This window comes from Siphateles boraxobius, unplaced genomic scaffold (genome assembly GCF_051911475.1).
Source record: "Siphateles boraxobius isolate OS27281-9 unplaced genomic scaffold, OSU_SipBor_1 130, whole genome shotgun sequence".
NCBI classification, from domain to species: domain Eukaryota; kingdom Metazoa; phylum Chordata; class Actinopteri; order Cypriniformes; family Leuciscidae; genus Siphateles; species Siphateles boraxobius.
In genome coordinates, this window is record NW_027508734.1 from 19,760,488 (window position 1) to 19,878,720 (window position 118,233).

The following is a 118,233-nucleotide window of genomic DNA, read 5'->3' on the forward strand; positions in this document are numbered from 1 at the left end:
ACTCACAACACCTTTCACTCTTTTTTTCTTTTTTAAGGGTGGATTTGGAACACGCCTTGCCCTGGCCAAAAAAACCAGGCCTGCCTCCACTATAACATGTACGCTACTCATTGATTGCTTTCTTCACTCCACTGATTATACCTCTCTCTCTCTTCAATCTGACTGACATGTTTTCCTATTTTTTTTCTTTTCTGTCTACATCTCAATGTTATCTTTTATTTAACAGTGTGTCCACTGAAGCCGAATTCTACTGTAGCCTATACCATTTTATCTAACATTTAGGCTGTCAAAACTTGATTTTTTTAATAGAACGGAATTAAGAAACTTGCATCTCATTGCATAAAATTTAATTATCACATGAACAGATGTAATACAAATATTATAGAGTGTAATACTGTTTGCATTACAATTTAAACCTTAACAATTGTATTAGACATGGGCACTTTCTCCGACATTCCAGCACTTGAGTGGTATCCTGCCAATATGATTTACATTTGAGCAATCAAATGTTGATATTCAAATTAAGTACTGTTATTACAACATTTCAATACCACCCACCATTATCACTACGCTTGTTTGTCCCATTGTAGCTGATGTCCCACTTTTACTGACTTCACCCCCATATTCTAGCCATGCTTCAGTTCTGAGCAGTATGGTTAATTATTATTTCTTTCGTTTATCATCCTTCGAGTTTTAAACGGAAAGTGTTGTCTTTTTTTAATTATTCTTTGTAGATTTTGAGCTCGTGTTGTTTTCAGTTTCTGAAAACTGGAGGCCCCCCCCCCCCCTTTTTAAAATGTGTCCAATGAAAAAAAAGTAAAAGAAGTATCACCAAACACCAAAAATGTTGATATTATGTATTACATATTATTATATTCCAACAGAAATACAGATAAAAAGTCACAAATACATAAAACAATACAAACTAAAATGTAACGTTTGTGCTTTACTTTGCTTCATTACAAGACTGTGAGGATAAAACAAAAGTGCAACTCATGTTTTATAAAACTAAACAAAATACAGAGTTTGCCAAGCTTGTTTACCTTGATTCTGAAAATACACAATTGAGGAATGCACTTTTTTGGCAGTTTAAACTTGCACAAACACCCTAACTCATCTCACACAACTCATTACTTTTTGACAAATTACATTATTCTTTATTTATTGCTATAAGTGATTTGCTAGAACTCATTATATCACAATGAATACAGCAGTTTTACACAGTAGTAAAAAAAAAGCAAAAAAAGCTAAAGTGCAAGGTTCGCTTGAGAAAATGAAACAAACTATTACACTCATACTAAGAATATGATTACAGAACTACAGCTTATGACAGGTGAAGCATAAATGCTCAATTACCCAACGCTCTGTGACTCAATGTCATCTGAGGAACTTTCAACATCCTGACCAGCAGGATAAGAGAGTATCTTTAAATGCCCTTTGTGGATAATCTTTCATGGTAAAAACTCTGTATTTAAAGAGAAATTTGGCAATTTCAGAAAGACACTGTTTGAGCATCATCAAACTTTTAACTATTTTCATGAGTATGTAGCATATGCTGTTTTGAAGATCCAGAACTGCTCCCTTCCAAACTGGAGTCATCTTTCTTTTTTATCCGCTCAAGAGCATAGTATCGTAGCATTAGAAAAAATCCTGTTAGGATAAATGGAAATTGAATATTATCATGCAATTTTTTTCATAACAGAATGGAAGCTAATGAGTTAAAAGCAAGATTTCTTAAGTAATGATAACAAAAGGAAACAAGTTCGAGGGCTGTTTTATTTTTATATGCCACCACAGGAACTCAACTTACATTGACACAATAGCCTAGCCATTTTTTGACCTTGTGTATTTTGTGATAGAGCATTCAAGGAAAAGCTTACCTTGTAAGGAATTGATAATACAGAAGAGGAAGAGGGTGGCCTCTGAGAGAGGGCCAAAATCAAGGAAACCGAGGCCCCATGTTGTGCCAAACAGACAGGTGAGACCCCAGATACTGAGAAAAGCCACATCAATCTTCTTCCAATCAGGTCGATTGCGGATCTCTTTCACCACAAGGAAAAGCATGACTGCACCAGAGCTCAACACAACTGCCAATAAGCCAACATTAATGATGTAATGGGCCAGTAGGCTATTGGCAGAATCCAACATCCAGCACCTGGATAAGCAAAGCAAAGATTAATTTTAATTCTTGTTTTTCCTGAATGCAGGGTTACATCGAAGTAGTAAATATCTCTTCTTACATGCGGTAATGAGCGGTGATATTTTCACTTGGTACTATCTTCCTTTCGCCATAAATATCCCCGATTGAGAGCAGTATAACAACTAGCAGAGCTGGGAGACCTATAATTGGAAAAAAATTATTGTTACATGTATATATATATATATATATATATATATATATATATATATATATATATATTCTTAAAAACAGGTGAAAATGCCATTTCTGCTTGTTTTAAAATAAATAAATAAATTTATGTTTATACTCACCAAATCCCCCCAAGTAAAAGACCCATGGAGGTGTTGAGCTGAACACCTTGCGGACTAATAAGAACGCGTGAAACACTTCCATAGCCATCCAGCAGAGTGTGCTGAGGAGCGAGTAATGCAGAAGAGTTCCTGTTATCACACAAACTGTTTTATTTCCAACATTGGCCATTGTACCGGTAAGGATGAAGAACAAGCACAAAATAAATATTGCCACCACCAGACCACGGTGCACCAGTGAGGTCTGGTTTTTCTTCCCTTTTCTGGAATGCAAAGACAAAAACAATGGGGGTGAGATTCATAATAGATTTTGTTTCACTGAACAAGCTTTTTTTTTTTTTTAAGAAAGAAAATTTGTGATAGTGTAATAAAATTTTAATAAATTCCAAGTCAATGAATTATAATTACCTGAGTTTACAGAGCCAATAGAAGAGAACCAAACAGCTAACTAAAGACACAGCACATCCCACAGCGGTAATGAACGTCAGAGCCTCTAGATGGCGAACTGTATCCCTCTGTTTCACTTGCTAAAGCATTGAAGAAAAATAGACATGGTAAAGTATGTATTATTCCATTTCTGTGTGTAATCTGTTAACACACTCTCCCATTGGCTATAAAAATTCCCAAGAATGAAAGAAATACCTTTTATTCATAAAGTCTGGCTCTCAGTGTAAAATATTACCAGCAATGAGTAAAAGCTTATTTACCTTAAAGGGACATTGTGTAGGAATTTCTCCCATCTAGCGGTGAAATTGTATTTTGCATTCAAATGAATTGTGCTCTCCAGCGCCTCGCTTTTTCAAATGTGTGTTGTATCTACGGTAGCTGTTATGTACCAAAAAGCTATGACAGGATGTCTTTTAATAGCACTTCATCGAGTTTTCCTTCGGGTGAACAGGTTTGTTATTTCAAACAAACTGCAACTTGACACAACGAACAAACAAATGTTACAGTATGAATTACTTGCCGGGGCAGTGACAAGCGCCTCTCACTGCTCTGCTCCTCAGTTTCTGCTGCTTTCAGTTACGTGACGCTGGCTCTGAACGAAAACGCGTTGTGGAAGCGCGTTGGCCTAGTACTTTTTGACCCTCTCTGCTATTATAGTTTTTCAAGATGGCGGAACTACATGGAAGCCTCCGTGGACCTACCCGTCACATGTATATAAAGATAATAAATTCTTCGTTTACGAGGATAAGTCAGATAATTGGCAGAGGTATTTGTACACCATTGAGGACATATTTATGAATTAAAATATTGATTTTAGATAAAATACCTAAAAAACTACACATTGTCCCTTTAATTGACCTTATTTCTTGGTAATAAACCTGCTACTCACCACAAGAATAGCGAAGTATGTAAGGTGATCACAGCGACATTCTGTCTCTCTTTCATTGATTTTAAACGTATTACAACCCTCGTATCTCCAATTCACTTCATTGTCTGCAGAAAAAAACATCAGTAGAACAATCAGTAACTGCTTAAACATTACTAATGTCAAAAACTGATTTATGTTGCGTCTATGAACATAAAGACTTGAGCACACCTTTTCTTGTGTCCCATGAAACACATCTTCCAGAACAGTTAGCCTGTGGAATGAAACAGAAGAGGATAAGAAGAGAGTGGCTTGGGGCATACAGTACAGGTTAGAGATCATAGCAATTGCAAAGTTCAGCTGTCATAAATTATATCATAAACGAGGCCCTTTTGATTTAAATGCCAAAAACAAGACGAGCAATCTGATGTTCATCAGGCTTCACCTCACCATCCTGGTCATGCGGTTTTCAGTGTTAAGGAAATGGAAGACATTTAGGGTGGGGGTGTTCACACTTGTATTTCGGTTCTCTTTCTCTCTTTTTTTTTGCTAAAGAAAATAATACATTTACTCCTGGTTTGCTTAGCGTTCACACTGTAATTTTTCACACTAAACACACAAAATGAAAACCTCTTTTATGACTTATATATAAGAACAGAACTTGCCATTTGCTAGGCTAAATGCGTGTGTGAATACACAAACAGCATATAAAAAATGTAAAGGAGTCAAAACCGTGTCAGGAATTCCTCTGTTTTACAAACAAATGAATATCTGCTGCAAGGAGACAGTGGTCCTGACGCCTGTACCAAACTGTAATGGGCAACATAGCTACTATGACGAGAAGGTCCAGGTATGCTTGAGCATTCTGTCCTTTATAGGGTTGCATCTTATGACATCAAGTCTTGTGTGGCGAAGGACGGCCGAGGGACGTGAGAGAACGGCGCGAGGCCGGTGGTGCGATTGCTAATGAGCAACACCTGTGAAGCACACCGGTCTCGCATCTCTCACGGAGGAGCGGAAGCATAAAGGAGGAGCGACGACATTGATGATCGAGAGAGGAACAGGCCTGTATTTTAGTTGTGTTTTGTTTTTGTATTTGTTTTTTATTTTAGCCAGCAGTCGTCCGCGAGGGGCTGCTGGCACTTCTTTATGTTTATTTTTGGTAGCCAGCAGTCGTCCGAGAGGGGCTGCTGGCGGTATTTTTGTTTGTTTGTTTTATTTTAAATAAAGTTTATTTAATTGTTCGCCAGTTCCCGCCGCCTCCTTCCCTGAACATTGCTACATCTTGTTTTTCGTTTGTTTAGATGTCTCTGGTCTGTGTTGCATTCATATTTCTCAAACTAAACCAGGGTTTTTTTGGAAGCTGTTTGTTTGGGGCCCACCAAGGTTCGGATGACAGCGTTCACTCTTATTCAAATAATAAACCGCACTGTCAGAGCAATTGCACCAAAGTTTGTCTTAATCTAAGCAAGTGGAAACACACACTTAAGCCCCGTTCACACCGCCAGCGACACGTAGCGACAAAGTGACATGATCCCATTCATTTCAATGGAGCGCTGGCAACTTCCGGTGACACGAGTGATATTGACCGTTGGCGACAGAATGTGGGACAAGAAACAAGCGACAAAAGTTGAGAAATTTCAACTTTATGCAAATGAGAAGTGATTTTTGCTAGCAACAACCAATAGGAAAGAAGCCTTTCAGTGGAGCTCACGTCACCGTCTCGAGTGCAGGCAAGAGGCAGAAGAGTTCGAGGACGATTTCACTGTTTTATATGATTTGACTGTAACCACATATATGGATATAATAAAATGATGCATGGAAAAGAAACTGTCGACAGTCTCAGTGAGTTTAATTCATACATTTTTAGTTCGAGTGATGTAATTTTATGATCCAAGTTTAATATTGCTGCAGTTCATTTTACAGTTTCCCCTGCATTATATTGACTATTAGGGAAAATTGATTATTTGTCAAATTCAAATGACGTTTTAGTAATTTATGACAGCATGAGTGAGTTAATCTAGTAAATTATTTAATCCACTGAACACTGCTATAGTAATATAAAAACACTCTCCCAACAGCATACGGTTTCTTTTGAGCCTCATTCCTAGTCAAATTAAAATTATATAGTTGCATATATCACTTGTGATGGTATTTGTATAGATATGGCCAGACGTGCAGTCTACCAATAACATTAGAGCGACAGCACTACGAACGCCCACAAGCGACTTCACAGTACAGAGCCTAGTGACATACAGCGACAAAGTCGCTGGCGGTGTGAACGGGGCTTTAGTCTACTCAGTGCAAAAATGGTGTGAGCTACATTTGTTGCTAAGCTAATGAATAGCACTTGATCACCAAAACAAACATGTATAACTTTAAAAAGTATTTAAAAAAATACTACTAAACATGCTCAAACATACTTACTGGTAAGGGATCGTGATGGAACCGGATTTTGACAGGTTCTGAGAGGTTTTTGATGATCTCATTCTCTACAGAGAGCCCAACTATGACATCCAGAAGAGTTGGATCAGAAGGTCCCCCCTATACATCACAAATACTGTTGAATCATACTGTACATTGCTCCACATGATTTATTTCTGCTTGACAAATATTATCATACCTTAAATAATTTCTCTGTCTTGTAGTAAGTACACACCACTTTGGATTTGATCTTTGTTGTTGATTTCAGGCAAGAGGGAAGATAAACGGAGGGTATCATGTTTGGGGCTTCAAATGGAGGGGCCTGGAATGCAAAACATATTTATTCATATGCAAGAAAAAGGCCTTTCTTTAAATCAAAGATTACATTAATTCTGCTTATAAGATGTGAATGTAATTTACTGGCAGAGTTAAATTGAGTCCTGTGAAGCCCTCTTCCATCTCAATAACTGTGCTCTGAGCACAAGGTAGATCCACATGACCTGTTGTATTGGATTTCATCACTACTTCCTCTATCCTGCAAACACATGTATTTAGACATGATCACACAACAAGAGATACATATTCACGTGAATACATATTCATATGAATCCAAATTGCATCAATGCCACAACCCCACCACCATTGTCATTCAAAGAAAAAGGTTTATTTATAGTATTTTATTGTGGAGGGTGTGTATGGGTTATGGTTGCAATAAACCACAGTAAATGCTTACCTACTGTAACCAAAATTTACCCCACCCATTTCTGCACTATGCATAAGACGATACTTGTTTAAATATTTTAATGTGATGGCTCAGCATATTAAATGAACATGCACAATATATGAAATGAATAAAATGTTGAAGATGTGATAAATGTACTAAAAATCCAATGATGCATTTGGCAGTTCATGCCACAAAGGAATTAGTAAGAAAGCCATTGCAAGTATGCGTTTAGCTTCCAGTTTGTGGCTCAACCACTGTTTTTCACTCATATTTCAGCTCATCCTGATTGCGCCCTTGCAAGCATGCAAAAGATAACTTCTTGCAATCTGCATGATTGACCACATCAGTAGATAGCACTCTAAAGTAATAGTGAAACTACCAAACTAAAATAAAATGATAATTGGCTTACATGTTTGCTCCTCTGGACTTCTGACTTGCCTCATCACAGAACTTCTCTTCTGTAAGTGGGAAAACAGACCGAAACCAAACGAATTACATACTCAAAAATGCTAAACTCACTCAGTTTAACTTTTTATATCTGAAACTTTGAACATAAATGAACATATTACATTAAAGGTTCTTACTGCAGTTGATTGAATCCCCTTCAAATGTATATATTTCCACAACATCCTCACTGATGATATCACCATGGATGTTGCCATTCATAATACCATACGGACCACCTTTTTTCTGGTACCCTTGTGAGAGGTCAGTGCAGCAGGATCCTTGAAGGCCTTTTGGTTCACACAGAATGTGATTCTTTCCATTCACCTCCACTATCAGCAGGTCCAGCAGCGGCTCCCAGAACACACAGAAATTACTTTGATTTTGAAGAGCGTTTGAATCTAGGTGAATGGATGAAGATCGTGCGCACTTCGCTGTGATACTGCCCCGAATAGAGAGTGTGCTCTCATTTGCTGAAATCTCAATTTTCTCACAGCCCATATTCAAATCATACTTCAGATTTCGGGATGTGTTGCCATGGCGCCATATTCCACACATCTTAAAGTCTCTGTCATTCTCTAATGCTGCTGGAGAAGTAAATAAAATTGATATACATACATTTTATCTGCAATTTTTTTATTTGAATTCTAACAAACTATCCAAAATATAAAATTTTTGCACTAATCAAGTGCAATTCTTATTATGCATAATTATACATAAAAAAATAAGCTTAATTTCACTTCTTTGGTGGTCACCTACTTACCTAGACCCGAACTGAACAAAAGACAGATGATCATCCACATTCTTACAGTCTTTGGGTTCTGCTTCATTGTAGCTCATAGGCCTAGATGATGCCTGAAAAGCAACAGAGTACTCAAGTTAGAGAGAAATGAAAATATGCACAATGACGTGCCTCAGAAGAGCCATGCAAGCGCTTCTCATTTGAAAAGGAAATAATGTTATCAATATCTTGGCTGTACTTCCCCTTACCACCTAGTTTATAGAAAAAGATACATGTCTGCATTATTTGTATAGAAAAAAAAATCCTCTTCCACTATTCGTGAGATAAAAAGGCAGCCATCTAGTAACACATCTATTCCTGGACTCTTATCAATAAGAACACATACATCCAAGGGTAAAAATAAATTCTGATGCATGTTTGGCTGCAACCGCCATCTCTTATTCATGAGAACAGATTTTCTTTTGCAACAAAGTGACCATTGTGAACATACAGATATGATGCCATCTTGATGTCACAATCTTGGTTTCATTTTGTGTAGCGATACATGAATCCTCATGGTCAAGACAAAGAGCATGTCTCAGATCTACAATAAAATGAATCATAATACACTGCCAGACCCAATGTGCTAAAACATGTGCAAGTGACAGTGGATGAGTCAGCATGGATCACTGAGGCACAAAACATAACTACAAGATATGTTAGAAGCTGATGTTTTTTTTTCTCACTGGGTTGTGAGACTATACAGACACCAGAAAACTGTGATATTGCGGTTCAAAAAAGTGGGTAAGTAAGCATTCAAGTTGCTCACATACTCTCATGTAAAATAGGATATTAAGTCTATGCATCAAAACGATGCCCGAATATAATTTAAAATTAAGTTAAATTAAGTTAAACGAATTCGCGAACATTCAAGTTGCTCACATACTCTCATGTAAAATAGGATATTAAGTCTATGCATCAAAACGATGCCCGAATATAATTTAAAATTAAGTTAAATTAAGTTAAACGAATTCGCGAACAATAAAAAATGTAGGACAGGACTTGATTTTGCCTCACGCAAAAGAAACACGTCAGAGAAGAGAAGAGATGACGCTGCAAGAGTGAGGGGAAGTTACTTTGATTAAAGATTAAGAGGGCACATGACTTTTAAAAAATAATGATGGGCACGAATAAATCATTTATAATAAATACAGCAATTTTCCATAAAAAATAAGAATTGTCCATTTTGATTTCATGGTGACTTTAAACCCAGATGATGGGCTTAAGAATAAGACCACAGGGTTCCTGGACTCTTATACTGGCAGTATAATGTTTTCACAGATAAAGTCTAACCTTCCTATAACAACCATAGGATCAACTACTTTAAATAGTTCTCACTTGTATAGTGCAGATCTACCATGTTGCTTTTCTGCATGTTGACCTTTACATCTTTTCAAAAATATGAGCCAAACAAGTTGAAATGAAACTGTAGGAGAATGTAGCACACTGTTAAGATCAGACACCACTGTGGCTTTCCTGCATTTACCGACTTCGAGCGCAAACATGTGTCAACCTGTTGTGGCAGGCATTATGAAAAAACACAACATCTGCAGATACTCGATTTGGTCTGACGACGAAACTACATCATGTGCTTTACCACTGCTGCTGCTACTATTATTATGAGATAGTGTGTTTTAGAACTACTAAACTGCTATGAAATGCATGCATGCATAAACAAGGAGAATTAGAGACCCATATAGTGTAGGAAAGATAAAGAAGATAAAATAACTGCCACCTTTGTCAAGAGAACAATGATAAATCATCAAACAGCAAATGTGCATACTGTGCGTCAGTGCACTTTAGAGTTGACAAAATTCTGCACCATATCTGTTTAACTGATCATTGCATATATAGTGTAATGGAATATGTGTAACACAATTCTGCCACTGTAGCAACATTGGGCAAGCTGTCTATATTAATGCATCATTTTGCACATTTAGTTTTTCCACCAACAACACTGGCCACCAGATACTATCAGGCCCCAACAACATCTTGCCATGCAAACAACTTGGACACAAATAAATCAAGCACATTTTATTTATTGCTATAGCCTACCTGTGAAACCCCCTTACCAGGTTGCACCGATAGACGACATTGTGTATCCAGACATATCAAAAGCATCAGCAATCGATATCAAGAGGATTTAGCATTTCAAATTTATGTATTAAATTATTATTCCTCTAGTCTTGTTCAAAATAGAAAAACAAGACACAGGGGCAAACTCACTTGATTTCATTTCTACTTAAGTTTTTCACCTCCAGTATCTCGTTTCCTGCAAGGTTGTTGTTTGTATTTTATTTGTTTGCAAGTTCCAATTATTTCTAGTTTTCTTTATTATTATTATTCATCTAGCCATAGTTATTTACATCAGGTTTTAGTTTGCCTCTTGTTTCATTTATTATCTTCTTTCCTGTCTTGCTCATTGTCTTGTCCCTGCATCCGGAGATTTCCTGGCCACTAACCCTCACTAGACTGTAGGAGCAGTCTGATTCTCAAGTGTCAAGCCTCTGGTTCTGTGAGCCTCGGCCAGACAGCAAGACTGGTGCTACAAAGAGATCATCAAGCCTCTGGTTCCTTGTGTTCATGCTTGTCTTCCTCACCATCATCCCACCTTCTGCCATCAGTCTGAAGGTCTGGCTATGCGCGACTGGTCTCAGTGGTCATCCTCCCTGTCTGTCGTCATGTCGTCTGCCCTGCCCTATTGTTTGAATTGTTTAACGCCTCAATCTCCTTGTTGTGCCCTGTCTACAGTCTCGTCAAAACAATTACTGCTCATTCTGTGTCTGAGCCCTCTCTATCTTGCAGAACTGCGAAACGCGTAGATTGTGAGTTTTTGATTTACATTACATGGTCCATTACATGCGTTACGAGTCAGTTAACCCGATAATTGCGTCAAAGCAGCTGGTAGTACACTGCACGACTGTCCTGCACGACAAGCCAGCGGCAATCACATGTACTTTGGTTTCACGCTAAACATGTAGACTGGAGCTTTCAATGTTGCTTCTATAGCTTTGGATAGAAAATAAAAAGACTATGTGCAAATGATTTAGTGAAAAGCGGAGAACAACACAGCAATGCCTTTCAACAAAAACAAGAGAATGTATTTTTGTGTAAGTGTATGCACACGCTAGTTTTACAGCTACTGGACTAGAACAATATGCATAGCTAGGTCGAGCCTATGTGATGTGGTTGTGTAGGATTTGGCAATAGGGGACAGACTGGTCAAAATCCTCTGATTCCCCAAATTTTTAAACATGTTTGAAAATTATTGGGAGGTCAGGAGGCTCGTAATATGCTCGGCTCGGCATGTAATTCTTCTCACACAATGCGAGCCATGACCATAAGAGCATCAATGATTTCCAAGCTATTTCTCCAGAGAAAATAAATTGCCTGCGAGCTTGTATGACAGCAAAAATCGCAACATGTGCCCCTGGCTTATCCTTGCAATGTTCCTCAAACAAATTTCTGTAAAATAAAAATATATTATTATTATTATTATCTTGTTATATTTTTTCTTAAATATTAAATACAATAATAATGTTTTTAATTTTGTTTTATATTTTCATTTATAAATAATTATTTATTATAATTAATAATTATTTGTCATATTAATATATAACCACAAAACAAGCACAACAAGCTGGGTGATATAGGATGCACCAAAATGAAAATTCTGGCCCGAAACCTAAACCTTCTGGATGCACTTGGCTGAAAATCGAAACCGAAAATTACTTTTTAAAAAATAATAAATTTCTTATTTTTAATATTTTTTTGTATAATTGATTATTATTCGACCTTTAAATTAAACGCAATCATTTTACTGAATCTGAATTTTAAAAAAAAACTAAAAGCCAATAAAATAAAATAACCACATATCAATATATTATTCTTCATTCAGTTCTATGCAACAGAATCAGATTTAATAGATTTATTTTTTGACCAATTTTCAAAATAAAGTATATTCCTAGAAAGCTGTTATTATCAGAGCATGTAAACAGATAGCAGGGAGAGGATCAGTGAACGAGAGCGTAGTAGCGTCATTTTAGCTGTGTTGCCCAGCACGGCTATACACACCATGTTACAGCACAGTATAGGGGCTATTGCAAACAGAAACAAGTTTACTCAGAGAAATTTCATGTCGGCATGTTATTTTAGTGGAAATGACAATGAAAATTGGCAACGTGCACATAGACCAAAACAAAAACAAACATTCCAGCCTGGAAATGCACATTTCAAATTAAAATAACTGGCTGTAGAAGTGTTTTTCAGAGAAAAGAGTATGCGAAAATAGCATGTTTCCTCAATATATGCAAACATATTATGGTATTTTTATGCTTTCGTAGAGTGAAAAAAGTTACATACAGCACCTTTAACGCTTCTTTTCTCTTTCGCCCAAAAACCGAAAATGCTATATTCGACTGAGAATTTCGGTTCATATATAATAATTGCATATACATGCATATGCATTTTCCCCCCATAGATCATGCAGCCCTAATTTCTAGCGAGAAATTAGTATTGTAGTAATTTAATATTCTTCAGAAGACTGCCCAAAATCGGTTTCACCTTTGTGTGAAAACGCTAGCTGCAAAGTCATTGCCAGTCAGCTGCTTAAGCTTTCGGATGCAGCCCTGGTCAAGAAAATATGGTGAATTTCAAACTGAGCACAAGAATGGGGAAGAAAGGTTATTTAAGTGACTTTGAAAGTGGTGAGGTTGTTGGTCTCGGAGTAATTCAGAAACTGTCTATCTTCTGGGATTTTCATGCACAACCATAGGGTTTACAGAGAATAGTCAGAAAAAGAGAAAATATCCAGTGAGCGGCAGAGGTCAGAGGAGACTGGTTCCTGCTAATAGAAAGGCAACAGTAACTCAAATAACCACTCGTTACAACCAAGTTATGCAGAGGAGCATCTCTGAACGCACAAGTTGAACCTTGAAGCAAATTTCAATATCAAAATATTTTCCTATAGCTCTAAACAAGTGAGCAGAATAAAACTGAGGTTACAATTTGCACGGGCTCACCTAAATTGGACAAAGGAAAATTGGAAAAAATGTGTTCACTATACTCAGATGGCCTCCGGAGTCACCAGATCTCAATCCATTTGAGCACCTTTGGGATATGGTGGAACGTAAGATTTGCACAACGTGTGAGCTGTTGACAAATCTGTAACAACTGTGTGATGCTATCATGTCAATATGGACAAAAATCTGCCTTCCGGAATGTGTACAGCACATTGTTGTCACAAAGAAAAGAAGGCAAAAGGAGTCCAACCAGGTACTAGCAAGGTGTACCTAATAAAGTGGCCGATGAGTGTAAACTGTAAAAATTATTGTAATTTTATGCTATGGTGTGTGTGTGTGTCTTTATCCAAACATGTCAGCAACGCACTGTATAAAACAATTACAGCCCAATGTAGGTATTACAGAGAAGCCTATTGACTACCACTGAGAGTGCCCAGTTCCTCTGTGCTGTGTTTGAGAAGGGTGCGTCTATGCCTCCGCCTTTACTGGCCCTCTCTGCCTCTGCCATTGTTCCAGCTATGTGAACCTCACAGCAGTCAAAGAATGTCCCTTTTCTCTCTTAGCGCCACTGAAAGGAAGCTGGTGAAGTCCATTTATACAGGGAGCATGTTGCCAGTTTTAAATTGTGCAATAAAAGGAATGTTAGTAAAAAAAAAAATCAAAAATAAAAATCTCTCACCCTTACTAAGTTATGTTATTTCCCACTCTACAGCCTTTAAAAAAACAAACCACACACAGTCATATAACACTTCCTCTTTTAGTTATAATGACTCTCTGGAAATTTTAATACCCTCTTGTGAAGTCATAAGTCTTCCAGCAACCTGAATGTTGTTGCTCTGATAAAATTTGAAATGATTGAACTTGTTTCAAAGTCCTACATATAAGCCTCAAGAGAGATACACCACAGAAGATATGCGTTTACAGTATTTCTACGGCTGGTGTTGTCTAGCAAAGCTAACAACCCGCACAGAACAAGAATGTGAACTTTGAGATGAACTAGGTCAAGCTATTGTGCTTTTCCTTTGTGACATTAGTGGCAGACAAAAAAGAGAGGCCTTTCAGCTCACTTCATCCTGAGCTGAACTGACAAGCAGGGACTGAGGGCAAAGGTCTTTCGACCATTTAGTGGCGAATCCACTGAAGCCAAGTTGCATTATAGTGAAAAACTTACTGACGTTTAGTTGCACAGATCAAACCACCATGGTTCAGACAGGAAAACCAACATACACTACAAGAAATATTCTCAGCAATTCTTAAAAAACATTTCTAATGCTTCTAAATTCAACTCGAATTTGCAGAAATAAAAGCATATGACAGTTGTAGCCACAGGCTCAATCTTCTCAGTCAGTTATAGAAGGCAGATAAAGGAAGCATTCCTTTCTATTGAGGCGGACTGACTGAGGGGGTTACAGGATTGTCGAGGGTTTCACTAAAGCACACAGTCTCAGTGTGTCTTTGATTTGTTCATAGCCTCGGAGTAAATATGCGGGTGCTGCTCCTCCACCTGCGCTCCAATTTCCCCAAGGAGATCCTTGTCTCATATATTACTGCAGTGAGCGTGAAATGTTGAAACGAACATGGAAATAGAGAGAAATGCATGAGAAAAAACTGCATTTATCTTAAGGTTGAGGTTAGCTCTGGTCAAATCTAACTGTGCATGTTAAGATGTGTCAATGTGTTACTTTAAGCTCATTAACATTGTTTATTTGGTATTCATTTAACAGAATTTGGCCATTTTGAGAGTTTCTTCTGTTAGTTACTTGCAAAACATGAGGGAAAATACAAAAACCCAGGCCATTTATTTGAATACAAATTAATTACGGGAGACCGGGTCTAGTTGTCACAGGGGCTATATCTCAGGTTTGATAACACAAACGTGTTTTCTATAGCAGTGCATTCATATAGGCTTTTAAGCACATAATTACTGTGAATTCAACCCTTCATACACAAAATTTTCAATATCGAAATATTTTGCTAAGCTCTAAACAAGTGAACACAATACAACAACACTGTAGCATCAATTATGGCAATAGTCAGCTATAATGATGGTAGATTTTAACTGAAAAAGATATATTTCATAGATATCAGACCGGGGCGAGTTGCCATATTTTTATCATCATAAGTTCTTACTGTGACAACATACCCCACATAGAGCGTTTAATAGTGCAAATGGGTTTGATGGTGTGACAACTAAAAAAGGGAATAAAAAGTATGACAACTAGCTCTACATCTCGGTAAACAAAAATTCTAATCAGTTTAATAAGGGCGAAGTAAAAAGCAAAAGCAATGGATTCTGATCAAAATGTATGAAAACATACAATTCACACTCTAACACCTTTCTCACAGGGTGTGATCGGAGATCATATCGTGCATCACATTGGCAAACATTTAGAGAAATTGTCTTACCTTTCATAAAAACGTAGAACACTTGCTGTGCCTCTCGAAGCCAGACACAAAACAATTGGTTTTCGGAAAACTGAAAGCGAAATCACGTAAAAGTTCGTTGGTTATTTTGAAGTAATGAGTAGCCTAACGTTACATGTCAAAACACGCGTAATGTAGCCTTAAACCAGTGGAAGAGCGATAAACGCAAATGACTTTCACACGCAGACACCGCGCGCTCAGTGACTCAGAGCTCAGAGCGTGTGGTGTGAGTAGGCTACTGAACTGAGGGAGCTCGTGTCACATTATCATGTAGGCTAAGGCTATGCCATGCGAGAAGCAGTCTATACGAGCTCAACAGTCAGTCTCATAGATACACTCAATAAAAGCGAATATATGACACCATTTAAAAGCTTGATGGTCAAAAAAGTTGTCAAATTAAACTATTGTAGCATGGTTCCCTGTTGTGCTATATTTGTGAAATAGAAATTACACAGGTTATGCTACAGCAGGTAGGCTATATAGAAAGGGGGTGCAATGCCTGTGATAATTGGCTATAGGCCTACGCTATACAGTAGTTTAGCATAGTCAGGGATTATTTTTCGCATTACAAATACAAAATACAGACAAACTAATGCAAAACAATTATTTTCTTACTGTTATCAACATGGTCTTTTCAATGGCTTTTTTAAACCCTACAATAAAGCCATAATGTTGATAAGATTCCATCGTGGACAAGTAGGAGAGGGAGATCTCTCTCTCTCTCTCTCTCTCTCTCTCTCTCTCTCTCTCTCTCTCTCTCTCTCTCTCTGTGTGTGTGTGTGTGTGTGCGCGCGCTGTCTGTTGATCAGTTAGAGCACCTGGCTTCCTGTGCGTCTCAGCTGCTATTTTGACAGCAATTATATGAAGGCCAAGGTCTGACAAAGGCTTTTCTGTTTCAGGAGACTGATGTTGAAATACCATAAATATAGAGTCAGACATTTACACTTAGGTCATGTTTGATTGGTTTTAATAAGTCTCTTATTGCTGTGTTCAAAAACATTAGTAGGTAATCTGTCTGATCTAAGTCATAGCTCGTAGACAGACATTTTTATAAAACGTAACCCTTGAAATATTACATACAAAAAATAGATACATGGTCTACCTGCGTTTAATTTGTTTTTACACAGAACTGAACGCTCTAAATTGGTCTCCACATCCTGAAAAGAACTAAGAATTTCCCTTTGGCTATTTAATATTCATGGTTAAGCTATATACAATGTGTAACTTGTTCCCCAACAGGACATTAACTGCTTTCAGTGAGGTTTCAAATTGCTACGGAAGCGTTTATGTCTTAACATGTATGCAGGATGAAAAAAAACAACAGCTTTATCACACAGCTCGTCTTTCTCTTAAGAATCTTACTATGGATCTCGTTTGCAAAGTTGTCAGTTTTATTGGACTTTAAGGCCACAACAGCACCAGCGAAGCAATACAGACAACTGCTTTACAATGGCATGAGGAAACCCTGTCTAATGTATTCACAGTATTTTCACACCATGGCTCTGCCTCTGTCCAATGAAGGAGTGTAGCTGAAAAGCAATTCTACAGCTCATGCACACTCAGACATTTTTGGTACATGCACGCCATTCTCTACAGTTTAACACTATTTTGGCCTAAAAGTATCACGAAACAGATGGCAGCTAGTGCAGATGGTATATGGTGTGATGGCAACCAACAAAGGCAGTGGTTCCGCTCTTTTGTTGCCCCTTTCAGTCGTCATGAAGTAGCGCTGACTCCCACTGTGTAAATCCATGGTGATCTCACAGCCCAGGGGAACTCCAAATTCATGTTTATAAAGAGAGATTAAGGGTACCAGCATGAAAGAGTTCTGCACTCATGGACAAACACAGACACATAAATGAAAACAGATTCAAGCCCACACCATAAAATGATTCTTATAATGAAAATAACTTTGAGGTGTTTGGACAAGACAAGCAAATTCACTAGTCCTACACCTATTTTTCTATTTGTGGACTCTGAAACGTTAAGCATCTATGTTGCTGTTCTGTACAGTGCTGTTTTGCTTATACAAACATGAACATGCTTTAATATTTTACTTTCCTGTTCAGGGGTGTGTTGATTAGAGTATTTTTGTGTAAATATGGATGTGACCCAGTTGTCATTATTTATTATACATAGCATATTCTTCTCTCTTTTATTATTTTAAAGTTCCATTCATCCATCCTTCCATACATAACACTTTGTCCTTTATAACACTTTATAGGTTCATGGACTATTTTAAAGTTAAACATGTACAAGACATGCAGTATATGCCTGATTTATTTTATTTAATATAACACTGACACAAATTGCCTGTTTTTGTTTAATTTTCATGAACTTTCTATTTGTTTTTATCAGTCACCTGTTTTTCTTTGGTCCATTTTCCCACTCCTCGTTTGTAACTATGGTTTCTGATTAAGGAGTCATCACCAGCTCCTCATTCGAGTTCTATTACTTTCCTCCTTTTCATTCAGTTGGTGTCTGGTATTGTTTGTGTATCTGTTACACAGCCTTCCTAATATTGGATTACCTAAAAAAATTTTAGTAAAGAAACTTTTTTTGGTGGAAACTAGTTTGAACTTTTTTTTCATCATCTTCATCTGGACCTGATCGTGACAAACACATAATTATCTCATAAAAATATGTTTTGAGCTTTTTAAAATAAAATGTAATTTTATATAAAACAAGTTTTAATAAAACTAACTTCAAAGTGTCATGTTTAATTCAATATTCAATATGTAATTTTTTGAAATAGTTTCAAATTAAATCCTACACCAGTTTTTTTTTGTCAGTTTATGAACATATCAGTATATTTTTCAAAACCATATTAACTCTCTCTCATTGATACACAACACCAGTGACATACGCTGAAATTCCACTAGCCTCATCCTGTATCTTGTTCTAAGCATTTTTCTCCCCATTTCTACTTCTCTCTTTTTAACCTATTCTTGCTTTCTGTTTCTTTTCTCAATCCCTCATCCTGCTGTGGTAAGTCAGAAGGTTTTTGTATGTCATTGTGGTGTCTGGTCAGCACCAGTAGCAATTGGATGATGTCTGCGACATTACAGTCTGGTCATCAGTTGGTTAGCCTGTCACCTGACAGATGGGTTTACCAACATCTACAGATGGATACACTCACCCCTGCTTTATTAAAATTCATTCAAAGACAGAATCAGCTGCTCTCGCCTTGTGATTGCAACTGGAATTGGCCATTCTACCGTCACCATGGTTATTTGATTGACTAGTGACATGCTGTTTAAATCTGGTCTCAAGGGGGTCTGTGGTCATTTCTGGGACTGCCAGCGTTGTAAGTGGTGAATTACTGTGGTTTATTAATAGCTTAGACTGAAAGGTTGCCAGGGTTGCCTTAATCTGATTGTATTACTGCATGTCCATTGCATCAAAAAAATGAAATAGATAATATTTTATTCCAGAGCCTACATAAGCAAATTTACATTGACATTGATGTAGAGCCACAATTGGAATTATTTTCTGAAACCCCTGAAGATATTGATTGGGTTAAATGTCCTACAGCTTTAAGGATTATGTAACCACTATTAAATGTCTAATTCTATCCCGCTCATGTAAACTGTGTGGAGTAGTTCAAATGCTTAACAGGAAGGAAGGAAACACCACTTAAAAGATAGCAGATAAATGAGTCAAAATTTGATTTTTATAAACCATAAAAGAAAACAATTCAGCCCACCTCCCTTGAGCACACAGAGAAAGACAACAGTTGTCTTCAAATTCCCTCTGCACGCAATATGGACAGTGTTACAACCAACCAGAGCAACGGACGGCTGTGGCTGAGTGAGTCCCATGCGTTTTCCCACCAGTGGAGCTAGTTGATAGGACTATATTAAACTTTTGCCATATCCGGTCGTCAAAACTCCGACAACATCTTCCTTTTTTTAAGAATGACTTAAAGGGATAGTTCACCAAAAAATGAAAATTGTGTCAGTATTTACTCACCCTCATGTTGTTCCAACCCCGTAAGACCTTCGTTCATCTTCGGAACACGAATTAAGATGAAATCTGAGAGCTGGATCACTCCTCCATACTCCTCCATAGGCTTCTTGAGGGAATGAACTTGCAGGCCCCGAAAATAGTCCAAGTGACTACAGTGGCTCAATCTTAAGTTTATCAAGCAACGAGAATAATTTTTGTGCGCAAAAAAACAAAAATAACGACTTTATTTCAACCATTCATGTCCTTCTTTGGGCCTCGAGTCAGATCACTAGTTTAAAAGCGTAGAGCTTCTGTTGTTGTACATCACACGCATCACCCACATGACCAGCGTCGGCCAATAGTGAGCCTACGTGTGACGTAGCTCTACGCTATTACACTAAGTTAGCTGACTAGAGGCCAACAGAGAAGGAAATGTATAGTTGCAATAAAGTCGTTATTTTTGTTTGTTTTTGCGCACAAAAACTATTCTCGTCGCTTGATAAACTTAAGATTGAGCCACTGTAGTCACTTGGACTATTTTAATGATGTCTTTAATAACTTTTCGAGGCCGGCAAGTTTCAATCCTTTTGAAGCCTATGGAGGAGTATGGAGGAGTGATCCAGCTCTCAGATTTCATCATAATTCATGTTCCGAAGATGAACAAAGGTCTTACGGGGTTGGAACAACATGAGGGTGAGTAAATACTGACATAATTTTCATTTTCGGGTGAACTATCCCTTTAAGTGACGTTCTCTTAACTCCAAGTCATCCAGAGTCGCGGCCAAAGCCGATTCGAAAGACCGCTGTTCGCCAGCAGCATCTTCTTTGTTTTCAAGTAGCAGATCACCAATGGAAATCACACGGAACCGTCACAACTCTGCTGTCATTATGTTAAGCCCGCCCACCAACTCTATACACGATGTGATTGACCTGACCAGAGTTTGTTTTTTCCAGCTCGAATGCCAACGGAGAGTTGCTAGACCACACTTTGCTAGAAAATATTTTTTGCTGCCGCTAGGGTGCGTCTAGATTTCTAGGCTACAATTTTAGTTTATTTATTTAAAAAAAAATGTTTATGTAATTTATTTAATCTGTGCTGCTAAATGTAACCATTAGGTAGTACCAAAACACAGCTAGATATTTCCATTGAGAAACCTGCTCACTGATATAACTTAAGTCTTCATTTCCTGTTTACATGATTGTAAACATATTTTTTTCATTTTGTTACTGTAAAATGTTTTGGATCTTGAGTTTAGCTAGAGAGCAGCTGTTCAAAGCAAGAGCGTAATTGCAAATGTGATATTGATTTTAGTTCCAAAAGGTCAATATTGAGTAACTTACATTTTAGAGACATATTGCCAGTTTCTTTGTCTATATTTGCTCCACCAATAGAAATAGTTACATACGAGGCCAAAGCGCTTGCGCTTCTAGGAGCAAAACAGTTTTTATTGAATTGGTTAATGAATGATTCAATAACTCACTCATACTCATAATAAAGACTTGTCACTTCCTACTGTTGTACTCGATCATTCATGTGTAACTGACAAGGAGTGTAATTGGAGACAGTCAACTATGTCAGTTTTTGCCAGTTAGATTCAATAAATGTCTTTTTTTGTTTTGACTGGACATTTAAAATATTAGTAGTTTAATGTTTTGACACTAAAGTCAATACAATTCCGAGCCTGTTGATATGTGCCACAAAGAGAAAGCTTACAAAAAGACATACATCAACACCCAATGGAATATTCAGGTTTTTGTCAATCATACACAATCACATTAAAGCTCTTAAAAGATAAAAATATAATTTATATTAGAAAATATTTTGTAAATATTTTTAAAAGATCAGCAAATTATTAAAATATAAAAATAAAATTTCTATTAAAGATAGTTTGAAAATATATTTTTTAAAAAGCTCAGTGAACATGTATACTGCAAATATTGTTAAAAACAGTTTTTTCATTACTGTAACCTCAGATATTCAAACTGATTACATACAGCAGATTTACACAAAAATATTGCTGAAACAAGACTTTCTTGAAAAAATTAAGCTATTACTTTCACACAAATAATAAGATAAAAAAATAGCATACTATGTGGAGCATTTATGTATAATTCCCTAGACTGTGTTCTGGAGCAGAATGTCATCTGTGACACATTGAATATTATGAACTACAGGATCAGAGCATTCAACGCAGTATAGGCCTAGTCACTTATAAAACACACCATCTCTGCACTGTAACATAACAGATCCTGTACTGCCCCCATCCAAACTCATCCAAACTATATTTTTCATCCATTTTATAGTATGGCAGCATGAGAAAACATCCTGTTTAGATACAGAAACATTGATTATTATATAGATTATAATCAATGATTGAGAATTATAACTCTAAAAGGCTTCTTAACTCATTTGCATCCATTATCAATATCTGACACAGACCTATTAAGCTCCACGCAAGCTTTCTGAAACAACCTTGTACAAAGAAAAAAAAAAACTTACAGGAACACAAATTACTGTGGCTATTTGATTATGTTATGTCACATTGGCACGATAACCTTGACAAGGCCAGCATTTAATCTTTCGGTAAAACTTCGGAAATACTGTTCCTTCATTAATGAATATACTGCACAGGAACAAATTTGAGTAACGCACTATTAACATTCTAGTAACTACTATTAACTAATAAGAAACTCTGATTAACCAATTAGTAGCACTCAATTGAATGTGGTAGTTCACTATTAGCTGGGACATGCTACCAGAAACGTACATTATCTGTCCTTGAACTGTTACAGTGAATAAAAAGTATTTCATCCAAAAAAAATCTAAAACTGACTGATGGTTGGTTTCTGTGAGTTGGTCTGTAAATTAATATGTCATTCATTAAGTTCTCATATATTCTTTTCTTTATTAAAAACACTTTTGAATATTATAAATCCTGTACTTGTCCTTGTCCTCAGCCAAATTGGAGCTACAGCTTTTAGTTTCGTTATGCTAAAAACTGTTATTTAGAAAATAAATCCATCAATAACAACTTCTTATCATTCACATCAATTGATTAAAAACATGAAATTGTACATAAATTCTACAAATAAATACTATTTTACAACTGTCCCCATGTTTTCGGTCAGTCCTGTCACGTTTACATAAAACTCTACATAAAATGTGTGTAATAAGCCTTTAAGGGTATGTCTCCGAGGAAGTGACATAATTTGACATAGGTGAAGCTGACATGATCAAGGGTAAGTTCTCCCATTGAATTGTATGATTTTAAACTAGTTTTTGTATTATTTTTTTTGAGGAGGACGAGCTAAAGGGTCAGGCCCTGTCACAGGAAAACATCCCAGAAAATAATGATTAAAAAAAAAAAAAAAAAACATGTCTAAAAAATGTTACTGAAATTCCTTGCTTGCATGTTAACCGTTTTTTATGCTACAGTAGCATGCTAACAGGCTGACTAATGGCAGTTTAAAATGGCGGCCGTCAGACCCCGTCACATCAGGTCCCGTCACATCCCAATGTGACAGGGCCTAAAAGTCCAGTGACACAGCCTTACAACTGAATGGCATTGTTCTTTTTTTATTACCTTTAATGCATATAATCCATACCCTAGCAACCACCTAGCAACACCATAGCAACCACCAAGAACACCCTAGCAACGCCCTAGCAACCATCCAGAATACCATAGCAACCGCCTAGCATCACCAAAGCAACTACCCAGAATACCCTAGCAACACAATATTAACCACCCAGAACACCCTAGCAACTGCCTAGCAACACCATAGCAACCACCCCGAACACCCTAGCAACCACCTAGCAACCACCTGAACACATGAATAAGCCATATCTCAGCACCAGAACATCGTACAGGCATGTGTGTTGGCTCATATGCAATCATGTACCACACTCTAGCAACCGAGTGGCGAGTTTTGTCTCTGCAAGCAACACTTCACATTTTCTTCAGGAAATGTACAAATAAAGAACACAAAACATAACTTTTTCTGCATCAACGAAATCCATAAAAAGATTTTTGTAAAAATCTCCTATGTAAAGCTAGTTTTTTCACAACTATATGAGGTGGGTATTCTGTGATTTTTGTTTCTACATTTTTCTTAAAGGAATTACAAAACCATGTTATATACAATCAGGGACATGTGTATATGTGTACCAATAAGAAAATGCTATTTGTATCAAAGAAATTCATTAGGAAACCATTCTAACATATACAAATTCGTCTGTGACAGGGTCTGACATTTTAGGTAGAGGGGATTGCATATAGAAATGTATTTTATTCAATCATAAAAACATGCTGAGATGGCATGCTATGTGTATCTCATAGTTTAACATGTCCTCTACATGACTCAATGTTCACATTTAAGAATAAAAAAAAAATTCCCCCTAGATTTTTTTATAAGTGGAAATGTACGTTTCTGGTAGAATGTGCCAGCTAATCAATAACTACTAATTTTTTCATACCCTTCCCAGTTCCCTGAGAGGAGAGAACGAGACATTACGTATGGGGAAATCCAATTTCCTCGAAATGCTGGAGCATGATTTGAATAACTCTTTTGCTTGCAAATAGCCAATAGCGCCGTGCCCTCGCCTGATTGGCTGACAGCCTCCAATATAGGCGTGACGCCGGGCGTCAAAAACCTCAGAATCTTTCGACTGAACGAGAGCTATTGAGGCTGAAAAAGGCTTTTCGAAAAAGCATTACGTAATGTCTCGTTCCCTCCTCTCAGGGAACTACGGTTACGTTGAGTAACCAGAGACGTTCCCTTATTGAATCTGTCCCTTGACATTACGTAGGGGAACGTATAAAACCCCTATGTGAACAATTGGCAGGTCCAGCTCGCATCGATCACCTGTAGAGCACTAAGTACTAAGCCCTCAAACTATAGTGCGCTAGCCCTCTAGGTCAGGTACGGACCTTTTTGAAACATGCAGATGTACTCTGACTGGCACAGAGCCAATATCTCCTTGTACCCAGTTAAGCAACACTGAACTGATGTGATATGGGGGGAAAATGCAGCAAACATGTTGGTGCTTGAGTATACTGCTGGCTTATGAACGCGGGCATAATAAAGGGGCCACATTATAGTCAATGTAATTATTACCAACCGCAGCTATTACTGTAGTAACTCGCGCTGCCTATACGACCTGGCCGAAACCATGGTTAGAAACACACGCGGGCCGGCCTTAGTCACCCAATGGCTGCTCATTTCTCCCCTCCTGCACTGACAGAAAGTGTGGTGCGAACGAGGGAATGTCCAAGTTATAAAATCTCGCAAACATGTTGTGAGATGACCAGCCCGCTGCAAGAAATGTCCTGAATAGACATGCCTTTTGCCCAAGCCGATGATGACGCCAAACTCCTAGTGGAGTGGGGACGCACCCCTATTGGGCAATCGGTTCCTCGGGAAGCATAAGCTAATCGCACAGCTTCCACAATCCAGTGTGATAGCCTCTGTTTCGACAGCACGTTGCCTTGACGAAGAGCTGCTCCGAAGCTTGAAACTAGCTAGTCCTGTTCACATAAGAACGTAGCGTGCACACGGGGCACAAAGCACACTTCTGTGACACTGAATTGGTGTCCAGTTCAGCAGGGCAAAACGCTTGAATTGTAATCACCTGGGCTCTGAACGGTGTTGAGAGCACCTTCGGTGTGTAGCCGCGTCTGGGTGAGTCGGACCATGCAATCGTCTGGTCCGAACTGTTCACTGAAAGGGCATGCAAGTCTCCCAGTCGTTTCCCGCAGGCTAGTGCGATCAGCAGCGCTGTCTTAACTGAGAGCACTTTAAGGTCACTAGATTCAGCTGGTTAAAATGGGGGTGGAATAGTGCACTGAGCACTAACGATAGGTCCCAAACAGGTATCTGACGAAGGCGGGGAGGATTTAGCCGCCTCGCCCCCTGGAGAAAACTCGTTATCAGGGGGTGTTTCCCCAACGAATGGCCATATAGCATGTCACGAGAGGCGGCGATAGCGGCCACGTAAACTTTCATTGTAGAGGGGGAGCTACCAGCATCCAGATGTTCCTGCAGGAAGGTCAGAATAGCGGAAATGTCACAACCCTTCGGGTTTTCCCGTCTGCCAGTGCACAAGTTAGCAAATACTCTCCATTTCAGAGCGTATACGTGCCTTGTCGAAGGGGCTCTAGCCTCTGCTATCGTTTGCAGCACTCGCTGCGACACTCCGCATTTATCTGCCACACATGCAGGTTCCACAGCTCCGGGCTGGGGTGACATTTGGTGCCCCTCGCCTGGGATAAAAGGTCCCTTCTCAGCGGGACTCACCACGGGAGAAGCGGTGACATGTTCACCAGTTCCGGGAACCACAGCTGGTTTGGCAACTTGGGCGCTACCAAAATCAATACACATCTCTCTTCCCTGATCTTTTGCAGGACTAACTGCATTATTTTGACCGGGGGAAATGCATACTTCCGTTAGACCGTTTTGACAGGAGGTGTGGCATCATCTTAGACTGCTTCAACGTCTCGGCGAACTTTTCAGAAAAAGCCTTGACTGCGATGCCGAAAAGACCCAACGAGCTTACCAGGGTGTCCAGGAGCTGCTTTTTCTCTGCATCGCACATCTCTGTCAGCGTCAACCACAGATGGCGGTGCAGAACCACGAGGCTGCCCATACTGCAGTCATTTCTCTGGGTGACCTTCTTTGCAAGATAAGCACATGTAAGGCACTTAAACAGACATGGTGACTCTAAAAAAGATGATGTACAAAGAAACAGACGTACTGGGAGAGCAGAGTGATGGAACCGGATTCTGACAGGTTCTGGGAGGTTTTGGATAATCTCATTCTGTATTAGAGTGTCCAACTACATAATCCAGAAGAGCTGAATCAGACGGCCCCCCTACACATCACAACTACTGTTGTATCATACTGTACTGCAAATGTTGTTGTAACCCATAAGCTAAACAATCCACATGATTATTTATGCTAAATATTGTCATACCTGAAATAACCTTAGGTCCTTGTAGTAAGTACACACACTACTTTGGATTTTCTCCTAGATATGGATTTCAGGCTCGAAGGGAAGATAAAAGGAAGGTTTCGTATTTGGGTCCATTGGGCCTGAAATGTAGCACATTTATCAAAGTCTTGAACGTGAATATGTATACATTCATGTTCTAGAAAGAGACATTCTTGTGACTCAAATGTTATTTCAAATTTCTGCTTCTAAAAATTTGAATGTCATTTACTGGCAGAGTTAAATTGAGTCCTGTGAAGCCCTTTTCCATCTCAATAACTGAGATGGAACAAGATACAATAAACAATAAACAAGATAGATCCACATGACCTGATGCATTGGATTTCATTACTATTTCCTCTATCCTGCAAACCCACATTCAGACTTGATCACACTATAACAAATACTCAAATGTTACTTTCTGTAGGTATTACCATATAAGTTATTCTTTCAAATTCAGACATGAATTAAGCAAATATAAAACAATAGCATGATTAGCAGGAAGGAAGAGATGATATATGCATGATTGAGCATCAGGTCATTACACTCCAAAGTAATAGTGAAACTACCAAAATAAAATAAAATAAAGTTCAAATGAAGTTTTAACTCTGAGCTCAAGCCGAGCCTCGGGTTCAAGCCTCCTCCAAGGACAACAAGCCAAGGTACTTTACTATTAACCTTTAAGGCTGAATGGGCAGGTGAACTAGTGAAATGATAATTGGCTTACATGTTTGCTCCTCTGGACTTCTGACTTGCCTCATCACATAACTTCTCTTCTGTAAGTGGGAAAACAGATGAAATACTGAAACCAAACGAATTACATGCTTAGAAATGCTAAACTCACTCAAACTTACACAAAATGAACATATTACATTAAAGGTTATTGCTGCAGTTGATTGAATCCCCTTCAAATGTATATATTTCCACAACAACATGCCTGATGATATCACCATGGATGCTGCCATTCATAATACCATACAGGCCAGCATTTTTCAGTCACCTTGTGAGAGGTCAGTGCAGCAGGATCCTTGAAGGCCTTTTGGTTCACACAGAATGTGATTCTTTCCATTCACCTCCACTATCAGCAGGTCCAGCAGCGGCTCCCAGAACACACAGAAATTACTTTGATTTTGAAGAGCGTTTGAATCTAGGTGAATGGATGGAGAGTGTGTGCACTTCGCTGTGATACTGCCCCGAATAGAGAGTTTGCTCTCATTTGCTGAAATCTCAATTTTCTCACAGCCTATTTTCAAATCATACTTCAGATTTCGGGATGTGTTACCATGGCGCCATATTCCACACATCTTAAAGTCTCTGTCATTCTCTGTTATTGCTAAATGGACAAACACATTAAATGATTTGATGAAAACGAACAAACAAACAAATACAAAAGTTGCAAACTTTTTTTGCTTTGTTGCTTTTAACATATTTCTTCCTGCAACTATCCTTGAATTCTTATTGAATTCTTTAGTGATCACTTTCTTTCCCAGACCCAAACTGAACAAAAGACAGGTATCATCTGCATCCTTACGGTCTTTGGATTCTGCTTCATAAATTGTGCCTCGAAAGCAACAGAGAGAATTCAGTTAAGAAGAGATTAAACATGCTCGATCATGTTTAATCTAAGTCTAAGACATCTAAGTCAAGCATGGGCTTCTTAAATCAATATAAATTCAAAAATTCCATAGACTTGTATATACCTTTTTGATAAAATTCCATTATTATAACTAATTAACTTCATGAGCATTAGTATCATGAGCAGTATCCTTTCTTCATAACAGGAAGTTAACTTATATCGCCTGTGTGGTGTGACTTGATGAACATCTCCTGGGGTGCTTCTCAATATCCCTCCTCGTCTCCACGCTCCTCTGTCCTCCATCATATGACCCGGAAACCAATCAAGCACAGCCATCTTGAAGGACATCTCAATTCTCTAATTGCACCGCGAGGAGTCGAGGATCGAGGAGTGAGGAGGCTTTCAGAGGAGTTATGAGCGAGGATACACAGGTGTATCCTATGCGGAAGTGTTTTATTGACTAAACGTGAGGCACGTATACATTCTCCTCCCCCTTCACATCGGTCACAATAATTTGAATTTATACTTTACCCTTGCAGTTTATATAAACCACACATCTCACATATTTCAACAGGGTATCTTGCTTTATTATTATTCATTATGAATTTCTTAAATAAACAAACTTCAACAACATAAGGGAAGATCCTTTGAGCGCTGCTGATGACGCTGTGGAGTGACGAGTGATCAAGTATTCCAATGTATAAAAAAAGCTTTCATTCGATTCCTCCGTCCTCATTTTCTTTCCTTGCGTCCTTCCCTCATGTCCTACAGGGGGAGGAGCTGAGGCACTAGGAAAGGAAGCGAGGAAAGGAAACGAGGATGCACAAATAAGAAATGAGAAGCACCCCTGATTTGTATCTTGCTGCATGGTTTCTCGTCTCACTCATCTCATTTGTTAAATCCCACGGTGAGTCAACAACAAAGATCAGAAATCAAAACGGCTGCTTACAAACAACCGTGTTATTGGTAAAATAAAGCAGAAAATTAATTAATGAATTACATATTTGTCACAGTTGTATTCTGTTTAGTTTGGTTTCATTGGACTTGTCTGCCTATCTTCATGTCACGTGTTTAGTTAACCATCATCATCATCATCTGTTTCACCTGTGTTCTGTCAATCTATGTTCATCTCTGTTTGTATTTAGTTCTCTTCTGTTCAGTCAGTCTTGGTCTGTTCTCCGTTGTACTATGAGTGTGTGAGTGTGTGAGAGAACCTCCTGCCTGTCTGTACCTGTTTGTATTATATTGTTAGTAAACGTTTGCATTGGAACTTTGGACTCCTCATCTCCTTCTGCCTGCACCATACCGTGACAGTATTCTTTACCCCTGTATATAGAAGACATATTAGTCGATCGTGAGAAATATATGCTCTTTACAGACTTCTTCTCACCTATCTCAGGGTGTTTAGTTCAACCACACTCTCAGACCACAGCTAAACCTCTTATTAATAGCAGAGCAACACTCTGAGACACATAAAAACAACCCAAATGTACCCCCTTATAAGAACATATACAAGAAATGGAAACAAAATAGATAGTAGAGAATAGATATACGACGTACAAATTAAAGTTTGACTTTTGTTTGGCTCCTGAGCCTTAATGGAGTAGGACGTAAGTTTGGAAGCTCCTGCCGATTTCGGTTAATATTGTAATTCTTCTGTGCTTTTTCATCACATATTTAGTATAGTCTTACTCCACAGTATTTTTTTTTTTGCTTTGAAGTCTAATTCCGGACTGCGTATGATGGCTGGAAAGAATTCTAAAACTCGCAAAACTATTCAGACACAACTGTGGCCTGGTCTGCAAGCTGCGACCACATCCTCGAGTGGATCATCTGTTGCTTCAGAGGTCGAGGTCGCTTCGACGTATGCTAACCTTGAAATCACTGCACTCAAGCTCGAGTTGTTGGCCTCGGTGAGGAAAGATATTGCTGATATTTTTAAAAAGGAACTCCAGGATACACTCAGGGATGCTTTGCCTACTATTATTATGCTACCGATGCTACCATGTCCAAGCTAAAAGATACGGTCGGAGAGATGGAGCACGCACTCACTGAGTGCTCGGATGACATCGCCGAGATGAAAACAACCATTGTGCGCCTCACAGCTAACGTAGTCAAGCTGGAAAATAAATGTGAAGACTTGGAGTCCAGATCACAGCGTAACAACATTAGGATAGTAGGAGTACCGGAGGGTCCTGACTCCTATACCACCGCTGCTGTGGCCACCTTGCATTCAATCTGGAAAAGGAGCCGCTTTTGGACCGGTCCCACCGGACCCTCCAACCCAAACCCAAGCCTGGTGATCGCCCACGAGCCATTGTGTGCAGATTTCATTATTACAGTGACTGTGTTGACATTCTGCGTTGCGCTAGAGAGCTCCAACAGATTAAAGTCAGAGGCGTGACCATCACAGTCTTCCCTGACCACACTGTCAAGATAGCTTGGGCTCGGGCTGCATTCAACGAGGTCAGACGCCAACTTCATGGCATTGACGACTCGATATGGTTTGTTTCATCCAGCGCGACTTCGCATCCCATACAACGCTTGTCCCACCTCAGCTCTTTATGACCATTTTCACTTTTTTTTTTTTTTATTCAAGTGGTTAATGGCAATATAGATCCCAGCATTGCTGGGTCAGGCACACCTCTCAGATTCATCAGTTGGAATATCAGAGGTATGGGTAATCCTGTTAAGAGATCTAGGGCTTTTGCGCACTTGAAAAGTTTAAACTCTGATTTAGTATTTCTGCAGAAGACCCACCTTCGTGTTAAAGATCAGTGTAGGTTACATTGCCCTTGGGCAGGTCAAATCTTCCACTCAAACATTAATTCAAAAGCTAGGGCAGTCGCTATTTTAGTTAACAAAAAAATTCAGTTTTCATCCCATGATGTTATTGCCGATAGGAATGGCAGATACCTCATGGTTGCTGGTACCCTGATGCAAAAAAAGGTTTTGTTGGTAAATGTATATGCCCCGAACTTCGATGATGTTGAATCCGCTAATAGATATACAGAGTAACATCTCCTTTTTGAATACACTAATAGATATACTGAGTAACATCTCCTTTTTGAATACACACCTGCTGATCCTCGGTGGGGATCTAAATTGTGTTTTAGACCCAATCTTAGATCGATCTAATCCTTGAAATCGGACTAAATCTGCTATGTCTAAAACATTCTCTGATTTTATAACAGAATGGTCTGATTTATCCATGGAGATCTTCTCATCCCTCGAAGCCTTGCCGGTCCACTTCAGCTCTCGCCGGTCGCGCATACGCCGCCGCCGGCCAAGCTGCATCAGCGCTTCACTCTATGGCTGTCCTCCAGGTGTTTCAAGCCAAACTTCTCCGCAGTATGGACGAGTCTGGACCCGAGCCTGAGGCATTTAAGGACCTACGCAGCGCCACTGACATAGCGCTGCGAGCCACAAAAGCCACCGCCCAATCCATCGGCCGTGCTATGGCTAACCTGACTGTCCTTGAGCGCCATCTGTGGCTGACGCTAACAGATATGAAGGATGCAGATAAGGCGTCTTTCCTCAACGCGCCTATCTCCCAAGACGGCCTGTTTGGACCAGCGGTGAAGGAGTTCGCCGAGCGCTTCATCGAAGCCCGTAAGGACTCACAGGCTATGCGTCACTTCCTGCCCAAGCGATCTAGCTCATCGCAGAGCCGCCAACGGCCGCCTCAACAGCAGTGAGCTAAGACGGCGCCCCCCGTTTCTCAGCCCAAACCTGAAACGGATTTTCGACGCCGCTCGCGCTCTGCCAACAGGAAGCAACCGCCCGAGCGACGGGGACCTCGGCCCAGGATTGTGCTGAACCCAGAGCCTCGTAAGTCCTCCTAGCTACAGGGAGGAAAAGGGAGAGCGCGTGTCTCGCGAGAGCCGGACCGTTCTCTCCAAAACGTCTAAAGCATTACCCAGTCCCCTTACAGGCGGCTGGAAATGTCTATACAGCAGCCAATGTGCCAGCAACACAGCTCGCCCACCTGCAAACAAACGCCGTTTTTACAGCGACACACAGAAATCACATAAAGAGCTATTTTCTGCCTGTGTCATTAAAGGGTCACGTGTCCACACCAAAGTGCGCATTCCCACATATCAAAACTGTCAACGCAGTGCCAAATGTTTTCCCAGCTCAGGCTGGACGCCCCATAAATGTAGATTGTGTGCCAACTGTTACGTATGCACCACTACACACAAGCACTGTTCCCACAGTTATAAACACTTCCCCAGTAAAAGCGGGAAGTTGTATAAGAGTAGCGCGTGTGCCCACTGTTATGCACGCACCCCAACTCACAAACACTGTTTATATGGCCAAAAACCTCCCGCCACGAGCGGGAAGTTTTATGAAAGTGGCGCGCGTGCCTACCACAGTCTATGCACCCCCACCCATAAGCACTATACACACAGTGTTAAACATTTCCCCATCTCACTCTGTGAGCATTACAGCGAGCGTGCCTGTAATCTCACACGCACCCTGCACTCTGCATTCAGCAGAGCTGCTCAGCGCGCGCCCGCGCCGCTGAGAGCTGTAAGCTCGGTGTTAACACAGAACGATTCGCTGGCGGGAGCCATACGTCACTGCGACACGCCCCCGGCCAACATTCAGCCCATATCTGTGCGAGCGAAAGCTTGGGAAAATATCCCCGACATGCCGAAATGGGTTTTGAACATAATAAAACACGGTTACTCGCTTCAATTCGCTCGCAGACCGCCCCGCTTCACAGCGGTGGTAGAGACGAAAGTGAGAAAAAATGTTTCACATGTTCTACGCACCGAGATGCTCAAACTGATAGAGAAAGGCGCTATAGAAACAGTCCCCCCCTCTATGAGCGAGGCAAGTTTTTACAGCCGCTATTTTCTCGTCCCGAAAAAGGATGGCGGTCTCCGCCCCATTCTAGATCTCAGACATCTGAACAAAGCTTTAATGATTCGTTCGTTCAGAATGATAACTACCAAGCATATCCTCGCGCAAGTTCGCCCGAGGGATTGGTTTCTGTCAGTGGATCTGAAAGACGCTTACTTTCACATTCCAATAGCGCCTCATCACAGGCCATTTCTGAGATTCGCTTTCGAGGGACAGTCATATACCAGTACACAGTACTACCATTCGGCCTGTCACTGGCACCCCGTACATTTACGAAATGTATGGATGCAGCACTTTCCCCCCTGAGACAGCGGGGAGTGCGAATACTAAATTATCTCGACGATTGGCTAATACTAGCACAATCAGAGAGCCAGTTAGTGACACACAGGTCTTGGATTATCAGTCATCTAGAGTGCCTAGGTCTAAAAATCAATTTTGCAAAGAGCATGCTATCCCCCAGCCAGAATATTTCTTTTCTGGGAATAGTGCTAGACTCAGTGCAGATGACGGCGCGCCTCTCATCAGAGCGCGCGCTCACTATCCGGCGCCTTGCAACATCGTTCAGAGCGGGCGCGCGCGCCCCCGTCAAGCGGTTTCAGAGGATGCTCGGTCTCATGGCCTCAGCATCAGCTGTACTCCAGCTAGGATTGTTGCACATGCGTCCTCTCCAACGCTGGCTCAAAAGCCGTGTCTCCACCCACGCGTGGCGCTCGGGCCACTTTTTAATCAGAGCAAATCACGGCTGCATAAAAGCCCTGACGCCCTGGAAAGCTGTCGACTGGTATCAGTCCGGCGTGAGTTTGGATGTAAACACAAGGAGAAAAATGATCACGACAGATGCCTCCAAAATAGGTTGGGGGGCCCTTTACGAGGGCAGGCCTGTCTCCGGCTTGTGGTCAAACCCGGAGAAGCGCCTACATATAAACTGTCTGGAATTGAAAGCGGTCGCTTTGGCTCACAGAGCCCTGCTCCCGTACCTGAGGGACGAGCACGTCCTAGTCCGAACGGACAACATGACGGTAGTCTCGCATATAAATCGTCAGGGTGGACTCAGATCGAGCTCCCTGCACTCGATGGCCAGGGAGCTCCTCCTATGGTCCCAGCGCAACCTGCGCTCGCTGAGAGCAGCGCATGTGCCAGGTGTTCTGAACCAGGGAGCGGACATGCTGTCCAGAGACAAAGTTCTCCCAGGAGAATGGTCTCTCCAACCCCTGACGATTCAGTGGTTATGGCAAACCTTTGGCAGAGCAGAGGTCGACCTCTTTGCCTCCAAGGAAAATACGCACTGCCCTCTCTTCTTTTCAAAGAGCACGGACGCGCTCGCCCAAGTCTGGCCGAGCCGCCCGCTGTATGCCTTCCCTCCGGTTGCGATGCTACCTCAGGTCATCAGTCGGATCAGGGAGGAGAAATGTGCAGTGCTCCTGGTAGCCCCACTCTGGAAAAACCAGACGTGGTTTCCAGAACTGATGCAGATGATACAATCTGCCCCATGGCCGATTCCACTGAGGCTAGATCTCCTCAGGCAGGCCAACGGGACGATCCTCCATCCCCGCCCCGATCTGTGGGCCCTCCATGCGTGGCCCCTCAACGGATTCCCGGGAACCTCCCCAGTGGAGTGTTGAGAACCATCACTGAGGCGCGAGCGCCCTCTACGAGGCGCTTATATGCCCAGAAATGGAAGGTGTTCAGTGACTGGTGCAAGTCCAGGAACCTGAATCCTGAGACATGCGAAGTACCGAGTGTGCTCGTTTTCTTACAAGAGCTGTTGGAGGCAGGCCGCACCCCCTCCACGCTCAAAGTATATGTGGCTGCCATAGCGGCATCACATGAACCGGTCGAAGGACGCACACTAGGGAAAAACTACCTAGTTGTTCGTTTCCTGAGGGGCGCCAGGAGGATAAATCCCCCACGCCCCCCCTCGGTGCCGATTTGGGACCTGGCCACGGTCCTGGACGCACTTAAGCGTGCCCCGTTCGAACCCCTCCGAACTGTGCACCTTAAACAGCTCTCGCTCAAAACTGCTCTCTTGCTGGCTCTCGCCTCGGTCAAGAGAGTGGGCGACCTGCACGCGCTGTCATCAAGCGCTACCTGCCTGGAGTTTGGACCTAACGACAACAGGGTTGTCCTCAGGCCAAGACACGGGTATATTCCTAAAGTGCTCTCTACTCCTTTCAGAGCACAGGTGATATCTTTGGCCGCGCTATCGTCCCCAGCAGACGAAAGTGACGCTAATTTACTCTGCCCGGTCAGGGCACTCAGAGTATATTTGGAACGTTCTGCCCTGTTCAGACAGACAGAGCAGTTGTTCGTATGCTTTGGCGGCCGCACTAAGGGTCTGGCTGTGTCAAAGCAAAGAATATCGCGCTGGATAGTTGATGCTATAGCGCTGGCTTATGAAGCCAAGGGCCTTCAGTGCCCCTTGGGCATCAGAGCTCACTCTACGAGAGGCATGGCCTCCTCGTGGGCGTGGTCGAGTGGGATACCCATTCAAGATATTTGATCGGCTGCAGGCTGGGCCTCACCGTCCACATTTATCAGGTTTTATAACCTACAGGTCCCCTCATTGCACTCTAACATACTGTCTGTCTAACTATGCATAGGCTGGGGTGGGTACATGCTGAGCATTGTCTCCTCCCTCATAGAATCACATCTTTGCATCTGATGTGGAGAATTTTTCATACATGACAGTACATAAAAATGTGCTTGTGTGTGTCTTTGGACGCCCTTTGGGCCGTTCCACGTTGTCCCTTTATAAAGCCCGCCTTCGGCTGGCTCGTTGGATAATTACTTCGCTCAAAAGCTCAGGCACCGGCCTCCGGCTTAATAGAAGCGAAGTCAGCACGCACGGCGTTTTACATGGCGTTCCCATAGCGTAAGCATTACGCAATAGGAGAGACCTCTCGAAAGGAAACGACTCGGTTACTAACGTAACCTCGGTTCCCTGAGAGGAGGGAACGAGTATTGCGTAATCTGCCGTGCTTGTGCTTGGTCAATTTGCTTCAGTCGATTGAACCTAAAGAACTCAGACGACGGGGCGCCCAATATATAGCCCTTGGCCACGCCCATCTTGGCGGGCTCTGACGCGCGTGGACGCGAAGCACGCTCATTGGAAGCGGGTTCAGAGTCGCCCCGTCATTGGTTCGTGCAAGTTGCCGCAGCACAGCCAATGACCGAGCTGCCTCGCTCATTGCTGTATGCTGTGCAGCTGCAATGCGTTTTACATAAAGACTTCAATATTTCTCGAGAAAAGGAGTTTTCCCATAGCGTAAGCATTATGCAATACTCGTTCCCTCCTCTCAGGGAACCGAGGTTACGTTAGTAACCGAGTCGTTTATGTACTTGTCAGGAGATGGCGCTGTAGTCCACATGTGGTTACCTATATGAGGTGTAGAGTAAGAATGGAAGTTGTTGCACCTGGGGTGCTTCTCAATATCCCTCCTCGTCTCCTCGTACCTCTGTCCTCCATCCTATGACCCGGGAACCAATCAAGCACAGCCATCTTGAAGGACATCTCAATTCTATAATTGCACCGCGAGGAGTCGAGGATCGAGGAGTGAGGAGGCTTTCAGAGGAGTTATGAGGGAGGATACACAGGTGTATCCTATGCGGAAGTGTTTTATTGACTAAACGTGACACACGTATAGGTATTGTACTGAATATTGTATAGTACGTAATGAAAGTCTGTATATTCAGCACTTGCATAGTGTAAAAATACAGTAGTCCAACTCCAAAAGCAAAAAAAGTTACAGTAAAAAACTCTAATTGAAAACAATGTTACACTCAGAATCAAAATCAAAGCATCAATCATGTTGGGTCCGGCCTGATGACTTTGTCTACATCACAGGCATTGACCTTTTTTTTTTTACAGTTTTTCACAATTGCTAAGACACATTTCTTAAAACCTTTATCCATTTTCTCACAACATTAAACAAAAATTCAAATGTTCAAACTAAACTCACAAAACCATTGACTCTTCTCAAAAAGTCAAACAATTGCTGTACTCAAAATCTTGTTTGATTGCTTTCAGATCATACACACAAAAGTAAAAAAGAAAATAATAATAATATATTTTGATTTGAAGTGTACACGTTTTTGCATTATTATTACTACAGTCAAACCTGAATACAGAGAAAGCATTTTGTTACACGGAACATTAAAATGAAATAAATAAAAAATAAAAAGCAAATATTTTATCACAGCTTAATCCATCTGGATCTGGTCTCATTTCAACCTCTTATTTTAGCCTCCTGACTCAATAATGCTGTATGATAATAGCCCTAAAATTCATTTGTGTATAATTGTGAATTTTAAAATTCTGCCACCGCTCTCTGCCAATTACTTTCATTATTGTACAGAAATGTAGGCTACATAGGAGCTCATAAAATAAGAGCTTTAGGTTTTAAATAACTGTGTATGATATTTCCAAAAATATAATATTATGGCAAAGGTATTTGCATCGTTAGACAAATGTTTGCGTTTGAGCTGTGTTTGTGATATTTTGCAAGAGTGAGATGTGAGGCATTTTGCATTTTGTGTGTGCAAATATTGGATTTGTGTGTAAAGTTTTGGAGAAAAAAAATAGGTAAAGTTTAGAAAATGTGTGTAAGCAGTTGAAAAAAACTATGTACATTCAGATATTGTAGATTTATATGCGGTTTTGTTGCCAGCTCAGTTATTACTGAGGATATGGCTCCTCCTAGAGGACTTTTAGGTCACTTTCAGGAATTTTGTTTTTGTTCAGCATGTTTTTGTATAGGCCTAGATATAACGGTGCATATAGCTACTTTTGTCAGTTTACAAATTGATACCCAACAGGTGTCCATATACCATGCTAACCGCCACCTCGGTGTATGTGTTCTTACAATGTGAATGAATTTTGCTTTGCTTTAATTTCGTTAATTTGCCTCGGATCCTGTTCTTTCTACAAAAATGTATGTTCCACCCATTCTCTTGTGACTTGCTCTAAATAAATCCAGTCTCACTGACAGACTTTCTCCCTCTGCTACCAATTACATTACTCTTTGCACCCTTTCTGTCTCGCACTATATCCAGTAGGGGGTGTTTTTCAGAACAGAGACAGACCCCTCCTGGTGATGATAGGATAGAGATGAGGGGTGTCAAATCTTTAATGATTTCATAAATTAAATGAAAGTGTGACTTTTATATTTTTTTAAGATTTCAAGATGAACATTTACTGGAACGATTTTATTTAATATTTATATTTTCTTTTATATTGTGTCTAAGTTTCAATAAACTGTTCTATTTCAATAAATTAGATTATTTCACAAAGTTTACGGGTTAAATAATTTTCATTGCAGTTTTAGTAAAAATAACTGTGGTATTTTGGCATACAGTATGCAACATTGTTACATTTCTGTAGGGCACTGTCAGTTTTCTCACATATTTTTTTGGCAAAATGCAGGTTATTGTATATGGACAAAATGCTTCCAGGCTGGAAGTTTGGTACCGCCTCCGTTCTGTTATCCCTCCCCTTCTTTCATCCTCCGCTCACATTGCTCTTTCCTTCGGTGGGAAAATTCCTGCTGGAACATCCACGGTGGATTTGAACTCGGGAATTGTATTGGAAAAGCAGAATTCTGCAAAGCGTGCCGGAGGATTTCCTCGCATGTTCTTCCTCATATTGTTCAGGTATGTGCACGTTCTAATGGTTCATGGCATGATCAGAGATGTATTGTTGTGAATTATCCGAACAGCGGTGTCGAGTGACATTCAACACGATAGAAATGTGCACGCAGACGTCGTTGTAGGTAGGCTGTACACGCCGAACTTCCCAAATATACAGTTTACCCGTGAATTGCTGCGCTGTTTACCTCGAAGCCGACGTGTTGCTGTTACAAACAGTATCTTGTTACGTTGAGTCACGTCGTTGGAAATGTAGTATAGATCCTGTGTGAAAAAGAAATGTAATGGAGGCGAAGTAGAAATTTTCATCGTCGTTAGTCTTTTTATTACTGTTTTTGAATAACACTTTATATATGCATTGTTTTTTTGATTAAAAAAAAAAAAGAGTGATAAGCTTAAATCAACTGAATATAAGTTACAGTTGGACTATGTGGAACAAAGTCCACTTCCTTTGCAAGCCATAGTCATTCATTCATGTTACAGACTTAAATGTAACCCAGTGACTCAAAGCCATTCAAATGTAGACTTTTGTGGGGTTGTGGATGTATGCTTTTCAGAAAGAATACATAATTTATTTAGTTTCTATAGGCCTTTAATGCAACTCTCCCCCTCTGTCAAACTTACAGTAGGCCTACATAACTTTGTCACGAACTGGCTAATGACAGTTGAAAATAGGGCTTTTAAGACCATGACATCTGTTTTCCTCTGGGCTGGGTTGTCCCCTTTAATGCCCAGTTGTAAAAGAGGCAGGCAAAAAAAGAAGAAGAAGAAAAAACAGGGCTTCCTCTACACAAAAACAGTGTTAATTGGAGGTCACAAAAGTTCAATAAAGCCACAGCGGTGCTCACTTTTTCCACACTCGAAATAGCAAATCTGTGACCACATGCAGATAAATACATTTTGGTGATATATATATCCCCTAATAGCTGTCAGAGGAGTTTATCCGACTAATTTATAGTTATCCAAGAATATTGATTTGCTTCCTAAAAACAACACGCATGCACCCGAAATGATGATTTGTAAATTACATGGCATTTATTGTATGGTTGGGACCGAAGTTTCACATTTGTTTTTTTTATTTCCTCTTGTGTCTGTCTTCATGTTTTTTTTCTTCAACTTTTTTTAAAGGAATGTTCTAGAATCCCACATCTGGAGCACTCTGGTCACCCACAGATATAGTGATTTCTTCTTCCTCCTCTGCATCACTGCATTAAAAGAGGGAACAGTCAAGGCCACACTGAGCCTGGCCCTGTGGCCACCCTAACCACAACCATCCCAACTGCAATCGCAATGACCAGTTATGTTGTCAGGACCAGATTGAGTTTGAATATAGTTTGTCAGTTCCAAGGACGTTGGGCTTGGTGCATAAAATGTCCCTCTGTCTTCCTGTGTCTTCGGATTTTCTTCAGAATAGTTCACGGAAAATTTGCATTTTATCATTGTTTTTATCATTTCAAACCTGCATTACTTTCTTCTTTGAAACAAATAATTTAATATTTTAGGAAATCTTTAAACAGATATGTCGTACAAGGCCAGTTTCTAGTGATCACAGCTGTTAAGATCCAAGAATTTACACTAAAAGCACCATAAAAATAGTCCATGCCGTATTTTCTAATATTTTTATATTACTGGTCTTTGATCAAGCTATATGATAGCTTTGTGTTAGGAACAGATTTATGTCATTATTCAATGACAGTGTTCCCCTCCAGTGAGTTTTGACAACTGCTCTGACAGGATCAGTGATTCGTAAACAAGCAATTTAATCTAAATTGTAACTTAATGCCAGTTGTCTACTCTGGATTCAACACACGTTGTGTGGACTATTTTATATATTTTTTAGTCATTCTTGGTTCATTCTTAACCGATGAATTGCTATTTTATATTCTCCATGCTATTTTGTCAAAATAAAATATTTTTTTAAATCAATCATTTTAAATGCTACAAGTGATTTTATGTATCACAGTATTATAATGTACATAATGAAAAAAAAATATTAATTTTACACTTGCTAATGATTTACAAAAGACTCTTAAGTGAACATTAGATGACGGCAAAGGTAATCTAAATGTAAAAATAAGGAAAATGAGCAACAATTATATCCAATATCGGCAATAACCATTATACTATTACACAGTATTGTGCATCCCTGTTGAATGTTTCACTGAAAAATAACAGCAGGCAAATTTGAAACAACATGAGCATTAATAAATAATGGCAGAATTGTCATTTTTGGTTGAGCTATTTCTTTAAGATCAAAACAGCACAGAAAACCGGCAGTGCTTGTGTATAATGGAGATCTTTCTGTATACAGGTGTGTTGATGGCCTTCATCATCTTGATTTAATTACACATCTTGTTTTGGTCTGGAGGTCAGACCTGCCAGACTCCCCCTCCCTTTCAACTGTCAACCTGGCAGTGGTCAGCAGATGGTGGATTGCTTTGTGAAATACCTCACCAAGCCTCCCTCCTTCTCAAGGAATTCACTTCACTGATGGTAGTGCTAGTGCACCAAGCATGGAGGCAGCTAGCCAGACAGATGGAAGGTGAAAAGCACTATTGCCCCTTCTGCATATCTTTTCACTGAAAAAAGACCAAATGTATGTGAGTGGTTGCTATGGCGACCTCACATTTTCAGATGACTCGGACCCATCTGCTTGCAGGCTGCACGTAGACTGAGAAAGAGGGTGGTAGGGATTTTCGTATAGGGTTTTGTGTACGTGCTCCTGTTTGCTTTTTATACCAGAAGCTGGTATTTGTCTAAGCTCACGTACGAAAACCACATCCTTGTTTTGTTTTCAAGAGCAGTACTTTTTCACTTAGGGTAGCTAAATCAAACCAGTGTTTTTTTAATGGGAAAATATTTTGTATTATTTTTCTTTGTCTAAGAGCTTTCGCAAAGACAAAGCTTCTATAGCTTGACAGTGTACTTAGTCATTGCCTGTTACAAGCATTCTGGTGGTCCACACCCATTCCCTAACCTGACTTTTAAAATCTCCTTGTTCTTTTTTTTTTTTTGATTCCCAGACCTCTCTCTTTCATGAGCTGTAATCGGTTGTGATAGTTTTAGAATGCAGGCTCTCACTGAAATGTTTCTGTTTCACACAGTTCAGGGATGTGTCTTGACAGAATTAAATGGCTACAGAAAATCTGGTCCTCCTAAATGATTGATTAATCTCTGAATGTGAAATACAAACTCCGCAGGAAACTGAAATGCAGTCTTCGAAGTAGAGCTTATTGTCCTACGATCTGACAGCCCTCCTGAGGTACCTCACACCCCCACCGTGATAATTACGGCCAACTCTGAGGTCTGTGTGACCGCAGAACTTTTATGCGGTCTCTTGACAGTCCTTAGCATCAGATGAAGTTTCACATACTCTGGCTGTTTTATAAAGTCGAGTTGAGGGTCAGGATTGATCTTTGTGGAAGCTCCTAATTGGAAGTGGCAGCCAAGCTCATGATTAGCATTTCTGTGATGCACTGTGATTTGGTGTGATTAGTACAATTGTGCTGTTGAAGCCTAAAAAGTTTGTGAAAGTCAAGACAATTTTTTACACTTCTGCTGCACTTCTTTTGTGTCTTTGATTTAAATTTACGCTCATTCTACCTGCATAGGCAGCAGACACAATGCATGATTAGCACTTTTGAAAGTTTATTGGTTGGAAAACATCTGCTGTGCTAAGTCAGTTTTAAATGGCAGCATGGGCTTGCCTTTGGTCTAAAGGCCTGAAAAAATAAGTTAATGGTAGTATGTATTATTTCCAAAAAATAAAATATACTTTACATATTTGTTAAATATTTATGTATATTTCCAATTAATTAATGTATATTAGGCTATATTTTGGGGGAGTAGCAAGACTCGCAATATTATAGGCAGTGAAGCCTTTCTATAAAAAATATAAAAAATTATTCTATTTTTTTTTTCTTCATTATGATATCAGGATTCTGGATGTGGTAAAATTTGCACACCATATTTTTTGTATGGGTTTTTCCAGCATTCATTGGCTGCAGTTTCATTTAGTTGAAATAAACATTTAGCCAAAAACATCTATGAATGATTTGTCTCCTACATTTGCAGTATTGTATATTTCAAGAGGTTAAATCTGTTCCACAGTGAATGATTTTTTTATTTTTTTATTCTCATACAAAAAACTCCAAATAATGTAGATTAATTAAAGGAAAGAGCCTTAGAATTGCCTTTTCGCTTGGAAGTGACTGGCTTTAGTAATAGTATTCAATATCCATGGATTGGGAGGATAAGTTCTGTCAGCTCTAAATTTGATGCATGGGGTTTGGATTAGGATCTTCGATAAGAAACACTGCATTCTCACATATTGTCGCCAGATACCTGGACTCTCTATTTTTCTTTCTTTTTTTCCCCACCCTAATTTATGTGTGTGGAGAATAAATGTTCTATTCAGAATTGCCTCATTCATGCATGAAGAGTGTTATGTTCTGTTATGAACCAGCACTCGAGTTAATTGCACCAATATTCTTCCCTCGACTTTATGCTCCATATCACTGTTGTCGTCTTGACATATTGCAATATCCACTGAATCTGCATTCTGCAACCATTTATTTTCTAAAGTTCCTGTTCTTTTGTCACTTCTCCAGCTGTGTCCCTGGACTGTATATTATGGTGGTGACCTCAGTGCTAAAGTTATGCCTGGTCAAGACCACACTAGCTGTACAGAAAGACATGTGGGAAAAGCAGTTGTTCGTAGTTAATAGTTTTCAATTGTTTAACACGCAGCTCCTCACACATTCATCGGTTTCAAGTTCTCAATGAGACCTTTAAATTCATGTTAATGGGACAAAAAAAAAAAGTTATTGTATTTTTCGTTTACCTGAATCTGTGTGTCGTATCGCATGCAGGCATTCTTGATAAAGATCTTTTGGCATTTTGAAGTAGCTCAAGGAAGGAAGTCTGATAGAATGGGGTTAGAGTCGAAAGGATGTTGTCTCAGGGGCCCTTGACGACCCCCCTTACTCTCTTTACTGTAGAAACAACTGTTCAGGCCAGCTTCAGAGTGCTTATAAGTCACCTTTTAGCCCTGCAGCAGGGGCCAGTCCAACTGGGAATAAATGCACTACACTACATCATTGGATATTATGTGCCTTCCTGTGGCCAATTAGCTTGCACCCCAGGCCCATAAGCAGTCTGCCAGATGCACCATAGCAGTGGTCTGTGGCTTTGAGAGGGAAGGGCTGTGGTACACAGTCTATGAGTGGTTATTAGAGAGGCCCCTCTCTGAGTCCACACAAGCCTAGAGATTTGCTGCTTGCTCGTCATTCAGACTGCAACCGGAATCGTGCCCCTCAAAGACTGTTAAGCTAAAGAATTTGGATGTGTCTCGATAAAATATTGACCAAGCCTTTCAGGCCACTGCAGTTCCCTTTAATAGTAGCCTGGATGCCAGCCCGAACCCCACCCACAAAATTTTTAGGTCGGGAAGTTCGGTCTGGACTCGATCCGTTAAGTAGCTATTATGGCCGAACAGAAAATTGTTCGGACCTATCAAATTGTCAGGGCAGGCTTTACACGATGATGGACAGATGAGCAACGGTAACGTAACCATCCACGTCATCAGAGCGCTTGGGTTGAATTCATGGCTGCCGCTGGAGAATTGAGTTGTGTATATTACGCTATCGCGTGTATTATAGAAGATATAGACAGCGCATTCATTTTAGAAGAGGAACAGAGAACCGCGATCAAGACATTTGTCGATAGGAAAGATGTTTTTGCCTTCCTTCCAACGGGATTCGGAAAAAGTTTAATCTATCAACTTTAATCTATCTCTCAACATACGTCACTTACTCCGTTGCTCTGATTGGTTCTAGGTCTATCCAATTGAGTGCAGAGGCCTTTTATTTACTGGTCCGATTGACACACCCCACAATCACAGCCCAATGGAGCAGTATCAGACTCACATTCTGACTAGAATCCGAGTATGACGACATCAGGCTACTTTAATAGAATAATTTACCCCAAAATTCTCTTACTGACTTTCTTCTGTGGAAAACAAAGGGAGATAATTTGAAAAATGTCAGAGAAATTGTAGTCAGTGAGGTCCAAAACAACACTGGACCTTATTAACTTTCATTACATTGACATTTTTTCTAAATATCTTCCTTTGTTTTCCACAGAAGAAAGAAAAAAAAACTGTTGAAATGTTATTCAAAATATCTTTTGTGTTCCTCAGAATAAAGTCATACAGGTTTGGAACAACACGATGGTGAGTGAATTTTTGTTTTGTTTTTTGTTTTTGGGAGAACTTTCAGTTTAAGATCAAATCAGAACTCAAACCATGCATCTTGTAGACGTTCTTTAATATTTTGCCAGATATTGAGTATGATTATCATCATTCTTTAAGAGGGGTTTGAAAGCTTCGGCCTTGACTCGACGATATCTGGCATGGCACTGGCAGATATTGCACACACTAATAAATGTTAGATCACTTTTGTATTATTCCGTTGTACCGCTGAGGATAGATGAGAAAACCATGACAAGGCTTTATTTTGTGTTGGCGTCAGCCCTAACTTTAAATAGTTGTATTAGGAGTACCGTTCCTTTAGATACAATCATCTTAAAGTCCCCAAGGTGTCTTCATATTTCTTTTCAGTTGCTTTGAGTTTGATTGGTTTAAAGCCAGCTGTCCATTGAGATCACTGCTGCGTTTGCTTGGCAGAAAGACACTTCGATTGTGATTCCCACTGAACTGGACCTCACGGAAGATGATTTATGTTAACTCATGTGAGATTTAAAAAGACAAAGTTGTCTTTTTCTCTGTAGCTCAATGGAATGAGTCTTTTTTTTTAAAAGCTTGGAAACTTGGTGATAACTTTTCCTCTTCGGAACGCACATCACACTCTCTGGTCTTGTAGTTTCTCTGTTAGGCCATTAGCTGAGATATTTACAGTGCTTTTACGGTTAGTCACAGATGCAGTAACAGTCGTTGTTGATTAGTCATGTCGGCATACAGACATGAGTCTGGATTCTTTTTAAGTTGACTGGCAAATTGCATTTACATGCCCAATAGTTATTGCACTTACGTATTATGTTTAATTAAAGTTCCTGTCCTACACTCTTAACATTTTTATAGACAAAGATGCAAGACGGAATATTTTAAAGGGATAGTTCACCCCAAAATGAAAATACTGTCATATAGTCTAATGTTGTTCCATAATACTTTTATTTGATTCTAAGCACAAATTTTAATGAAACATGAAAGATTTCTGAAAGATTTCTTCTTTGAAAGTCGATTCATGCAAAATTATGATACTAAAGACTTAGAGATTTAAGGATATTTATTTTCAAACTTAAACATTTTATATTTTAATCTGGACTACAACATGCCCAAGATATTGATTTAATATATATGTTCTGATTCTTTATTGTTTAGTCAAACTCTACAGTAAGGCTCCATTATTTAATATTAGTTCATTCATTAGTTAACAAACTTTTTTGCAACTTATTTCAATATTGTGATAAAACGGTATACTGTGATAAAAGCTTCAGCAATAGAGAAAACATGAAAATATTATACCGTCACATGCCTAAATATGTTCATAATATATAGCAATTGTGTCTCTTCAGAAGACTTTGATTAAACTGCTCAATTCACCCAAAACGGTGATTTCAAAAAGTTCATAAAGAGTTTGTAAAATAAATCTTTTTATGAACTTTTTGAATCATCAGAGCTTTGGGTGAATGGACTTTAAATGGAGGGACATAAATCTTTCAGGTTTCATTATAAACCTTTTCATTTGTGTTTCGAAGATGAACAAAAGTCTTAAGGGTTTGGAATGACATGAGGGTGAATAATTGATGACAGAATTTACTTTTTTGTGAACTATCCCTTTAAGAAAGAAAAAAACATTGTCAGTCTGAGAACAGTGGGAGAGGGTTTTCCTAGGATGTGTTGTCAGAAGTCGATGGATGGACTTTGCTTAAGTGCTCAAATGTTGAGTCTGTTTTGATGGTTTTACCGCCATAATCTTTCCATTGCAAATTGTGATGTGACCTCCAACCTGCTGCTTTTCCTGAACAATTAAACTGATTGGTCGGTCAAACAGTCTGCCTTATGTTTTTTTCATTTTCCACTTTGTATATTTAAACACGAAAGCAGCTAGAAACAATGTGTTCCTTCTGTCTGAAATTAACATGCATTATGACTGTGTTTATAGCGCTCTGTTCTTTAATCAAAGGAAAGTATGTGAGAGAAATAGGGGTGTTTGTTTTCTTTCTGGCGGATGGGTTCTCCTGATGGCTTTTGTGTTCTCTGGCTGAACCACAGACTGATTTAGATGATTTAGTCTCTCGTTTCTCCATTCATAACCAGAGCTCTCTTCAATGGTTGGATGATTATTAAGAAACGTGGAAGTTAATATACCTCCATATTATCCTTATTTAAATGGTCCTAAATAGCTTAATTGTCTCAATATGTCTGCAGTTAAAACATTCTGTATAGCATTACAATATTTATAGATCATGCAATATATAACAAATTTGAAGGTATTATTAGATCTTTACTGACCACAGGCGTCAAGTAGAGTCTTTTTATGTTGTGCGTGTGTGTGGCTGTGCTGCTGTGGTGTGTCATGTTCCTCATCTGATCCTCATTAGGGCTGTGGAACACAAGTAGTCTGTCTGTGGGACTGTAGACGGTCTCACCCTCTCTGGACGTGTCTTAGGCCCCATCCACACTACTGTGTTTTAGTTTAGAAACGGAGAATTAAAACGAATACGATCTCCGTCCACACCAGCGTTTTAGCTGCGTATTAGAACTGATCTCCGTCCACATTAAAACGACTGAAAACGCGGATCACGTCACCATTCACCTACACTGGGCATGCGCGTGCCGGTGTAAACAGGAAACAGACTGACTATTCCTCAGATTTCGCTGAGGTTGATAAGTGCCGATCTGGACTTTCAAAAGTTTTCCACCATTCTTCAGGAACTACAACTTGATTTGATAAAATTATCCCACCATGCGCTGGTTCTTCCCGGCTTAACCCAAAACCGACGCTCCATTTACGGTCGATACCTTCGCTGCACACGGGAACTGTCACAGACTGCTGGAATAATAGCTTGCCTCCGGCGCATGTAGGCAGTTATAGCGTTGTGAAATGCAGAATTTACTTGCACTAATGTAACTGGTAGTCTAGGCTGTTGTTGTGCGTTTTCTTCCATTGTATGACATCCAGTCAGAGAGCCGAGCGTGAGCCTCTGCGTCATCGTTTCTAAAGTTCTCCGTTTTGACCCGTCTACACTAAAACGCCCTCCGGAGATTCAAAACGCAAAACGGGGTCGGCAGCGTTTCTAAACTTCTCCGTTTTAGGTCTTCGTTTTTGCCGTTTTAGTGTGGACGGGAGGTGGAAACGTAGCAAAAGGTCTGCGTTACTAAACTAAAACGTATAGTGTGGATGGGGCCTTAGCCTTAAGTTGGACTGTACCACCAAAGAAATGACTTGAACCCAAACAGATGACATTTATAATCCCTCTGCGTTGCTGTGAGTGTCAATTATTTGTCAGTTTGTTTCATGAGTTTGAGACAGTAAGAGAGGTCAAAAAGCCACTTTTGTGTGTCTAAACTTCACCTTTTTGAATCCAGGATCTGTGACTCCACGTGAGGGTTCAGGAGGGTTGACAGAGCTACTTCAGACCAGGATGTTGTAGAATAAAACATCTGTTATGTATTGGTTCAAAAATTGGTGCCTAATTTAGCTCTATTTCTATTCACCTTGAAATAATACCCTTGAAAGCTCAAAGCACAAATGCATACTTCTGAATCAGTATGAAATAAGCACACTCCTAAGCTTAGAGGTTAAATGGATAGTTCAACCATAAAGGAAAATTCTGTCTTCATTTACTCACCCTCATGTTGAACCTATATGAACCTATATGACTTACTTTCTTCGATGAAAGATGATATTTTATCCATACAATAGAAGTCAAAGGTAACCAAAATGGTTTGGTTACCAACATTACTCAAACTATCTTTATCTGTGTTCCACTGAAGAAAGTCAGTGTACATGTTTTGAACGAGGTGAAGGTGAGCAAATGAAGACAGAATTTTCATTTTTGGTTGAACTATCCCTTTAAAGGTGTGTTCAGACTTGTATTTCGGTTCTAGTTTCAGTTTTAGTTCGGTCCAAAAAAGAAAATGATATATTAGTCTGGGGATGTCACGGTGAGGAAATGTTCACGCCGTTAAATAGACAACACTGGTATTACCTATAACACCAGGTGGAAATATGGTATATAACTTGTGGGCATCAGGGAGCCGCTATCAATATGCAGTGTACTGAGATCACGCTCTCGCTTCTCACTTTGAATTCAAAATCATGCATAGACTGTGTTTCGGGAGTGGCAGTACTGCTTATTTTACAAGATAATGAATCAATGATGCTCAGGATCTGTTGCACACCAAATCCTTAGCCATCTCTCTTAACTCGTCGTGTGATAAGTAAAATCTGCTCTTGCTGCACTTTGCTGCGACTCTGACTGCAGGAGATCGTGGTTCTGATAGCTATACCGAACTGTAGGCAACATCACTCCTACACACTGGTTGAGCATTCTGTCCTTTTTACATCACATTCTGTTTTTGGTTCGTTTAGATGTCTTTTGGTCCATGTTGCATTCATATTTCAGTCAACTGCACCAACGTTTATTTGGAAGCAGATTGAGACACTTATTAAAAGGAACTACACTAACAGAGCAATGAATCGCACTTGAGTTAGTTTTAGTCTAACCAAACCTGCCAAGTGTGAACACACCCTAAGAAGCACCTTGTCTTTGAATATGGATTGTAGACATATGCAGAGACCTCAGCAGTTTTGCTGCTAGAGCAAGCAGATAAATGATATCACCTCTCTCAGGCCCTCATTCTGAGGCAGATCTACCCTTTTAAATAAGTAATGTCCAACTGACACTGGTGCAGATCATCAGGAAGCCACCAGCTTTGCAACTTGACTTCATCCTGTGTTAAAAGAATTCTGTCATTATTTACTCACTCTCATGTGATTCTAAACATTACTGACTTTCTCCTGTAGTAGTAGTTGTAGGAAAGAATTTGGTGTATGCATAGCCAACAAACCATATATAATATGGAGGCTATTACCAAGCAGTAGCAGTAAGAAATATGTACTGTAGTACGAAGTGACTTATGGCTCAAAATCAATAGCCAGCTTACTGTGTCGAATGTAAATCACTCGTCAGTCCAGTTATCTGTCAGCTGAGTCTAATTATGGTGTTCTCTGTGTCCATCACATCAGCTTCAGCACTTGCACTGCCGGAATGTAACAAGTTTAGCCCAAGGACAGGATCTAAGCCTCATGTGTTAATTAGTCTAGATGCACAGTGTCCTCATCAGTCTGCATTTGAAAGTGTGGCATGCAGCAGGGGGCACATTTATAAACCTTATCAGCCTGGCTTATGAATATTTATTACGTCACATTCTGGGGTGCTAGCCAAATTAGGATTATTGCTTACCGATTTTGCATTTGTATAAGTCCACTGCCAGTATGACAATGCTTCACAGAGAGCTCACACAAATATGCACGGAAGCATTTGAAAGGAGCCACCCATCCGCTGTCATGAGATAAAAAAGGGGAGTGAAATTGGCTTACTGTCTTTATAAGCAACATGTTTTACTTTAGAGCGAAATTCACAATATTCACTATTCGTCAGCAAAGATATTGCGATATTATCTCTAATATTCGGTTATCTCCAATATTGTATGTATTGCCAGGCCTTGTTGCTACATTTAGTTAGGATTTTTGCAGGCCACCATGGAGATCATCAGAAGATTTGAGTAATTGCCTGATTACATAAGCAGAAACAACTGTGTTTTTGTCTTCTGCTGCAATTTAGTTTTAAGTTATTTTACAAGAAATTTATCTCAGATTCATGCAATCTGCAAAAAAATATATTTCTGATGTTCCTGTGATTAACATTTAAATTCCCTCAAGGTGTGTGTGTGTGTGTGTGTGTCGACAGTCTCCTGCTCACCAGACACATTCCTTTGACTGTGTTTTGACTTTTTTAATTGGGCCCTTTAACTCACAGATTGAGCTTAGTTGATATTTCACTGCAGTTTTTGCCTCATGGCCTCTGTAGCGTTTGATCACCCAAACCAGTCTTACACTTTTATATGTTCAGTCATGGTCATGACAAATGTGTTATAGTCTGGGGGATCCGATTCATTACTTAGATTGTGTTTGGTTTCATTAAGGTAGCCAATTTTTCGGTCTCGAGTGAGGAATTTCTTCTGACTTGTGTAGAGTAGTTTGATCTACTTTTAGTATATGCCTTGAGAAGATCACTCTCAATCTCCATAATACTTTGCCTGAAGCTGCTTCATAGAAGTTGTGCCCGGGGTGTTTTTGGAAATGCATTCACTTCATTTTTACTTTAGTGTTTTGAAAACTGTAGAGAACATGAGGATCTGCTTCGCTGTTAGAACCACTGATCACAGCGTGGTCATGTAGCTGGTTTTCTTTGGTGGGTTACTCAGGTACTCCAGTATATGTGTGTGGGTCTGAGTGCTATGTATATAGGCATTTGTCATTGAGTCATTTTTCAGGAATGCACAGTGTGTCCTAAACTAGACTGATACCTGAAACCTGGAATCGTGGACACCTGGAGTTTCCTTTTTACACTGAGAGGAGTCAATATATGATGGGATTAATCATTGTGGACAAGGTTGATGATTGAGAACTAATATAATCAGGGGTACGCATATGTGGTAAAAATAAATGATGCGAACACTTTTGAGTACCCACAATTTTGGGGACAGGTACATGTTTACTTACTGGGGTAGGATTTTTCTCTATCTCTGAAAAGATAGCGATCATAATGATAAATGTGTTCATTAATTATTAGGGGTGCAATGTATCGCAGTTGATTCGTACGGACCAGGCCTCATGGTTCGGCACGCATGTGATTCACTGCTCAGTTTAACCATCAAAGAGTAAATTTCCAGACTGGTGAGTGCTGGATGATTTCATTTCATTAAGAAAGGGAATTTGTTAAATCAGGATGAAAAATACAGAATTGTTTTTTTAGGTATAAAATAGGCTAGGTTCTTGTCAGATTTTATTTTTAATTGAGTACATTATTGAAATCCAGTTTTGGAGATTATATATTCTATTCTATGCTATGCTATGAAAGTATGAATACCTCTATTCTGTGCCGTTCTGTTGTAATACTGCTGATGGCAGTTTTCCTGTGAATTTGCACACGTCCTGCTAAGGCAGTATTGCACACTGGACTCTAAAATGGTAAAATTGGCTTCAAAGTCAAACCCCTTGTGTGAATCACCACTGAGATTTATCTGCTTAAATTTGCTTATGTTGGTGATTCTGGTCTAGATGTTTCAGTGGTTTGGACTTGTTTGTATGTTTGCATTGTGACCAAGTTCTGTAACACTAAACATCAGGGGCATTTTGTTTGATTCTTCAAGAGGAGTTTGGGTCTATTTTTTGTAATCCATGGGTTCCATGCAAAGCTTTGTTTACTGCACGTTTTACCCCTGAAAATGCATGCTAAAGTTTTATGTTTGCAGATTTTTTTGATTTTTTTTTGCTGGCTTGCTTTCAAAGCTGAATGTTAAATTGAATCGTATGTAGATGAGAGAGAGAAACAAAAATTGAAAAACACACTCTGCTATGAAATTAAACCGAAAAAGCAGTTTCTTCTGTAGCGTTACGACCTCTTCTCAATTTCTTAACTTACCTGCTTTCTACAAAAAATTGATTTGCACGTTTATGTTAACCTAGCGTCATCACAGACGTTGCAGCAACTATAATTGGTGAGGAAATGATTTTGAATGCTTGATTGTAGAGTTCTAGTCTACATTCACTCTCTTGCTGAAAAACACATCTTCTAATGGGAGCAATTCACATCCAGACCTCTTTAGAGCTGTCCAGATCTCTGCTTTGTTTCAAACTCACATGAATCATGAGGAAATTTGCTATTAAGAGCACGACTCCATCTGTGCCAGCCACAAACTGTTGACACTCAATAGTCTTTTTGTTCAGAACAAATTGATGAACTGGCAGTTAGTAGTTTATAGGATAATTGTCCACCCCTGATATATATTTATGTAAAACTGGCTGGCCATCTTTTGGAGGCACATTCATTAAAAGGGCATTCAATGGCTAGATGGAGAGTATTGGCTTTTAGCTTTTGCTTTGATTTTTGGTTGGCAATGAAGGGTGAAGCTTCTGGAGTGTCACAGCGCAATTCTCAGTATTGAAGCAAGGGGCTCTATAGCTGGCATTAGTGCAGTCACTCACTGTGGACCTCAAACTTCAAGCCAACACACAATTGTAGACAACAATATTTAAAGGCAATGCCTCACAATTTCTACCCAATAAAATATTTTAGAGCTTGGCATAACAAGAAAGATGCATATTGGTTATTAAAAACAACCAAATAATAATAAATATCTTGGGGCCCCGGCCCCCTTGTTGAGAACCATTGCATTAGCACAAATGTGTTCTTTTGGTCAGGTTAACTGAAGAGAAGCTTGCTGAGTATGTTAAAGGTTTTTAAACTATTGACATGTTTATAGCTATCTATTTAAAGATTAACTGGTTTAATGGCATGGACATTTGTGGGTAACTCTGGCACCCCTCTTAAGTTTTGACTGTTGTTTTTGTTTGCATACTTGCATATAGTATGTTTCTGACCTTATGACTTACACTTGGCACTAAACTGTTATTTGTTTGAATTTGTTATGAATTTGTTGAAATAGCTAAGTTTTGAAGCAGTCAGCGTTTATTTGATCAAATAAGTAAAATCAAGTATATTAAAGGGTAACCTAACCACTGAAGGTTAGAAAAGAGCAATACACCTTCAGATAGTGTGAATGCTGTTTAGGTGTAGCAAAGGGATAGACTAGGCTATATGATTAACACACTGGCTCACAGCCATTTGTAATTAAGCCATGAATTAAAATGAAAGTGTCACCTCAAAATGACTCCTTGGTGAGGTCTGAAAACAAATGCCGCATCAGTTCATTAAACCATGAAATTGGCTTTTATGGCGTAATGTGGGAAGTGATACAGATAACATGAAAGAAGTAGAGGCGAGGTCAAAGAGAAGTTTTGGCAATGAGATTGAGGACGGGAAGATTTACAGTTGGAAATTTGACTAGAGATGTATTGAAGAGAGTATAGATCTCTGAACAGACCTTGCTAAAAGACTGTTTCTGAAGAAACATGATTTGTGTTTCCCCCCTCTCAAGAAAGAGCTCATTTGGTTGAATCAGCAAGTGATTGATGTTTCGTCGTGCTGAGGACTTAAAAACACTCTTGAACTCTGTCAATGATGAGTCTGATGTTTTCTTTGCATACAGATATGAATAACCTGTGATGTACTGATAAATTGTGGTTTTGTCACCTTCAGTGACGCTGAAAAGAAAACGGATGGTTGCTGTGATGACCTTTTTTTTCTTTTCTTTTTTTTTACAAAGGTGTTATGTTATGTTTTATCAAATCAGCTATCATACGGTTAATGGAAATTTTAGTTAGTTATTTAATATATTAAATTAGATTTTTACAAAAGGCATTAGAAAATTAGTTTAGCATGCTATGCATCTTTTCGCATTACTATTACAACACTAGAAAACAGAGAATATTGCTCAAGTAGTTTTATTTCCATTAAACATTTGGATCATAATTTTAGAAATTTTGAAAAACACAATGATCATTCATGTCAAATGACAATTGCAGGGTTTATTCTATAATTTGACAAACATTAGGTTGTGTGGTTTTATAGAAAATAACTGACCAACTATATGATTTTCATGTCTTTCTTGCTAAGGTTTGAAATTTTTAATGCTTGACATCAAACGTGTTTCTTCTTGCTCTGAAACCACACTGCATAGCATCAACTTCCTGCCAGAGATCAGCAGTTTTGCAATGAACAGTGATCAATAGTTATATATCAATAAAGTTATAGACCCATTTGGTTGTAAAATTGTTTTTTTTCCACAATTGTGCTTCTAAACTGAATATTTCTTGATGGCAGCATGCTTTCCTAAAAATTTATTTCTGGGGGGTTTTGGCCTTGATATTTCAGATCGCTCTCTTCCCTGCACTTTCAGTTTTTAGTCTGTAGCTATTTCATGGATCATATGGTTGCAGAAATGTAGCATTACCTTCCTCACTGTGAAGAAAGACTGATCTGCTCATGTTAATGGAAAACTGCCTCAGTGGAGCCGACCAAAGTCACATGGTCAAGCTGGAGGAAGCGTTTCGTCACGGGTCTGAGACTGGGGACACGGTGAAACTTGAACACAAAACAGGCGTTAAACTACAGCCATTTGTTTAAGTTTGCATGTTTATAGCCTGGTTCTGATCAGCACAGAAATTCTCAATTGATCGGTTAGCTCCCCTAGAGACAGCAGATTAAATGGGATTAATTTGTCACACACTGCGTAATAAGATACAAATGAATTTCCAGTAGTGTTGTTTTCCTTTGCACTGAACTGCATTTCCCTGTCCCAGCGCACATTTAGCTGACATTTCTCGGCATGTCTGACTCCGTCACACACAGTGTTTTGCCCTTTTATTCTTGCCTTTCCAGGATGTTTGTAAATCAAGCATCCTGTCTTTTAACCCTGTGCGCTGTGGACGAGCAAGAGACCTAAAAAGGCATGGACAAAGAGAGCGGACACAGACAGGCTTGATCAGTTGTAAATAAGTGTTGTATATTTCATCAGTGGCAGGAGGAATCCCATTCAGTAGAGAAATGTCCTCTGCCATCTGCCCCTTTCACAAAGACTTTCCCTCTTTTCCCTCCTCCAACTGTCTTTTCCTCCCTTTCCTCTCCGTCTTCCTCGACTCTTTGCCCTCTGCCACAGCTTCCTTTCATACCTTTCCTCCCTTACTTTGTCTGTCTGCATTATTCAGTCTGGCTTGGATTATTCCCGTCCAGTTACATTTTACATTTTCCAGGATCCTTATCGCACACATGAATCTGTCGGCCTTTAACATCTGATCCTTATTAAACCACATCAACGTACACATACTCCATATAACCGGCACTATAAGACTGAGCACCATTAGCAGTGGTAAAATTTGAAGAATGCACTGTTCCTTGACTCAGTCATATACCTTGTTTTCATCTTTAAGCCACGCATGTGTGCGTGGACTGTTTGGGTATCATTAATACATTAGTTTGTCAAAGGGTATAGGCTACATTACACGCATGCACCTTTACATTGTAGTCTCCTTATAACCTTTTTTTTTTTTTTTAAACGAGACCATATGTTGGCCAAGCTGAGGATACGGGGAAGAGCGGCGTTAGTCTGTTCTGTCATGTTGGTGGATGTTCAGAATGATGGATTAGTTTTAATGGTGGACATTGAACCCTGAGGACAAACTGCACTATGTGAGGTTCAGCCAGATCACTTAGTTTCAGAAAGACAGAATAATTTTATATTAGCCCAGGTCTACTTATTGTATACTAGCCTAGGTCAGTCAGTGAAATATTTGAGTGTCCATGATCAAGAACAGGAAAAATCCTTTAAAATCTAAATTAAAACACACATCCATGTTTCATGTTCCTAGTAATGCCATGCCATCTTTGTTGTTTTCGTTTGGTTGTTGGAAAAACTTGAACAATTTTCAAGAAAAGTTTTGATTTAATGAATCTAAAATGTCATGTGGTGTAACCCATCAAGAAAAAAGTAAGGTAATATGTATCCACATCTTAATAATAAAAAAATATTCAAGATAAAAAAGTGATTATTTTTTATTATTCAGAAATGATAAATATGGTTCTCAGAGAAATGGTGTATTGAATTTCACTTTTAATGTCCCCCCAATAAATCAGCAGTCAAAAAAGGAGCATAATATCATTTGACTCTGTTGTGGTCTCATATTCTTTCTTGGACATTATGTGGAAACCAGAGAAAAATTTATGGAAAACACAGTTACGCCTTGTTAGTTTATGTTTCCTTAAACAACAACAGTTATTGAAGTGATCTCGTAGTCATCGTAGTTGTGAGCATAATAAATCCCTCCGTCATTATCATCCCACTTCATTAGCTTTATCATTGATTCCTCTCCAGACAAACGCTTCTTTAGGGTACATAAGTGGCATAAGATAAAAGAGATTTGGCGTGCGTTTAAGTCAAATTTTTTATGTCCTTCCCTCGCTAAATTCCCTTAGTCTCGTTCACTCGGATGTGCGTCATTGCTTATGTTGCATGAGTGCCCACTACTGGTGGAATCCTTGAAATGTGTTTAAACGGAACACCCTAAGCCCTTGATCACTTGGAATCTGCTATAAAGTTTATTTATTATTAACAGTTTTTTTTCTCCCTAATGAATTTGTTTTATGCACCATTCTATGTATGGTTGGGCTGTCATTTTTTTTAAAAATATAAACATATTAATTAGGGGTGTTACAATATATCACAATACAAAATGCAACAACAATATGTATCATGGATAATGCCAAATGTCTTATGTTACCGGTAAAAAGTGGCCTACATTATTTTAAATATATGTAGTCAGTGACAAAGTTCAAGCATTTTCGTCTAAAATAATTCTGTATTTCAAGCTTCAGAATCATGAATATTTTTATTCTGGTGTCATCATTGTCCTGTGCATTGGGTTACCAGCACCAAGTCCAAGCCTATTCATTTCCACCCCCAATGTAATCCCAAATTTAGCATTTTAATCAACAGTACATTTTTTTGTTAACATTTTACCATATGTCTTGGAGTATCACAATAATAATGTATCATGATATTTATCGAATCGGGACGTATCGTTACACCCCTAATATTAATATACTTATTATATTAACAATAAAAACACAGAAACAAAAATGATAACAGTACAATACACTATAACTGTATTAAAAACAGTCAGCTTAAGGTAGATACAAGTATTAAATGCAGTTCAATTTCAAAATAACTCCCAAAATCACACACTAGAGTTGTGTGGGGTGGGGGTAAATTTAGCATGACCTGCAGTGACGTCACAATCATGTTGCATTGTGGTCTATGGATCTGTCTGAAGTGAACATGTGGAGTAGACATGCTCCCTTGGTTAAAATCGAGGGGTTGAAGGTCTGTCCAAATAAACTTCCCTCATCCACTTGACTAAGTTGAACACATTTCAAAGTGGCGGTAGGGATTCCCCTGAGAGTAAGTGCTTAGGGAAGTTAATCGCAGCCTTAAATGTTCTTTCATTATTATTGACTGCTCTGCAGCTTTGTCCTCACATCGCCCCCTGCTGAAAGGATGAGGAATAGCCATTGTACAGTAACTGCTTGTATAAAATCCTGTGCTAGTTGGAGGATTTCAGTCATTTTTGTCCTGTTGGCAAATACTACATCTCCCTTCATTAAACCCACTGAAGTGAATGATTGAGTCAGTTTACATGGACTCCCCCAGGGCAGTTTGCACAGTGATTGTTTCATTTTCTTATTTAATGAAAGGCAGAAGTCTGATTAATTTGAAAATGGAGAGACTTATGTACAGGAAAAGGACTGTTTGCATTTCATAGTGTTGTGCTTTAACTGATATATTATGGTGATGTTGGTGATGGTGACAGCTCTATAGGCCTATACCCTCTCCACAGGATTGACGGTGTTGTAATCATACTGTGAAATCACAAGTTCACAAGTCTTGTCTCGTCAGTATTTCTTTCCTTTCTGCATGGTATGTGTCCTGTTGCTGCTTCTCTCTTGACTTTTCATCACCTTCCGTATTTGTTCTGCTTTTGCTTCCTGTTTTTCCTCCCCATTTTAATGTCTTACAATTTTATTTTGGAAAGCCTGTTTTGGAAGTCTATTTCAAAACAATAAAAAAGGTAATTGAGAGAGAAAGTTTACAATAAAGAATAAAGTCACATTATGAGATTTCAGAAGTCGCTATTTCAATAGTCACGTTGCAAAATATATTGTCACAATATGAGATATAGAAATTCGCAATTACGATTTTACTCTCAGGCAGAAATGGGCTTCCAATACAACCTTCTTCTCTATAGCTCTATTCAACTCACTTGTTCAGTGTTTTGCTCACTGAAATCTTGTTCTGGTTGACATGGTTGCAGACCATGACCTCGAACTCATGATCTCCTTATGCAGGATTTTAAGTGTTTATTATTTTCGTTTCATGCCTCGTTGAATGAGATGATGAAGAGATTAACATCTTAATGCCCAACACCCCTTAAATGAGCACTTCCCTCTGACATATCACCAGTTCTCCTTTCTCTCTCTATTTTGGCTTTTCATAAATCTCTCTATTACATGCTACTCTATATGTAAGACCTTTTAACTCCCTGATCCATTAAATTCCTCTTGGGATACTAGCTTTGATCATGTTACTATAGATTAATATTTTCACAAGAGGCCCCTGTAAGTATGTGACAGGCTTGGCTGACCCCAAACGAACCTTTTCCTGATGTCTCACCAAGTCAGTGAATTGACATCTGTCCCATCTGTTGTAATTCTTCCTATGAATGTCAGGACTGTTTTGTTATTGTGCATTTGGGTGAATTAGAGATTATTATTATTATTATTATTTATTCATATAATTTGATATTCTGTTGTGCAGTTTACTTTGAAATCTGTAGAAAATCTCAAAATGAATATCCTTTTTTTCCCTGCTGTAGGTTATATTAAAGGGCCCCTATTATCGATCTTTTTAAAATGATCCGTCATGTAGTGTGTGACAGTGCTAAGTGAATTAAAACATCCTGCAAAGTTTTAAATCTGAAAGTGCACTGTATATAAAGTTATTACCTTTCAAAAGTAAGAGTCGACTCTGAGTCAATGAAATCAATCGTTTTTCAAACGAGTCATAAGCCATTTCGTTCTGAGGTCAAGAAGAAACATTAACATATATTGCCCGCCCACTTATTGCGCGCAGACACCAGGGAAAACTTGAACCTCAAACCTGCAGCTGATTCCTGTGGATACTGGATAGTAGGGCTGCAACTAACGATTATTTTGATAATCGATTAATCGGACGATTATTTTTTCGATTAATCAATTAATCGGATAGAAATTAAATTAGATTTTTTTTTATTATAACTAAATAAAACCGTAAATCAGGGTATTTATGTGTAAAAGTGTACTTTAAAAAGTGCAAAAGCCACACATTGAGTTTTACTAATATCAATATTTGCATTGTTTTTAATGATAATTGCTGATGGCAAGTTGACAAACATGATTATTGTTAAAAAAATGATATCCAACATATTATGTTTTAACACAATTTTTGTTAAAACAAATTTACACAGACATGTTGTTCAGATGTGAATATCTGAACTAAAAACAAACTAAAAACATCTAAAATATATAATTCATTTAATTTTTATTTAAAATTAATTATATATAAGGAATATAAGGATAAAGAATATAATATATATTATATATAATATATAAAAGAATAATATAAGGATAAATTGATTAAATAAATATAGAAAGACTGAAAACAATTGTGTGAATGTAGAGCCGCAGTAGATCGCGTTTGAAAAACAATTAAAACTTAGTAGACAAATGCTATAAAAAGAGAACGGAATGGAGGTAACGTTACCCAGCAAGCTAACAGGCTTGAGTAAAGGACAGGAGAAATTATGCATTAGTGCACAAGCATTCGCTGAAAACCACTGAGTACAGTGACTAAAAAACAATATTTTACTGCTGCTGTTATTAACTGCCTTTATATTTAGTGCTTCGCTTTGTAAAGACCGTTTTAATTTAACCTATTTCTGCGGTAGCGCTATTTTAATCCATCACTTACGTTGCGAGCGAACTGATTGCACAACCTGATGCTCGAGACAAAATACAGACATCCCGGAAGTCCCGGGAGTCTCCCGCATATTGATTGCGGCTCCCTGATGCCCGCGAATTAGTTCAAACTCCCGAAATGAAATCTAGAGCGTGCAAGCAAGAGCGCGCATGCGAGACAGAAGAGACTGCTCCAAACCGTGTAGCGCGCGCGCTCGGCACAGCGCCTGAGGGAGAGAGACCTTGCGTGTGTGTGTGTACCAGTAAACGCTCCCCGTGACGTAAGCAGACCAACTAATCGATAATGACATTCGTTGACAACGATTTTCATAATCGATTATAATCGATTTTATCGATTAGTTGTTGCAGCCCTACTGGATAGCATCATGTCGAGAAGACGCTTTGCTCCACAATATAAAGGTAAAGCCCGTTTTTTTTCGCTGCCCACGGGCGAGCAAGTGAAGAGTCAGTGGTTAAAATTCATCTTTACCATGATACCACAGCAGTATAATCCTAAACTTTTGCTGTTCCCTTTATTTTACTGACGACTGCTTCTCAAATCTCGGAGTTCAATGCAGGGTTCGCAAACCGCCTGCTCTTGAAAGATGGTGTTCAAAATACTTAGTTTTGAGTTTTATATTGTGTTTACACAGGTTACAGGTCTCCTGCTAACTGGTTAGCTCTCATTATTAGCCTAATACTAATCAGTTGTGGAACACTGTTACCTATAACTGTGTCTATTAATGCAGATTGTCTGTTGTTCTCACTACTTTGGGGAAAGATTAAGCATGGAGTAAGATTTGTTTTACCAACCTTTGTTACATCAGTCATTCACGCTAGAGCTTGGCTAATGTAATGCTTACATGCACTGTTATTGATACAGTTTCCACGTGTTCACTGCAGTATATTAGAAAAATACTCTGTAAATAAATTAGTACAAGTAAAATAATCGGTTTGTTGATTGACATGCACTTGTTAATGCTGATGGTGAGGAATTACAGTTGCAACATCTCATAATGTACCTAAGTAGCGTATCACTGAGAAACGTCCTGCTCGAGTCATCCTTGTGATGGAGGTTCGGGTTGAATCAATAGTTCATCCAATGTTTCATCATCGGACTCGCGCTCGCATGATTATGGTAAAACCAAAGTCATTGTTCTTTACTGTTCTTTAGTTTACGGTGTAGGAAGCCTCAGGAGACTCAGAGCTGAAGTTGTTATGGCAATGGGCGTTTTTGTTTTTGACGCGCGCGCAGTATGGTAGTACGCGGTAAAGCCATCACAACAGACTGACTTGTCTGGCCAATCAGAGCAGAGTAGCTCTCGGAAAGGAGGGATTTAGAGAGATTGATTCATCTGATGAGTTGTTTGAGAATCATTGAAAATGTGGTGATGTGCAAATATATATTATGAGGAAATGAAACAGTTTTTTTTACCTTTGATGCATGTAAACCTGTTGTAGGAGACTACAAAACAACATTAGGGAACTTTAAAATAGCATAATAGGGGCACTTTAATGTTGTGATGCCTAAATTTACCTGTAGCATTTAAATTTTCCAAGTAATTTTCCATTCCAGACATAAAATATGGAGACACCATATGTTACTCATTTCTCAGACTAAATGTATTAGCCACAGATGACCCCAGTATTATGCATGACCTGCAGATTTCATGCATATAGTAGTGTGTGTGTGTGTGTGTGTGTGTGTGTGTGTGTGTGTGTGTGTGTGTGTGTGTGTGTGTGTGTGTGTATTGTTGCTACAAAATGTGTTCACATTTTAAACTTCTAACATGAATTCATTTTTATTTTATTTTTGATTCTTTGTTTTTCTGCAAACAGTGGTTTGTTTTATGTAAACAGAAACCTATATCCTAGAGCTGCACGGTTAATCGTTAAAAGATTGCTATCTCGATTTGAAACACCCACACAATTTTATTTCTGAATAACAACGATTCGGATATGTCTATAAACCTTTGATAAATTCATACCGGAACATTCAAATCTGTGTTCATGCTGCTGCCGACCCAGAGAGAGCAGTTGTCATGTACGTCTTTTCAGCTACATAGTATCGTTATTACTGTCATGCAATAATTCAAGGATGGGTATCACAGAATTACTATGATAAAAGTTTATAGTTCAGATAATCACTGATTTCTACGGTAGCGGTCAAAATAGAATAAATCTCGCTTCAATTAACGATCGTATCTATTACATTGTTACACCAGTCCAGTAGGTAGTGACAAGTGACTTACAAAATGTATTTGTCATTGAATCAATTCAAGAGATTCATTCAAAAATGCTGATTCATCCAGTAATGAAACAGGTGAAGCATTTACAGGATGAGCGAGTCATTAAATCATTCATTAATTGAAACCAATTAAAAAAATCTTTCTAATTAATTAAACATGTTTAAATTAACTGCAGCAATTAATATTTTGTCAGAACCTCTTGTAAATTTTGTTATTTTATTTAGTTGTCTGTTTAGAATCGTGATCTCTATTTGAAACAAAAAACATCCAGAATGCAGCTCTACTATATCCTGAAGAAAAGTCACACCATATGAACATTTGAATATTCATTTCAAGATTAGGTGTTAAACACTGATTGATAAGCAATTATTCTCAACTAATGCACTGTTTGATCAGCAGTATAGACTTAGGCCACAGCCACACGAAGCAAGAGCTTTCCCTATCCAATGTTTTTTTTTTTCATCGTTTTTCAAAAAAATTATGTAAACACGGCGGGGTCTCAAGAAATATCTGCGTACACGAAACCACTGATGTAGCAAACCGATGTAGTATACATGCCAGACCAGTATGAGGCGCTGTAGTTCTGACAGACACACTAAAAACAGAGAAGAAGACTTGCGCATAAACCTTGCGCGCTGCATACAATAATATTAGGCACAATAGCTTTTCTTTTCTTCTTTTTTACCGAGAACTTTATTGAACAATATGAAAAACCATAAATGGCCTGGTACAAAATAGTGATGAGTCACGATATTGGATTAGTTAGCATAAAGCTTGCCACAAAGAACCGGCAAATGTAGCCTAATCATTATGAATGTGTCAAATATAGCAAGGAGACATTTTAATTGTTTATTAATAAACTAGTGTTTTCTGTGTCAGTCTCGCAGTATTGTGAAGGTGCCTATAGGGAATGTGAAGGTGACGTCACGCCGTGTTGCATTATGGGTCCGCCGCCATGATTACAGGATCGCTGTATTTGAATTTGTGTGTTGGAGGCTCTGTTTGGATTTTATTTTATTTTATTAAACGTCGATATAGTTGGTCAGTGCTGCTCGATCAAGAACTGCCATAGCAGGTCACATGATCGTTCAGGGAGGAAACTGAACAACGGAATACGTTTTTTCAACTTTCCTTCTTGGAAAATACATCAAGGGAAGCAGGTCGAGGAGCTGACGAGAAGACGCCGGATCGCATTCATAATTTCATATATGTTTTTTGTGTAAAAAAAGTTAAGTTCCAAAGTAACTAACTAGAGCTGTCAGATAAATGTAGTTCAGTAAAAAGTACAGTATTTCTCCCTGAGATGTGGTGGATTAGATGTAGAAAGCTGCATGTAAATACTAACGTAAAGTACAAGTACTTACATTTTTTACTAAAGTACAGTACCTGAGTTAATGTTCTCAGTTACTGTCCTCCACTGCATACTACGTTTGTTAAAAGTTGTACAAAGAAGAGGTTGTGTATTGTATATTCCTTGATGACTAGTAGGATAGTTGATGAATGATGTTGAATTTGTAGTTCATGTTAGCAGATGATAAAGCCAGGCCACATTGCATGAATCAAATTATATTTATTTTGTTTTCAATTAACAATTTGCTTTGATATTCTATACATCTTTTTACATGACTTTTTAAAATCTAACTGCTTAATAAATACATTAAGTGACAGTCTTGGGCTGCTAAATCATATGGATCAACGTTGCTTATCGCGGACAGTTTGTCCAAATAACGTTTTTTGGCAGTGGCATTTAGTTTCTCCTGATAGGGTCCCTTCTCTTTTTCTTTCAAATTCTCATTTTTTCCCGTTCTTATTCAATTTTACCTCGTTTTAGCCAAACACACCCACTATTAAATGTCATAGGTGTCAAAGGTAAACACAGATCGTGCCTGTAAATATGGCGCCTACGTCCCATAATGCAACACTGCGTGACATTCCCGATAGAGAGAAATGCACACTTCATATGGATTACATAAGAGAGTTGTCTGTTTCTATTCGTTTTGAATTGTTTTGTTTAAAAGTAGACATTTCAAGATTTCTATAGTTATATTTCTGAGTTTGTTCATTTATGAGACCAGCTCCAGTTCACGTGCAATGCAAGTTATATCGCGGCGGCGCTTCCATGTCCTGATTATATCGTCTGCTATATTTGCTTCTTATTTATTAAATACAGTTAATTGGTTGATGAAAAATTTATTAAAATTAAGATACAATTTATACAAAACGAAATTCACTTTAAAGAAAGGCTTTATACAAAACAAAACAAAACTTAATGAATTGGTCAAAATGATGTCTCTCGATGTTGCGCAACTTATGATTAGACTACTCATGCTGTTCACTTTTCATATAATCAACATAGATGAAATGGGAAAAATAACATTCTTTAAGCATAAATATGAAACTAACTTCTCTTTAATGGCTACAATACGTAGGCCTACAGTACAGAGAAATTTATGATACGATAATTATTTTTTACGTATATTTTTTGATACGATCATTTTTTTTACGTATACAGCTAAACGCGTCTCCGTGTGGACAGGGCCTTATTTTATGACATTTAACTGGTATTAATTAATTTGACATGCTGGCCCAGTCAGTCTGTGCATGGGTTATGAAGATAAAGTAGATGCCCATCCACCAGCTCTGTGATGCTGAAATCAGTCTCGACAGCAAACATGCCTGCAGAGGCTATAGTTGTTACTGTTTTTACTGTGAGACATTTTTGGCTTTTCTACCAGTTTCTGGTGTGGGAATCATTCGAATGTAATCAGCCGTGTCACAGTGTGAGATAATGTCAAGCTTGAGAAAGAAAGCTAAACCTGTTTACACTTTCTTTAATTTCTCTGTAAACTTGTGTCGAGAAAATAATGGGTTTCTTTTGATTTTACAGGACATTATTGTGCTGTCTTACTGAATCACTAACTGTCCGAGTTAAACTCAGTTAAAAAGTTTGAGAGCAGAGCAGAGAAATTATGTTTCCGTGTAATGGATGCCTCCGTTTTTCTTTTTCTTACAGTATTATGAGGATTTCTGCTTGCGGTATGGGTTACGTCCAGTGGCTTGGTGATGAAAGTAAACTTCAGCCCGGCTGGCTGAATATTTGGTCTCAAGTTAGGTTCTTTTATTAAACCAGAATATTTAAAGCGTACTATGACTTAATGTTTTATAATACTACATAATTCATATGCCCTAAAGAATCAGTTTGACAGTATGTTTTATCCTTCTATTCTCTCTTCTCCACTTTATTTTAAATCGTTATGCTATCTATATGGTATATCGTATGCGTTTACCATTTGTTTACAATATCGAAACAGTTTGGCTGTCTGTAACTTTTCAGCAAGCTTACTTAGCTGTGAAGATAAGCAGTTTTTAAGACTTGCTTGTTTAAACTTGGCAAGAACACTTTCAACCGAGACAGCGGAAGATCTTTTATCAAGATCATCTGCTCTAATGTGGAACACAAAATGATTGTTGTCACTTTCACAGTCTGCGGTTGGAGACCACATGCGCTAGCAGCGCTACAAACAGACAAACTTCCACTTCCTTTAGGGGCAAATTTTTCTGAAAACCACAAGGATCACAGGTTACAGCCAAGGTGTGCTTTCAATCTTACAACACTGAAATTTATGTTAACGAATCCTGTTCTCATAATACTCTCTTCTCTTGGATATTTTAGAAAAATCGACTTTTTGGGTTCAGGTTCACTTCACATTTTTCTATATGTTTTAAGATCTCTGCAAGACTGCAACATTACTCACTTCCTGCCCTGAGTGTCTTTTAACACTTCACTTCGTCATGATGGAAGATAACTCCTGAGGCTATACTTTGACAAGCATAGCTGATGAACCAGGGAACAAAAGATTGTACTCCTAGCTTTATGTCAGGAGGTGACAGTTGGGCATTGAAGTCTAATGGACTGCAGCCATCAGATCGGTTTTCACTTTCCCTGGCTCCTGTGAGTGACACTGTGTCTCAGTTTGCCTTTGAGTTCCTCCGACTCCCACAGAGCCGCTGGGGAAAACACAAATGGATGTTTTACACAGGGGCTTTATTTACGTCCTGCATTGAAGAACTCTTCAGATTTGTAATTCATTGCTTGAGTTTGGAAAGATGAGATGTTGCTCTGTGGCGTGGTGTGTGGTCTCTGTTGTTTAAAATGTTCTTGTGAATTTTCTGTGATGTAATAATGAGTGTTCTGGGGCCTCATTTATAAAACTTTGCATAGATTTCATCCTACAAGTATGTGTACACACAAAATGTATTTTTTTCTTTACATGAACAGGATTTGATTTATTTAGACCATATGTCAGTCAATGGGTGAGTCAGCTTGGTTCATTGGTGAATCAAATGGCAGCAAATCTGTGACTTTTGAGGGATTTCCTGTTGAAGGTATACACTATAGAAGAAAATAGTTGTGACAGGAGGGAAACCATTTAATCCTCTAATGCAGTTCATAATTAACCTCTGACTTTGTAGTTTTGCATTAAATATGATCTATTTTTTGTATTAGACAAGTGTTTCTCAATTTGTCCTAGTGATTGAATGTACTTGAATTCTGAACCAGCTGTGTGTTCAGTAAACATTTACTTCTTTCTTAAAAGCATATGTTGTGGTTAAATTATAAAAAAGTCCCTAGCATGTGATGCTGTTGTCCCTACCAGGTTTGTACAAGCTTGACTTGCAAGATAAACCTGGGACGGCCAGCGTAATCAGCTAATCTTTGGATCTTTGGTCTGGAAACCCATGTTGGTTTAGCTGCTCTGTAGGAGAAGAAGTCCTCTGTTAATGCTTATCTTTAAGATATTTGTTGAGCCTTGTGTGTATTGAACTGAAAGCATGTTTGCCCCGATTTATTATTTATTACTCTTTCTCTTCATCCACTCGTCTCTCCATGCTGCTCATGTTTCTATTGGAGATGCTGCTCAGATTGCATCATCAGTCTTAATTATGATCTCCTGTGAAATCCTTTGGAGCTAATTAATTTTCTGCCTCATTCTCGTTTTCTTACTTGTGATGTTCTGTTGCTCTTCCAAATCCTTGCAGGAGCTCATTGGCATGACAACTGCTTCCCACAGCTCACAAAAGAGACACAGTAACATATAGGCCTAGACTAAACCATGTAGCCTGTGCTGACATGTTGATCCAGGATACTGATTCATTGTCCCCTTGACCCACAGTGGCATCGGTTGCTGTTCTTTGTCACCAAAACCCTTGTGCACCCTCCTAGCTTGCAGCAAACATAATAGTCTTCAAAAAAAAATTCCAGCTGAGCTAATAAAAAGGGGGCTTTTGTATGAGTAGTGTTTTATGAGGAGCCTATGCCTCTGTTTCTTGCCCCAATATATTCTAATGCACAAGTCGGCAGTTCCCAAAGCCAAAGGCCCCACCCGTAAACTTCCTCAGGGTTTGAATAGTGCCACAGTTTAGTGCTCTTGCAATGGAAATCTATGGGGGGGAAAATTACACAAAAATTACCTACCACTCTCTGTCTAAAGTAATTTTGACCCCCTTTGGCACTAAATCTCAGGTGAAAATTCTCATTTTGACCCCTTCGACAAAATAGTGGATTACTCCGTAAATATACATCCATGAAATTTAATATTTTGGCTTTCTTCTTAATTTACATATTTCTTTCATCAGAAAAACCCTGTGGTTGTATTGACATGAAATGACCCTTCAGTCCATCATATTTCGCTTTACAATTTTGCTTCCACAATTTCATAGACTTCCATTTTAGTTGCAGTAATATACACATCATGTTTGTTTGGTTGTTCCACAGAAAAAATAACCTAAGATAAGTGAGTTTGTGTATAACATGTCTGTGTATAACTGTGAATGTACCTAAATTGAAAACCATACTATGATGTTTTCCTAGAATTTTCTTTTTGGCTCAGACAGATGACATGCTCAGTTGTCTTATAGGTCAGAAAGAGGTCTGTTTTTAAAAACATAATAAATCTAAGCCTTGTTCACCAAAGCCTCACACTTTTTACATACACAAACACAAGTTCCTTCTCCCCTTTGCTGTAGGGCTGTAACTCTTTTCTCACGGCTGATGAGAGATGCTGGCTGCTCTGGCAGAAGGCTTTTGACCTGGAACCTCCTTCTTTGTAACCCTGCCTGTACTCTTTTAAGTAAATACAGCCCTGTGTGTGGGAGTGTGTGAAAGGGAGAACACTTGTAAATTAAAGCTGCACTTGGTTGTCATGGTGTGGTCTGGATTGTTCAGCAATATTAATGTTATTGGCCCCGTTGCAATGACATGTTGACAGAGAGAGTTCTTTTTCTCTCGTTTTGCTCTCTCTGCTCCTGTATGTCTTTGTCACCTACTGAATGTATATGTATACTGCTTTTCAGAGCAAATTATAGTGCACTTTATTTGTCCTATCTGTGATTTTATTCAAAATTACATTAACATTGCAATTCTTATGTACAACGTCTTGAACAGACCTCTTCTATAAAATAAAAAATTTCAGCTTCTCTTGAAAATGGTATTATGGTTTTGAAAAACTTTATGAAGAATTAAACATTAGTATATTTCAAAAAACTTTTTAAAGAGAGTTTTTATTTTGAAGGATCTGTTTACTCTTCTCAACTCATCTTGCTCTTGCTTCACAGAAAACCACCATGTTGATGTGGATCATGGCTTCCTGATCAGATCTTCCTGACCACTATCTTCTCTATCCCTGGACTCATCATTGGCTCAGTGATGAACCACACACCTAGTCCCCACATGACAGAGGCCGCCAAGTCTGGGGCAGGCTTGTTGTGCGGCCTGGGCCTGGGCCCAGATCGGGTGCGATCCCCTGACAGCCTGACCCACACACCCAGCCCTTCAGGGGGAACACCCAGTTCAAGCCCTCCTCTGCTGCTGTCTCCAGGGCTGGGCTGCGATGGCGCTGGGGACTGGGAGAGCCGCGAGGAGCTGCGTCTGCGCGAGCTGGAGGAGGCTCGGGCACGAGCAGCTCAGATGGAGAAAACAATGCGCTGGTGGTCGGACTGTACGGCCAACTGGAGGGAGAAGTGGAGTAAAGTTCGGGCCGAACGCAACAGGGCACGGGATGAGGTTAGGCAGTTGAGACAGCGTCTGGACGCCCTTACCAAAGAGCTGACAGGGGCACGACGGGAGCGCCAGGAACTGGCGGCGGAAAATGAACAACTGCGTCTGGAAGCCCAAAGGGTCCGAGCTGAACAGAACTCCCCAGAGAACGCTTCCACTGCACCAGCATCCAGCTCCTCAACTGCCTCCACACACTCCAACCAGCCAAGGGAACCAGACATCAAGCATGACAACCAGGACGAGGAGAGCGTGAGAGATGGGCCAGGCTCTCCAGAGCAGGAACCTGTGAGAGATGTAGGCACTGACAAACTAGACAGGCAGAAGGTGAGTGTTCCTCAGTTGGAAAGATGTAAAGCAAAATATTTTCAGAAAGGTCTATTTGGTGGGTTGCCTGATTTTTACCAGACCCCTACTGGAAACTCAAAATCAACTACATAGATCAAAACAGAATGCAGGGGAGTTTTCTCAGGGGAACAAAGGACTAGGTGGAAAAAAGCAATTTCAGTTATTCGGTTGCAGGAAAGATTTGTGCCCTAACCAAAACCGCAGAGAACCATACTTAAGTTCACTGGAACTGTATGCCATATCACCTTTATAAGGGGATTCTTGTACGGCTTGCGGCTGCGCACCCAAGTTTGGAAGGAACATCATCCAAACAAACCAAACTCTGATGTCAAACGAACCCGGTGCACACCAAAAGTGCTTGTCAGAAAGCACACGTATATGTCAAATCAGTTGGATACCAGAATAATACTTGAGAAAAAATTTGAATAAAATAATTTAAACCCAGATGCTCAAACCACGTCAAACCCATAGAATAACCAAGGCTGTTAACTCTCAAAAGGTAGACAATTCTAAATGGGTCAGCCACAGACCTGGATAAGTGCACCTCTCTGTGATTTCTTTACCTGACTCTGTGCTTTTTGCTTGTGTGCTGGTTTCTTTTTTTTTTTTTGGTCCTATTATTAGAACCAGCACAACCCCCCATGGGGCCACAGCCAGAGGTACCGCACCAGATCCAACTACCCAGAAACCCCTTTTTCATTCCTAGACTCGTTTGAGCATGTCTGTTATTTCCTTAATGTGTTTTTAACTAATCTCTCAAAAGAATTACCCCTCAAACAATGTTCACCTCTTTTTTTGGTTTGCAAAGACGACCCACCAGGCACCAGCAGAGAGAGGGACGGGAAAAAAAATGGCAGTGTCAAACTTGACCTTCAGAGTTTCGAGCATGATGGATGTATATTTCTGCACAGATATCAACAGGGGGTAGCCTAGATAGCTCAAGAGTCTCTCTGATTCCTGTAAACAGTGACGATTACCTGGTGAGAGCAAAACTGTTTTTGCTTCTTTTTTTTTCAGTACAGAGACATGCACCTTTTCTGAAGTAGGATCAGGCACCCTCATTCAGTCTTAGCCAAGTAAACAAATAATGGTTAGCTTAGTCTAATTCTTACTGGATTGTTTGAAACCATCCCATTTCCTGATCTGTTTCCACACAGGCATGCAGAGTGCTTCCACATGTGGAACTCTATGATGTCTATTTGTATGCGTTTGGTTCCCCCTGCTGGTAGGGAGGTGTCATTGCACTTTTCGTGCAATTACTGAACTGTGGCCTTTCTGGGATAGTCGGAAGTTGGCAGCATGTTTAGTGTCTCATGTCTGTATCCTGGGGCCCATATCTTTGATATGTAATCCCTACTGTGTGTAGGAAGGAAAAAGAAAGGATGGTGCACTGAACTGTAAAGCCGTTTTTTATTACTCCTTCAAAGAGCTTGTAAATTTCATCCATGCACAAAGGAAATAAAGGAAAGGTGCAATATGATATTTGTTATGTGGATGACAGAGCAAATGCCTCTTCTGTGGTTTGGTTTAATAAGGAGAAAACAAAAGCATAAAAGTCTTTGTTTTTTTATTTTGTTTATGTTTTCAATTTGTTTTCATCGTCTGAAAAATTGACTTAGACAGCGGTTCTCGGATGGTTTTGCTTCACAACCCAGGTTTTACTTTGGACATTGATTGGCAGTATCAGAATTGTTTATTGTACAAAAGTAAACTTAAAACTTTCTATAAGAACTTAATATAATTTCAATTTAAAATATTACTCGCCCCTTGTTTATCCCTGTTTGTAAGATTACTCGGATTTCTGGCTTCTACTTTTATTTTCATTTTTTTCGAGGATGAGGATTCTTTCTTTCTTTCTTTCTTTCTTTCTTTCTTTCTTTCTTTCTTTCTTTCTTTCTTTCTCTCTCTCTCTCTCTCTCTCTCTCAGGAGGTGGAGTTATTGGAGGCTCTTCTCAGGGTGAAGTCAGAGGGTCTAGACTCATGGGACGTTCGCAGTGCCAGTAGCTTGCGCTCAGTTCTCAGTCGGCAGGACCGGAGCAGACTGCTGTGGGAGGATCTGGCTTCCCTGGAGGAGGACTCCAGCAAGCTCAATGTTCTCCAGCTACGCCTGGATGAGTCCCAGAAAGTCCTGATGAAAGAAAGAGAGTAAGAGATCATTGTCCAGGTGGCAACAATGCATGCATCAAATAGACCAGAACTCAACAAATGAAATCAAAGGCCTTTAGAATCACGGAGCTTCTCATTACAATTACAGGGTAAACATAGATGCGTCCTTCACTGCCAAGGATTACTGATAATAAAAAATATTTCAATTAACTGCTGAATTGCACTCATCATAGACTGGTGAAGGACATATCTGTGATGACTTTAAAATGCACCTACTGGAGGCATCTCAGAAGACCAGATATAAATTTAGATTTGCCTTCACCCTGTCATGATGATGTTAGTGATCTGGCCTGTGCTGTGCATGTCAAGCTATCATGTCTCTCTCTCTCTCTCTCTCTCTCTCTCTCTCTCTCTCTCTCTCTCTCTCTCTCTCTCTCTCTCTCTCTCTCTCTCTCTCTCTCTCTCTCTCTCTCTCTCTCTCTCTCTCTCTCTCTCTCTCTCACACACACACAGAGATAAACACACACTCATTAAGAACATAGAGAAGCTGGAGACAGAGCTGAGCCAATGGAAACTCAAATATGAGGAACTGAACAAAAGCAAACAAGAGGCCGTAAAACAGGTGAGGAACATAAGCAACGTAACACTTTTTTTAACACTTCAACCGGTGTGCATATTTGGGATGAAGCATATGTAGAATGTTCTTCTGATATGTAGAATATTCTTCATATGTTTGCAATTTTTTGTTTCCGGTGATATGAAGTCAAGCAAACTTATGAACTTTCTTTGTAGCAATTTAGTGACAAATAGTGTGAAAAAATGTCTTGATTACTTTTTACTAGATTTATACTGTGCATAAACACATTGAATCTACTGATCAACATTGATTTTTCTTTGTTTGGAAAAAAAGCCATTTCAGTGCAGTTACATAAATGTTGAGATATACAGTATATTGAATATTGTCAAAAGGTTGGGTGGAAAACATGTATATATTTTGTTTATCTGGCTAGATCGCATCCAACTCTACTGCATGTAGTGTATTATGACAGTTATTGTTATTAACTTGCAATAGGTCACTATCAAAAGCCTAATAGTTTTGTAGCAGCTGTTGAAGATTGAGTTTATTTGGCTTCATTGATTGGTATTGGTATTTTAAGCAAATTATTTTTGCTCTTTGGGCTTCAAGTCAAGACATAAATTGCAGAGCCTTAATTGTGAACATTAGTATTCTGGTTTCAACGCTGTTTCTTATTTGTGGATTGTATTTGATTTACAAATAACAAATAAAATACTGAAGCCAGAACACTAACACATGGTATTCTCATGAGTAACTGATCTCCAATACTTTCGTGTTAAAAGATTTTCCGCAGTTTTTAGTGAGAGCTCTAATCAATAGGAAGAATGCACGGTGAGTGCACTGTTGTGTGGGCCTGTTCATCAAAACCCAGCACTCCACCTTCTGACTTTCAGATATCATATTCTTCCTTATAAGTCACAGATCCTCCATGCATAGTCATTCCTGCTTCAGATTCATAATAAAAAAAGTGGACACAGTCAAAAAGTTGGTCACAGTTCTTCATTTTTTTCTAAATATTCTTTTATTCTTCATTGTCCATGTAGAAAACAATAACAAAGTCATGAAAAGTATAAAATAAACTATTTAATACAAATTTTTTTTATTTTTTATAAAGTTTTTCCACTTGGGATACTTTTTTTAAAGAGTTCACATGTACGCTGGCAACATTTTGGCTGCTTTTCCTACACTTTATTTTTTTTAGTAAATTCATAATGCAAAAATTATGCGTGTTAAACTTTATATTTTATAGAATAGCACAAATTATGTCTGTATAAGGACTATTATACATATTATATTAAAATACTGTATAACTGCATATATTTTTTAAATTTGATTGATTGTATCCAAACTTTGACTGATATTGTACATGAGAATACCACCAGGGGGCAGCTGTTACCCACGAACGAGACACTCTGGTATTGTTCATGAATGATTAGACTGCTGCTTAGGATTTCTTTCAGTCAGGCAGTTTTATGAAAGACAGGCACACTGATTGGGCCCTGCGAAACTTTCACTCTCAATACAAGCCTTCCACATAGAGAATAAGAGACTGATTCATCATCATACACCTAGACCTCGTCACAGGCATATACTGTATAGGAAGAGATGTGCTTCTCTTTTTAATAACCTCAACCTGTAAGGATGTGCGTGAATAGCTTGAGATGAGCACGCTACACTCAGTAGGTAGTTTAATAGATGAGCTGCCTGTCCCCAGCCCAGCTGTGTGAGCTCACGACCTGCAGCGAATGTTAATCACTGCGTTTGAGTCACAGTATGCCGAGTGTGAGAACGCTCTAAAAAGATCAGACTTTGACCATGGCACCCCTCTCACTTAATGACAAATGTGCTAGACCGTATTGCCACAGTATGTCAGTCGTGTTAAATGAGTGCAGTTTCACGGAGTTTCATCAAATGTGAAATGAGTTTAAAAAACAGAATGTAAAATCTTTTTGAATACCAATGACATCTTCAGAGCATTGCATAGTTTGGTGTAGTTAGGCTGTGTACTTTATTTGAGTATCATAGATATTCTCCGACAAAGCAAGGGGAAGCTTTACTTCAGATCATAATTTCAGAGATGAACTTAAATGACACTCTGTTTCTTTTGCAGCTGAATTTTTTGAAGGAGGTGCATCAGGATGAGCTGGGCCGCATGTCTGAAGATCTGGAGGACGAGCTGGGAGCTCGCACCAGCATGGACAAGAAACTGGCAGAGCTCCGTGCAGAGGTGAAACGCATGTACTTTTGCTGTGTCCTACCCATGCTGCATTGTTCTGCATGGGCCAGCCGGTTCGGTGTCCTAGGACTCACTGTGATCTACATCAAAGTTAAACACCCTCAGGGCTTTAAACAGCCATCCGCTATCTCTCCTACATTTCGACTAGCACGGCACCAAACACCACATCCCTCTGTTAGTCAGGCTGGCGTAATGACAGAACGCTGCTCTAACACATTCCCAGCATGCAGTGTTATCAGCGGGGTGTTGCTGAGATGAACCTGGCAGGAGAGAGTGACATTTTGCACTTTGATGCGCTCCTTAAAGAGCGCCGCTACTCCTGTGTGTCGGCTCAGATCCCCTGTGTCCCCTCATCTCCAAAATCCCACGGTGACCTCCCTTCATCTCTGCCCTCAGGAATCGAGGCATTTCACAGACAGTGCCTCGTCTCAGCAGTCAAATGACATTATAGAAATATTAATGACTAGTTGGTCTGGAAGTGTTTGGGGTATGAAAGCCAGCCAGCACTTAAGGTGAATCTAGGAGAAATGGTTTCCCATTAAACTGCTTTTAGCGCCAGGTCAGAACTGGGAAATCATGGAGAGCCCTTCACTTAGTTCAACAACATTCTGGGGTAATAGTAGTCCTGTGTGGTAATGCAGCATAAGCATTAGTCCTTCCTGATTATGGGTATACACATGGGAAATGCTGTGTCTCCATATTTTATTTACTTCATATTTTATTTAGAGTTCTGCACAGTATATATGCTTTTGTAGATTTCAGGATTTTTTGTGTGTAAAAAAAAAAGTTGATTTTTGTCGAAATGTTTTGTATAATGCTTTTACGATACAAATTGTTCTAATGCTTAACGGAAAAAAGGTAAGGTTTGGGAACCTTTTTTGTGTGAATTTTCCAAGTGAAAAGAAGTTAACTAATTAATTAAACAAATTAAACTTGACATATTTATCCGAACCAGTTTTTATGAAGTATTTATTTACTTTTTAGTATTTATTTAATTAATTTAACAGATTGAAAAATAAAACTGTGCAAAAACTCCCTTTCCAGTTGATTTCAAAAAGGTTAGATCCAAATTTGGGTAAATCTCAAAACATGCAGTGCAAAGTTGACATAAGAATATCATTAAAGTAGAAGCATTCTGTACTAAAGTAAAGAAACTGAAGATACTAAACAAAGAACAAAAAGACTGTTCAAATGTTTCATTATTTTTGAGAAATTAATAATTTTATTCCGCACGGGTGCATTAAATTGATCAAAAGTTATTTATATAAATAGCAAATAAATCTAAACTTTCTATTTTATCAAATAATTTTTTTCTTTTCTTTTTTCCTCAATATTCCTGTTGTTACTGTGTTTTTGATCAAATAAATGGAGTCTTGGTGAGCCTAAGAGACTCTTAGAAACATACTTAAATAAATAAATAAAATCAACCTACACTCCCGGTAATGTATTAATCACTGCTTTGAATATTCTGTAAAATATTATAGCATTGTGGTGAATATTTACATTTAGGGTGAAATGGTGTTTTTTTTGTTTTGTTTTTAATCTTGTTGTGCTAAAATGTTGTGCTTATGGGAAATTTGTACATGTTAGGAATAGCTTTACATTCAAATTTACTTTATCATTGTCCTCAAATATTTAGTTTTCTATGGTGTTATGTCTCTCTCTCTCTTTCCTCACTCCTATCTTACTGAATGTACGTGTGTATGTGCAGATGGAGCGTCTGCAGGTGGAGAATGCAGCAGAATGGGGTCGTCGGGAGCGGCTGGAGACGGAAAAGCTGGCTCTGGAGAGGGAAAACAAAAAGCTGCGCACCCAGATGGAGGACCTGGAGGAGCAGCTGGCACGCAAGCGCAGGCAGGCCGCCAGCGCCCTGGACACTGACCTCAAGACCATCCAGTGTGAGCTGTTTGAGAGGAACAAGGTGAGTGAAGGAGAGCGCAGTAACCTCACACAAATAATCACAAACCTATATATGTAAGCATCTCTCAACATCTCAGCATCAGCTCAGAATCTACTGTACAGCATATGAGAGATGGATGAGGTGTGCTGGCAGTTTGCAAAGAATCTGAGCCTCTTCCTGCAATAAATCCAGGCAGTGTCACTGACGTAAAGAGGCCATATCCATCAGATCCTGTGCTGAGAGGCATGCGCCCTGTTCTGCAAGACAGTGGATGTGCGCAACAGCTGCCACGCAGTTTTGATGGACGTCTTATGTTGTATATTGGCTGTGCTGAGAAAGTTGTTCAGTGTGTGCGTGTTTGTAAGATGCTGGTGATGCTCTATTAAACTGGAGTGTTAGGAAATCCAGACACTTATGGCCAGAGCCCTTATGAGAGACCATTAGCGCAGCCAGAGATTTATCGAGTGATCCAAATATATACGCTGTAAATCACTCGCACCTGCTCTTACACTTCTGCCTAGAAAGTAGGAAGGATTTAAAGAGAGTGGGGAAGAGGGAAAGATGAATATGAGCGGAGAGAATTGTTTTAGAGGCCAGAGTAATGCTGAAGGGAAAGGTACTGAGGGAAAAGGGTTAAGAGTGAGGGTAGCATGTCAATTAATCCAGTAACAAGGGAATAGGGATTTTGTGCCAGGAAATGAACATGTAATCCCTGCATGCAAGGCTCAATGTGTTGGCTTATTTGTTAAATGCACAACATATGGCCATCTGAGAATAGTGTTGCGTATATGTGTGTGTGTGCGCGCCTGTGTCCACATGCTGTTGCACATTCCCACACGAGTGATGTCCTGATAGTGGCCGGCGGCCTGCAGTCTGGGAGAGAAACACAGAGAGATTGATGAGCTTGCTCAGGAGCTGTTGAAGCAAATGGATCGATGAGGACAGGAGCGGAGAAACAGGCCACGGCGCACTGAGGACGATGCAGCATCACTGACAAAAAGAACAAAGTGTGATTGATACTGAAATCATATTCCGCTCCAGCCGCTTTCTCACTTTCTCGCACGTTTCCTTCGGCTCTCACCCGTAGATTGATGTATACTGTCATATTTGCTGTTAAACCCAGTATGTGCAGAATATTGGGAATGGGACTCATTGGCTACTTCCTGTGTGTGTGTTTTCCTAGTGTATGCTATCCCTACAAGAAATGAAATATTGATTTGATCACTCATTAGTAGCGTCTTTGTACTCTAGGTAGGGTTTCCCAGAGTCATGGAAAGCTAGGAAATGTCAGACAATTTAATTGAGATTGGGAAAGTTCTGCAAGTTAATGAAATCTTGGAAACGTTCTAATATATTTATTATAGTGTGTTTGCGTGCGGCTTGACTTTTACATACAAATGCATTTCTTTCGAATTTTCTATTTATCAAATAATTCTGAAAACATGTATCAGGGTTTCCACAAACATATTAAGGATCACTGTTATTATAACTGATTATAATAATAAGAAATGTTTATTGATCACCTAATCAGTATATTAGAATGATTTCTGGAGGATCATGTGACACTGAAGACTGGAGTAATAATGCTGAAAATTCACAGGAATAAATGACATTTTAAAAATATAAATTAAAACAGGAAACCGTTATTTTTTTTATATAGTAGTAATATTTCGAAATATTACTGTTTTTACTGAATCTTTAATCAAATAAATGCAGGCTTGGTGAACACAAGAGACTTCTTATATATATATACTGTGTGTATATATAAAACCCTTTAGCCCTGTCATTCATCTCAGCCTGTCTAAAAATCACAGAGATTTCCTATTAGCATGCAAATGATTTTTTTTTCCTTCCTTTTTTTTCTGAAATGCAAAAATGTAAAGTTTAATTGAATATCCCTGCTTTAGGGCCTGGATCACGGCCCTTTGTAACATGCTGTCTGGTGCCCATCTGGAAGGATACACACTGATTTGAAAGGGATTCATCAGGTTGGCCGAGGCTCAGTCAGAACTCAGTCTGACTGAGACAGCGGTGCGTGTACAAACACACAGCTGCAGGTCGGCACATCTCACACACACACACACACACACACACACACACACACACACACACACACACACACACACACACACACACACACACACACACATCAAAAAGGCTCCAGGTGAATCGTGCAGGTGGAGATTCTGCTATTGGTTCTGCTGTTGTCTCTCTTGTTTGTTTTTTGTGTGCGTTTGTTTTGATCAGGGACTGGTTTTGTTTGGGACCGTGACCTCTTACAAACTTCAAAGCATGTTTTTGTGGGGCTAATACATGATGACGCTTCTGTTTCAACAAACACATATAAAATGATTAGGCCTCCATCCAGATGGAGGAACATTGCCAAAACAGGCTGTACAGGGTTTCTTTTTTATTTTTAATTCCTAAAGGGTTTGTTGAGTCTAGAGTAGACAAGCTTTGAAGTGGAGTTAAAGTCTTTCTCTTTCCTCCCGGATCAAAGAGAAGTTTGTCTTTCTGGAGGTCAGTTTAATACCATACTTTTTCAATCTCTCTCACTCATTTTTTTGTTCATTTCTCTCCCTACAGATCATTCACATTTCTAGTCAAATGTTTACCAAACATTTTGCAATTTGTTATAAAATGTAGAATGTTATAAAATAGTAATAAAGTCAACAGTAAAGTAATATTCCATATAGTTGTGAGTAGAACATTTCGAAGTATGGGAAAAATGGAGATTTTTTGAGAAATTGAATCATTATTAAAAATTTCTGTACAGAAAGTTGTATAATTTTTGTAATTATTATAGAAATATATTTAGGCACGGTTAACATTTACATATTTATTTGAATGATTTAATTTATGTTTTTATATTCTGATCTGTAAAGCCCTTTGACCTGCACTATATGCATAAGTATATAAATAGTTTTTACATTATTATTTTTTTAACTATAGAATAACAAAAAAATAGAAGTATAGAAAGTCTTGTGAAATAAATAATTGGTTACATTGTAAACTGTTTAAATCAATTGAAAAGTTTTATACAGTAATACATGTTATTATAATTATATTATAATTACCGGTATATAATATATGTTTTTAGAAAAAAAAGACATAATTTGCATTGACTACAAATTTTATTTCAAGCAGTTAAGCATAATAATTAAAGTCTAAAGATTTTGAGGATCATGGAAAACTAGTGTCCTGTTTCGAATTTTCTCCATATACAGATGTGTTCTTCACGTTCTGTTCAACAGCCTGCCTCTCCTTAAACTCCTTCAACATCTGGCCAGCCACTTGCTCCTCCACACAGGTGTTTATGCCTCCTGCTCTGATGGCGTACAGAGCGAGTTCATTCACCAATCACAATGATTAATGAGCCTATATTGGCTGCTCATCTGCTGTTGTTGCTCCTACTTTCTGATGGAAATGCGGTAAACGGTATCGACAGCCAATGTGGGAGCCCATGTGCTCTGATTTGCATCTCTGGTGTGTGTGTGTGTGTGTGTGTGAGTGATTGTGTGTGAGTGTGAGAGTGCTTCTCTAGTGTGCTACATCTGGAGTAAGCCAGTGTGAAATGAATTGTCTTGCTTTTCAGTTTCTGGGCTGCTTCTCCAGAGGTTTTCAATTTGGGCCTGCTGTGTTTTTGTCATAGGGGTCGCCCTTAACTTATTGAGGTGTCTCATGCACATTGTTCTCTCCTTCTTTTTTTCTTTTTCATCCATCACCATTTGCCAACTCTCATTCCTCTAACTTTGTCCCTGGAAATGTTTATGATTATTCCATTTTTATGCAATGCAAGAGCTTAAATGTGAAGTGTGTCATTTTTGCACCAGTAACTACAAAGAAAGGATTTGGGAAAATAACTTTTTGCAAACAAGTTGCCCAGCCCAAACTCATGCACTTTGTTGAGTCTGAAATTTACATGTCAGACCGCTCAATCAAACAAACAGAAAAATGTTTTGATAGCAGAGCAAAATACTTTCAACCTTTAAACTTTGTTTATCAGGAGCAGATTAGATGTTGAAAATGAAAATCTACACACATTAGTATAGTGTGTACTTATTTTAGTGTTATTTATATACTATACTTAATGAGCTTTTATTTTTAAATGTTCCGGTTTTATTTTTATTTCAATTAATTTTAATTTACTTCTACTTAACTTTATTTTTATTTCAGTTTGTTATTTTAGTTCTTCAACAAACTTTTATTACTATTTTATTTCAGCAACATTTCAAATTTCCATGTCATTTTTTCTTCTAATATTTCAGCTTAATTACAGTTAATGAAAAAAAAATTATATATAAATATATATATACTTTTTTTTTCATTAACTGTAATTAAGCTGAAATATTAGAAGAAAAAATGACATGGAAATTTGAAATGTTGCTGAAATAAAATAGTAATAAAAGTTTCTATATAATGTATATATAATAATAATATATATATATATATATATATATATATATAATGATTTTTTATTATTTTTTTATAATAACAACTGATTAGGTATAGTTCACCCAAAAAATTTTAATTGTCCTCATTTACTCACAATCTTCCGAAACTGCACGACTTTCTTTCTTCTCTGGAACACAAAATTATTATTTTTTGTCTTGGGACGTTTTTTTTATACAATGAAAGTCAATGTTGTTTTGCATTATATGGACAAAAACATTTGAATCATTCTTCAGATGTCTTCTGCAGAAGAAAGAAAGTCATACAGGTTTGAACGACATATAAGAGTAAGTAAATGATGACAGATTTTTAACTTTTGGTTGAACTATCCCTCTAATGCTGTTGTCAGTGTGCTGTGTTAGTAGAGTTCCTACTGTATGTGTTGGGAGCATGACACTGTGTCCACACATTAGTCACTTCTCCCATGATCCCACGCCAGTCAGCAGAGCCCTATAAGGCCAGGTCTGAGTTTAAATGAACCCATTAGCACCTACTGCTATGGATTATTTATGAGCCACTGAGGCTAATGTCCCAGTTAGCCAGCACTGACAACATGCCATTACTGCTGATCTACAGCCCTCGGTCTAACCCAAACGGGACAAACGACAAGGTGTCGTTTGACGTATCTATGTGCGGAATGTGCTGCTGAAAATGTGGAATGCTTAAAACAAATAATCCAAGGATCTGAACTCAAGGGAAATCTTCTTCCAGATTTGCATATTTGAAGATTCAGAGAATTTTAAATTAAGATGTATAAGCCTAGACATTGACACGTAAGGGTTGAGCAGCTCTGACACCGATGTCTGGGTTCTTTCTTTTTTTTTTTTTATCGAGAGAGCTTTCGGTCAGCAAAAAAAGCCTTCTCTCAGGGCCGATAAGAGGGAAAAGTGGGGGAGGTGAAATGAAGGTTAAACAGAAGTCCTTCTGCAAAAAGGAGTGAGAGAGAATGATGAGGATGACGATATGAGGATAATGTGCTGAGAAAGAGTGCAGTGTTCATCTCACTTACAATAGAGAGATTGTGAAAGGGGGAAGAAATGGACGGCTGGACAATACAATCACACAGGACAATGGATCCGCACTGTGAAATTGCATGGAGGTAATGAAGGTGAGACAGAGAGGATGAATAGAAGAGGTGACAGGAGAGGGAGAGAGACAGAAGGGAAGCAAAGGGAAAAGTAATTGGAACCTCAGGATTGAATAAGGAAAGAGAGAAGGGCTAGAGCAGGTGAAATAGTCTGGCTTTAATCTGATCTCGGGGTTAATGGTCATGTGATGTTTCGAGGGGTGCTATGTAGTCCGAATGAGGCCTGCCTTGCTTTCCTCATGAACGCCTAAAGCAGTGTACAACCACTACCAGCAAGGCTCTCCAGCACAAGCCCAGGGTCGTGTGTGTGTCTATCTTGTGGCATTTCAATGAAGCTTTGTTTAACTGTGCTTAAATACTATTCTAAATTCACAAATTTAGTTGAATCTGATAAGCAATAGGGTGAAATGCCACATCTATACTACTCTGTGAGCAGGGTCCAGAATAAAACCCATGAGCTCGTCATTGCTAGAACCATGCTCTGATGTTTGAGCTACAGGAATATGTTTTCCTTATGGCATCAACATTTTTGAAATAATATATTTAATAAATATATACATTTAAATAAAAAAGTAATAATTATTGAACTATTTAAATTTGATTTTTTTTTTCTTTGCATAATTGTGACGAACGGCACGGTTCATTGTGTTACAGGTTGGATTATTTAGCCGTTCCTGGGTTTACTTTACTTAGCAAGTGTTAATTTTGGACCCTGTCTGGGAGGATGCATGTTTAAAACCACCAACGTGAACTCCAATTTAGATTCAGGTTGTGTAGATTTGCCCACAAAGCACCATTCATTTGAAAGGCACAGCAAATTCTATTTGTAGACGGCACATCTATTTTCCTGGCCAGTTGGACTGCATGTTCCTTGGTCTCAGGTCAGGGCCACTAAGAGCCACAGACACTGTTTGATCAAAGCTCCTGGCCCACTGTTTTTGCCCACTATAAAATGGAGAGAGTGAATCATCCTTTCAGTCTGTCAAGAGAAATGGTGTTAGGAAGGCACAAACTAGCAGAGAAACCATTATGGCTCTAGCAGCTCCTATCGCCCCCATTTTCCCATCGACTGAGGCGTCCCGCCCCCCAGACTGTGCTCTCTCTTATAGCTGTCTTATTAGACTTGATCTAATCCTCAGCTGTAATGATAGCTGTAAGGCAGGGTCAGGGGTTTGTGCTGGATTCCAGCTGCACTTGAAGTTAAAGAAACATGTAACAGAGGTGTAGGGTTTATGTTCATTACAAGATCCTTTCCTATGTAAAGCAACCTAATGGAGGCATTTCCCTGGAGCAGCACTCGAGGACAACATAGTAATAGGGAATATTCAGATCATGGATCACCAGTTTGTGGATTTCAATTTACAACCATATTTTACCTGTCCAGATCTTTATTATTCGTGAAGGCGAGTATTCGTAATTGCTGACATTAACTAAGATTACTAAATGCTTTAAAAGTATTTTTCATTGTTAGTTCATGTTAGCTAAACTAATGTTAACAAATGGAACCTTTTTGTAAAGTGTTACCAATCTATGTAACTGTTTGAGTAATAATAATTATTGTTGTTATTATTATTATTATTATTATAGTTTGTTAAAAATGAATTTTGAATGACCATTTTCCACCATTTCTCACCATTTCAAATTTTGCTTTGTTTAAATCATATTTATAATAAAAATAGAATTGTTCTAGTTTATATTACACTAATTTTATATAATCATTTATATGACATTTGTTTATATGTTTCAATACAATATATAATTATATAATTTATTATTATTTTTATTTTACAATAACATTAATTTTATGTATATTTTTACCATCACTCTCAGGCCATTTATATGTTTTATGAATTTTAAAATAAACAACTAGGCTTTTTTCATTGTTTTTCTGGCTGGTGAATGTTAATGAACGTTCTAGAGTAAATTAGCAGGCAATTTACCCTTTTACATATTACATATAAGAATGCATATTGAGCTTTATAATTTCTTCTGAGCATTACATATTCTCTGCCATCATGTCTGGGTTGTATAACTAGATATGTGGGTGTGAGGCATCTTTATGTCAATATACTATATGCACAGTGCACACCAGGAGTGGAGTTTGCTTTTTTTTCTTATGTTGGCTCTTTGCAGCGAGTGAGAAAGCCTGGGTTAGCTGTAAGCTCCAGAAATTATATAAAACCTACTGTATGTCATAGAGCTGCAAAGAACAAATAAGTGCAAACTAAGTGGACCAAAATAGTTCGACTGATTTATGTAGCTAAAATTCACTAATATTTGGAATTATATATTGCAAAATAAAGCCTTTTTCTGCTTTAATAGCTGGCTTTGCATGGGCGGCAGCATTTGGAGCCACTCGATGCACACCATTTGGTGAGCACGTCAAAAAGCTCTCGTCTCGTCTCTCGATGCAGCTGCATGAAAGGCAAAATGAGAAGGAAATAGAATATTCTAAGACTGCATTTGTGTATTTCAGATCTTTTAGAGTGGAAGTGAGAAACAGAAAGTGGTGATTGTGTCTTGTGTGGCAAGGTGTGTGTTCTGACTGCAGTGTGGCAAGGTGTGTGTTCTGACTGCAGTGGGCCACATGTTTAAGCACATTTCAGGATCTGAAAGCCAGTGAGGGGGAAACATTTAACAGCTTTCCCCATGCGGCTGTACAATCTCACCCTGCCTTCATTTACTCTGTGCGTATGTGTCTGTTTGCATTCATTTTTATATTATTATACTAAGTCATTTTGTCTTCAAATTCTCTTGTTGTATTCCCATGTGTGTAGAACCAATCTGTGTGTGTTGATCAGGTGTCTCTTCCTGTATCCCAGGTTTCCATTTCTCAATTTCCTTCTGCTGCAGTACATTTCTGTGGCATCATAGATCATTCATCATGACGTGGAATGTTTTATTCATTCGCCTTCTTTTTTCCTTCCACTTTCTTTCAGTATCAAAACACTCACCATAGATGGCTAGGCCCAAATTACCCCAGATGAAAAATGTAACTTTTAAGTGGAGAAGGCTGTTAAATCACAGGCTCCTTTTTTTAATGTGATGTCGTTTGTAATTTGACCTTCCTCCCACTTAACATGTATTTTTCATCTTCCCAGATGGTTTCTGCCATATGCCTCTCATACTTGAAAGTTTTCTACTTTCACATACAATATTTCACTGTTTTAACCTAAGGTCTTTTTTTTTTTTTTTTTTACCTATCTGTCATTTCACAAAACTTGTTGTAAGCTAGATGAGTGAAATTAATATTGTAATTCTTTCAGGTGTAGGACTTTGATGTCTGATGGAATGGACTGTTTTTTGCTTATGTTGCGTAAGACATGTAAACACATTTTCACATGTGAAATGAATATCAATGCTTACTCAGGTGGCAGGTTTGATTTCTGGTCAAATCTAGTTTACGCAGCACCATATTTCAAAACACAGCCTCTTGCAAAACCTCACAAAATACATTGTGACAAGTTCACAAAACAATCTGCAAACAAACTGTTAAGATCTGACTGACATCACCAAGGAGAATATGCAGTGCTGCATGTGCTACCCCACAGACAACATTTTGGTGTGACCGACCTTTGCATTTAAATTAGCTTTGCAGATTCAGTTAGCTTTGTCTCAGTTTTTTTCTGTTACTTCATGTAATCCCAGACTCGATGATGGTGAGCTCAGTCCTGTATACAAAATTCATATATATAAATATGTATGATATACAAATATACACTCACCTAAAGGATTATTAGGAATACCTGATCAATTTCTCATTAATGCAATTATCTAATCAACCAATCACATGGCAATTGCTTCAATGCATTTAGGGGTGTGGTCCTGGTCAAGACAATCTCCTGAACTCCAAACTGAATGTCAGAAAGAAAGGTGATTTAAGCAATTTTGAGCGTGGCATGGTTGTTGGTGCTTCAACTGTTCAAATTGGACAGTTGAAGACTGGAAAAGTGTTGCCTGGTCTGATGAGTCTCTATTTCTGTTGAGACATTCAGATGGTAGAGTCAGAATTTGGTGTAAACAGAATGAGAACATGGATCCATCATGCCTTGTTACCACTGCGCAGGCTGGTGGTGATGGTGTAATGGTGTAGAGGATCTTTTCTTGGCACACTTTAGGCCCCTTAGTGCCAATTGGGCATCGTTTAAATGCCACGGCCTACCTGAGCATTGTTTCTGACCATGTCCATCCCTTTATGGCCACCATGTACCCATCCTCTGATGGCTACTTCCAGCAGGATAATGCACCATGTCACAAAGCTCGAATCATTTCAAATTGGTTTCTTGAACATGACAATGAGTTCACTGTACTAAAATGACCCCCACAGTCACCAGATCTCAACCCAATAGAACATATTTGGGATGTGGTGGAACGGGAGCTTCGTGCCCTGGATGTGCATCCCACAAATCTCCATCAACTGCAAGATGCTATTCTATCAATATGGGCCAACATTTCTAAAGAATGGTTTCAGCACCTTGTTGAATCAATGCCAAGTAAAATTAAGGCAGTTCTGAAGGCGAAAGGGGGTCAAACACAGTATTAGTATGGTGTTCCTAATAATCCTTTAGGTGATTGTAAATATGTTTGTATTTTGTATGTTTTTATCCAGTTTAAAGAGATTTGTAACTAAACAAGATGTTTAGAAGTTTATACTAGAAATGTACATTTTATGACAATGTATTGTTTAGATTTGATATCTAACTAATATCAGTTTAATGTTTACTGACTTAATACACAACTAACGTAACCGTATACTTTTTATAGTTATTTATGTATTCATTATTTATTTTTTATTTTTTTATTTTATATATATATATATATATGTGTGTGCGTGTGCGTGTGCGTGTGTGTGTGTGTGTGTGTGTGTGTGTCTTTGTAAATAGGTTATTACATTTTAAATATACATTATATCTTTTTTTTTAGCATAGTGTATATAGTGTAGTTATTGTATGAAGTCCTCTATTTGTCTTCTGTTTGTTGTTATCCAAAAATTATGCTGTCATTTTGTGTCATTATGGTTGTAATGTGTAAACAATTTTTTGACTATATTTTTGAGCCTTTTACTTTTATTCAGAAATGACAGTGAAGAGTGACTGAAGAGAGATATGGTGTAATTGGGAAAGATCACGGGTCACATTTGAATCTGGGTCCCCTGTGGGCACTTGGACCTGAATAAGATGCGCAACTGTTTACTATGTCTTGACCAAAGAGGTGTTTTTTTGCACAAAAACACACAAGGACTTAGCTAGTTTTGCAGCAAAAGACAATCAAATTTGTGAGACTTTTAAAAAAAAAAAAGGCATTTCAATAACTGACTTATAACCTTTACATTGCCATTAAAGTGAAATTACTGAACCTAAACATATAAGCCTGATAAAAAAAAATGTTCGTATGTATGTATGTTACATCACTTGATATAATCCCATTGACAGTTTTTAAATACATTTTGATTTGTCAAAAACACTTTTGATCACACCAGACACACGCAAGACAACTCGGCAGGCCATATCGAGCGATGTGTTCCACATACAGAGCAGTGTGATTTGCTCTGAGGTTAACTATGCTGTGGCTCTCTCGGTAAAAACACAAGTAGATCTTGTCCTCCTTTCCAGTGACCCAGAAATCAATAGAACACAGCGGCCTGGGATTCTCATTCTTGTGTGTGTGTGTGTGTGTGTGTGTGTGTGTGTGTGTGTGTGTGTGTGTGTGTGTGTGTGTGTGTGTGTGTGTGTGTGTGTGTGTGTGTGTGTGTGTGTGTGTGTGTGTGTGTGTGTGTGTGTGTGTGACTCTTCTGTCTCTTTTTTAACTGTTACTATCTTTTATTTTATTTTTAGATCTACTCTTTCATACCAGTGTGAAAAGGGTGAACCACTGATACTAAACACGTATGAATCTCCATATGTGTGCATACATGCTCCCGCTCTAAAACAAATAGACAGTTTGGCTGCTCATGTGATGGGGGAGGTACATTATGAATGAGATTTGTCTAGCTACTTGATTATCCGCTTAAATTATTAATGGATTCTGGTGCTTCCCTTTGGCTTCCACCCCCCTCGATCTCCCTAGACCTTCCTTCTCTTTGTTCTTCACTGTAATGGTCACACAGAGGTTTGTATGAGCTGTGTGTGTACAGAAATGAGAGAAGGTCGGAACACTAAGTAGATCATCCTGGGTCATTTCTCACTTAGAGATACTCATAAGTACTTTAACTGTTGATTTGAAGTGAGTGTGTAAGACCATATGTTGCCAATGTAATGGTCAAACTTGCATTATACATGGAAGGACTTCAGACTTCTACATTTGTAGATTAATGAATTATTGATTATATTAGTTTTTCATTTTACTGTTCTTTATACATGTATTTAGAAACACATGTCCTTAAACTTCTGGATAAAAATGTTTCATTTCCAGCACTGATTTAAATTCTATTATACTACATACCTATGCATCACGTAATATGTTTGTTTGTTTTTTCATTCAAAGGTATAGGGTTGGTAAGACTTTAAGCCTCTCATGCTCACCAAGGCTGGCTTTATTTGATAAAAAAAGCATATATATTTTGAAATGTTATTACAATTTGATAATAACCATTTTCTATTTAAATTTAAAGTTTTATTCATTCCTCAGATGGCAAAGCTAAATGTGCAGCATCATTACTCCAGTCTTCAGTGTCACATGATCCTTCAGAAATCATTCTCTTATGTGCTGATTTAGTGTCCAAGAAACATATACATTTTGAAAACAGTTGTACTGCTTAATATTTTTTTGTGTAAACCATACACATAATTATTAAAGCTGCATTCCGTAACATTTTTGGGTTAAAAATTATCCAAAATAAATTTTTGAGCAACTACATAACCAGTATGGAGGACCAGCTCTACCATATTTTAAAATAAATACAGAAATAAATAAATGCTCAATAAATAAATGAGCAAACAAGCATCGCCCCAAAAAATACAATAAACAAATAAATGTAGGTAGAAATTAAATTATATAGTGAGACATAAATGTATATATCTCTTAATAAGCTTCTTTATTTATTCACCTTTGTAATAATTACCTTATATATTATTGTGTATGTTAGAATATTTTTGTCTGTGTTATTCTTCCTTTGTATTTTTTTTACCCTATTTATTTCTTCAATGCTATTTATTTCTGCCTGTCGTTTTTACATTTCTGTATGCATTTCTGCTTCATTATGCAAATGAGGAGGGGCTGTCTTAGGGGGTCAACTTCTGCCCATTGGTTGGTTAGCATTTTACTGCATCGGTCGAATCTACATGCCACCGGCCACAGTCACTACAAAGATGGCTACCTACGATGAAGTTGTCAGTGAGCTGAGGCATTTAGCAACTGTTTTTGAAAACAATGCTAACGTTATAAGTATTGACTTTATTATTTTTCGTTTGGACGCTCTGACAGAACGTGCGTTTCAGTTAGCGGCACACATGGACACAGATGTCGACAATGTAGTTTTTCAGAATCTGGACTGGAGGAAGCGGTCTAGCAGTCTATTAGAAGCTTCCCTTAAGAGGTCGGACACTGAAGTCTGCCTGCTGAGTTTGAAAACAATGCTTCTTCTTCTTCTTCTTGTTCTTCTTCTTCTTCTTTGGATTTTTACGGCAGCTGGCATCCAATGAGTTGCATTACTGCCACTAAACAATGCTTTATGGCGGGGAAAAGCCATGTAGATTCGTCCATGCAGTAAAATGCTAACCAACCAATGGGCAGAAGTTGACCCCTTAAGACACAGCCCCTACTCATTTGCATAATGAGGCAGAAATGCATACAGAAATATAAAACGACAGGCAGAAATAAATAGCATTGAAGAAATAAATAGGGTAAAAAAAAACAATGGAACAATAAAACAGACAAAAATATTATAACATGCACATAAATAAATACTTTAAAAAAATAAGTAATTAATAAATAAAGTTGAAGATTATAATGAACAATAAATAAATAAGGTAATTATTACAAAGATGAATAAATAAAGAAGCTAATTAAAAGAGATATATACATTTATGTCTCACTGTATGATTTGATTTCTACCTACATTTATTTGTTTATTGTATTTTTTGGGGCAATTAATTGTATGCTTATTTATTTATTGAGCATTTATTTATTTCTGTACTATTTTTAAATATGGTAGAGCTGGTCCTCCATAAACCAGCCAGTGTTCAAAACTATCTGCTTGCCTTAGCTCGATTCAAAACGGTAAGCTTATAATACCGTTTTTAATTCCAGTGGTACTGGTGGATTTACGCAGGAAATTCGAGCATGTCTTTGCGTCATTACGTCACATCTGTACACATAAATGTGTCTCGGCTAGTAGGCTATAATGCGTGTGAGGATGTTGGAGGAGATTTATAGCCTTTTCTCACAGCACTTGATATAATTAAACTTATCAGTTTGATGGCGGATCCAGAAAGGTTCACTGACAATCACCAGTGACAACTGGAGATTTACCAGTTGTAAAATGCAAAAAACTTCGGGTTTCGGAGTGGCTACAGAAAAAAAGGGACTGCAACCGGGCCCATGCGAAGACAAGGATAAATATCGGAAGGGCAATAAATGTAGTCACGCAATGCTGATGTTGCTAACATTAACAATTTGAGAACAAAGTATAATTTGCACGGTTTGACGTGATATAAGCGATCGTTAGATTTAATCAGCGCGATATACTGCAATGCTTTTTTTCCCTTAGTTGGTGAATTGGGCTTCAATGTTGAAGTTGAAATGTAAAGAGATTGTTTGGTTGTGTGTTTTAATCAGATCATATTAAAAAAAAAATCCATAGATTAGGAGGTGTTTCATCCTGGATTTTTTTCTTTTTCTTTTTTTGACTGTTCAACATGCAGCCTTTATTTACGTTAGTTTGTTTTGTCTTCGTTTTCCTTCATGTTTAATAAATGGGCTGTGGTATAGCATATACCAGGAACTGTCTCTCTTCAGAGGTCTTGTCTTGTCTAACCTCAAGATCGACTTGGACAAATACCTGGATACAGAATACATTGTCAGTGTTAGTTTGTCTTGTCTGATTTAAATACTTGACGCTGCTGTGGTTTCTGGATCCTAATCAGTGCGCAGCTTCTTGTGGCGGGTTTGAGTGGTTTTCAAGATGGTAGATGTAAAGAGATGCTTCCAAGGCTTTCATAATATAAAAAGTATAGTTTAACATTTCTGCATTGCTGTTATTATTTACACTGTTCCCACAAATGGTATAAAAGGTGAGGCAGCGCAAAAGTATTCAATTGTAATAGAAAATAGATCTGACATAATATTCCTTTGAGCCATGATGGGCTGCATTTTACAACTTTGTATTATACAAATATGACAATTACTGTGTTAATTTTTACTCTACTGCTCTATAGTCTGCAATAGACTCCAATGGGAGCAGAATAATAATAATAAGAGAAGAAAACAAACACTATAGGGGGGCAATGCACCTTCTATTGGCAACATAATGTTCTTTGTTTGTCGTGGGGTGTTTTATTTGGTGATTTAGATATGACTTTGGCTCTGATGATGGGAACTGAAGCACAGTGTCCTTTGTATTATTGTCTAGGAAGGTAATCTATGAAGGTAATATGATGCCATAAAGTTCGAAATTCAGTATCAACTCATATAGTCAGCCTAATGGTGCACAGCTTAAGCAATCATGATTTATTTATTTATTTAACATGTATGTGTGCATTAAAAGTACGATTTCTGCAACGAGAACGATGCTGAGCTAAATGAAGAGAGAGATGTGGACTGGTGTGTTTATTGAACCAATCAGATACGAGTAAATCGAGAGTCAGTGAAAAGCTCATTTGATTGGCTACATGAAGAAGGTCAATCCCTCCTCTTTGTGCTTGCAAAACTCAGTGAGTGAGAGAATCGTGCCAAAACTGTAAGCACAGCTAAAAGAAAGACGCAACGGGTTATTTCGGAAACTTACACTTGAAAGATGATTTACAGCTTTACAAATCTTCTCTTGCACACACAAATTGTATTTACGCTTGCAAGGTCAAAAAGGATATCCACTCGATAGCATGTGAAAATGTTTACTTTAAAGTGGTGGTTGATTTATGATTTCACTTTTTTACCTTTAGTAAGTGTGTAATGTAGCTGTTTAAGCATAAACAACATCAAACAACAAAGTTACGACGCTCAAAGTTCAAAGCAAAGGGAGATATTTTCTTTTACAGAAATCACTTTTTAAGGACTACAACAAGGGACTACACAAGCTTTCTCCCGAGATAGTGACATTAGTAACCCTTAAATTTACATAAACCCCGCCGCTGGAAATGCAACAAGAGGAAGAGTTGTTGTAGTAAAGCACATTTGTGAGTCTGCTCAAGCTATCGCATCTGTCTTTTCACATTTATTGCAATACAGTACGTAACACAAATGCAATAGCATGTCACTCTGTAGGCATCTTGCAACAGTTCACACACGAGCGATTTTATAGATATTGATATCATGACAGAATATGCTAATCAACGACTTGAAGATAGTTAACTCCACATCAGCTACGTAAATAAATCAACTAACATTCAGAAACGTCCTGTTGCATTTTACATGTTGTCACTTCTTCTTGAGTCTCTTGATCTTTTTTTGACTCCGGTTTAAACATAAAAGGCAGAACAGTTTCTGACATTTTAGTGCGTGTCTGCAAGCTGCTAATGACGCGAGCTGTTATAGCTCTGCCCTCTGTGCCGACAGCAGCAGCTCATTTGCATTTAAAGGGACACACAAAACAAAGAGTTTTTTTCTCACCCTCAAAAAGGGACAATTTTAACATGCTATAAAAAATGATCTATGGGGTATTTTGAGCTAAAACTTCACATACACACTCTGGGGACATCAGAGACTTATTTTACATCTTGTAAAAAGGGCCATTATACCACCCCTTTAAACTAGACATATTGAAAATTAGCTCAGAATGGGTTTTTCTTATTTCACTGCATAATGTTAACAGCACTTTTAGTCTTTAGCAGGGGTGTAGTAACCATTATATAACTTTTAGAGTTTGTACAGATCATACTTCACACACGGGCAATAATCATATTTATGAGCTTTGTTTTGCTTGGCTGCAGTGCAAAGAGAAAAACTCTTGCAAGCCAACAGCTTCTGCAAACAAGTGAATGTACCATCAGTAGAGTATAATCCCAATATAGCTAGAGCCCTGATTAATATTCATGAGCCAGGCTGATAAGGTATACTTTGTAAGGCCGTCTAACTCGATCCAATGGCGGTATTCGAATTAGCGGTGAAGGTCTTTGCGTGTTACTGTCTTTTCTCGTGGCAAAGTATTTTTGGTTAAATGCAATACATTTTATCTTATGTATTAACTCGTTTCATCTGACTCCATAAAATGAAAAGGTTTTTCAATGATATCTGTGCATCATTAAATATACGTTAATGTTTGACTATTCCTTTTAACTCCAATCAAAATAAAGTCAAAGTCTGTTAGAATAATCAAATATAACAATTTATTATGTCAGGTAAATGTATTATTACAATTCCATAATCAATTGAAAGATAATCAATGCAAACCATCAAATGTTCTAGAACAAAGAGGAAAAAGTTTACCCGACAAGAAATGCGTGAGGCAGAGAGACTCGCAACTCTCAGCCTCACGGGCCGATCTCAGAAATAGAAAAAGGCCCTGAGCTCTCGCTGCGTTTCATTATATACCCAGACCTCATTTCAAATCTAAACATCATTCACAGTGGAAATTTACCTGTAAGTCACCATTTGCTAGCAGTGGAAAATTAGCATTCAGTCAAATGGTCGAAGGTGTTAACTCAAAGACACACCCTCCAGTATTGGAGGGTGTGGAAGATATTTCTAAACTTCCTAAGAACTTTATTACCTTTTGGGTTTACTTCTTTGGGAATGAGACATTTGTACCAGTCGTACCGAGACATTTCAAATAATGCCAAATATGTATAAAACTAGATCATAATCATTCACATTAAACCATTTAGATTCTTGTGTGAGTTTGGGAGATCTCTGCCAGGATGAAGAATGGGGGACAGAAATGTAGATTAGGATGAGGGAGGTAAGACCTTCGTCTCAGTAGTGCATGAGGGAGAGTTCAAATGTTAATTTCCTTTGTTTTCTCAGAGAGTGGCCCTCTCTTAAAGTCCTTCAAGTTTTTCCAGTCTTACAGTATATAATACCCCCCAACACACACAAACACACATCTGTATATTGCTTTTGTGTCAAAGTATGTGAAAAAGTTACTGTCACTAAGCAGTATACAGGTTGATGATGATGATGATGATGATGAGGATGATGGAGTTCTCAGCTGTCTTGTATCTAGAACATGGTGTCAATGCATCTACTCTTTTGCAGGAGTTGGCAGATTTGCGGCACGTCCACTCCAAGGTTAAAAAACAGTACCAGGAGAAGATGGCAGAGCTAGCACATGCTAACCGGCGTGTGGAACAGCATGAGACAGAAGTTAAGAAACTCAGACTGAGGGTGGAGGAGCTGAAGAAAGAGCTGGGCCAGGCTGAAGATGAGGTGAACCAACGCACTTGCTCAAAATTAAATTCATAATTGCTTGGGGTGTATTCTGTGGTTTTCTTTGTTGTTGTCCTTTTACTTAAATTTAATACAGGGCGCAACTGAAAGTGTGTTTATGTTATGTTATGTTATGTTATGTTATGTTATGTTATGTTATGTTATGTTATGTTATGTTATGTTATGTCATGTCATGTTATGCTATGTTTAAACTTTACAACAAATTGATTCGGCTGTTACTTTACAAAATTATAGAGAGATAAATTCAGCTTTGCTAGGACAACAAACAATTATAACATAAAAATTATTAGATGTTTAATTTTCAATCTATTCTTCTTATTTCTCCTGACTGTCTCAAGTTATTTTCAACAATTTTAAGTAAATCACAGAAAACCAAATCTTTACGTTTGCTATGATTAATGAATGCACGTTATATTGACAACACGTAAATTATATATATATATATATATATATATATATATATATATATATATATATATATGAGATCCCTAAACTATGTATTATGCAATTGTTTCAGTTGGATGAGGCTCATAATCAGACCAGAAAGCTACAGAGATCCCTGGATGAGCAGGTGGAGCAGTCAGAGAACCTACAAGTTCAGCTGGAGCACCTACAATCCAGGTGACCAGATAAATATATGCACACGCACTGACTCTGAAGTATCTCTGTACCAGGTCAACTGTGTGATGCGTTTGAAAATATTGTGTTCAGTTCAGATCTCTTTTGATCGGTAATGAATACAGGATAAGCTTCTGTTACACAACATCATGAATAAGATGACAGGTTTATAGGGTAAACTGTCAACGATTCCCTCAGCCGCTTTCTCTCTTTCAGTCTATCTCTCATTATTCTGCCTGCATTCAGGCTTGCACCTACCCGCAGCCAATCCCAGGCTGCCTGGCTGTGGGTTACCGTAGTAACAGAGAGACATGAAGCAGTGTTGTGGGCTCGGGCCCCCCGCAGCTGGAGAGAACAGTGACAGGCATGTCGGCATGGTGGTGTTTGTAGAGACTGATGAAACGCTTCTAATGATTAAGACATTCGCAAAGCATAATTCCTCCATGTCACACCTGTGTAGATACATATGATTTAACTATGAGATTGTCATGAAAACAAAAGTCATTTATCTAAAAAATGCAGCCTTGTAGATTGGGTTCTTCACATTGGATTTGTGCACGGCTAACTTTACTTTGTGGGTTTAGGAAGAGATGTAAGTTGGATTGAGTCCAGACTGTTGAGAAAAAATAGCTGACTCTCATTTGAGGTAAAATGGCATTGTAATTTAAAGGCGATTATTACATTTTCTGAAGAAAAAAAAATGTAAGAATTGTATGGAGTGGTTGTTAGAGCATTGTTATGATTTGTGTTGTTGCATACTGATCCATTTCAACTGAGCTCTCCCCCATGTCTCAGTAGCTGCTTTTCCATTACCTTTTAAATTGCACAAATTGAAATTGCGGATTGAAAATATGCCCTATGGAAACACATAAATTTCGCAATAACGCCCATATATATCACAAAAAATTGTTTATGCTTGTGAGGTGGTTTTTCATTCGACAATTGAAAATTTCACAAAACTGCAATGGAAACACTTTTTCGCATTTACAGGTCACCTGGCTTAAGTAAAAGTCAATCATTCTTTGAAGATGCACGTTAAGTTTGGACAGAAGACGAGACGAGAGTTCTTTATTAAAATCATAAAAGATAAAAGTATGGGAATACTGGACTCTAAACAACAAAGAAATGCCACAATTTATCAAGACCTTGAAGAATATAGGAGGGAGAAACACCTCATACAGCTGCTGCCAAGTATAAGGGACTTGGATAATATACCTAATATACGTCTCCTTCGATTAAAAATAAGGGCTAGTGCCGTGGCTGCGATACGTAAACCTACTAACATCCGTTGCCAATATTTTTGGAATGACTTATCACGAGAGGTAAAAAATATGTTTTAGTCGCATAACATCGGTTAATGGAAATTTTTTTTTTATCGACATTGAGAAAACATCGCAAAAGTTTTGTGCAAATCTGATATGGAAACCAGGCTAGTGATTTTCATGTCGTCCCTTTTGCCTGGTAAAATCCTAAGTTTGAGGTTTCATGCATGTCTACAGTTTGGAACGAATTCTGTTCCTTAATAGTTTCATTAAACACTTGGACAGAGGATATGTTGTGTCATGGTGCAGTCTGTCATGATGTTTTACTTATGTTTTACCTGTAAATTTGAATGTGACATGTTTTTTTGTTTTTGTGTTTTTCTTATGTCTCATATGTTTCTTTTTTGGATGACCGAATTCTTTTTTTTTATCTGTTAAACAAATTTACCTGCGGGTATGAAATAAATATGCCTTACCTTAAACACTTTTAAGTTAAATAAACAAAACATATTTGAGTTTGCTCAAAAACTAAACTAAAATGCTCTATTTGGAGAAAAGGATGCTCACTAGGCTGTCAGCGAGTGCCAATCATCAATATGGAAGAGGAGTTGTTGAAGAAAGGATGCGAGAACATTGCGACCGTCCCTCTGAGAGGTGTGCCAGGGTTCAGCACTAGCGCAGCGATTGAAGAAGAGAGGAGCAGGCCATGGGTGGATAGGGTGACAGATGGAGTTGAGCGCTTGTCCAAGTTGTCATGGAGACCAAGGATGGTCTAGAGGCTGATTTGGAGTATGCGTTGTCAAGGTGACAGGAGTAGGCTGGAAATGACAGCATTAAGGAACTGATAGTGCTTCAGTCGCTGAGTTGACTTAAAGTTCATACTCATATCTAATGCCACAGGAAGTTCAGAGTCGCATCATTTCCCAGCTGGCTGTGACTCCGCCCACTTCATGTCCGGCAGCAAGAATGCCATAAACCATCATATCTGCTGTGGGCACAGTGGACACGCAGAAAAGGATCAGAGCTCATGATTGAGGTTGGCTCCTCTCGCCCGCTGTCCTGCTCTCAGCGGTTGTGTCTGTCTGTTAGTCTCGCAGCATGAGACAGCAGCTCTGCTCAGCCCACCGGCAGCACCATTTGGCACCCCTACCATGCCTATTTGCTTCTTTCTTCATTGGAAAGCTGTGAACTCACTGTCTTTCATCTCTGTTTCACCCTTAGTGGCTTGTTGTTGTTGTTCCCTCTACTCGTTGTTGTCCTGACTGCTAAGATCCTTGCTCTAATTCTCTCTTTTTATTCATGCCTCTCTGTCTCTCTACCTCGGCCTTTATAGAGAGTAGATGGTAATTGACTGTATGTGCTTCAGTCTATAATCATAAACTTTGTGAGTGAATCGATATATGAGGGCAGAGAATGCTCCTATTCCCTGCAGGAAGCAGAGAAGCCTACCAGGTCTGCATGTACACTCAGATGTGTCACATATGCCGCATGCGTTGAACACTTTGTTGTCCATATATGTTGACTGTAACCCTCATGGTCTGTTTGTGGTTTAAAAAACAGCTCAAACAACAGACAGCACTTAAAGGGAGAGTTTACTCTAAAATGCTAATTCTGTTGTCATTTATTAACTTTCGTTCCAAACCTGTATGACTTTCTTTCTTCTGCAGAGAACAAAAGACGATATTTGGAAGAATATTAGTTGCCAAACAGTTTTGGTGACCATTGGTTTCCGTTGTATGAACGAAAAAAAACAACACATTTATCAAATTATCTTCTATGTTCCACAGAAATAGGTCAGTCATACAGGTTTGGAATGACATCAGGGTAAGTAAATGATAAGTGAGGTTGCTCTCTTATGGCTTTTCTTAAGACTGATATAAAAAATGATTGCATTAGATCTGGTAATGTATGTACTAAAACATGCATGCAATGAATTTCATAAGCAAAGACATGCATATACTAATAGCAGTACACTCCTGCCAGTAGTCTGATAGTAGACCTGATAGCTTGAAAGCTCTGAGGAATGTGCCAGATACTGTTCTGCGTGGAGGAATGAGCTACACAAAGACGGAGACATAGTGATGAGGCTCTGTGTGAGATAGATCAGATCGAGAGAGCTGATGGTGTGGATCTGTGAAGCTTTAATGTTGCTCGCCAGTTGCATTCTTATCTGAGTGTACAGACCATAAAAGGCAGGCACTTAAAGCACACCTCCACTGAGTGACAGGCAACTCATCAGCTTTGTGTGGCAGAGAGAACTAGAGAAAGTGAGCGAGTATCTCTGCGTTATGTATGGGGGAGTTGAAGGGGGGATATATTAATAAATAAATCAAACAAAGGATAATGAAAATGTCTGTGGTGTAGAATGGGATTATCATGCACGTGACATTGGTGTCGTGATTTCACGCTTGCTTTGTCTGACTGACATGTTCTTTATTGTACATGTCTCTGTGCCAGTAGCGTTGGGGTAGAACAATTAGATTGCTGCTTTCCTATTGGTCACATTGGTTTTCCATTGATTTGGTAGTGCAGAAGTCAATTCGACATCCTAAATGATGGTGTAATGTTTTACATCAAAACCGAACAGATAATATGCCTGAGGGTCTGAGTTTATTCTTTGCCTCAATGAACAAATTGAAGAATAAAAGGCTAGCAGAGTTGCTGATCAGAACTTGAATTGTAAATGAGTAGTTGACATGAAATGTCAAGCATTGACAACTGTCATATACAGTACTGTGCAAAAGTATTAGGCACGTTAGTATTTTCACAAAAAATGGTTTCAAGACAGTTATTTACAGTATATATTTTGCTGTAGTTAGTAAGTAGGAAATATCAGTTATTACACACAGTATTTTATTCTCTGGTGATTTTGGTTTGAAGAACTATCTAGAACTGACCGAAAACTACAAGAAAAAATATCCTTTTTTACATGTATTTGCATTTTAAATAATTATGTCCATGTTATTTATCTGCCACCCAAATGTTAAAATGCTAAAATATTCATGGTCTCTCAGAAAAACCCTGAAGACATGAGTCACTGTGTGGGCTCAACAAGAATCAATTTTGTTTCACTGTTTGTATGTGTCTCTGTATTTATGATCTCTAGTGAAAATTGTAGCCATGTGAAGTTTTGGTTTCAAAAAGCTTTTAGCCTCTGTGAGTGAGCCACTGTGGTCAAAATAGTGTAATGTGTAATTTAGCAATGTTTAGTGTTTCCTGACAGTAGGTCCCTCTTCTGTGGAGGATCTTGGGCCCTTATACGCTCCTGAATACACCCAGTTCAGTTATTCAAACACTAACAATATAGTGAGTCATCAGCTGTTCAAAGACAAGAGGGTTTTTTCTCTCTCCCCCCATTTCTTACATCAACCTCTTGTTATTTTACCTGTATTATTTGTTGTTGTGATTGTTTTACCTTGTCTGTTTACCCCAGCAGCAAGGAAATGTTTCCTAACATGCCACTGGGCCAATATTTCCTTACAATTACATCAAAAACATACAAATACAGTGCCTGACAAGAATAGAGACACAGAACAGAGCGAAAAAGTCCAAAAGAAAAAGGATGGGCATTAAAAAGAGTGTTGTCAGAAAGAACTGTCTGTGCTAATGACCACCTGTTTTGTGTTTGCTGTTATAATACTCTCAAATATTCAGATATCATATAAATCATCATCATAAAAAACTATGATTTATTCAATTAATTTGCCCACTGGTTACTCATTCTGAGCTAATTTGCATTTGCCCATGTTTATTTTCTGATGCAGAACTGGCCTCAGTTATAGATGAACTAATGCATTTTATTTATCTATTAGCATGTATTATTATTGTTTGCCAGTGGTTGTCAGTACTAATGGAGATAAACGGTTACTATGATTCTTAGAGCTCCTTTTTGTTGATCAACCTCTTGTTTCTTGTTCTTATTTTAATTGACGTAATGGAGATACCAAGAATCCTCATTACTTAAAGTTACTTACTGTGGCTAAAGCTCCATTTAAAAATGTATGAACAACCTAATATGAAATCAACAGTGACAAATGATGCTAGACATTTTCTCAGACTTTCTACTGTCATTTTGAAGAATACGTTACAACATTATTGTTTATAATTTAAAAAATGTACTTTAAGTGAAATGTTTTACTTAAAATGTATGCTTGTACTTTACCTCTTTAAATGACACTTGATTATTTTGTTCTCATCTAATGCAGTGATTTTAAATTAAGTGTGGCTTAAGTGCCCAATATACTTTTTGATTCCACTGTGATTACAGATTTCTCATTCTTTTTTCTTTCCTTCTCTCGTTTGTCTTTATGTATTTACTTGATTTATATTATTATTAATATATATATATATATATTTTTTTTTTGGGAAAGGTTAAGGCGTCAGCAGAATCCTGGCCTCTTTGGCAAGATGATGACATCAGCTTCAACACGTTTTGGGCCTGAAGATGCAGACGGCCCCCATAGTGACCCTGATGAAGATGAGGAAGGAGAACTGCAGCTTCAGATCCCCTAAACTGTTCACTCCACACCTGAAATGGATGAAAGACTCGTTGATCGTACCCAAGCATTTCACCTTCCCCAGAAAAGATGACGCAGACTTCACAATCCTCGGCAGACAGATAAACAGCGATTTTTTTCAGTAGCCTGTTTTTGACAGCTTATAAAGTGTGTGCCAGGGCTTTAAACGGTGTATGAACTCTCATGAAAAAAAAATCTGCTTGTGTCTCCACCAATATATTGCTGTTTACAGTCCTAGATGGCACTTAGATGATTAATATAAGGATAGAGGTTCAAAGATTATTAATAGACCAAACTGTTTTAACCCTATGACCTTTTCAGGGTGTCATGAAGCCCATTTGATGCCTAGTGATAATGGACATGGTTAAGTAATACATGCGCTGGTACACACAGTTCAAGCCTGAAAAAAAGCCCATTGTAACTTGTTCACACTTTCAAACAATAACCCTGGAAGGAAATTGACTCAGTTCAGATCACATTCTCATTTCTTGTTGACTTGGGATGACCTCTGAAAGCACCCATGCATCTATACAATACTTCTGTGCTTCTGCTTCATGTACTGTTTACATGCGTGCTGTGTTCCCTTCCTCCTCTCTTCATTTATTTTCCATCACCTGCATTATAATTTTGTCTTGTCACCCATTTCCACTGTTCTCTTTTGCTCTTCCCATTCATTTTCATTTCCCATTTAATCTTTTGTCGGCCCTCCCACACACCCCCATCTCTTAACACCAGATGAACATGATGATTATGTTCTCTGTGTCTGGGGAACATTTCATTTCTGCTGTGTTGTTACTGAAGAGGCAGGAAAGTGCTTTGTTTTTCGGAAGTAGTCTTTCTTTAGCTGTCCCAAAGTTCTTCTTGGTGACCATATAAATGTGTTTCTGTCTTTGCAGTGGAGGAGTATTCTTGTTTTATATAGGAAGTAGGGAGGGGGGACCGTGGGTAGTTTGTGAACGAGTCGGTTGGATTCTTATTAAATATATTCAAGCATAATTGCTTTCCCCTTTTGTATTAAACCTTTGAAAGGGACCAGTGCATGAAGGAACATTTTAACAAATGTTCTGTTGATTTTAAACAGACTTTTATGCAATATGATACTGTCTACATCTGCAATGGGGACCAATACTGACTCATCTTCAACTGGGACATTTGTACTGGTCATGTTAAAGTATTTATCAGATGTTCGTTTTTTACCTAAGTTGCCTGTATTACAGTTTTGTATTTGTTTGTGTTTGTATTTTACCTCTATAAATGTTAAGTGTATATACATTAAATATTGACTGACAAAATCAACTCCTGTCCTATATATTTCTTTTTTTCGTTTTGGAACCTGTTTCAATTGTATATACATCACAATAATGAAGAAAAGACGATCAAAATTACTGTTGCATGCTGACTTGAACTAAAATCACATGGTTGATTGCACCTTTCTATGGTTGCTGTGCCTCTCTCTGACATCTCTATAATAACATCTCTTAAAACCTTTCTCGTATGCTTTGAGTACATGTGCATTGTTCACATGATAATTAATTATAATGCAGGTAATGTTATACTTAAATCATTCTTCTTTTAGACACGCTTCAGCAACCAAAGATGACCCCATGACGGATATCTCTTTCTTTACGATTCTCTTTATTAATTGGTTTGTAAGGTTGTATGGCAAGTCAAACCAATGTTTTTTTTTCTTTCTTTTTTTCTTGATTATATAACAAAGCAGTCCCAGTTGGAAGATCAATGTGCTTGTGCATAACGTGCCAGAAACTAAAGTCCCTAGAGACCTATTATTTTGTGTGTTTAAATATATGTTTAAACCGCATTAGGTTTTGTTCTGCTTCATTGGATATTTTTGTTATTACTTTGGCTTTGAGGAACTTCACAGACCTTTATAATAGTGATGTGCAGAGACAGAGCAGCTTTAGTGTTTTAGCTTCCATTGGACACTAAAGCTGCTCTGTCTCTTAATATAGTTTTATTATCCCCTATTTTGGCCATGTTTCTTACCGTGTTAAACTTCTAAAATCTTCACTTAAGCTCATCTCTGGTATCTCGCTGTCTCCTCCAGCCATGTATGTCAGATGCTGACAGAGTCTTTCTGTGTCACTAAAGGACAAGAGACGAGGTGTTAACTTTTTTTGCTACGTAATGTAGCGTGTCCTCAGTTCTACCTGCACTTATGGTTAATGCAGCAAGTTAATCTGAAGCAGGCAAAGACTAAAATAACATCCTACTACTTCCTGGCCCCTTTAACGACCTCCAATTATCCACATCTCAAACTTGTCGAGGAATCTGAGTGCTTCTGTAAAAGCGAAATCCAATATTGACATCTGGAGACCTCCGGTATGACGGCTCAAAAGTATGCATGCACCGAGAACAGTATGGTAATATCCATATGGAGATTAACAAGGTTTCCCCACCGAGTGTCTAGAACACACTTTGCCACATTGACACCTATTATAGATTGTCAGCAGGCAGTGGAGGGAACTGTATCGAGTGTAATGAGATACAGTAGTAGTACTTTCCCTGTGTAGCTCTGCTTTTCTCCATGTAGCCTATATATTGTACATTATTTCACATATATATAAAGTATATAATGACTAGTACAATGCCTAGAGAAGAGACATATTACAAACTTACACATTGTAGAAGAATTTCTGTCATCATTCTTTCTTTTTGAAAAAAGTATCAGTGTTTTGGGGGGGTTTTTTTGCAGAAACTTGTAATTACTTTCGGTTTGATGTCATACAAAGGCTACCCACTAAAATGTCTAGCAAAAGGGTATCTGCGTGCAGCTAAGAACAACATCCTGAGGAGAAAGTTAATGGTAATTTAAGCTTCTAACAATATGAGCCATAACACTAAAAGTATAATATGTTCTGAATCAGGAGTAAACCCTTTTCATTTCATTTTATAATTATTTTATTTTTGTATGGGTTAATTTGCACCTGAAGTTGCAACAATCCTTTAGATTCAAAATGTATTCTGGTTGGGCTGTCGTAATGTGGCATAACTTAATATGTGCTCGCAAAATAGCTTTAGTGGTCGCACTTGCAGAGACTCTGACTTGCTTGAATGAATTTTCAAGTACTTTTCTTCCATAGTTAAGAAATAATTTTTTATCATTCTCTTCAAGGAAATGAGTTAAGCAAAGACCCCCTGGTACCTGAGCAAACTGTGAAAGTGACAAATGAAACCTTAAAAAAATGTTATGCCTTTAAGATGCATGCAAATTTACCACCCACGGAAAGTTTTTAAATGTCACCATTTGTCCTTTTCGTGACAGTTCTTATATTAGCTGGTGTCATCTCAACTGAGACGCACACCTGTGGTGAAATCCAGATGTTGTACTGAAGGCAACAGGCTCACTTACACCCTTGACTCATTCACAGGATCATTTCAAGTAGGTGTAAGAGTGTTTACATAGTAAAGGTTACACATCAGGCCCATGAATATATTAAAGCCATCTGTGTTTGAGAGCCAGTGGACTGTGGTGCATTTAAAGAGACATGAAAATAAATCTTAATTAACTTCAATTAAATTGTCAAACAAGACGACAAGAGATGTACAATTTTTACAACCCAGTAAATGACCTTGCCACAATTATTTACTTTGACTGATTCAGTGTTAACAGTAAACAAATAGCAACGCTGCTTATACTGTTCACCAAAAAAATCAAATTATTTACGCCAAATTATTATTTTGTGAAGCCACAACACGCACAACCTTGAGGCGGATGGGCTACAACAGCAGAAGACCCCACCGGTTACCACTCATCTCCACTACAAGTAGGAAAAAGAGGCTACAATTTGCAAGAGCTCACCAAAATTGTACAGTTGAAGACTGGAAAAATGTTGCCTGGTCTGATGAGTCTCGATTTCTGTTGAGACATTCAGATGGTAGAGTCAGAATTTGGCGTAAACAGAATGAGAACATGGATCCATCATCCCTTGTTACCACTGTGCAGGCTGGTGGTGGTGGTGTAATGGTATGGGGGATGTTTTCTTGGCACACTTTATGCCCATTAGTGCCAATTGGGCATCGTTTAAATGCTACGGCCTACCTGAGTATTGTTTCTGACCATGTCCATCCCTTTATGGCCACCATGTACCCATCCTCTGATGGCTACTTCCAGCAGGATTATGCACCAAAGCTCGAATCATTTCAAATTGGTTTCTTGAACATGACAATGAGTTCACTGTTCTAAAATGCCCCCCACAGTCACCAGATCTCAACCCAATAGAGCATCTTTGGGATGTGGTGGAACGGGAGCTTCGTGCCCTGGATGTGCATCCCACAAATCTCCATCAACTGCAAGATGCTATCCTATCAATATGGGCCAACATTTCTAAAGAATGCTTTCAGCACCTTGTTGAATCAATGCCAAGTAAAATTAAGGCAGTTCTGAAGGCGAAAGGGGGTCAAACACAGTATTAGTATGGTGTTCCTAATAATCCTTTAAGTGAGTGTGTGTGTGTATATATATATATATATATATATATACATCAATATCCATATTTGATTAATTATGTATATATATATATATATATATATATATATATATATATTATTTACTGTATAGTATATATTAAAAAATTATGTTGCCTGCAAACAAAAAGTAACTACTAACAACTGTACTTGTGTAAACAAATAAACAAAAAGTTACTACTTTTTCGTCACTTCTAGTCTAGCTGAAAAGTTTTAAGATAGGTTCCCAAAATTAGTCAAATTTGCTCTTACATTAAACCCCAATTCTTACCTAAAAAATACTCAATCTGTGTGAGCAACCTAGTTGGTTATTTTGGGAAAAAAATGTGGTGTTTTTAATCTGATAACTACTTTAGCATCTGCAACAGATCGATAAAATTAACCCATTGGAAATGGTCTCGAAAAGCTGAGATTCCATCAGTTTGATTAAAAAAATTACTAATTTACCAATTAAAATGAATCACTCTTAATTACAGATGCTAGGTGAATACAAGCTCCGAGTGCTGCATTTGTTCTAGGATGTTAATGAGAAAAAGCAAATTCAAATTGCTGAGATGCTTACCAGCCAAGAAGATTAGAGCTAGTAATTAAACTCTTGTTCTCCGTATTAGGCAGTTTAGTCCAAACAGCTTTAAACTGTTTTGTGGAGTTTATTCGTCCTTTTAGGGTTGCAATTATCATTCCATCACTCATTTTATTTAGGGAAAGATAGTCTTTCTTTTTCAGTGAATGAAAAATCTTTCTTTGTCATGTCTGTCAATGTACTGAGAGAGGCGAGCTGAAACAAGTGAACATGACAGGATCATCAGCTGGAATCTGTGTCATGATTCCACTAGTGAGTGTGCAAACCCTTCACTGTGCTGTCAACTTCAAATGAAGCACCTGATGCCAATTTTGTCAGTGTGGAGGAACAGAAAATAAACACTTATTTCACAGACAACAGGACTTTAGTCCCCCATCTCTTATTTAAATTCCCTTCTCTCCCTTAACTTTCGCAGAGCTGTCTTTCCAAGCCGAGACATTTGACAACAGAGAGACACTTTGTAATCCTCCACTGGTGCAGATGCTATTTCCTACATATCGCTCCCCAGCACACTGTGAGAACTAAGAGATAGCATAGCTCCACGTCTGTGGGAGAAAAAGAACGAAATGGATAACAGATTCTCAAATATCACTTGCCTGTAAAGCAGCAAGTCTTTTGATATTCATCTCACGGTCAGCTGTCATTTCAGAATGCATGTCTCTGGAGGCAGGTTGGTGTGGGCATAGTGTATCTACCACATGTTTTGCTTGTTTCATATAATGGCTGTTCTCGGTTATCTGGGATGTATCTGTCATTCTATTACAGCTATACAAGCAATCATGAGAGATAATGGTTGGGACGCTAATAATTCTTACCTTGTTTACTGGAGTTATCTGGCCAAGCCACAGATTTGTTCATTCATAGTATTCATTGTTGTTCTCAACCGGCAAACCATTGGTGGTTCAGTTTCACTGGCATCAGATAACTGTCAGGGGGAAAAATGTGTTAATGTATAAATTCTGTGTATATGCATGTATTTATCTTTACCAATGCCTCTGAAATATTATAGATTTATATACAGTGTTGGGGGTAACGCATTACAAGTAACTCAAGATCAGATTTTTCAAAGTAACTAGTAATGTATTACTTTTGAATTTACGACAAAATATCTGAGTTACTTTTTGTTTCCCCATTTATTGACTGATAGCTCTCCTGTCCCCATGAAGTAAAGGTGCAGAGCGTTGTGTGTGCTGTGTATATATGATGGTTATTGTAGTTTTAGTCTAAATGTGAGCTTTAACTTGCACAAAAACAGATTCAGTATTCCTCTAAATGAATAAAAACAGTGAAATACAAACTCATATAACGCAAACCTGCAATAATTAAACATGTTAAATAACACAAATATACTTTATGCATTTAATCTCACTTTATTACCCAATGTCTTTGTCTTTTTATCAACAAAAAAACAACATCATACTAATAAGAAAAAATGTTCAGATTTGTGTTTTATTGCTGAAGAAAGTTTCTTGAACTTTCTTCTCCTGCGTCTTATTCTTCTGAAATTTAGAATGGCAGCACAGCTGAAAGATTTGTTTAAGCTTTGCCCTCTACTGTTCAGGAGTGATTTTACATTTCCTTCAGCCTGAGGCTTATTCATTTCACTTTTGGTGTGAAAGGGTCTTTACAACTTTTTTTTTAATCAAAAACAAATAAGCAAGCCCAGCATAGGTGAGAAAAAGTAATGCGAAAATAATGCAAAACATTGCTTTCCATAAAATGTAACTAAGTAATTATTTTTTTAGGGAGTAATACTATATTGTAACACATTACTTTTAAAAGTAACTTTCCCAGACACAGCACCCAAAACAATTAAAATAATTTCTGAAGGATGAACTAACCTGATCATTTAGGTAAATGACCGGTCACAAACTGAATGATGGGCTTAAGTCAAGACACATTAGCATAAATGTTCTCCACCATACAAACCAGATCAGACTGATCAGTATTATGCTAGATTAGAACTACTAGAACAGTAGAATACAAAATGTATTTCTTGTCGTCTACCCACAAGCTAGCTACCTTTAGGTAGGATGTTTTTTCCATGTCAAATGCCATTTTTGTCAACAGCAGGAGTTTGCACTGAAACACTGTTCTGGCTGAGTGGACTGAAGCCATCTTCTGTGCCTCTAAGCCCTTAAGCTCTCTACAAATCCTCAGGTATATAGAGCAGGATTCTTGATGCTTTGAGCCTAGCATAACCCGAGTGAAGATGTTTGAAATTATGGGTACTGTCACTGAGATGTCTGGGGTTTTAGCACCCACAAGGTTCAGCACACTACTATTTTGGATGAAACTTGCATCACACATGCAAGCTGTGTCCAGTATGTTTCTGTCTCTATGGAAGCATTCTCTTCCAGTGATGATCACGCATGCTTTTTTTACACCATATCATGTGGAGATACCAATCAGACTATAGAGAACTGTAAACAGCCGTAAGACACACAGAACACAATTCTCTTCAATGGACCTTATCCACTCACCAGGGTCCCTAATGAGTTAACCATGGCAACCACGCTGCTGAGATTATTTCAGAATGACAGTAAAACGAAGACAGCTATTAGGTGCGTTTGTAAATTTTCCCTCTCTGCAAAAGCAGTTGTCTGATCTCCATGGTGATAATTGCAGGCCGTGTCACCTGACACCTGGTCATTACAGCCCGTGTGGAGCTTGGCACGGTATCGCATTCGATATTGAAGTGACAGAAGATGAGTGTTACCGCTCCCTATCCCCACCTTCACGGAATTAATGACAGCTTTATTGGTTCATTAGGAATTCTGTAACCTGTGCAAGGTAATGGAGTCTAATGGAATACAATCACAGCTCTCTGCAGCTGTAATGAAATCTAGCCTCTTGGTGCATGATGATGCATCGTGACCTTGATATTGTAATTGAAAACCGCTGATACAGATGGAAAAACAGACAGAATTGGAAATAAATGGAAGAGTACAAGTACACTATAAAGACTTGAAAACAACGCTACCTGATGCATTCAGATTTTTAAGGTCTTAAAAATTGTTCTGTAACATGATTTTATGTCAATTTGAATTTGTTTGTTCAGACACCTGTTTTTGACTGGTCGGTTTAATCCTGTTTGTCTAACAAGGAATTCTTAGTATTTGTGACTCAAAAGGTCCTGTTAACTGGAAAATGTGTACAGTTAATTTTTTCAGTGTATGAAAACTTGAAGAGCATGAGAGAACTCTTATGTTAGAACAATTTTAAAAAAGGGTTTTTTTTTTTGCCTTAGTTTAATCAATTCACATCGTCATTCTTCATTCTCTCCTCCCTCACTCCTGAGGACAGGGTGAAAATGACAAGTGGAGCTATACTGGAGAGTTGCTGGAGAGAATTGGTCATGAAGTGGCTCTGAGTGTCCATTTACAGACTATGTCTGAGAAAATGCACTGCAGCCCTTACGAAACTGTTGAGTTTTTTTCCCCCACCCAGGAGAAACCAAGCATTTCATTTCTTAACTTTCCAAAATAGGGGAACCAAAAATGATCAATCCTAAAATGTATTTTTCAGTACAGTAGGCAAATCTAAAGAAAGTTAAAAAGAAAAATTCTTGATAGCAGTAGATATGATCCCAGTGGTTATAAAGGACCGTTTCGATCACTATTGTTTCTGTGAGTGAATTCATAGTTCAATTTGGCCATTTTTAAAATACATTGCTGATTTATGATCTGAGATTCATATCATGTTCCGTTTAACAGACAATTAAACTAAACCAGAAGCTAATGGGAGAATCTATTCTGCACTTAGATTGTTGCTGCCTCACCATCTGTTATATGAAAAATAATGAAATATTAGATTAAATAAATGCAATTTCATTGCTGGCTTGGGCCTGTGTGGCCACAAAAAATGAAGGGGGAAAAATGCTTCTGTCTCTCTGTTTACATCTAATTTGCACATTAAATTGGCAAGCAAATGGGAGGCAATGCTAATGAAGTTGTTTGACTGTTTCCAAGCTCTGACTAATACTGCCTTTTTGTTAAGGTGGGATTTTGTATTAATGTAACTGAGCATTAATTGTGTTTGGATACAATATGATAATGTTTTCTATGCCTCATTCAATGTGACACGGCCAAATGAAATGATTAAATGAACAGCAAATGTTTTCCTTATTTTGAAAATTAAAATCAGAGAACAGAACTGTTTTATTACGTTATCAAGCTTGCATGAACTGGCGTTAAGGTTAACAAAGGATATGATAAAAAAAAACTTTTTAAAATTATATAAATATGTATAAGCATAGCGTTTTGTTCTAATTGCCTGTCTGATAACTCTATTTAAACATTATGAATTCTGTTCTTCGTTATTCCTCATCATTCAGCTTTGAGTGCATCTAAATTCTGTTCTGAGAGGATCTATAGACAACATGTAACTGTGTTGGCAGAAAATCAGCGTAGAGTCTGATTCCATCCAGTGTCTCTATCATGTTGTTCACCTTAAGCAGTTCCCATGAGAATCTGGCTAGATTATAAATAAATACAGGCTCCGTATTACTGGGATTTTAGAGCACTTCTAAACATATCTTTGTACTAACTCTGAGTAGGCCATAGCCTGTGTTTTAATGGCTTGTGACAGGCCGGTCTGCATTGGATTAGAAGCTGTTCTTTATTTTGTGAGACTCACCCCTGTGTTTTCTAAGCTTCAAAAGCAAAGGACAAACTTTAAAATAAGGTACTGCAACATAATTCTAGAACATTTGTACAAACTGCCATACATATATGGTATGGTGTATTAATATTTTGATAATGTGTCAAAGTAGATTGATTTCATCTAGAAGCATAGGCAGTTTACATAATATCTAATGGACAAAAATGGTTGGAAAGGTTTCATTTAATTGCATGGAAAAGTTTTCTTATAATTAAGTACATTGAATGGGTTTATTTAAACGCTTAGATACTTAAAAAATGAGCCTATTTTGAATTACAAAGAGAAAAATATCTCATGAGCCTGACAAATGAGCAGATGTTTTCTTTAAGACTAATTGTGAGATTACGATTTCTTTGAGCTCTGAACATTTAAGCCTTCAAAAACTATTGTAAACAATCAACTGGAACATGCAACTGCACAGAAACGAGAAGTCATTAAAGCACAGAGATGAGATAGAACCAAGTTTTTAACTGGCAGGAGTTCAGGGGAGTTGCTTGTGTCATGAATCAGAGCTGTCAGAACTGGTCCCTCTAAACCAGCAGTACTAGAGTAAGTTGAAATCGATGCATAATTAAATATACGACTCACGTCTTTTGTGATGCCAAAAAGCCTGCATACAAACTGAGGAATTACAGCAGGGGAAAAAATCACTCTTTTTTTTTCTTTTTCTTTTTTTTCTCTGCTTTATGTGAGTGAAAAAAACAAACTGGATATTAAATGGAAATGCAATGAATGGAAATGCACAGAAGGACAAAGTAAGATGGAAAAAATGGATGAATGGATTTAAACTGAGAACTTTGCTTTGCGTGGGGCGTTTGAAAGGATGAAATGATGCAGTCTATTCTCCTGCACGCTGGCCACGCTGACAGATGGCAGAAGGCCACGTCAAGAGAACCATTTGCCATGCAAATAAAAATGGAAGTGCAGCTCTGCATCTCCGATAAAAGCACATTTAAACTGTGCTTAGAGGGCCCTTAAACGTCTGGCACTACCCTGAATGGCACAGAGGAAGGTTGAGCGAAATCCTAAAACTAAACATTGAATTGAAAAGTAAATTAAAAGAAAATACTCAATGGACATGGCAAATATGTTCAGATGCATTCTTTTAAAACTTCTTAAGGGGATTCAAAAATTCCAATTTATGGTTGGTTTGGTCTGTGACATTATTTATGTTTGGTTTCATCTTGTGACACAAAAATGTAAGCCTGAGTACATCTCTCTCTATAGTTGGGGCTGTTGAATGCTGCCCTCATTACATGCTTTTTATTTGAGAGAAACGTGTACTAGAAATACGCATGAGACAAGTGGGTTAGGAAGACGGTGGTTTAATGTCCTCCAACAATCTGAGAATTATATTTATTATGATTATGATTTTACACTTGCTCACTCATAGCACACACGTCTCCGCCCATTTGATCAAAATTGTATTTCAGAGCACTTTTTCCCCATGCTGATGCCAAATGCCAAAATATATACAATGAATGGTGGGAAAGAGGTAGAAAGGCTGAAAAGCAGAATGACATAGAGCGAGTTTTCTAAATTGCTCTTTTCATTCCAGTTATTGTGGGTTTATTAATCTGGCTGTCTATTGTTTGTGGCTCTGACAACTGTTTGACTTTCTGCTAAATGTTCTTGGTATCATTACTGTCTTTTATTCCCCGTGCAATTCAACAGAACAGTGTTTTTTTCAATTAACAACAACATTTTAAATGGAGGTCTCTTAGAATGTCATGTCGTTGCTTGTTAGCATGTATGCAGTGTTTTAGGTAACTAACAATAGTAGGCCCTATACAAAAACATCATCCCATTGTTTTGAGCAGCAACAAAAATTGTATAAATTTTTCTTTTGTGGCCACTTTTGTGGTAATTTGTTTCCCCAACAGCTTTTGCAATAATTTGATGTAATTTAAGTTTTGTAGGGAAAAAATCCCCCAAATTATGCTAATTTGAACTGCATTTGACACCAACGTAAGAAAACAAGGACTTATGAAACTGAAAACATTACACATATAGCATATGACATGTGTGACAACTAGCCACGGTCTCATCTGAGTGAATGGCTGTTATTTGTGTTAAAACAAGCAAACACTTTTACATCTTTGAGATTTACTACAGTGACACAGCTACATTTTTAGCAGTATTACAGTAGTTCTCATTGTTTTGAAGGAGCAAAAATACGACTCTAATTAAATGTTAAATTTGATATATATATATATATATATATATATACAGGTCCTTCTAAAAAAATTAGCATATTGTGATAAAGTTCATTATTTTCCATAATGTAATGATAAAAATTAAACTTTCATATATTTTAGATTCATTGCACACCAACTGAAATATTTCAGGTGTTTTATTGTTTTAATACTGATGATTTTGGCATACAGCTCATGAAAACCCAAAATTCCTGTCTCAAAAAATTAGCATATTTCATCCGACCAATAAAAGAAGTGTTTTTAATACAAAAAAAAAAAAAGTCAACCTTCAATTAATTATGTTCAGTTGAGCACTCAATAGTCAATACTTGGTCTGGAATCCTTTTGCAGAAATGACTGCTTCAATGCGGCGTGGCATGGAGGCAATCAGCCTGTGGCACTGCTGAGGTGTTATGGAGGCCCAGGATGCTTCGATAGCGGCCTTAAGCTCATCCAGAGTGTTGGGTCTTGCGTCTCTCAACTTTCTCTTCACAATATCCCACAGATTCTCTATGGGGTTCAGGTCAGGAGAGTTGGCAGGCCAATTGAGCACAGTAATACCATGGTCAGTAAACCATTTACCAGTGGTTTTGGCACTGTGAGCAGGTGGCAGGTCGTGCTGAAAAATGAAATCTTCATCTCCATAAAACTTTTCAGCAGATGGAAGCATGAAGTGCTCCAAAATCTCCTGATAGCTAGCTGCATTGACCCTGCCCTTGATAAAACACAGTGCACTAACACCAGCGGCTGACATGGCACCCCAGACCATCACTGACTGTGGGTACTTGACACTGGACTTCAGGCATTTTGGCATTTCCTTCTCCCCAGTCTTCCTCCAGACTCTGGCACCTTGATTTCCGAATGACATGCAAAACTGAGCAACAGTCCAGTGCTGCTTCTCTGTAGCCCAGGTCAGGCGCTTCTGCCGCTGTTTCTGGTTCAAAAGTGGCTTGACCTGGGGAATGCGGCACCTGTAGCCCATTTCCTGCACACGCCTGTGCACGGTGGCTCTGGATGTTTCTACTCCAGACTCAGTCCACTGCTTCCGCAAGTCCCCCAAGGTCTGGAATCGGTCCTTCTCCACAATCTTCCTCAGGGTCCGGTCACCTCTTCTCGTTGTGCAGCGTTTTTTGCCACACTTTTTCCTTCCCACAGACTTCCCACTGAGGTGCCTTGATACAGCACTCTGGGAACAGCCTATTTGTTCAGAAATTTCTTTCTGTCTTACCCTCTTGCTTGAGGGTGTCAATGAAGGCCTTCTGGACAGCAGTCAGGTCGGCAGTCTTACCCATGATTGCGGTTTTGAGTAATGAAACAGGCTGGGAGTTTTTAAAAGCCTCAGGAATCTTTTGCAGGTGTTTATAATTAATTAGTTGATTCAGATGATTAGGTTAATAGCCTGTTTAGAGACCCTTTTCATGACATGCTACTTTTTTGAGACAGGAATTTTGGGTTTTCATGAGCTGTATCCCAAAATCATCAGTATTAAAACAATAAAAGACCTGAAATATTTCAGTTGGTGTGCAATGAATCTAAAATATATGAAAGTTTAATTTTTATCATTACATTATGGAAAATAATTAACTTTATCACAATATGCTAATTTTTTGAGAAGGACCTGTATATAATTGGAAAAATATTTAATTATAAAAATAGACTGGCCCTTTAGTAACTTAAATGTATTTGTATACTTTAGTTAATAAATTGTATAGCTAACTACTTTTTAGGAGTTTGATTGTGTAGTTAGTTACATGATTCATATAGCTTGGCATGCTACACTTTTAAAGTCCCCCAACACTACATGAGTAAAAAGGACTTAAAGGGTTAGTTCCCCCTAAAATTAAAATTCTGTCATCTTTTACTCACCCTCATATTGTTCCAAACCCATAAGACTTTCGTTCATCTTCGGAACACAAATGAATATATTTGGATGAAATCTGAGCTTTTTCTGTCCCTCCTTTGACCGCATATGCAACTACCACTTTTGACACATCAAAAAGTTCATAAAACTAATCCATATGAATCGAGCGGTTTAGTCCAAATTTCCTGTAGAGATACGATTGCTTTATCTGATGAACAGATTATTTTTATGCTTTTATTCACATACAGTATAAATATTGATCAGCAAACATAAACAGAAGCTCAACCGAACCTGCTTGACACGTGAGAACAAACCTCATTGGTTCTTGCAGAAGCTCAAACGTTCTGTGTAACAGACGAGAATCAATGAACCTTATTAATTCTCGCACATCAAGCAAAGATGCTTGAGCTTCCGTTTACCATAACTGATGTGTGCTTTGGTGTATGTTTATATGTGAATAAAATCCTAAATTAAATCTGTTCGTCATATACAGTAAAGCGATCGTGTCTCTACAGAACATTTTTACTAAACCGCTCGATTCATATGGATTAGTTTTACGATAGCTTTATGAGCTTTTTGAAGCTTCAAAAAGTGGTAGTTGCATAGCTGTCAATGGAGGGACATAAATTTCGGGAATTCATTTTTTTAAAAATATTTTCATTTGTGTTCCGAAGATGAACGAAAGTTTTACGAGTTTGGAACAACATGAGGGTGAGTAAATGATGTCAGAACAAACACTTCAATAACATTTAAACAGCTGACTTGGGCTTGGCCATCATTTTATTGTTATTACTGTAAAGACACAATTCTGTAGCTTGTATAATGGTCTGTAAGTCTACGCTGCCCACCATTGTAATGTCTAATTTCTATAACTCTGTTTCAATCAAAAATGTTCTGCTCTCAAAAAGGCAAATTCAGGATCTGGAAGGGATGCAGTCTTTACCCTTCTGAGATGATTTTGGCTCCAGTCTGAATACCTGTTCAAATATGAAATTACTCTATAAGACTGTGCCTTTAGAGATGGAATCATAATAACCATGTTTCATTATTTCAAGACAAGGAGCATCTCTTACTGGCAAAGGAATTATCACACTGAGCATTTGTTTATTAAAAAGAATGAATATTTTTATCCTGCTCCTCAGTTCTTAACACTTTTGATTAGGTGAAACAGCATCTTAAAGATTCCAGGTTCAATGTAAGCATCCAATGAACGCATCCAAGCTGCAAATTTGAAATATGACTATAGTTTAACAGTTAGTTTAATAGTAATATGTAAACAATGTCCTCTACACACTAAATCCGGCAGCAGAAACTCCAGCACAATAGAGTGCTGTAGGGATGATGTATTTCTGTAGGCCAAAACCAAGAAACAAGTTAGTATTTAGGTACTTCTGGTTTCATTGTCCTGGAGTTGAATAAATTCCTGAAATAAGGTCTGTGGTTACAAGCTTAAGATATTTTCATGTTTTATTCAATGAAATAATATACATCAGTAATACCCTCTACTGATCTTTAAGTATTTACTTGTCTTGAAAAAGGTGGTTGTCAGGGACATTCAATGTTATCATGCCAAACAGGTAAACTTGTACTCACTCCGCTTTTACAGCCTCATTGTGCTTATAATCACGCTGTTGCAAACTATTCTAACTCACATTTTCAGGGATTTTTTGTTTTTAACACTGAAAGAGTTGTCAGAAGCTTATTGGTGATGAACAAAACATGTAAGAATCATAAATTTGTATTGGTCACAGAACTAATTTTCTGTACTAATCCAAAATGGATTATCCAATGTAAAAAATCCACTGTAAAAATCCTATTCGGTTTTTGTCGGTTAATGCTCAGAACAGACGTCAGTCCCTATACCTCACAGTGATTAACTGCTACCTGGTGTTTTTCACCCTACATTTGCATAAAGTTGAGCATGTATCAACCTTTGTATGCTCTCGGCCACAATCTTCTGTTAATCCCACCATTGACTGCGTCAGCGTGTCACTCGGGATCAGTTGAAAGATCTGCTCACTCCGTGCAATTGGGCACATTATCGTCACACAAAATTCTGCGATTGACCAATCAGAATAAAGTATTGAAAAGAGCTGTGTAATAAGTTGCTCTATTAAAGTTATCTGAAGTCTAAAACCTGCATTTTTTTTTACTTTCAGTTTTATTTTTGTTTTTGGTTATTTTTTTGTGTGTGTGTGACTTTGACTAATGCCCCTGTTAGTCCACTGACCTTCCTCATGACAGCTATTCTCTATCATGTCCCTCAGTCTCACTCTCTCTCTGCATCACAGGGGACCTGTTAACTAGGCCCGAACTGCGTAAAGGCTGATGTTCGGGAGCCAGAGCACACTGGCTTTGTTTCATATTAATCACCTCCTGTGCCTTGGGTGCAGTTATACTATCCACACAACAGCACCCGGCACTGTGCTCTACCCGGCCTGACACAACCCCACAGCAAGTTGCCAATCACTGACAGAGATTGAGAGCGAGCGAAAGAGTGAAAGAGAGGGACTAGGAACAAGTAAATGACAGGCGGATGCACTCCCTTAGCTCATGTAGCAGAGATATGAGGGCTGTCTGTTTCGAATAATAATAGAAATCAGCGGATGAAGCGAGAGCGTCGGCACACTGATAGGAGGGTACAGGGAGATGAATGAGAGTTGCCGTCAGTGCAGGACATTCATCAGCAATGCTTTAGCCATTTGGGTGTAAAGAACATATTTTCATTTAACTCAGTTTGAAATTGCAGGTTTTTAAAGGGCTTTGGTAGGTAAAAGATGGTTCAAGATCAACATGACAAGGCATCTTCTATCCAAAGTTAGAGAAGGGACAGCTCTGGGTGATGCCAGTGATTGGTAGACATGCTACCAGTGTCTACCAGTGATTGGAGACAACTGTGGTAGACACAGTTGGACTGTGTCCATGCAATAGGGGGCAGAGACAGCTGGGGGCTAGTAATAATGATCTGCTGTGGAATCATTATGTTGGATAGTGGAGATGGAGCAAAGAGAACAGCGCAGCGGTAACAGCACACATGTAGAGAGGCAATTACGTTATTTCCAAAACTTTACTGCAGAAAACAGATTTACCATACTCCCCAAGAT

At 38.4% G+C, this 118,233-nt stretch overlaps 2 protein-coding genes across 8 annotated transcripts; one reads left to right on the forward strand and one right to left on the reverse strand.

The window, feature by feature from the left end:
- Positions 1 to 843: 843 nt before the first annotated feature.
- LOC143737260 (adhesion G-protein coupled receptor G1-like) lies at positions 844 to 15,862 on the reverse strand. 6 transcript variants are annotated; one of them, XM_077228425.1, is made up of 14 exons: positions 15,600 to 15,862; positions 8,155 to 8,246; positions 7,532 to 7,978; positions 7,357 to 7,405; positions 6,644 to 6,758; positions 6,423 to 6,545; positions 6,227 to 6,343; positions 4,031 to 4,073; positions 3,824 to 3,927; positions 2,896 to 3,014; positions 2,491 to 2,750; positions 2,241 to 2,340; positions 1,881 to 2,155; positions 844 to 1,650 (listed from the first exon to the last, which is right to left on the reverse strand). In XM_077228425.1, the coding sequence occupies exons 2-14, from the start codon at positions 8,219 to 8,221 to the stop codon at positions 1,526 to 1,528; spliced, it is 1,944 nt and encodes a 647-aa protein (XP_077084540.1). In that variant the 5' UTR covers positions 8,222 to 8,246; positions 15,600 to 15,862; the 3' UTR covers positions 844 to 1,525. The 6 variants fall into 6 exon arrangements, with proteins under 6 accessions (XP_077084540.1, XP_077084542.1, XP_077084544.1 ...); XM_077228427.1 differs by having other exon boundaries at positions 7,532 to 7,975; positions 15,600 to 15,849; XM_077228429.1 differs by lacking the exon at positions 15,600 to 15,862 and having other exon boundaries at positions 6,459 to 6,545; positions 8,155 to 8,285.
- A 22,626-nt stretch (positions 15,863 to 38,488) lies between these two features.
- ccdc102a (coiled-coil domain containing 102A) lies at positions 38,489 to 102,639 on the forward strand. 2 transcript variants are annotated; one of them, XM_077228431.1, is made up of 9 exons: positions 38,489 to 38,644; positions 69,262 to 70,027; positions 71,976 to 72,193; positions 72,668 to 72,776; positions 74,842 to 74,958; positions 76,679 to 76,888; positions 94,755 to 94,925; positions 95,464 to 95,567; positions 101,197 to 102,639. In XM_077228431.1, exons 2-9 carry the CDS (start codon positions 69,353 to 69,355, stop codon positions 101,336 to 101,338), a joined length of 1,746 nt encoding a protein of 581 aa, XP_077084546.1. In that variant the 5' UTR covers positions 38,489 to 38,644; positions 69,262 to 69,352; the 3' UTR covers positions 101,339 to 102,639. The 2 variants fall into 2 exon arrangements, with proteins under 2 accessions (XP_077084546.1, XP_077084547.1); XM_077228432.1 differs by lacking the exons at positions 94,755 to 94,925; positions 95,464 to 95,567; positions 101,197 to 102,639 and adding an exon at positions 77,723 to 78,188.
- The last annotated feature ends 15,594 nt before the right edge of the window (positions 102,640 to 118,233 follow it).

Coding starts and splice junctions, on each gene's coding strand:
- LOC143737260 (XM_077228425.1), bottom strand. CDS start 8,221: ATGAAGCAGAACCCAAAGACTGTAAGAATGTGGATGATCATCTGTCTT. Junction 6,546..6,643: donor GACTCAATTTAACTCTGCCA/GTAAATTACATT, acceptor TTTGCATTCCAG/GCCCCTCCATTTGAAGCCCC. Junction 2,156..2,240: donor ATCACCGCTCATTACCGCAT/GTAAGAAGAGAT, acceptor TTGCTTATCCAG/GTGCTGGATGTTGGATTCTG.
- ccdc102a (XM_077228431.1), top strand. CDS start 69,353: ATGAACCACACACCTAGTCCCCACATGACAGAGGCCGCCAAGTCTGGG. Junction 72,194..72,667: donor GTCCTGATGAAAGAAAGAGA/GTAAGAGATCAT, acceptor ACACACACACAG/AGATAAACACACACTCATTA. Junction 94,926..95,463: donor TGGGCCAGGCTGAAGATGAG/GTGAACCAACGC, acceptor CAATTGTTTCAG/TTGGATGAGGCTCATAATCA.